The sequence below is a fragment of the Trachypithecus francoisi genome, unplaced genomic scaffold (assembly GCF_009764315.1).
Source record: "Trachypithecus francoisi isolate TF-2019V2 unplaced genomic scaffold, Tfra_2.0 Lachesis_group21, whole genome shotgun sequence".
Lineage (NCBI taxonomy): Eukaryota > Metazoa > Chordata > Mammalia > Primates > Cercopithecidae > Trachypithecus > Trachypithecus francoisi.
The window spans coordinates 59,916,031-60,052,407 of NW_022681467.1; the positions used below are offsets into that span (position 1 = coordinate 59,916,031).

At 56.9% G+C, this 136,377-nt stretch overlaps 7 protein-coding genes across 34 annotated transcripts in view; 3 read left to right on the top strand and 4 right to left on the bottom strand.

The window, feature by feature from the left end:
- Positions 1 to 623: 623 nt before the first annotated feature.
- Positions 624 to 29,937, top strand: TCEA2 (transcription elongation factor A2). Of its 10 annotated transcripts, XM_033187062.1 has the most exons (13): positions 697 to 891; positions 15,545 to 15,784; positions 16,096 to 16,682; positions 17,329 to 17,468; positions 20,216 to 20,492; positions 24,021 to 24,083; positions 24,406 to 24,511; positions 25,530 to 25,617; positions 26,888 to 27,018; positions 27,362 to 27,418; positions 27,843 to 27,997; positions 28,072 to 28,218; positions 29,442 to 29,937. In XM_033187062.1, exons 6-13 carry the CDS (start codon positions 24,030 to 24,032, stop codon positions 29,595 to 29,597), a joined length of 894 nt encoding a protein of 297 aa, XP_033042953.1. In that variant the 5' UTR covers positions 697 to 891; positions 15,545 to 15,784; positions 16,096 to 16,682; positions 17,329 to 17,468; positions 20,216 to 20,492; positions 24,021 to 24,029; the 3' UTR covers positions 29,598 to 29,937. The 10 variants fall into 10 exon arrangements, with proteins under 10 accessions (XP_033042952.1, XP_033042957.1, XP_033042958.1 ...); XM_033187061.1 differs by lacking the exon at positions 697 to 891 and adding an exon at positions 624 to 664 and having other exon boundaries at positions 15,545 to 16,682; XM_033187066.1 differs by lacking the exons at positions 697 to 891; positions 15,545 to 15,784; positions 16,096 to 16,682; positions 17,329 to 17,468 and adding an exon at positions 646 to 664.
- SOX18 (SRY-box transcription factor 18) lies at positions 5,770 to 7,823 on the bottom strand. The gene is made up of 2 exons (XM_033187056.1): positions 7,345 to 7,823; positions 5,770 to 7,153 (listed from the first exon to the last, which is right to left on the bottom strand). Exons 1-2 carry the CDS (start codon positions 7,700 to 7,702, stop codon positions 6,357 to 6,359), a joined length of 1,155 nt encoding a protein of 384 aa, XP_033042947.1. The 5' UTR covers positions 7,703 to 7,823; the 3' UTR covers positions 5,770 to 6,356.
- A 785-nt stretch (positions 29,938 to 30,722) lies between the features above and the next one.
- RGS19 (regulator of G protein signaling 19) lies at positions 30,723 to 37,634 on the bottom strand. Of its 9 annotated transcripts, none has more exons than XM_033187039.1 (6): positions 37,252 to 37,634; positions 34,478 to 34,823; positions 33,903 to 34,024; positions 31,988 to 32,062; positions 31,667 to 31,901; positions 30,723 to 31,568 (listed from the first exon to the last, which is right to left on the bottom strand). In XM_033187039.1, the coding sequence occupies exons 1-6, from the start codon at positions 37,617 to 37,619 to the stop codon at positions 31,377 to 31,379; spliced, it is 1,338 nt and encodes a 445-aa protein (XP_033042930.1). In that variant the 5' UTR covers positions 37,620 to 37,634; the 3' UTR covers positions 30,723 to 31,376. The 9 variants fall into 9 exon arrangements, with proteins under 9 accessions (XP_033042930.1, XP_033042935.1, XP_033042931.1 ...); XM_033187044.1 differs by lacking the exon at positions 34,478 to 34,823 and adding an exon at positions 34,235 to 34,332 and having other exon boundaries at positions 37,252 to 37,387; XM_033187040.1 differs by lacking the exon at positions 37,252 to 37,634 and adding an exon at positions 36,672 to 37,239.
- Positions 37,635 to 37,641: 7 nt separating this feature from the next.
- On the top strand, positions 37,642 to 55,267 carry OPRL1 (opioid related nociceptin receptor 1). Of its 7 annotated transcripts, none has more exons than XM_033187050.1 (4): positions 42,244 to 44,988; positions 48,489 to 48,788; positions 49,356 to 49,621; positions 52,400 to 55,267. In XM_033187050.1, exons 3-4 carry the CDS (start codon positions 49,389 to 49,391, stop codon positions 53,397 to 53,399), a joined length of 1,233 nt encoding a protein of 410 aa, XP_033042941.1. In that variant the 5' UTR covers positions 42,244 to 44,988; positions 48,489 to 48,788; positions 49,356 to 49,388; the 3' UTR covers positions 53,400 to 55,267. The 7 variants fall into 7 exon arrangements, with proteins under 7 accessions (XP_033042943.1, XP_033042945.1, XP_033042941.1 ...); XM_033187051.1 differs by lacking the exon at positions 42,244 to 44,988 and having other exon boundaries at positions 46,267 to 48,788; positions 52,400 to 52,755; positions 52,876 to 55,266; XM_033187049.1 differs by lacking the exon at positions 42,244 to 44,988 and having other exon boundaries at positions 46,265 to 48,788.
- Positions 41,333 to 42,971, bottom strand: LKAAEAR1 (LKAAEAR motif containing 1). Its single transcript, XM_033187068.1, has 4 exons — positions 42,925 to 42,971; positions 41,840 to 42,250; positions 41,619 to 41,741; positions 41,333 to 41,529 (listed from the first exon to the last, which is right to left on the bottom strand). The coding sequence occupies exons 2-4, from the start codon at positions 42,239 to 42,241 to the stop codon at positions 41,470 to 41,472; spliced, it is 585 nt and encodes a 194-aa protein (XP_033042959.1). The 5' UTR covers positions 42,242 to 42,250; positions 42,925 to 42,971; the 3' UTR covers positions 41,333 to 41,469.
- A 4,284-nt stretch (positions 55,268 to 59,551) lies between the features above and the next one.
- On the bottom strand, positions 59,552 to 60,553 carry NPBWR2 (neuropeptides B and W receptor 2). Its single transcript, XM_033185376.1, has one exon. The coding sequence runs from the start codon at positions 60,551 to 60,553 to the stop codon at positions 59,552 to 59,554; it is 1,002 nt and encodes a 333-aa protein (XP_033041267.1).
- Positions 60,554 to 72,708: 12,155 nt separating this feature from the next.
- MYT1 (myelin transcription factor 1) overlaps positions 72,709 to 136,377 on the top strand; it is a 114,651-nt gene continuing 50,982 nt past the window's right edge. For 3 of the 5 annotated variants that reach the window (XM_033187069.1, XM_033187073.1, XM_033187074.1), the window contains exons 1-2: positions 112,197 to 112,517; positions 132,905 to 133,005. The gene's annotated coding sequence lies outside the window, so the exon portion shown is untranslated. Of the gene's footprint in view, positions 72,981 to 98,756; positions 99,731 to 99,810; positions 100,024 to 112,196; positions 112,518 to 132,904; positions 133,006 to 136,377 lie in introns of those variants that run through there. The other 2 variants (XM_033187071.1, XM_033187072.1) reach the window with 2 other exon arrangements.

The window sequence follows — 136,377 nt, forward strand, 5'->3', positions numbered from 1 at the left end:
ACCAAAAGTTAATCCTGACTTTTCCTCTTGTGTGTTCCCCACCCCTGCCCCCAAGCTCCTCTCTCTCCCCACCCCACCTCCACCTCTTCAGCGGTGGGGGATGCAGCCTCTCATAGTCTCCCAAAGCACCCTCCCCCACCACCGCCACCGGCCCCCACCCCAGCCTGGGAGTTTTGCTGAAGCTGACCCGAGGGAAGTGGTGGGAAAGATGGATGTTGTCTCAGTACCTGCCATACCCAGGCCCTGTGAGCGGACAGGACAGACCACCACACCGCGGCTGGAGACGGCTGGGGAGGAGTGTGAGTGGTCCTCAGAGGAAACAGCTGCGCCCAGACCTGGGCGGTGCCCGGCCTTGTGTGGGCTCTGAGCCCTGCAGGTGTGCAGGGAGGCCCCCCTGCTCCAGCTGTGGCTGACTCGGAAACAAGTCCCCCCCACTCCAGGAAACACATACTCACTGGTGGAGGGAAGCCAGGTGCTGGGGCCCATTGTCTCTGCCAGTGCCTTTAGGACCCTAGGGGAGGCCCAGCGACAGCCCCCATCCTGCCCCCTCCCCAGGAAAAGACCCCGCTTTGTAAACACAGAAACAACCATCGCTCCTCCCCGCTCTTCCCCCTCCCCATTAAAATCCGGAAGAGCCAGCGGGAGGTCGCACCTGCTGGGGGAAGTGAGTCCTTGTTTTGGGGGAAATGAGGAGGTCAGGCCTCTGGGGGCAGGGCAGGGCCGAGTGCGCTGGGGAGGTGGGCAGCCCTGGGGCTGGACGCGGGTTCCCGGGTCGCCTTCCGGCCTTGCTCCCTTCGGGAGGTCCCGACACGGGCGTCCTCGCAGTCTCCCCGCCTGGCCGGATTGTGACAGCCGCGGTCAGGGGAAGAGGCGGCCAGGGCTCCCCACCAGGTGAGCAGGCCCTGTCCTTGGCGCCCCCTGCCCGGCTTGAGGCCAGGGGTCCGGGCTGCGGCCCGAGATAAGCGCCGCGCCCGCCGCCGTTTCCTGCACTTCCAGCGCCGCCGCCGCGCGCGGCTTCCTGTTTTCTCGCGCTGGCGGGCGGGGGCGTGGGGGACGGGACAGGGGTCGTGGGGGATGGAACGGGGTCGTGGGAGATGGGGCGGGGTAGTGGGGGTTGGGACGGGTCATGGGGGATGGGACAGGGGTCGTGGGAGACGGGACGGGGGTCGCGGGGGACGGGGCGCGGTCGCAGTAGACGGGGCGGGGGTCAGGGGGACGGGACAGGGGTCGTGGGAGAGGGAGCAGGGTCGGGGAGGATGGGGTGGGGTCCCGGGGAACAGAGGTTGCGGGGAGCCGGAGCAGGCCAGAGGAGTCTCAGTAAGAACGAACTTGGCCGGCGCGATGGCTCCCGCCTGTAATCCCAGCACTTTGGGAGGCCAAGGCGGGTGGATCACGAGGTCAGGAGTTCGAGACCAGCCTGGCCAACACGGTGAAACACCCGTCTCTACTTAATAATACAAAAATTAGCCGGGCAGGGTGGCGGGCGCCTGTAGTCCTAGCTCCTCGGGAGGCTGAGGCAGAAGAATCGCTTGAACCCGGGAGGCGGAGATTTCAGTGAGCTGTGATTGCACCACTGCACTCCAGCCTGGGTGACAGAGCAAGACTCCGTCTCAGAAAAAAAGAAAAAAAGAAAGAATGAACCTAGGTGCTCCAGGAGACCCTGCTCCTTCTGCAGGACTGGAGCCGGCTCTTCAGGCTCCTTCCCTGGCCTGGGGCAGAAGTGGTGGGTGGGCTGGATGGAGGTTGAGCCAGTCCCTGTAGGGCCTTAGTTTGGAGGGGCCTGTTTGGGATTGGAGGTTTGCAGCTCTGGACCGCCTTTTCCGGGGCAGCTGTTCCAGTACATGGGTTCCAGGTACTTAACCTATTGTTCAGACTTTGTTATTAGAGATATACATTTTTGCAATTTTAATAAAAACACATCTACACCAAACATTGTACACAAATGTTCATAGCAACATTATTCATTATTCATTATCAATAACATTATCATTATTCATGATAGCCGAAAAGTAAAAACCATCAGTGTCCATCAGTTGCCGAATAAACAAAATGTGGTATATTCATAGAAGAGAGGAGGATACTCAGCCACAAAAGGATTGGAATGCTGACAGGCCACAGCATGGGTGAACCTCGGAAGTGTGCAGGGTGAACCAAGCCAGACACGAAAGGCCACTTGTTATCCCACTTATAAGAAATGTCCAGGCCAGACACTGCAAATCCACAGAGACCAAAAGCAGTTTAGTGTTTATCGGGGCAGGGGGCAGGAAAGACTAGGGAGTAATGGGTTTCTTTTGAGGGTGATGAAAAGCTCTAAAATTAAAGCTGGGCGTGGGGGCGCACACCTGCACTTCCAGCAAGGTAGGGAGGATCACTTTTCAAGGCTGCAGGTGCTAAGATCGTTTCTGTGAATAGCCCCTGCACTCCAGCAGCCTGGGCAACATAGCTCTTAAAAATAAATAAATAAAGGCCAGGTGTGGTAGATCATGTCTATAACTCCAGCACTTTGGGAAGCCAGGTGTTCAAGACCAGCCTGGGAAACATAGGAGTCTCTACAGCAAAGCAACAAGAAGCATAGCTCTGAGGTAGAGCGTTTGACTGCAATAGACAGGATGCTCTAAAATAAGATAGTGGAGATGGTTTCCAGCCTTGTGACTGCAACAAAACCACTCCATTGTAGACTTACATTTTATGTAGGCTTTGTAGAATGTACAAGTGGAGCGGTTTAGTTTTCTGGGGTGCTTTTCCTGCTGAGTGGTGGGGGCTGAGTGGTGGGAGGCTTGGGTCCCCACATGCGCCTTTCTTGCCTGCCCCAACAGGACCTTGCTGGGGTCAAGTGTGCTCTTTGGTGTGTGGCTGGGTGTGTGTGTCTGTGTTGGTGTTCCCAAGGGTGTGCAAAGTGATGACTGTATCTGCTGGGGACAGAGGTGTACCATACCTGCTTCCAGCCCCCATTTTCTCTGACTCTGCCCCTAGGCTGCCTGCTGGGGAGAGTTCAACACCTCACTCAGCTCACTCCTGGGACAAACTGGGTCCTGGGCATGGGAAACGGGAGGGGAGCTGTGGCCAGTGCCAGGCAGGGCTGCTAGAACTTCTCACCAGGAGCTAAGGCCTGACTCAGCAGGAGGAGGGTGGAGACCTCCCTCGGAGCCTCAGGGAAGAAGGCAGACAGGGCCAGAAGTGGGAGGGGTGTGCAGCTGGTGCCAGGGCTGGAGCACCCAGGCCCTGGGGCTGTGGTCCTGCCTAGCAGGGCTGTTCAGCCTTTGGCGGGTAGAGGGGAGATCCCTGGGCTGGGCCCTGGAAGAGGCCGTGTAAGGAGACCCCACCCACCGCTGCCGAGGGCCACAATTGGAACCAGGTGCCCTCAGTGGAAACCTCTTTCATGTCCCCTTCTGATCCTTCTGGGCATTTCCAGCCTCTGGGCTGGGACTTGCTTCAGCTGGGGCCCCCCACTAGCCCCCCACCCTGGCACTTGGGGGAGGGGCTTCTCACAGGTACCCACTCTGTCCCTTCCTCACACAGGCCATGAGGCTGTGTTGCCACCCAAGGTGTCTTCCAAGCTCTCCATCCCATTGGTCTAGAAGGGGGTGCAATGGGGGTGAGGAGTCCAGAATAGGGGATGCGTGCTGGCTGTGAGACTGCCACTCTGGCCTCCCCTAGGCTGTCTGTCTGTGTCCGTGGGTGTTACTGGGGAAGGCGTGGCTGGGGAGATGCCCAGCCCAAACAGGGAGTCACTGGAGGCCAGGGATGGGGGCTGTTCACATGAATTTAGTCAGCAGGACAGGCTGGGTCTGTTGTCTCTCTCCTGCCCTGGTTGGGGGTTAGGGGAGGGGCAGGTGGTCTCATGCCTTAGTCAGCCACTTGCAGACTCTGGCTGCTGGGTCACCCTCTGGCTGAGGTCCCCATGGAAGGGGGTGCATCTTGGGCCTGCTGACCCCAGGGCTCCAGGGAGTGGGCCAGAGCAGGAGTTGGTGGCCATGAGAGCTGGGTGTGGCTTGCACTCACCGGTGTGAGCATTTATCTCATGGTATGAGCCCATGAAGAGTCCACACTGGTGCCTCAGAGACCCCCCACTCCCCACCGAAAGACAGATGTGGCTTGTGTCCCTTTGGGTCTCACCTTCTCTGCCTCCCTGCTGTGCACTGGCAGACAGTGCTTGGAAGACATGGGCAATGACCTCGGTGTCCTGTGGGCTCTGTCTGCGCCTGTGCCTGCCTGGTGCATCTCTCTCTACCTCTGAGCCTGTCTCCTGCCCTCTTCAGCATGGCTGTTTCTCCTTGTCTGTTTCTGTCCCCTCTGCATGTCTCTCTGTCCCTTTGTCTTTGAGTTCTGTGTGCTCTGCTGCCAATGTGGTGGGGAAGGGGCCCCAGGTGCAGCCCCTACTGGGGGCCCATCTGAGGGGTGGCACTCATGCTGATTAATACAGAGGTGACATGCCCTGCTCCAGGGAAGGGTAGCCGTAAAATAGCCCCATTTCACCCCCTCCACACACACACTCAGGCAGCAGGCACAGGTCCATCCCGCCCCAGGCTGCACACCCACACGCTCTCCCCTGCGTGAAGGGCCACACTGGGAGTCTTATTCACACACACACACAACCACACAGACACATTCTCAGAGGCGTGCACGCCCCCTGTACCTGGGAGGCTGAGCCGTGAGCGACTTTCCACACCAGGGCGGTCAAGTTTCGCTCTCCCCACTGACTCCCACCTATGCAGAGGGGGTGCTGGGGCAGGATACGCCCCTCCTCTTGGCTTATACTTGCCAGGCCCTAGGGAGTGCATCTGGGTGTTCACTTCTGGGGGTGATAGCTCCAACCTTCCCTGAACACGTGGGCTCGAGGTCAAGAGGACCAAGAGGTCAGCATGGAAAGAGGGTGTCCAGGCTGGGCGTGGTGGCTAATGCCTGTAATCCCAGCACTTTGGGAGGCCGACGCGGGTGGATCATGAGGTCAGGAGATCAAGACCATCCTGGCTAACAGTGAAACCCTGTCTCTACTAAAATACAAAAAATTAGCCAGGCGTGGTGGTGGGCGCCTGTAGTCCCAGATACTGGGGAGTCTGAGGCAGGAGAATGGAGTGAACCCAGGAGGCGGAGCTTGCAGTGAGCCGAGATTGCACCACTGCACTCCAGCCTAGGCCACAGAGAAGACTCCATCTCAGGAGAAAAAAAAAAAAAAAGGGTGTCCAGTCCTCCTGGGGACTAGTGTGATACGGCTCCAGAGTTGGGGGGTCTTGGGATGTAAAGCCTAGGCTCTCCTGCCTTGGTCATCGACCCTGTCTCTGGGCAGAGCTGGACAGGTCACCCGGGTTGGGGGAGTGCTGTGGGTGTAGCAGGGTGCTGCCCTCCCTGGGGTGAGTGAGAACAGCTGACAGAGACCCCTGGAATCTGTGTCTGCATGTGGGCTGCCAACCTGCCAGCCTCCCTCAGGAAGGGTCCCGTACTGGGCAGCCCTTGGGCATGGAAGTTTTAAGGCAGAGGCAAGGGCAATGAAACCCTGCCAGGGATGTGAGGTGATTGCTGGTAGTCTGATGTCTGATAGGCTTGAGTTAACATCAGGGTGGGACAGGAGGGGAGTGGAGGGCTGGGGGGGAGTGTGGACCCCATGCCTGCTACCCACGCTGTCTGGGCTGTGTCACGGAAGGAGGGAGGAGTGCTATGGGGCTCAAGCTAGGAGTGAGGCTCCCTGGGGGCGATTAGGAGGGAAGGGGCGTCCAGGGCTATTTGGGGGGAACTGCTCTTCCCTCCCTGCAAACACCACAGATGTCAGTGTGCAGAGGAAAGGCCGGAGGCTTTATTGTGGCCTCTCCACCCGGGGACCCAGCCCCAGGCTCCTCCTTTACAGCAAGCAAACATCTGTATTCCTCACATTTCAAAAGCCTTTGCCACAGTGACGGCTCTGATCACTGAAACTTCTTGGAAAAAAAGTTTAAGAGTTTAAGTAAAAATTAAATATATTGTATTAGGTATAATTTTTTAAAAAGGCAAAGTAAAAAATATTAATACAATCTGGTTGTAGAAAATACACGGCAAGAAAAGCAACAGGTGCCTCAAAAATGTAACCCTGGCAACTCTGCCAACAGGTCCTAGGCTCCGGCTTCCTGGAAAAGCCCCAGGACACGTGGGAACTCCAGGCACCATCGCAGGGGCCCTCCCGAGGGCAGGTGGCCCAGAAGCCCAGGAAGGGTGGCCTGGGTGGCGGAACGGGCACAAGACCGAGCATCACTGGCTCCTAGGGGGCTGTGACATGGAGCCAAACATGCACGCGTGCGAGAGGGTAAAGCGGGCAGCGACGCGGTCGGATCGGTGGCGGGGGCTGCGGGAGGAGGCGCTGCAGGGAGCCGGGCGGCGCCGGCAGCCTAGCCGGAGATGCACGCGCTGTAATAGACCGCGCTGCTGGCGTCCGACAGCGCGGAGATCAGGCTGCTCTCCTCGGGACAGGACATGGCGCGCGGGCCCAGTTTGGCCAGTGCCACGTGGTACGGCAGCCCGGGGGCGTCGGGCCGAGTCCGGCTGCAGTTGAGGTACTGGTCGAACTCGGTGAGGTCCACGTCGGCCCAGAGATCGGCGGCGGGCCCCAGCGGCTCGGCGTTCTCCAGCGGCGGGGCCTCGGGCGGCGGCGACAGCGGGCCGGGGTACGGGCCGGGCGTGCCCAGGGTGCTGTAGTACAGGCCAGCGAGCGGCGCCACCGGGGGCGCGGTCCTGAGCGCCTCCGCCAGGGGAGCCCCGTAGCAACCGCCGGGGTCCCGGGACAACTCGGTGGGCGCGTACGGCGCGCGGAAGGCTTGCAGCGCGCAGTCCTCGGGCGCCGCGGGCCGTGGGAAGAAGGCAGCCTCGCCGGGCTCCAGGCCGTCCAGAGGCGAGCGCTCGGGCGTCGGCAGCCCCAGGCAGTCGAACTCGGCGCCCAGCGGGGACAGCTCGCGGAAGGCGCGAGCCGAGCCAGGCGCCGCGGGGAAAGGCTCGGGCGGTGGCTGCGGGGGCGCTAATCCGGGGAGCAGGAGGCCGGGCTCCAGCCGCCGGGCCTTGCGCGCCTGCTTCTTGCGGCGCGGCCGGTACTTGTAGTTGGGGTGGTCGCGCAGGTGCTGCACACGCAGCCGTTCGGCTTCCTCCACGAAGGGCCGCTTCTCCGCTGCGTTCAGCTCCTTCCACGCTTTGCCTGCGGGCCGCGGGCGCCGGTGAGTGGAACGCCGTCGGGCGGGTGAGCGCCGAGCCCTCCGTGCGCCTGGGACGCCCTCGAGGGTTCGGCGCAGCCCCCGTACGCCGCGACCCGGGACCCCCGCGCCCTCCATCCCCCCCGGCCCGAGCCCCCCCGCCCGCTCCCCCTTCTGCCGCCCTCCCGCCGCTCACCCAGCATCTTGCTGAGCACCGCGTTGTGCAGGTCCGGGTTCTGCTGAGCCAGCCGCTTGCGCTCGTCCTTCGCCCACACCATGAAGGCGTTCATGGGCCGCCGGATGCGCGACTCGTCTGCCGCCTGGCGTTCCCCGCGGCCGGCCGGGCTGAGGCCATAGCGCCCCGGCTCGGGGCTGCGCGGCGGACTGCGCTGCGGGCTGGGCGGCGAGGCGGGCGCGGCGGGCGCGGCGAGGGCGGCGGGGGCGGCGGCGAGGCCGCGCGGGTCAGCGGCGGCCCCGTGTCCCGGGGCCCATGCACAGTCGCGGCGGGCGGGCGGGTCGTCCTGTGCGCCGTAGCCGGGCGGCGATCTCTGCATTCCAGCTGGGCGCGGCCTGGGCGGAACGGAGCGCGGGAGCGCGGCGGGCGGGCGGCGGGCACTGCGGAGCCGGGCGCGAGGGCGGGCCAGGCCGGGAGGGCGGACGGCGGTGGGGACGGCGGTGGCCTCGGGCCGGGCGGGCGCCCAGATATAGCGGCTCGGGGCCAATCGGCGGCGGGGCGGGCGGGCCGGGGCGGGTCGGGGCCGCCCTCTCCCCGGGGGCTCCCTTTCTTCTCTGGCCGGGCGGCATTTCGCGGAGGCCTCCCCCGCGCACAGCCCCCCCACCTCCACCGCCACCTCTCAGAAGGAGAGACCCCCGGGTGGGAAGGAAAGGGCCGCCGCTGTGGGCCGGTGCTGCCAGACTTTCAGAGGCGAGCTGCCACCCACCCACGGAGTCGGACCCCCGGGCAGTAACTGGGGGAGGGCGGCAGTGTCCCGCTCGTTGCCGTTCCCCGCACCCCCCTAGGAAGCTCCATGGGGAGGAGAGGGCCCTTTTGCACACCAAGTTCTTGGGAGGCTGCCTTCCCAACAGCCGGTAAGTCCTTCCTGGAGTGCAGCGCCCTCAGAAAAGCCCCCGTCTTTGGGGAGGCGCTCTGACTACCCAAGGGCGCCCATGCACAACGTTCCTGGCAGCACCAGGGACTTTGAATGCCTTTATGGGACAAGGTGGTCTTCATGTTTCTGTCCTCACTCCCAAACCAACTCTGGCACAAGGCAAAGCTGACACAGGGAGGGAGAGAGCAGAGGCCCTGGACAGAGCCCACAAAGAGAAGGGGGAGCAGGGATGCAGAGGCTGTGGCCTCCTCCCTGCCCACCTCAGGGCCCTTGGGGAGGGGGCTGGGACCCGCAGGGCTGTGCGGCTCCCCTGCCCAGCCCAGGCCACCGCTGCAGCAAGAGGCAAGGCCGACCTGGGTCCTTCCCGCTGGCCCCTCCCTGGATCCTCTGACCTGGGGAGGGCCGGGTTCCAGAGGAGCGTCCGGCTTCCTGAATTTTCACTGTCCCCTTCCCACCCCATCAGGAGGGGATCTCGCCTCCAGAGCTGAGGGTCTCCCTCTGGACGTCCTCCCCTCCCACTGCCACACATGGTTCTACTGGAGGAGTGTCGGGTGTCCCCAGCGGCCCTCCAGGCAGGGTCAGAATCCCCCCCACCTCACGGCACATCTCCTCATAGCCTGGAGGCTCCGCAACTGCCCTCCACCCACCACCATGCTGGGAGCCCCATGGGTAGAGACCACAGATCTTGGTGACCTTGAGCCTGTGTGGCCAGAAGCTCTTGGGTCTCTGTCCCTGCCAGCCTCACTAGGCCACATCCAGCCTGTGCTATGAATGGGGGGGCCCCATGTGGGCCTTGCAGTGCCCCTCAGAGGCTGTTCCTGAACTGTCCCCAGGGGCGCTCCTGCCCTGAGGCCAGCACCCCCACAGGGTCACCCCCACCGAGGGCTGTCGCGGTCGGTGTCCAGCCCTCCCCAAAGCCCCACATCACAGTCTGTCTCGACGCCCATCGTCCCAGCATGCGGGGCTGGGTCTCCCAGTCTGGCCTCCAGGTCTCCCCTCACTCCAGTTTGCCCCACGGGCCTAGCACCTCATTCACAGACACTGAACCAGTGCTGGCTAATGGGGGGCCCTTGGGACACCAGGAGGTGTGGCCTCTGGCTTTTCTGGGGAGGCAGGCAGAGTTGTGGCCACAGGGATGGATGGGCTTACAGGCCTCTGCCGGGTGGTGCTAGTTCCCCTTCAATCTCAGTGTGGGTGGCTAGACCCTTGGCCAAGTCTCAGTGTGGGTGGGCCTCCTGGGCAGCTGGCAGGAAGGTGCAGGGGGGTGGGGAGCTGTGTGAAGACCCCCAAAGGGCTGCCACTTGGCAGAAGCTCCCTCTGCTTACAACCTTAGGGATGGAGTCTGGGGTCACCAGGGCCTGGCTCAGCCTGGGCAGTGGCTGGTCACTGGGGCCTGGGAAAGAGGTCCTCAGGGTCCTCTGCAGCAGCCCTCACATGTTGGGAGGGATTTGCAGTTCCCTGGGGGCTCTGCTTGGTCCTCTGCCACCCCTGAGAGCCCAGAGTCACTGGAGCTGCTCTAAACATAGTGGCAGGCAGTGTCCGGCATGACCTCATCGCCTCCTCGTCCCCTACAACACCCACCAGCAGCCGCCTTGCCTGGCGCCAGCCAATGACCCACCCTCTTGGCTGGGCTGTGCGACTCAGGTGTCCGGCTGTCATGTCCTGTGAGCCAGGGCTGGGTGGGGAGCCTCCTGGGTGCTCCTTTCTCTCCACATGACAGGGAGGAGGCCGGCAGCCCCGGCCCAGTGTCCAGATGGGACGAAGTGGGGGTAGAGACCACAGTCAGGGTGGCGTGATCTGGAGTCCCAGGGCTGGGGGGACTCTCCAGGGCGGTACAGGGGATGGTGTGGGTGTGGCCAGCTGTGCTGAGGGAGGGGCATCCGATGTGTGTCTGTGCATCTGTGTGTGGCCTGTGTCTGTCTGTCTGCCTGGGTGTGGGGTGAGGGGGACTCTAGTGCTGGAGGCTGCCCAGGGCCTTGGGAGCCAGACAAGCTGGACTCTCCCAGGAAGAGATGAGGACCCATAATAGGTCCAGGACCAGGGGTCCTGCTCCATGAAGTTTGGAGGGTCCTCAAGGCTTCTCTGGCCACTGAGCTTGGGCCCCAGCCTTCTCCAAAGGAGGGCACGCAGTTCATGAGTCTAGGAGCATTCCTCTGCCTCTGGAACCCCACCTCAGTCTATCCTGGACCAGGTGGGCTACGGCTTACCCTTGGGAGGGAGCCTATCTGTAGCCCCCAAACCCCAGTCAGAAAGGCAGAGTTTGGGGGCAAGCTTTCTCTACAAGGGTGGGACTGGCCTGGGCACTGAGTGGACACTGTCCTGCCTACCACCTGCCCCTCTCCCTCAGCCTGGACAGGAACCCCGGCCTCCAAGTGAGGCCTGCAAAGGATGCTGGGTAGGCCCCCTCGGTGGCTGTGGGTGGGGGCTTGGCTTGGCACGGCTCCGGGCCGGGATGGCGGGACCTCCCAGGCACTGCCTGGGCACAGACCTCCCAGGCTCCCGCCAGCCCAGCCCCTGCGGCTGCAAGAGCAGCGAGGCTGGGACCAATTACCGAGTCCGAGGGGCCTGGACCCTCCTGCTCCTCAAGAGTGGAGGTAGGGGTTCCTGTTGGATGCAGTTTCAGGTGGAGGGGGCTCTCTGGCCTCCCGAACTTTGGCTGTCTCCAGTTCAGATCCTACCTTCTGCCCACAGCTGAACACCTCTTCCGCAGGGAGCCCCCAGCCTTCCAGCCACTGTCCTCGAGAGATGGCAGCATCTTGGTCTCCTGTCGGCGGCCTTGGTGGGCTTCCTTCGGAACTCACTGAGACAGGTCCGGCTCCTCGGGAGCTCTGTATTTAGTGGGCCTTGTCCTGGAGTTGCGGCTCCAGGCCTAGTGAGACATGGCAGAGGCCAGGGCAGGGAGAGTGTGAGGCTGGGGTGAGGGTCTATGCGGAGGCCGCACGATGCCTCAGAAACAGGTGGACAGTTGTGTGCGTGTTTCTCTTGGCCAATGACAGGTCCGGTTCAGGTGGCCCTTGCCCAGGGACACAGGCTTCTCCTGGCTCTGTGCCTTCCAGCTCTCAGTCCTGGTACGCACAGTGTCACTGGGCTTCTGATAGCTGCCGGCCTCAACTCTGGGAGAGGGCAGGTGGGGCGGCAGGAGGTGCCTGTGCTTTCCTGGGCATGAGCAGGCATGAGAGGTGCATGTGCTCACCTGGGCAGCGCCTCTCAACTGTTAGGTGTGGGGTTAGGGTTCACCTGACGATTTGCCACAGTCCAGTGGACCCGAGAGTTGCATGCAGAGCTGGGTGTCAGTGCAGATTGGGGAAGGGTCTGAGGGTGCAGGTGCGGGGGGCTGTGCCGGGGCCTGCAGACTGGGGTGTGCGGTGCGAGTGGGGGAGGGTCTGAGGGTGTGGGTGCGGGGGGCCGTGCCGGGGCCTGCAGACTGGGGTGTGCGGTGCGAGTGGGGGAGGGCCTGAGGGTGTGGGTGCGGGGGGCCGTGCCGGGGCCTGCAGACTGGGGTGTGCGGTGCGAGTGGGGAAGGGCCTGAGGGTGTGGGTGCGGGGGGCCGTGCCGGGGCCTGCAGACTGGGGTGTGCGGTGCGAGTGGGGAAGGGCCTGAGGGTGTGGGTGCGGGGGGCTGTGCTGGGGCCTGCAGACTGGGGTGTGCGGTGCGAGTGGGGGAGGGCCTGAGGGTGTGGGTGCGAGTGGGGAAGGGTCTGAGGGTGTGCGGTGCGAGTGGGGAAGGGCCTGAGGGTGTGCGGTGCGAGTGGGGAAGGGCCTGAGGGTGTGGGTGCGAGTGGGGAAGGGCCTGAGGGTGTGGTGCGAGTGGGGAAGGGCCTGAGGGTGTGCGGTGCGAGTGGGGAAGGGTCTGAGGGTGTGCGGTGCGAGTGGGGAAGGGCCTGAGGGTGTGGTGTGAGTGAGCTGCTTTTGTAGTCTGAGGGGTGATGTGCCAGTGTGGTGTCAGGGTCTCTTCTACTCGGTGCTAAGGGCCAGCAGGACTGAGAGGGGTGGGGCCTTCTCTGGGTCGAGGGCCACAGGGGGATGGTGGGGATGGGAGTGCTAAATGCACAGGGTGGGGCTGGGCTGCGGGCAGCAGATGTGCTGTGGACAGTCAGGGTTAGGTCACCTGCGGCGAGCGGGGCTTCCTAGGTGTTCCCAGGGCCCTGGTGATGTGGAAGCTGTTCTCAAATTCTGGGGTGTTGTGCTATGGTGGGCATGTACCTAGGGTGTTATCAAGGGCTGTGCCCACTTTTAGGGGCACTGGACAGGAGTCGGGGTGTCAGAGCAGCTGCTTGAGCTCTGCAGGGACCATCGTGTGGCCCTCGGGGTATCCTGCCCTAGGGGCAGCTGCAGGGCCACTTGTGTCCCTGGGTGTTGCTGCCTGTTGTGCGGCCTTCCCAGGGCTGTTTGTTGATGGGGGGGTTCCATGGGAAGCAGGCTGGTGGGCTGGGCTGCTCTGGGTTTCTGAGGCAACAGCAGGGAGGGGCCAGGAAACTGCAGCTCAGGAAGGAAGGCTGGCCTTGCAGGAGGAGGGAGCCTGGGGCCAGCTTAGGCTGAGCAGGCGCCAGACATTCTGTCCTGCGGCCCGGCCCCCACTGGCTGGGAGCTCCTGCCCAAGTTCTACTGGCCCCACCCTTGTCTCCACCTCCATGCTTGTATGGCTGCCTTTATTCAGACCTTGGTGGCTTGGGCTTGGGTCTGTGGGTGACCTGGTCCTGTGCTTAGGTGAGCCCCGGTCCCTTTGTGGCTCTGTATAGGCCCCAATGGGGCTCTCGGTGTCCCCTGCACTGTGGGGCATGTGTTAGCACACTCTGGTCCCCAGGGTCCCTGGAGGGCAGTGTCCACTCTGACTGCCCTGTCCTGGGCTGGCCCAGCCTCCTCCTCCCCGGCCAGGTTGGGAAATGGGGAGAGGGAGAACACCCTCAGGGGTCATCTGTCTCCCAGCCACGGAGGGGCACTGCAGGGCTGGACACCTGAAGCTGTGTGTTTCTTTCTGTTGCTTGTCCTGGCATTGGTGACAGCCAGCTGGGGCTGCCACATGGGCTAGAGGGGGCAGGCCTGTGCTCTGGGGGCTCATCCACCCCTTCTTGCTCAGGGACTGGCAACATCTATCCGTCCATTTGTTCTGGGGCAGCTGCTGTGTCGCAGACCCTGTATTAGGGTCAGGAATTTGGCAGAGAACAAAACGGACAGGTCCCCGCCTGTGGGAAGCTTCCATTTTGGTGAAGAGACAGACAGTCAACAAATCCACAAACAGGCCAGTGGCTCACGCCTGGAATCCCAGCACTTTGGGAGGCTAAGGCGGGCGGATCACCTGAGGTCAGGAGTTCGAGACCAGCCTGGTCAATATGGTGAAACTGCCGTCTCTACTTGAAAAAAAAAAAAAAAAAAAATTAGCTGGGCGTGGTGGGCTCCTGTAGTCCCAGCTACCCCAGAGGCTGAGGCATGAGAATCGCTTGAACCCGGGAGGCGGAGGTTGCAGTGAGCCGAGATTGCACCACTGCACTCCAGCCTCGGTGACAGAGTGAGACTCTGTTTCCAAACAAAAACAAAAGCAAAAAACAAAAATTAGCTGGGCGTGGTGGCACATGCTTGCAATCCCAGCTAGTAGGGAGGCTAAGGCACAGGAATTGTTTGAGCCTGGGAGGCGGAGGTTGCAGCGAGCCGAGATCGCGCCACTGCCCTCCAGCCTGGGCCACAGAGCAAGACTGTTTCAAAAAACAAAAGTGAAACAAAACAAACCTAACCAAAAACAAATCCACAAACAAGCCAGAACGTGGGGTGCCAGGTGTAGGGAGGGGGCTGTATCAGGGTCACGCATGGATTTTGCCCTGGGGGGTTCAAGGGAGGGGTCTTTTCACAGAGGGAGGAGCATGTGCCAAGGCCCTGGGGCAGGGAGGTCTGCTGGCATGAGTGGAGCAGCGGGTGCAGAGGGGAGGGGATGAGGCTCAGAGGGAACAAGGGCTGAGTGGGGTCTGGGAGAGTCTTGCATTTTCTGAGTGAGATGGGACCTTGGGAGGTTCTGAGTAGAGCATGATCTGCCTCAGCTCAGCTGCTACGTGAAGATGCGGCTGTGCAGGGCAGGAGGGACGGCTCACCGCCAGCGGAGAAGGCAGGGGGCTCTGCTTCTGCAGGGGGGCCTGGCCAAAGTTGGCTCTCAGCCCCTGCTCCGGCTGCCCCGGGAGTCTGCCTGGTCTCTCTCTGGGAGGCGTGGGCCCCTGGGAGGTGCCACCTCAGGGAACCCTGGTTTTGCTGCCCCATGAGTCGGGTCTCCAGGCTTCACCCATAGCCCGACCCCACGGCTGCCTGGGGCCTCTGGGGAGGGGGAGGGTGGAGTGGCCGCCAGGCTGGCGGGCTGGCAGGGCAGCATTTCTGGGAATTGTGTGGGGGAAGTGCATTGTTAGAGCAAGCCTGGAGCGGGCCGCCAGGGCCGCCACTGGCCTCTGGGGATGCCTCCTGCCTCCCCCAGCGTTGCTTCTGTGGGAGGGAGCTGGGACTGGGCCAAGGCATGGGCTGGGCTGGGGACTTTCCGAGAGACGCTGCCCTGGGCAGGTGGCTCTTCCCATTCTGCAGACTGGGTGACTGAGGTCCAGAGAGCCAGCTGCTGCAATGGCAAAGCCAGGAGCAGTGGGCCCAGTCCCCATCCCCTGCCCTCATCTGCTGGTGCCTGGGACAGGGGAACACTTGCTGGACCTAAGCCCCGTCGCTGACCTGCTGGTGGGCATCCAAGGGAGGCCTGGGTGGGGTCCACTGGGGACACAGCTCGGCAGAGCCCCCAAGGTGGGCTGGAGGGTCTGATGGAACGGGGCGCAGAGATGGCGCCTAGGTGCTTGGGCTGTGGGAGGGCTGCCCATGGGGTGGCAGGGGGTGGGGGCTCCTGGGGCTGCAGGATTCCCTGGCCCCCGCTCTGTGGTTGCAGGAAGCAAGTGGGGCTCCGTGTGAGTTTGGCAGCAGGAGGCTTCCCACCGTGGCTCTGCCTCAGCCAGAGGGGAAGCATGGATAGCGGCCACCGGGGTCATGGCCGGCTTTGGGCGGGCAGGGGGCGGGGGACGCAAATAGAAAAATAAATAGCCTGAGCTTCCGAAGTTTCCTGGACTCAGGATGGGGGAGGGGCAGGCCTTTGGGCCAAAGGTGCGGCCGGCCCTGTGGGGTGGACCAGGGGGTTTCTCCCCAGACGCCTGTTGGGGCCAGAGCTGCCCCCTCAGACCTCCAAGGTGGGACACATCTCCTCCTTAGAGCCCTCAGGACAGGGCCCTGTTGCCTACAGAGAATTCCTAAAGGCCTATCCATGTCTCTGTCCATAAAGACATCGAGTGTGGAGGACACCCTGGAGGAGGAGACGGAACCCTCCTGGCTCAGTCCCAGGTGAGGCTGGCCACAGGTGACCACAGAGACCTAGCCTGGTGTCGTGCAGCTGCTGGGTCTGTGAAGGGGAGTGGGGCACTCCTCACCCCGTGGCAGCTCCTAATCAGGAGGCCTCTCCCCTCCACCTGCACGTCATGTGGCTGTGGCTCCCAGGATGAGACAGGCTCGGCACCCGGAGTGGGTGAGTGAGCGTCCCTCTCCTTCATCAGCACTGCCTCCGCTATGAGCCACCCTTCTTTCAGGCTATGTGCATTTCCGACTCTGTTCTCAGGGTTTAACCGAAACCCTAATGTGGCAGAGTGGGACCCAGGCCTTGCCCTCTGGGCAAGTGGCTCCCTGTGTGTGTGAGGCTCCCGCCTGCCTGTGTGCGTGTGCACGTGTGCCTGCACACGGGGAAGGAAAGTTTTTCAGCTGCTGAGGATGGGAGTAGGGGCTGGAGCAGCACCCTGCAGGGACGCCCCACAGGAAAATCGATGGTTCTGATGTTCTCAGCCTCTGGGTGCAAATTCCTGAGGGCACAGGAACGTCTGGCACCCCTGGGCAGCTTGCTGGGGGAAGCTCTGTGGAGGAGGACGTCCCGAGGTCAGTAAGGTCCAGGAGGGGTCTGCTGGGGGGCGGGAATGCTCTGAACAAGGTCCCCAAAGTCCGGAGCTCCTGAGGGATCCGGGACCAGGGGCACTGGGGAGTTTCAGGGTTGGTCGCCGCCACAGCCCTCACAAGTGAGGCTGCTCTCTGGGACTGGCCACCTTCTTGCCTCGGCCACTTCACAGTCCTGGGGGGCAGCTGTGGCTCTTGCTGGGAACCAACTGAACCACCCTGGGACTTGGGGGTGGGGTGGTGCTGAAGTGAGGCTCACCCGTCCGTGGCTCACTCCCGCCACCTAGAGGCCACTGTTCCTCACAGGCACAGGGCCAGTCACCTGCCTCCGCCCAGGGGGCAGGACCTCCCCACCGGACTGCGGGCTCTCTGATCACCGTGATGGGCCTACACCTCTTCCCCTGCAGCGGCTGCTTCCACGCAGGACTGGAGCATGTCAGGGTTTGGGGCTGCTGTCCTAGGGGAGTGGCTGCGGCCTGCAAGTCAGAGGCCCCCGCCTTCTTTTGCTAACCCCCTTCCCTGCCTGTCCTGTCCACCCCTTTCTCTCCATCACCTGCCCCTGCCATGAACCATGAACCAGTGACCCCATCCACACCTGTCTGACCAGGCTCCCCACGTGCCCTGACGTAACCCCGTAGGCTGGGTCCACAGCTGACATCGCTTCCTGGGGAATTCCCGACCTGCCAGCCATTGTTCTTAAGACACCCCAGCGGCCGGGCGCGGTGGCTCAAGCCTGTAATCCCAGCACTTTGGGAGGCCGAGACGGGTGGATCACGAAGTCAGGAGATCGAGACCATCCTGGCTAACACAGTGAAACCCCGTCTCTACTAAAAGAATAAAAAAAACTAGCAGGGCGAGGTGGCGGGCACCTGTAGTCCCAGTTACTCGGGAGGCTGAGGCAGGAGAATGGCAGGAACCCGGGAGGCGGAGCTTGCAGTGAGCTGAGATCCGGCCACTGCACTCCAGCCTGGGCGACAGAGCAAGACTCCGTCTCAAAAAAAAAAAAAAAAAGACACCCCAGCATCTCGAACTCCCTCTATCTGCAGCCTCTGTGGGCCGGGCCTCCACTAGGACCTCCTGAGACATGTCAGGCTCCTTACGAGCTCTGTCTTGTGTGGCCATGCCCAGGGCCCCAGGAGGTAGAAGACCAGCGGGCATCTCATGGAGGAGGAAAAGGGCCCGGAGAGGGACCTCAGCTCCGGCTCAGCAAGGGAGTCCCACCCAGTTCCCGGCGTCCTCGTTGAGGCCCCTCCTCCACGGTGCACAAGGTAGAATTCATGGGATCATAAAGGAAGCCAGTTCTACCAACACACGGTTAGGAAAATATTTTCTTAAAGTGTGATATCAAAACCCAAGTGCTTCTTTACCAAGAACAAGATGTGACCACTGGGCAGCTTCTGCAGTTCCAGCCGCAGCCAGCGTGTGGGCACAACACAGTTCCCATCCGTGCCAGCTCAGCCACGGGCCCAGATGACCAGATCTGGTTCATGGCCTTGTTCGTAACTGAACGAACGACACCTTTCTGCTAGAGGTTGGTATAAAGGAGATGATGGGCCGGACGCGGTGGCTCACGCCTATAATCCCAGCACTTTAGGAGGCTGAGGTGGGCGGATCACCTGAGGTCAGGAGTTTGAGACTAGCCTCACCAATATTATGTAACCTCGTCTCTACTAAAAATACAAACATATTAGCCTGGAGTGGTGGCGCATGCATGTAATCCCAGCTACTCGGGAGGTTGAGACAAGAGAATTGCTTGAACCTGGGATGCGGAGGTTGCAGTGAGCCGAGATTGTGTCACTGCACTCCAGCCTGGGCAACAAGAGCGAAACTCCGTCTCAAAAAAAAAAAAAAGGAGATGATGGTTTCTTCCCACCAGTTTATTTTCTGTCAGGGGTTTGGTCTCTGACTCCCTGGATTGTTGAGACACCTTGCACCCCACCAACACTTCAACCAGAACTGGGCTTGGCCCTCTCTCCTTTCTGCCTCCACTCTTAGGAACTTGCAGCTATCTGGGGTCAGTTCTCCTCCGTGCTGTCTGGGCTGCACCTCCTGCCCAGGAGGGGCCTCTCTGTGCTCCAGCCCTTGCCAGCATCTCAGGATCTGCAGTCCTGATACTTGGAGGTCTCCCCCACCCCCAGCTTGAGGGCTGGCTTCCTTTCGGTGGTCTTCAAATCAACTCACCCTCGGCTGTTGGAGAAGCCTGTGTGTCTGGCCAGGCAGGCTCCATGGATGTGTCCAGTGTCTTCATGGATGGTGGGAACCAGCTTTGAAACCCTGGCCACCCAGAACTCCGAAGCCACGCTTTCTGGGGTTCCTGCTGGTTCCTGCACAAGGGCAGTTCCAGTGTGGCTTCTACAGGACCCTGGCCAGCTCCTTGGTCTGGTTGCCAGCCATTGAGAGGATGGCTGAAGGGTGGGTGGCTCCAGCCTCCTCTCGTGTGCCTCTGATGAAGCTGGACCCTTCAAGTCTTTCTATATGCCCAAACTATGGAATTCTTGCCACGAGGACTTGCTTGGATGGTCTAGGCTGGAAGCCCCAGCTCAGTGAGGGCAGAATCAGTCAGTATGGAAACTGTGTTCATCTATTAATAATAATATAATCATGTAATATCACAGGGCCTCTATCTTTGAAAGACTTTGCTCCTCACAAGGAATTCTATGCTCTTTCCTTATGATTGAGGTTTTTTTTTTTTTTTTTGTGATGGAGTCTGACTCTGTTGCCAGGCTGGAGTGCAGTGGCATGATCTCGGCTCACTGCAACCTTTGCCTCCTGGATTCAAGCAATTCTCCTGCCTCAGCCTCCTGAGTAGTTGGGATTACAGGCGCATGCTGCCATGCCCAGCTAATTTTTTTTTTTTTTTTTTGTATTTTAGTAGAGACGGGGTTTCACCATGTTGTCCAGGCTGGTCTCAAACTCCTGAGCTCTGGCAGTCCACCTCCCAAAGTGCTAGGATTACAGGCATGAGCCACTGCGCCCGGCCTGAGTCTTTTTTTTTTGAGACAGAGTCTCACTCTGTCACCCAGGCTAGAGTGCAGTGGCACAATCTGGGCTCACTGCAACCTCCACCTCCTGGGTTCAAGCGATTCTCCTGCCTCAGCCTCACAAGTAGCTGTGATTACAGGCATGTGCTACCACACAGGGCTAATTTTTGTATTTTTAGCAGAGACAGGGTTTCGCCATGTTGGCCAGGCTCTTCTGGAACTCCTGACTTCAGATAATCTGCCCACTTCAGCCTCCCAAAGTGCTGGGATTACCGGGGTGAGCCACTGCACCTGGCCAAGATGAGTGTCTCTCTCTCTTTTTCTTTTGAGACAGAGTCTCGCTGTTGTCGGCCAGGGCTGGAGTACAATGGTGCTATCTTGGCTCACTGTAACCTCCGCCTTCTGGGTTCCAGCAATTCTCCTGTCTCTGCCTCCTAAGTAGCTGAGATTACAGGCGCCCGGCACCACACCTGGCTAAGTTTTGTAATCTTGGTAGAGAAGGGGTTTCACCATGTAGGCCAGGCTGGTCTTGAACTCCTGACCTCAGGTGATCCACCTGCCTCAGCCTCCCAAAGCGCTGGGATTACAGGCATGAGCCACCATGCCCGGCCAAGATAAGTCTCTTAACTGACCATATTTTCTTTTCATTTTGGCTGCTGGGAAGCTCAGTTATATCTGATTAGTGCCACAGACAGCCCAAGGGACGCTCAGCCCATTCCACCTGCCACCTGGCCTCATAGTTCCTTGGCCTGAACTTGAATGAATATAGGATCCACAGCACTAAAGACAGCGGCTTCTTGGTCCACAGCCTCCCCCAGGATTGTGCCCTCTCCAGCAAACCACTCAGCATCTGCATTACTGAGGAGTTGGCAGGCATTGGTGGGGATGCTGGCCCCGCACCTGTCCTCGTCCTCAACCCTCCCTAGGCCTGGGCCATCTCTCTGGCTGCCTGCAGTCTGGCCCTACCTAGGGACCTCCAACAACAAGGGCAATGAATACTAACGGTCATGCCCCATCCCCTGCTCTGTTCTCAGGCATGTGATGTCAATCAGCTTACATCATCTTGACGGGAGCCCTGTGAGGCAGACACTGTCGTCAGTCCAGCTTCACAAGTGGAGAGACTGAGATACAGAGCGGTCAACCTGCAGAGCCCAGAATCTAATCCCTGGTAGCTGACTTGGGAGGCAGAGGCCCCCCGCACCTCGCGAACCCCAGCAGTGGCCCCTTCTAGATGCCACGTCCAGCTACCGCGCGCTTACACCTGCAGGGCCCCACAAGAGGCCTCCCAGTGTACGCGGGCCTCTTGAAGAGGTAACCTCCACTCAGAGGTCCGAATGACCCAAACTCGGCTCTGGGAGGCTGGGGACGGCCCTCCAGGCCAAGAGGGGAGCGCGCAGGGCTCAGCGGGGCCCAAGAGCAGGGCTGGGGGACAGCAAGGCCCGAAGCAGGAGGAGATAAGGGAGCGGATTCCCGGGCCTCCTGGGCCCCAGTCGCTCCAGGCTGTCTGGGCCCGGGAGGGGCGTGCCCGGGGCGCCTCCCGAGCGGGTTATAGTGGGACCACGAGTCTCTGCCGGCGGCGGGTCAGGACTACGCTTCCCAGGAGGCTGTGCGCGCCGCGTGGCGCCTGGGAGTTGTGGTCCAGAGCTCGGCGAGCGCGGGCGCGGCGGGCGGGGCGGGCGGGCGCGTGGACTACGCGTCCTAGGATGCCGCGCGCGGCCGCGGGGCCGAGGGTTTGAACCGAGGCTCCGCCGTCCGCGGCGGGGCTGCGTCGGCTGCGGCGGGTGCGGGAGGCGGCGACGACCGGGGCCGGGGTCCCAGCCCGGCTGCGGAGGCGGGCGCGACGGGTGCGGGGGTCGCTGCTCCTGAGGCGATGATGGGCAAGGAGGAGGAGATTACGCGGATCGCCCGGAGGCTGGACAAGATGGTGACCAAGAAGAGCGCGGTGAGGGGCGCGGGCCGCCAGGACCCCGGGAACCCCGCCCCGCCGAGACCCCGTCGAGCCCGCCGACCCCGTTAGGGCCGGAAGACGACCTGAGGGGCAGGACGAGAGCCCTCCCCGGCAGAGACTTCCGGGACGCAGGGGAGACCCCCACCCGTGGCCGAGACCCCTGCCCAGAGCCAGCCCTGCCGTTCACCCCCGCAACCCCGGCAGAGGCCGCGATCGGGCCTGGACCTTGTCCCGGGAGAGCCACCCGCTCTGGACTCAGACCCCCCCTGGCCCGCAGTCACAGGCTCCACACCCTTCCCTGTCCCTTAACTCCAGACCCCCAGCCTGGCCCGTCGACTCCTTCCTTGGCCCCGTCCCGCCTCTGGGAGTTCCCGGGGTGTTCGGGCCTCCTTTGCGGCTGCCCCAGCCCCTTGCCTTCCTCCATCCCGGCCTGGGCATCCTCACGGGCCGAGCCCCGCCCCCAACTCAGCCCTCTCCCACGCTCCGTCTCTTAGAGCATTTGTCACGCTCCGTTTCCCATAGCATTTGTCGCCAGCAACAGTTTGGAGTCTGAGGTTGGATCCCTTTTTCTCCTGGAGCTGCCGTGCCTCCCCTGCCTCTTCCTGGCCCTTGTCATCCTCCTTCACGGCCAGCCAGATACCTGGCTTGCCTGTGGGGCCCGTTTTCTTCCCTGTCTGTCCCCACCCCACAAGAACCAGGTTTCTCTAATAAATTCTCTCCCTTCTTTAGCCAGGACTTAGCCCGCAGTAACTTGGGTTGTGGGTAGTTATGTGGACACCCTCTGAAAAGAGCCGGTGTGCTTATATAAGACCCGGGAGATGGGGCAAGCCTCCTCTGGGAGCGTCTGGGCGCTGGAGCCTCTGGCCAGCTCTGTTCACTGCGGCCTGGGCCTCTGTTGTCTTCGGCCACAGCCAGACTTTGGAGGAGGCTGTGTGTAAGGCCTTTGAAGGGGCCAGGCCAGTGGGGGTCCAGTTCTGGAGTCATGACCTTGGCAACCTCTGCACCCTCGCGCAGAAGCATCTTTAGATGATGCTGCCTGCCTCCTGGGGGACGGGGAGGGGTCTGGCCGTAGGTCATGTGGAACTCCTGGCAGGCTCCATAAACGTGACCTGCGCTTTCCCATCCAGACTGTGAACTCCTGGGGCAGGGCCCAGCTGTGTGTCTGCCAGGCCAGCCCAGGGCGGCGAAGGTGGCTGAGTCATAGGCTTTGGGTGATTTGTGCAGCCACCCCAGGGCTGTGTGACTGCAGTAGGGGTTTGGGGGATGCTTTTTGGGCTGAGCAGGGTTGAGTCTGGGTTCATGTGACCGGGGTTCTGGACTGGGGTCTGCACTGGGAAGGGGTGGGCTCCCACTCATTCCTGCTGGGTGCAGCACCTCATCATTGCGTTCACACACACCCCTGGAAAACTGGTCAGCACAAAGTAGGGGTCTGTGAACCATCCATAGCTGTTTCCAGAGATGACCCGAGAATGGAGTTGTAACCCTTGTTAAAGGAGACAAAACACAAACGATAAAAACTGTAGGTGGGAAAAGCAAAGGTGGGTCATGGAGCTAGGGGAGGGCTGGGTGGGGCTAGGCAGAACTGATAGGGGGTTTCTGGTGGAAGAACAGCTTGAGTAGAAGCCCCAGGGGAGAATGAGGAGGGGAGGAGGGCACTGTGCAGTGGGGCTCCTGGGGGTCCCATTGCCTGAGGTCCCCTCGGGGACTTGGGGGCCAGGTTTGGGGGATTTTATACCTCTGGTCCTGAGCCCACTGAGAGCCACGTAAGCTGGTGCAGGGCTTTCAGGGAACCAGTGCCCTTGGCTCTGGCTATCGCCTCAAGGCTGGACTCTGTACAGCCCAAGGGGCAGGGCCTGCCTGGGAGGGTTTAGCAGGGGCTGCGGCGTGAGCAGACATGCCACCCAGATTGCTGGGGTTGTGCGGGGTCGGGGTCGTGGGACATCTGATCAGGTCACCTTAGGGCAGAGGGAATGATACACACGTGGAAACACATGCACGTGTTACAGAGGAGGTGGGGGCGTTGCAGTTTTAAATAGGAGAGGCCTTGCTGAGAAGGTGTTGTTTAAATAAAGCCCGGGAGGGAGGAAGATGTCCTGGGAGGCTGTCCCAGGCAGTGGAGCTGCAGGTGCAGAGGGCCTCAGTGGTGGCTCAGAGCCCTTGGGGAGCACTGAGGAGCTGTACCTGGTATGGAAATGTGGCCGGTTTGTGCCTGGCCTCATCAGTGTGTGAGGACCTGGAGGAAACGCAGATCTTGGGTGGGGAGACAAGGCAGAGAGAACGGGGTGCGTTTCAACTGTCCAGGCGAGGGGTGCTCGCCTGCTTGGGGGCAACTCGGAGGCCTGGAGGATAGATGAGGGGGCTGTGGGTCTGTAGGTGTTGGCTGTGGCTGTGCCTGAGAGTTTGGCCTCCACAGCTGGTGGGGGGTGCGTGCTTTGGGGAGAGGCTGCCCTGCACATCAGGGCATGAATGCACAGGGGAGTGAATGAACCTGGGGCTGCACTTTCACCTGGGTGTGGCCCTGGCTGCTGGGGAGGGGCCATGGCTCTGAAGCCTGATTTGCCAGGGGAGCTGGCATTTCTGTTCTGGTTTGGGTCAGTGACCTGAGGTGGTTACAGTGAAGTCAGTGAGGTCATTGCCACGGATGTGGGTTACAACCTGGAATGCTTGAGGCTGCAAATCCCCTCCCCTTCTTGACTGAGCAGTAAGGGCTCCCTGCTGTGCTGCAGGAACAGTCCTGGGTGTCTCCAGGTAGAGGAATTTTGGTTTCTTTTTGACCCCAGGTTGAGTCTCCAAATTGTCACTGCCTTGTGTTCCCCTCCAGTAGGCAGAAGGAGGTGATATTGTCCGTTGAGATCTAAAGTCCTTTATGAAGGTCCTCCTTCTCCTTCCAGGAGGGAGCCATGGATCTGCTGCGGGAGCTGAAGGCCATGCCTATCACGCTGCACCTGCTCCAGGTAGGTCCCTGCCTGCCCCAGGTCCGGGACAGCTCCTGGGGACAGCCCAGGAGATGGCAGTTCTGAGGGCACCTGGCAGGGCTTCCCCACCCTCCCCACCGGGCCTTAGTTGGCATAAATGCCTGTTCCTGAGGAGAGGGTCTCTGCCTTTCTCTGGGCTCAGTGGGACAGGGAAGGGAGTCTGAGGATATTGGGAGAGGCATCTACCTCCCTGGCAGGTCCTGGGTTCCTGTCCTGTGGGAGCCACCAAGGGTCTGCCAGGAGGATCTGACCCCTAGGGTGGGCCCCTGCCTCCACCTGACTCAGACCACTTGCCTTGTAGTCCACCCGAGTCGGGATGTCTGTCAACGCCCTTCGGAAGCAGAGCTCCGACGAGGAGGTCATTGCACTGGCCAAGTCCCTCATCAAGTCCTGGAAGAAGCTCCTGGGTGCGGCTTGGGCCAGTGCCCACTGAGTGCTGGGACCAGGGCCCCGAGAAGTGCTGCCTCTGGCTGGTCAGCACAGTGTAGGGTCCTGGCAGTGCCCACCCTGAGCCAGGTCACCTGGGAGTGGGGCAGTGGCAACCCCAGACCATGAAGCACCCAGCTTGGGGCTGGCAGTGGATCAGTGGGTACCTGTCAGCATTGGCTGGGAGGGGTGGCCTAGGAGGCAAGGGTGTGTGCTGGGGGCAGGGTTCCAGGTAGAACAAGGAGAGAGGAGAGTTGAGGCCAGGACTTGAGCTGACAGCACTGAGAGACTGGGGTGACCTGGGAGGTCACACAGAGGGGAAGGTCATGGCCAGGAGGCTGGGAAGTGTCAGGAGACGGGAAGGGAGAGGGAGACGTTGGGGCCGCCTCAGCTACTCAGAGGGAACAGAGGGGCAGCCCCCTGCCAGGGGAGGTAAGGGAAGGGCTGGGCTGGACTGAAGGCTGCCTCTTCCTGGAGACAATGGGGTGACTGGGGTTGCAAAGATGCTGCTATCCGGGATGGAGGCAGCCCTCCTAGCTCTGTCCACACCCTTGTGAAACAGTTTCTCTCTAGCCCTGTGTGACCCTCAGGCCGTACACAGCACAAGCACGTCCTCATCTCCAGCCCTTGGGCCTGGCTCTGGGCTGAATTCAGGAAGAGCTTTGTTGGGGACATGCTTGGTCTCTCCGGCCAGGACAGGCAGGAGGGTGGGCCCCAGAGGTGGCCTTTGTGAGTGGGTGCTTGTATGGGAAAGTGTTCTGGGGAGGTAGCCGTGGGACTACAGAGACGGACAGGTTGCTGGGGAGGATGAGGGCCTGTTCACAGAGGCTGGGCGCCTTCCTGGCCCCTGGCTCCTCTGGCTGGGTAGGGAGCTGGGGGCTGGGGCTGGGGCTGGGAGTGTTGGTGGTTGGGCTGAGGCTGCACCTTGGTGGTGGTCTGCGCCCGTCCCTCCTCTGCCTTCCCCTGATTAGCCCATCCCTGGTCTTTCCTCAACTGCAGATGCTTCAGATGCCAAAGCCAGGGAGCGGGGGAGGGGCACGCCTCTGCCCACGTCCTCGAGGGATGCCTCACAGGCCCCGGATCCCAGGTAGTACACCTGGAAGGCAGGTGCACACACTCCTGCTCCCCAGCCTGCTTCCTTGCCAGGGAAAGGATGCTAATCTCCGTGTGCCTAGGCATTGCTTTGAGGCCGCACACAGAGTCGGTCAGCCTCATGCCGGACACTGGCCTCGTGGTGTGTCCCGCCTGCACTGACCACTTGAGACGCGGGTCTGTGTCCACCTGGCTGTCAGCCAGCCACCCTGGCCTCTTCCTCTGCCAAGAGCTGCTGTATACCCTGAGTGGGCCTGTGGGAGCCCCCGGCCTCTTCCCCCAAGACCCCCTGCTGTGTCTGGTTCTTGCTGGCCCACTCTGGCTTCCCGAACCTCAGCCTCACTCAACGAGGGCCCCTCCGTCCTGCAAAATTCTGCCCAGAACCAAAGGCGGGTGCCCAGCTTCCCTCTCCTGCCCTGCATGTGCATGTGTGGTCACTGCTGCCAGGGGGCGATGAGGGCTCTGTGGCCTGCAGCTGGGAGCTGGGGGTGTTTATGGTGGCAGGCTATGGCCGAGAGATGGCTTTGCCCTTGACCATACTGGGTTATGGTGACTGGACCACCAGGAACTCATGAATACCTTTGCAAGTTGATTTTCTTCCAGGAAGCTGCCTGCTTCTGCCAACTTCCACAGAGGGGACGTGGGGAGGGCTAGATGGATGCAGCCTGGTCATTGGGCAGCCTCATGTTGGGGTCCAGCCCTGAGGGGCATCCTTGTCCCATTCTGTACATACCTAGCAGGGTCATCTGTGACAGTAGAACCTGGCCTTGGGTGACTCTGCCTTGTCTCCCCACCAGGCAGCTGTGGGTCTCTCCCTCTCCCTGACCAGGCAGCTGTGGGTCTCTCCCTCTCCCCACCAGGCAGCTGTGGGTCTCTCCCTCTCCCTGACCAGGCAGCAGGTATTTGTGTTGTGGCCCCACGGGTGGGCACCCCAGAGGCGGCAGGAACTGCCAGGTTCATTCTGATCCACTGGAGATGCTGCCCAGATCCTGACTGCTGGGTCTAGGATCCTGTTCCCAGCTGGGGAGTACATCCTGACCCACTGCAGACCTCACGGCCACGCCCTCCTGGCTGCTGGGCACACCCCATGGACATCTGGGCTCAAGATAGGCAGGGCCACAGGCCGCTGTAGGACTCTGGCAGAGTGGAGCAAGCAGGGTTTGGAGGGGGGATTATGCTGTGGCACCTGCTGCTTCTGGGATCAGTGTCTTGCTGGGGTGCCTGCAGCCTTGAGTCTGAGTCTAGCTGGCCCTGGCTCTCTGCAGCCGCAAGAGGCCGGAGCTGCCCAGGGCACCGTCGACTCCAAGGATCACCACATTTCCTCCGGTGCCTGTCACCTGTGATGCCGTACGCAACAAGTGCCGTGAGATGCTGACTGCTGCCCTGCAGACGGCCCGTGAGTGCGGCCGGCCCTGGCTCCTGACACCCGCTGGGATTTGCAGGGCGGCCCGGGCCCCTGCCTGCCCGTGAGTGTGGCCGGCCCTGGCTCCTGACACCCGCTGGGATTCTCAGGGCGGCCCAGGCCCCTGCCTGCCCGAGGAGGCCTGCTTCTAGAGGGGCGACTCTCCTCCCCCAGCCCATTGCTATGGCCCTGGCAGGGGCGTGGGGCCTGTGCCTGGATCCTGGGCCTCTTCCAGGGACACGGATGTCCCCTCTAAGCTGCCAGGGTGTTTTGCAGGCAGAAGGGGTGGCAGGTGGAGAAACCAGTGGGGGCAGCTAGTCAGGGCTCCCTCTTGCAGACGACCACGTGGCCATTGGTGCGGACTGCCAGCGCCTGTCGGCTCAGATCGAGGAATATATCCTTTGGGCAGGGGCTATGGGCCTGGGTTTCTGGTGGAGTCAGGAGGCTGCCTGGCCTGGTGGCTGCTGGATGCCACTGCCCAGCTGTCCAGGGGTCACATGCCTGGGTGGTCACCTACCTGGGTGGTCAGGTTGTCTTGCTCCAGGAGGGCCCCCAGACCAGCTGAGAGGCTGATTCTGCCTGCTGGTGGGGCCTAGGTTCCCTGGGGCTGTAGCCTGAAGCTGGGTCTCAGTCAGGAATGGGCCTGGGGCAGGCTCGGCCCTGCAGCCCTTCACCTGTCCACCAGGTGTGGGTGGGCAGACCGACCCCTGTGTGGCTGGGTAGAACCTTTCCAGCCAGCACCCCAGCATGGCCCCCAGCGGGGCAGGTGGTAGGTGGAGGGCAGCGACGTCCTCGGGTGGGTCCTTAAACACTTGCACGCATCTTCCGGGACGTTGGAAACACAGACATGAAATACAAGAACCGTGTACGGAGTCGTATCTCCAACCTGAAGGATGCCAAGAACCCTGACCTGCGGCGGAATGTGCTGTGTGGGGCCATAACACCCCAGCAGATTGCCGTGATGACCTCAGAGGTGAGCCCCTGTTGGAGGGGCTGGAGGGCTGCTCCCTCGGAGTGGTGGGCTAAGCCACTGGCCCCGTGCTCCAGGAGATGGCCAGTGATGAGCTGAAGGAGATCCGTAAGGCCATGACCAAGGAGGCCATCCGAGAGCACCAGATGGCCCGTACTGGCGGCACGCAGACAGACCTGTTCACCTGCGGCAAGTGCAGAAAGAAGAACTGCACCTACACGCAGGTGAGTGGCCGCTGGGCACCTCTGAGCAACTCCCCTGGGCCCAGTGTCTTCAGGGCATCCCGTGCCCCTCCTAGGAGCCCATACCTGTTCCCGCCTCTGCTGTGAGTTTTCCCAGCCTCTCTGTCCCTGACTAGGCTAAGGCATGATGGCTACCTTCAGGGACCACTCCCCTCTACCCAGGACCCCTGGGCCCCAGGAGGCAGCGTCTTGGGTGGTGGGGTCCACTTGTTCTGGGTGCTCAAGTCGGAGGGCCTGGCCCGGCCCGGCCCAGCCTGAACGGAGGGCCCTCAAGGTGTTGATGTTGGTGGGAGGGCCGTGCTGCCTGCTGCCTGGCAGTGACCGCAGGACTCTCAGTCCCTGCCATGGAGGTGGACACTGAGTGTGCTGGGGAGACTGTGGATCCCATGAGATGGCAGGGACCCTGTTAAGAGGGGAGTGCGGCTGGGCATGGTGGCTCATGTCCGTAATCCCAGCACTTTCGGAGGCCGAGGCAGGTGGATCATGAGGTCAGGAGTTCGAAACCAGCCTGACCAACATGGTGAAACCCCGTCTCTACTAAAAATACAAAAATTAGCCGGGGGTGATGATGGCGCATGCCTGTAATCCCAGCTACTCAGGAGGCTGAGGCACTTGAACCCGGTAGGTGGAGGTTGCACAGTGAGCCGAGATCGCGCCACTGCACTCCAGCCTGGGTGAAGAGCAAGACTCCGTCTCAAAAAAAAAAAAGGGAGGGAGTGTGTTGAGGCGGCCGCTGTGCCTGGCAGATAGGACTCGTGAGGGGCTGCAAGGTTAGCCCTTCCTTCCCCTCAAAGGCTGCATGGGGCCTGGGTCTGTGCAGAGCCTGCCTCTCTCCTGCTCCCAGCCTCTGGTCAGAACAGGCTCTGCCTGTGGCCTGAGGCTCACCCTTGGGCCTTCTGGAAGGCAGCCACGGGCACTAGGGACCCCTGCTAGTTCCCCCCACCATTGGGACCCTCCTGCCCTCAGCCAAGTCTGGGCCCTGCTGGTCCCCAGCCAATGTGAGCTGCTTCAAGCCCACACAAGGGCCTCTGCCCCAATAGACACTGTCCCCCTCCCCTGGAGGCTCAGCTCTGGAAGGTTGGAGTCGCAAGGCGGCCTCAGATCGGGTCACCTCTGGGAGTTCAGTGGCTATAAGGCCAGCTCTGCCCATGTTGAGGGGACACTCTCTGCAGCAGAGCCCTGGGCTCACCCAGCCCTCCTTACAGGTGCAGACCCGCAGCTCTGACGAACCTATGACCACCTTTGTTGTCTGCAATGAGTGTGGAAACCGCTGGAAGGTGGGTGAGCAGGCTCAGGCTGCCCCTTCCAGCTCCATTCTCTGGAGGTGGGGTGTCTCAGCCTCTGTGGGATCTGTGGTGTGAACTGGGGATGGCCCTGCCCAGCCAGCCTCCTGGGAGTCTTGGGCATGGTGGGTGGAGACTCCAGCCTTGGGTGAGCCTGTGTGGCCTTCTCCTCTGGGGAGTCTCATGTGGCCACAAGGCTGGAGGCCTCACCCCCTTTTTCGCAGTTCTGCTGAGCCCTCGTGTAGATGTGCTGCAGCCTTGGGCCGTGGCCAGTGCTGGCCCCCCTGCCCACGTCCTCCGTTGATACAGCTTCTCTGGAGACCCTAGAAGGTGGCATGTCCTGCCCTCAACCTGCCTGCCTGGATTGCACCTTTCTGCCCTTTCCCCGTCGTTATTAAATGTTTCTTTTTGCCATCTTGTTCTCCTCAGCTGTTACTCCTGGTGGGTCCTGTCCCCATGTTTGACCTGTTCCCGCGGCTGTGGACAAGGCCCCTCCCTGAGGTCAGGCAGTGCTTGGGCTTGGCCCTGGTGGGTCAGCCCCAGGAGAGGAGCTTGACTGACCTTCAGAGATCACCTGGGGTGGCTCTGCTTGTGAGGGCAGGTGGGGAGAAGGTCTTGCGTGCATGCTGACAGCCTGTCATCCTGTGCAGGGCACTGTCCTCCCCACTGCCTCGGGCATGGGCTCTGTTCTTGTGGGAGTTGTGGTCTCAGGGCCCTGAGCCAATTTCAGCTTCAACTCACTTAACTTCCCAGAAATGTAGGGGATGGGGTGGTGAGCACTCAACTCATAGGGCCTGTGAGATGGTAAAGATGGCACTGTGCCCGGCACCAAGCAGCCCCTCCTGCCCCAGCCAGCCTGCCTCTGGGGACCCCATCCAGCTGGGCCCGGGCGGCACTTCCTGTTGCCTCTTGACTTCTGGGGTGCTGTGGGTTGCACGGTTCTGGCCCACTTTCAGCGAAGGAGGCCGAGGGCGTGGAGTTCATGCCCCAGGCAGGGTTCAGCAGCCACCCACTGGGGCCACTGTTCTGAGAGCTCTGGTGGAGCCCAGGGCGTGGGAAGGTGAGCACACAGGCTGTGTCTCCCCTCCCAAGGGGCACTGGAGCCCCTGCCCTGGGACGAGGGCACTGCTCCCCAGCCCTGAGTCTGGGGCCAATCCTCATTCTCCAGTCTCTCCCCAAACTTGGACAAAAATGAGCAGAGACTTTTGCTTTAAAAATATCTTCAATAATAAGACATCCTATTTTTGGGGGGTTAGGGATAGAGATAAATATGAAAACTTTTTTTTGATACAACACCTAGTAAGGACATGTTTCCAGGTTTAAAGTTCATGAACATATAAAACAGAAATTGGGTCCTGCCACCTTGAGTGCAGGATTCTGAGGTCCTACATCTGGTTCTGAGGTTCTGGGTTTGATTCTGGGGTACAGACAGCTCAAGTAGGAGGTCTCCTTATGTCATAGAACTACATGATGCAGAAGTTCTGCCCCCCACCAAGGCTTGTCCGGGGCCCGTCAGCTGCCTGGGGAAGAGGCCCCAACGAGGCTCCTGGGTCCAGCATGGCTCCTGGGGGGGTCCCTACTCTCACCATGCAAGAGCCCCCACCAGGAGCACTGGGCCAGCCAGCTGCGGGCTGATGAGGGGGCTTCTGGCCCGCCCTGCACCTGGAGTTCCTGCTTGGCCACGGGTGGGCAGAGCCAGGAGGCACAGCACTCCCCACTGGGTCTAGGACCGTCTCCACGGGTGGGGACCCCAGCCGGCCAGGCTGGGCCTGCAGGCGTGTGCCCCGACAGCCAACACCTGAAGGGAACCCAGAGTCGGCCACAGGAGGCGGTGGGGTCTGTGCTGCTGGGGGCGGCCTAGGCCTCGGAGGAGGACTGTGACGGCCCCTGCAGCAGCAGGGCACGGTAGGTGGGAGAGCTGAGGAAGCGTGGGTAGGAGTCCCGGTGCATGAGCGTGTAGATCTGCAGCTGTGCGTCGTCAAACGTGTGTGCGGACGGCTCCTGCATCTTCTTGTTGATGCCCTCCCGCACACGGGAGTCCAGGCTCACCTGCAGGACAAGGCACTGAGGTCAGGGGGCTCGGGAGGTGCCTTCCCCACCTAGTGCCCGGAGCAGGCGGCCCCTGCCCCTTGTGGTGTCCGGCGCACCTCCTTGGGGGACAGGATGGACACGTAGTCTTCGTAGATGAGCCTCGCCTTCTCGTCCACCACGTGCTGGTTGGCCTCGGCCTTCAGCTCCTCACAGGCCAGCCAGAAGAGCATGTTCTCCTCGCTGTACTCTGTCCGCAGGAATGCCCGGAACACGCTGCGTCCCGCCGGGCTGTGCATCAGCTTGTCAAAAGACTGGGCCCAGCTCTGCACCTCCTCAGGACTTGGTGTGGCACTGCGGGCATTGGGGCCAGGCTACGTCAGGCCCAAGTCTCCCGGCCTGGGGCCCCCAACATGCACACACCAGCCGGCTGCACTCACCATACTTCACAGCTGGGGAGGGGCTGCAGCTTGCTCTCCCGGGAGGCCTGCCATGCGCGCCGCCGCTCTTGGTTCCTAGTGGCAGAGAGGAAGCGGCACTGCCGTGGGCACACACGCCTCCATGGCCACACAGGCCCTCAGCACATGGGCAGGCATCTGACACACGTGTACCCACTGCAGGAGGGCAGCCCCTGCAGCTGGCTCCTCCCACAATCTCCTGGGAAAGGGTGTCCATGCTCCCTGTCAGTCGGTCCCGAATTCTCCACGGAATCTGCAGTCCAGGTTACTGTCCCTGCCACAGTGCCCACGGACTCAGCCCTCTTCCATTCCAGCACTTTGACCCAGTGCCCGTGACTCTCTGGCCTTCCAGGAGGGACCCTTTGGCTCCTGGTGCTCCTCCCCATCCCTGGCCCACTGGGCAACCTCTTCCACCCACCCATGCCCACCCCACATGAGGCTGAGAAGCAGGTATGCCACTTCCCCTTCTGCCTCTGCTCCCCTGGGGGAGATGGGGTGGGGCAAGCTGAGGGGCCACAAGGAGCTGGGAGATCCGTGAACACCTGGGATGCCAGAAGGGTCATGTGCCTGGGAACATGGCCACCCTGCTCCTCGGCCTGTTCTTGGCCTGTCCCTGTCCCACTGACGGGCCCACACGCTGCAGGTCTGGCATGTCAGCAGTGTGTCTCGTGGGCTGACGCCACTGAAAGCCCCAAACCCATGTGTCCACACTGGTTAGGTCCTGGAGCCTGATCCCTGGTTCTCTCAAGGGAAACTGCTTCTTTGCCTTGGCTCCTAGCACCCTGTCAATGCTGGACCCAAATCCATAGCCGGCTGATCTTTCTCCAGGGCACGGCTGGCAGACATCGTGCACCCAGACGTCCTGACGGAACTAGGCCCCTGGGCTCCTCCCAGCCCCTTTCCCGACTGCTCCCTGGCCACCCCAGCTTGCCCATGGGTCAGCTGACCCCATGGTGGGTCCAGAAGCGCTGTCCTCTCATCGGCCAGGGCCTGAAGCCTGAATAGGGCCAGGCTTCTGCAAGGCATGAAAACATCCACCAGCTCCCCTACACTCCTAGGAAATCTGTTACCATCTGGGAGCCCCACTCCCACCCTCACAGGGAAGCCCAAAGACCCCCCCACCACGCTGTGCTCTTCTCCCCCCACGCATGCTGTCTGGGAAACTCTTGGCTATCACCCCAGGGCCAGCAGTTGCCTTATTCGGATCTCTGCTCAAACGTCCCTCTATCCCACACAGTCTGTGGGGTCTGTACCTTTCTTTCTCTCTTTCTTTCTTTCCTTTTTTTTTGAGACAGAGTTTTGCTCTTGTTGCCCAGGCTGGAATGCAATGGCGTGATCTCGGCTCATTGCAACCTCCATCTCCCAGGTTCAAGCCATTCTCCTGCCTCAGCCTCCCAAGTAGCTGGGATTACAGGCATGCGTCACCACGCCCGGCTAATTTTGTATTTTTAGTAGAGACGGGGTTTCTCCATGTTGGTCAGGCTGGTTTTGAACTCCTGACCTCAGATGATCCGCCTGCCTCGGCCTCCCAAAGTGCTGGGATTACAGGCGTGAGCCACTGTACCTGGCCTGTGCCTGTCTTACTCCATCGCAGGCTCCCAGGCTCACAGCAGCATGGATAAGCACATGCCATGTGAACGGGCACATGCATATACACAGCACACCGACACACCCTTGGCAAGACAGCTACAAGAACCATACATAAGCCCCCTGGGGCCAAGGCACCGGCCACTCATCACCAGGGCCCAACAGACCCTGGACAGGACAGCGCTGCGAGTTGGCAGGGGCATCCTACCTGCGGGGATTCCTCAGAAGCCACCACTGGGTCCCCTCCTGGGTCTGCTTGGCCCCAGGCCCTCGAGCCCCTCTCCAGCTGGGTACCCCAGGCCCTACTCACCAGGAGCAGCTACAGCAGCAGCACCAGCATAGGCAGCAGGGGTTACGGCTGGGGGCCGCTGGAGGGGCTGCATCATGACTGGACATTGAAGGGGGCCGGTCCGCCTCCTCTGGCCCTGTGTTCTGGGGAAAAATGGGGCTACCTCAGCCTTCAGGTCAGAACCCACCAGACGCTCCACCTCTCCCCCACCCTCCCATGGGTGGCCCTGTTCCCAGGCACATGACCCTTCTGGCCTCCCGGGTGTTCAGGGATCTCCCAACTCCTTGTGGCCCCTCAGCTTGCCCCACCCCATCTCCCCCAGGGGAGCAGAGGCAGAGGGGGAGGTGGCATACCTGCTTCTCAGCCTCATGCGGGGTGGGCATGGGTGGGCGGAGGAGGTTGCCCAGGCTCCGTGGTGCCAGCTCTCAGACCCTCACCACAGCCTGGGGGTCTGGGGAGAGGGGCCAAGGTTCTGACTGAGAACCTGAAACCCCAGCCCCTGCCTGTCCCTTAGGAGGGGTCCTGAGAGGGTGTCTCCCTAGCAGGGCCTCTGGACCCGGCTCTGCCCAGGGCTTCTACCCCAACCCCAAGCTTACAGCAGGGCTGGGAAGGGGTCCAGGGTCATTGAGGAGGGGGCTGCAGCAGCTTCCGGCCCCTCCTCCCAGGCTGGGCCCCAGATGAGGCCCCCACAGGAGGTTCCGAGACACCCCCATCCGCTCACTCCCTGGGAAGCCGGAAGCCTGGGTTCCTCTTTCTCGGTTTCCGGCTCCCAGCCCCTCCCAAAGGGGCCCCGAGGGTCTGGGGCTACCAACTGTGCGTGCGGGTGATGGCCAGACTTGCTTCTGGGGCGTCTGGGGTGGGGAGTGAGCAGAGCAGCTCCCACCAAGAGTCCAGGTCTGTCTGCGCGTCCCAGAGTTCTCAGCCAGGGGCAGCAGGTTAGACCTGCAGCAGTGAGGATTTAAGTGGGACTCAGGGCTGGACTTTCTGAGGGTGTGGGAAGGGGGGCAGGGCCCTGGTGAGGAGGGACATGCCCCCCAAACATGGTTCTTTGGTCCTGCTACCTCCCACCCAAGACTTCCCTCCCTCCTTGCTCACTGCCTCTAGGCTGTGAAACCGCTGTGGAACCAAGGCCGTACCACAGGGCGCGCCAGCCAGGGAAGTGGGGGTGGCAGTGGGTGGGGGCACCCTGCTCCCCAGTCAAAGCCTCAGAGTCCCTGAGGGGCGGGGTGTGGTGTGGTGTGTGTACCTCCCAGCGTTTGGTTGCACCATCTGCAGGGGAGGTGCACCAGGAGCGCCAAAGCTGTGAGTGGCCCTCGTGCCACCTAAGATACCACTTTGAATCCCAAGTCTCCTTGGGCAATGGCACAGGGGGGCCAATCAGTGCCCCGGAGGCAGCTGTGAACACCTGCGCCCACCTCTGCCCTCTGGGCCTCCGTGCATGTCCACCACTCTCCTCATCTGCCACCCTCCTCCCTGGCCAGGGAGCTCACAACTTGGTTCTGTTTTATTTTCTCAATCTTCATCCCCCCCGCCACGCCTCCCTTAGCTTGTGGCCTTTGAATGCTTGTTTCTGTCTGGTTGGTCTCTCTTGGCCTCCTGGGACGGTGTGTGAATGGCGCTCAGAGAAGACAGTGCTGGAGTTCTGCACTCTCAGGGCCCCCAATACACCTGAGGCCTGGGCATGCAGAGGCCACTGCCCTGGCCCGAGTCTGGGGCAGGTGCAGCATCCCCCGGGACCTCGGCCTCTCACCGCCTGCCCAGCTTCCTCTGAGACTGTGGGTCCCACAGGTTCCTAGCAAGTAGATGAGGAGACAGAAAGTGGCCCCGCAGCTGGGCTTGCTTTCAGGGGTCAAGTTTCTAGGGAAAGGAAGGGGCGTGGCAACCTGAGGTTTGGTAGCTGTACCCAGAGGGGGGCTGTCTGTGACTTCCCCAGGCAGCAGTTCTTCCTCCTCTCTGTCCCCACCCAGGGTCCTCCCCCACACTCTAGCACCCCAGAGACTGTCCCTCCTGGGCTACTGTCCCTCCTGGGCTACCATCTCCACCCCAGCTCTGAACTGGAGGAGGGGACGTGTTTAGGGGTGCAGGGCCGGCGTGCTAGGGGCTGCATTTGCTGCAGAGGAGGGAGCCAGCCCCTTCTTCCCAGCTTCAGGCCCTGGACCGGGTCACCTGTCCCTGAAATGGGCTTCCTGTACCCTTCTCAGGTCAGCTGGGGCAACCCATGTCCCCAGGCTACCCCCCTTCTCTCCTGGGGGATACAGAGTCTCAACTAGGGTCCTCCTGCTTGTCATCCTGGGATTGGGGACTCCCCTTCCCCAGCCTCCCAGGCTTTGGCCCCCAAGTCTGGGATGGGAGAGGCTGGACAGGCGGCACGTCTGGTCTCTGGGGATAGAGGCTCCCTTGGGAGTGGCTGCTGCTTTGCTCCACAGAAGGAAAAAGAACGTCCCAGAGCCTGCCCAGTCCAAAAAAAGAATAAGAAAATGTGACAATCCCAGAAAAAAATGTCATAACCTTTGGGAGGGGGGTTGAAGAGGGGCTCCATTCTCAGTTCTTAGCTCCTACCCAGGGCCTTTTCCATCTGCCACCCTCCACATCTGGCTGGTGGATGAGCCCTGGCCTGGCCCCTCCAAGGAAGGCCAGCTCTCCCCACCTCTGAAATGGTGGTAGTGACCCACCCACCACGCTCCTCTCTCTGCTGTTAGGGTCCAGCCTGGAGGAGCCTGTGTCCTCCTCCAGGTGCCTCTTTCTCCAGGCTCTGACGCCCCCACCCCTACCTCAATGCTCCCTACTCACCAGCGACCCAAAGGCGGGGTAGGGGCAGGAGGGGCCAGGTTGGGTCTGGGCCCCACCCTGGCTGCCGAAGGGGCGTGCACTGCAGCAGCAGGGACTCAAGTCAGACGGCAGGAGGGACTCCTGCGGTGCTCTGGAGGGAGGCTAGCGCCAGGAGCCCCCGATCGGCTGGGGCCGGGGGCGCAGCGCCTCCCCTACAGCTCGAAGGGCTGAGTGGCTGCCAGATCCAGCGGGGTGGGGGCAGGGGCGGACAGGGTGTCCCGCCCCGGCCCCTCCTCACCGGGCTGGCGGGGGGCAGGGAGACGCGGAAACCTGGGTTCTTCCGGCCCCCACCTTTAAGCAATCACTTCCCCAGGCTTTGAGCTCCAGAAAAAGGGGAACCCGGCTGCAGCGCCCCCTCCCCCAAGCGCGGGGGGCGGGCTCCAGTTCCACTGCGGCCCAGGGTCCACGTGGACCTGGCGGCGGGAGTCCTTGGGGTTCGAGTCCCGTGCGCCGGCTCCCGAAGCTCCCGCCTCGCACGGTCCCCGGCCCCGGGCCGGGAGGGGCAGGGCCGCTGTCCCCGGCGCGGCGCGCGCGCACTCACCAGCCGCGCTCCCGAGCCACTCGCGCCGCCGCCGGCCCGCGCGCTCCAAGGTCCAGCCCGACAGTCGGGGAGGGGGCGCGGGGGCGCAGTGCGCAGGCGCCTCGGCAGCACTTCCCCAAAGACCGGGGCCGGGACTTCCTCGCGCCGGGAGGCGCCGGGCCCGCCCCGCCCGCCGCGCCCCGCCCCGCCCCGCGCTCGGCCGGCTCCACACCCCACCCGCCCCGCCCGCGCTCGGCCCCCACAGTCGCTTGGGGGTGGCCCGGAGAGTTGAGATGCTCGTAGTGGAGCCCTGGCTCCCGGGCCGACGGAGCTGCACGGTAGTAGATGGGGGTGTGGCCGTGGCCCCCGACTCTGCTCGGCGGGGCCATTCCTGCCTTGCTCTTCGTGTGGGACTTCCACGACACTCCAGTGTGGAGGCAGGAGAGCGGGGCCCCATATGCTGCTTGCCCTGCTTGGGAAAGAGGAGGCTGCTGGAAAGGACCGATCGGCGGGCACCAGCCCGGCCCACCCCTCGCCTCCGTGAGCTTCGTCTGTAAAACTGGGTTAAGAGCCTGTCGCGCTGTGGGGGGTTCCCAAGGAAGGGGGAGATTCCTGTGCTGCGGGGCTGGGGAGAACTGGGGGTGTGGGTTCGTGCATCCGGAGTCATGCCGAATGTCTCCTGCGGGGCCTGGCAGAGTCCCTGCTGACCCGTGTGTCCCAAGATGTCCTACAGCTTAAAGCCACCCTCTCCCCTTTGCCACGAATGCCCTGTCCCTTTGGCCGACTCTTCTCATCCTTTATGACTCGGTGCAGACGTGGGTCAGGCTTCTTATCGCAGCATGCTTTGGCCTAGTGTCAGGGTGGCCCTGACCCTGCTCCGGAAGTGTCTGCAGAGCATCTGTGCCCCCCGCCCCTCCCCGGGCCCAGCTGTGTGCAGCTCCTGTCCTACTCAGCACAAGCACTCGACCCGGAGAGCTCCCCGTGTCAGGGTCCTGTTCATCAAATGCCTTCCAATTGCACAGGTCAGGTGCACACCTTACACCTTCACAGAACTCTGAGGGGTGGAAAGGGAGATTTTACTTGTGTTCCTCATTCAGTGGACAAGTATCAGTACCTTGGTGCCCCTGTGGGCCAGGCAGTGGGACCGGAAGCCAGCAACATAGATGGGCCTGGATCTGATGCTAGGTGCGTAGAGTGAGTTGTGGGGAGCAGGCAGGGAAGGCCTGAGTGAGGGGCGGGAGGGCTGAGGAGGGGAGGGTGTTGTGCTGCTGAGGGGGCGAGGGCCTGAAGGGGGAGGTCAGAGGTCAGAGGGCCCTGGAGGACAGACTGCCTCTCGAAGCTGTACCCAGAGGCCTGGCTGACTTGATTGCAGAACCCTGTGACTGCCATGTTGTCAGGCCAGGCAAGCAAAGGCAGGGGCCAGGAAGTCCATAGAGACAAGAGGCAGGCTGCTTCTTATTCAGCCCAAATAACACTCCTGAGAGGTGGGCACAGGTGAGGTCAGGGAAGCTCAATGAAGATGGGCCAGCACCTGGTCCAGGCCACGCACAACCAGCTGACCCCGCTGAACTGGCCTGTTGTCTCCGCTGTGGGAAAATGCAGGTGTGGGCAGCTGGCAGTGGGTGAAGGTCAGTGCCCTCCCTGCCCCCTCGGGTCACTCTACAACCCCCCAATCATTCCCCCATCTCCTCTGGCCCCTTGGGCCTGCTCTGCACTCCCCTGGCTTCTGCCCCCCGGCACAGAGCATCCCTGAAGTCCATGGGTGGAGCCAGGTGAGCTGGGCAGTTGATGGTGGAGGTGGGATTTGAACCCAGGACCCTCTGCCCCCTCACAGCCCTCAATATATTGGGCTTTGGACCACATGCCTTCTTTCCCACAGAGCTTTCTACAGGCAGGCATCCCTCCAGGCCATGCAGAAACGTCCTGGGCCCCATTCCCCAGCCTCCTTTGCACATCGAGCCCCCGCTTTCCATGGGGATCAAAGGGCTTGAGTGCCGGCCTGACCCTGGTGCAATCACTGAGGTCACTGTCTTGCTGGCCTTCTCTGGGTGCTGGGCCTGTCTCTGCCCCTCTTCCCTCTTGCCTGTCTGATGCAGAGTGACCCATCCCCTTCAGAGCACTTGCTGCTGTGGGGCACCAAGACCCTTCTTCAAGATGAAATGGAGTCTCAGAGAAATGATGAAATAATACGTGATTCTCCCAGTAGATGAACTCATTCTAGGTACTCAGTCAATCCCTAAGACACAGAATCCTGAGGTCCAGGCTGCAGGGAGTTTGGCCAGAGGCTAGCTGTCATCACATGTCACAAGTACATCAGGGTGTGAGTGACTGCCACTCCTGGACAGAGACTGCCTCCCTTCCTTGTCTGTCTGCCCCTGCTCGAGCCCCTTCTCCCTGGCCTCCTTCCTATCCTTCCCTTCCTGAAACCCCTCCTGCCATCTCTCTGTACCCCCCTTGTCAGCTGACTTCTGAGCTGTGTATACAGTCTGGGCTTGGGTCAAGGCCGAGGGCAGCAACAGCCCAGAAAGAGTAAAGTGCCCGGTGCTTGGGGAGAAGGGCTGGCTGAGGGGCAAGTGCGCAGGGCTCCACCCCCTGGCCGCGGTTGGGGAGAGACACTGGCTGCCATTGAACTGGAACCCTTCTGGACCCCAGTTCTGACCTCTGCCCCTCCTTCCAGATCTGCTCCCAGGCTTCAGGCAGTCAGCTGGAGCCCCCTGCCAGGAGGAGGGGTTTGTCTGAGTTCCTGTAGTTCCCGCTTCTGTGCAGCCTGCTGGGCAGGGGGCTGGGAAGGAGGAAAAGGAAGCTGGGCCTAGGGAAGCCCCAGGTTCTGCAAAGAGCTCATGTCAGGGAGAAAAGTAAGGTCTAGGCCGGGTGTGGTGGCTCAAGCCTGTAATCCCAGCACTTTGGGAGGCCGAGACGGGCGGATCACGAGGTCAGGAGATCGAGACCATCCTGGTGAACACAGTGAAACCCCGTCTCTACTAAAAAAAAATACAAAAAAAACTAGCAGGGTGAGGTGGCGGGCGCCTGTAGTCCCAGCTACTTGGGAGGCTGAGGCAGGAGAATGGCTTAAACCCGGGAGGCGGAGCTTGCAGTGAGCTGAGATCCGGCCACCGCACTACAGCCTGGGCGACAGAGCGAGACTCCGTCACACACACACAAAAAAAGAAAAGTAAGGTCTGCCCAGAAACCTCGGGGCTTTCAGAGTTCAGGGATTTTGTAGGTCGTGGGCCTGTTTGTCAGAATGCGACGGGGGTGGTTTCCTTTCCTACTCCGTGTGTGTGTGGGGGGGGGTGTGTGTGTGTGTGTGTGGGGGTGGGTGTGTGTGTGTGGGGTGGGTGTGTGTGTGGGGGGGGGGTGTGTGTGTGTGTGTGGGGGTGGGTGTGTGGTGTGTGTGGGGGGGGGTGGTGTGTGTGTGTGGGGGGGTGGGTGGTGTGTGTGGGGGATGTGGGTGTGTGTGTGGGGGATGTGGGTGTGTGTGTGGGGGATGTGGGTGTGTGTGTGTGGGGGGGGGTGTGTGTGTGTGGGGGGGGTGGGTGTGTGTGGGGGGGGTGGGTGTGGTGTGTGTGGGGGGGGTGTGTGTGGGGGGGGGATGTGGGTGTGTGTGGGGGGGTGGGTGTGTGTGTGTGTGGGGGATGTGGGTGTGTGTGTGGGGGGGGGGTGTCTGGCGTGGGGCATTAAGGGGTCACAGGAGGCTATTCAGGATGGAAAGGAAGGCCACAGGGTGGGTTTTTTGTCTGGGGGCATCAGGGGTTCCCCTTTCCCAGTCTCTTGGTCCTCTGGGCACAGCTGGTGCCTCTTCAAAGGCCAGCTTAGGTCACTTCCGCTGCCCACAGCACAGCCCTCCCCCTGGTCCCCTGGTGGGATGACCTGCATTCGGGACCTTTACTTCTGGGGGTGTGACTTGCTGAAACAGGCTCGTTCTCCATCCTCCCCAAGACTGGGGGCCTCCCATTAACCCACAGAACGCCTCGTTGCCAGTGGGGGCAGGTCGGGATTAGGGGTGGGCGTGCCCCTGGCCTGTTACTTTCACACTCACCCACTTGCATCTCCCCACTTTTTTGGGAGAGGCCCCACTCTCTGTACCCTGATGTCTGTGAGGTGCATGGGAGAGGCAGCGTCCATACTCCCCGCTTCCCTCGGGGGTCCTGGGGAGCGGCAGCAGAAAGACCAGAGAGCCTTCGGAGAATTGTAACTTTATGTGGGAGGTTGGGGCGCGTCGCACACTCTGGGTCGCCGTCACCGCGGGAAGATGCTGCCATCCACGTTCTCCTCCAGGATGGTCTCCACGCGCCTCCGCTGCCGGGGAGAGAGGCTGGGGCCCGGCGTGTGCGGAGGCGGGCGGGGCCCGCTCCCCCGTTCCCGCCCCTACCGGGGCTTGTCGGCACCTCTTGGCGGTCCAGGGGGTCCGGGATCCGCGTGGGCTTCAGCTGCGGCGGCAGGAACAGCTCCAGCCGGATGGCGGCGCGCGCGGACTTCTGCCGCTGGATGAGCAGCGCGATCTCCTCGGCCTGCCAGGCCCGGGGTCGCTGAGCGCGCCCTGCGCCCCGCCCCGCCCGGCTCCACGCTCGCGGGGGCGCCCCCTCCTCACTCCTGCCCCCCACCTCACCCGCATGCGGGTGTAGCGCAGCCGCAGGGCGCGGACTCGCCCGCGGGCCTCCGCCGCCTTGAGTACGCCGAGGAGCCGGTTCTGGCGCTCGGCGGGCAGCTCGAGCGACTGCGTCCACGTGCGCGGGTCGGGCATGCGGTACCCCGGCTCCACCGACCCGCACGGGAAGGTGGAGGCCGCCGCGCCCACGTCCTCCAGCAGGTCGCCGAAGAGCAGATGGCGGTGACGCTGCGCAGGGAGCATGGCCGCTAGCTCCTGCGGCGTCAGCGCCCAGCCCGGCTTGGGGGGCTCTGTCGCGGGCGCCCACTTGGCGCGCCCCTCACCCCGCGCCGCGCCTGGCGCGCTCTTGCCGCTTCGCTCCCGCGGTTCCTTGCGCCGGCCCTCCTTCGCTGGCGGCGGCATCCTCCCGCCCTGCGGAGGGAAGAGGGCGTCCCGTCGGAGCCGGGGCTGGCACCGGGCCCTTCCCGCCCTCGGCAGGGCCCCACCGTGCGCCCCAGCTCCCGCCCGCTGGGCTCTCCGCAGTGGGTTTTGAGTCCCGCACCCCCAGCCTCTGAGCTTTGCCCAGGCGCTCTCCCTCTCCCGAGCGCACGTCCCCAGCAGCTCTGCCATCGGCTGATCCTGCTCAGTCCTGCAGTCTACTAGAACTTTCTGATCAACTCAGTTGTAGGAAATATCTTTCCTACCCTATGGACTGTTCTGTTTGAATTGAGAAACTGCTGAGACCCCCCCGAGTTGATCTCAGGCCCTGCCAGGGTGGACGCCACATGGAGACCTCTAGGTGACGCCTGGGGGACCTTCGTTGTGCCCCTATGTCTGCGGTCCCTGACAGGGTCTCCCACCAGACAGTTGGCTCTTCCCCTTCGGGGCCTAGATGGTTGTGGGGAGCAGGGCCTAGGGGGCAGGTGACAGAGGAGGGAGAGTCCAAAAGTCCAGCCGGCTCCTTGCTTCCTGGCCCCAGCCTACATCTGCCACCTTGTCCAGCCAGGGCCGGGCTCGCTGTGCCAGAGGCAGAGCCACTACCAGCCCCAGCGGCCGCTAACGCCCCCGCCCCTCCTTAGCTCCAGCAGCCGACGCCTAGTCCCCACCTCTTGGTCCCCACACCACCTACTTGCTGCCTTCTCTGGTCGGTAGAACCTCCGCGTAGCCCAGACTCTCTGGGGCTTTTTGACGCGGTTGCCCAGCAACCGGAGTCCTGTCCCTCCCTCGACCAGGTGGGAGGGGTCGTGGCAGGGGGCGGGGTCCCCTCCGGAGGGCCCTGGGTTAGAGCCTGGGCGTGGACGCGCCCCTCATAGGGGCCATCGGGGCATAGAGGCATAGAGCCGGCTTCTCCAGCTTGGGTGAGCGTCCTTTCCAGGCGGCGGCAGACTCGCCATCCAAGGGGTTGTGGGCCCAGGTTCCTGGTTTGAGGGGTCTTTGGGGTTAGTTTTGTGGGTGGGGCCCTCAGCTATGAGGAGACCTTTGTGGTTCAGGCCCATTCCTTTCTGATGGCCAGGGGGCCCTGGCCCCAGCCATTGGTGTTCACAGAAAGGGATAATGGGGCAGAACTCAGGACCCCTCACCTCTTCTAGGGCAAGTTTGGGGTCTCAGGGGTCCACGTGTTCCCCAGGACCAGAGCTGGGTTTTGCTGAACCCTGTGTCTTGGGATCTTGGGTCCTAGGTACTAGATTTTGGAAATCTATTTGTGCATTCCTTTATTTTGTAACTAATTCTCAATTAACTAATCATTTTATAATTTCTTCATAAGTGTGTTCTAGAATTTACTAATTTCACATGCTTATTCAACAGTTTAAACTAGGCAAAGATTAGTGCATAAAGCCCAGTCTGTTACGTATCTATTACTTCCATGAGATGTCTGTACTCTCTACATTCATAGACCTGCCGCTGGGGCACCTTGCTGGGAGTTTGGAACCTGGGAGTCTGGGAGTAGGGCTGTCCTAGCTGAGAAGCAGGGTCTTAGCTGAGGTTCTGGCCTTTTGGCAGGAGGCTGTTGGGTGTTCCCATTGTTTTTGGGAGACTGCCCTGACCTCTCAGTAAGAGGGTAAACTTTGACATTCAGCCCTTTGTCCCAGAGCCGGCACCCCATCCTATGGCTAGGCCCATCCTTCCAGCCCTCAAGCTTTTACTGCTTCCTGGTGCTGTTCCCTCCCCTCCTGCAGGTGCCTTTGGGGTCCTGCCTGGGCTGCAGCACCAGCCTGGCTTGAGGAAGGTCCTTGTTTTCTGGAAGCAGCAGTGACTGCGTAGGGATGCTCACCCAGCAGCTGTTTCCTCCCGGCAGCCTTTGTCCTCCCATAGGGGTGAGTCCTTTGAGACAGGGACCTGGGCCATCCTCTCAGCTTCCCTGGGCCCGGGCCAGGGGAACATGGGTGGGGCACTTTCTGGCTCTTGGTGTTTGTAGGGGAGTTAATGCAGGGAGTAAGGGAATGTTCTTCTGTTCTGCACGAAGGGGCTTGTAACCTTCTTCTGTTTTAATAGGACTGGAAAACCTTGATACCCCCTAGTCCATAATTCCCAGCAGGTTCTCCCAGGACCTACCTGGCTCACAGTCCTCACCCCTGCCGTTTCTCCACACATTTCCAGTTCTTCAGGGAGGGAGGCATTCTCTGTGTGTTTGGGGTCCAGGAACTGTGAGGGACCCAGCAGGCCAACACCTCCCATCTGTTTCTGTCCCCAGGAGTCACGTGTTTTTCAAGGGCTAACAGAAATGCTGCGATCTAAAAGCATGTTTATTCCTGCCAAGGCCTGACAATGAACCTTCAAGTCAAATTAGTAAGCTTTATTAATGACTACAAAGTTTAACATTATATTGAGAAGCTACAACTGAATTTTTTTGTCATTGTATATAAAGTTTGTAAAGTTAAGATCACAAGGACAAAGTAATTTATTTTGATGAAACTCAGAATTGTTAAAATTCTTTCACTTTTTTAATAGTACAAATGTATGGCCTGGTGACTGGCTTCCCCAGGGGATGGCTGCTCTGTGTGGGGCTGCCAGACCCTCTGCTTTGATTCTTGTACTTGGCCAGCCCAGGGTGGTGAACCTGTGGAAGGAGGGGGTAGACTGTGCCTGCCCTGGGGATGGGAGTGGTGAGGACGAAGGACAGTGCTCCAGCTGCCGCCTGGCGTTTGCTGATTCTGAGTCACTGGATGAAGGTGAGGTGTGTGTGTTTGCCTGGTGAGGGGGTGTGAATCTCACCCCGGAACCTAGGCCTGCCCAAATACCCAGGAGCTCCAAGAGCAGCCTGTGTCAGGCTTTAACCGTCATTTGTGGACGCAAGTTCTGTGCTGTCGTTCATGTGCCATTGTATCATGTCTTGGGCTATCCCTAGTATCCTCGCCTATTGTTTTGCCTGCTTAGGACATGTGTGTTTGAGGTTGTCTTGCTCTCTCGTATAACATGTGTCTCTTGCTGTCTCTTGCGTGACATATATGTTCCATATAGGACCTGATTCCACCTTCCCCCTTCTGGAGAGACCGCCCCGTCCTTGGCAGACTGGGGGAGGGCAGGACTCTACTGGGGGTCTAGAGAAACCTGGGCCGTTTCATCTGCACCGCCAGCTCTCCTCTGTGGGAGCCCTTCTGGGTCTGGGGCTGGGCCCCTGCCAACCCCAGGGACCATAGTCAATGTCACACCTGGCCACTCCCTGGCCAGGTGACCAGGCCTGTCCTTTCCTCTAGGACTGTGCCTGTGAGGGGCCAGGCGCCTGTCTCCTGCGGGTCTCTGCTGGGTCCATTGACCATGCTCTCAGAGGATGCCTGCCGAGACCAGAGCTCACAGGCCTAGCCTGGCAGCCGTATTACTGAATCATGGCCAAGTTAGGAAAGTTCCGAGGGCTGGGGGTCCTGGGGCAGGCTTCTTGGAGGAGGTAGGACTGGAGCTGGCTGGGATGGGGCAGGATCCATGCAAGGGGCCGGGATCTGCACAGGGAGCCAGGATCATGCATCGAGGCCAGGATCTCTGCATGGGGGCAAGAGTCTCTGCAGTGAGGACTTTTAGGAGGTGACAGAATCTGTGTGGGGTGCAGAATCTTTGCAGCGGGGCCAGGATCTGTGCAGTGGGTAGGATCTACATTGGGAGTCAGTGTCTGTTCAAGGGAGTGGGGGGACAGGACCTGTCCAGGGACAGCAGGATCTGTACAGGGGGACCAAGATCTATGCAGGGGGATAGCATCTCTGTGGGGTGGGGGCACAGTCTGTGCCAGGGTTTGGGGGGACTAGATCTTTGCAGGTGTGGTCAGGATCTGCGCAAGGGGTAGGATGTGTGCAGGGAGGCCAGGGTCTGTGCATAGTGGCCAAGATCTGTGCAGAGTGGCCAGGGTCTTTGCAAGGGGGCAGGATCTTTGCAGGGGGAGCAGGTTGTGTGCAGGCAGGTGCACAGGGTCAATGCAGGGGGCAGGGTGTGTATCAGGGGGCCAGGGTCTATGTGGGTGGGGGGCAGGTTTTGTGCAGGGGGTCTAGGCTGTTCAGGGTGCCAGGGTCTGTGCAGGTGGTTTGCAGCGGGCACAAGGGAGGGAGGAGCTGTCCCGGGTTCTACGGTTATGAGCATGTCAGGGCAGGATGACACAGAACACACAGGAAGTTCAAGGGAACACATTAAAGATTGTGAACACCTGGACTGGGGAGGCCACGGCCTTCTGCTGGACACTGAACGGCTCCCACAAAGGGAGTTGAGGTCTCTATTGACTCCTGAAAGGCCAGGCAAGGCAGAGCTGGGAGCTGCCTCGGTGGGGGTGCAGGTGGCTGGTTGCTATCGCTGGGTGAGAAGGCTTGGGGTCAAAAGAGGTGGGAGTCAGGGAGCCAGGTCAGACCTCATCTCCCCTCCTTTCTTCCTGTCCTCCTTCTATCCCCAATGTGTTTTCCTCCCCCTTCTCCCTCCTTCCTTACCCATCCTCCTTCTTGATCTCTCCATACTTTCTCCCCCTCCTTTCCCTTTCCTCCTCCTCCCCATCTCAACCCCTCATCCTCCCCCTCTCTGGCTGTAGGGAGGAAGTTTTGGGGGTGACCCAGGTGGCAGGCAGACATGCTGAGGGAGAGGTGTCTGCAGTGGCAGGGATGAGGTGCCTGTGTCCCGCACTCTGCCCTGGCCTCTGACACTGGTTCCTGGGCCGGGGACATGAGGTGGGGCTTCTTTGTCTCCTTCCCTTACAAGGCATCTGCTCTGCCCACCCTCAGTGCCTGCAGTGCCCAGGCTGGGTCCCAGGCTGGGAGGCAGGCTCAGGAAGCTGGGGTAGGAGGGTCTAGGGTCTCCTGCTCAGACCTTAGTGAGCCCAGCTGGGGTGGGGCACTGCAGGAGTCCAAGCCTGCCTGGATTCCTGCCCCCTCTCGGCTCCTGAGGTCACGGGGCTCATCCTTGAGCTTTGCCTGGAGAGCCTGTTTGTGCATGTGTGGGTCCTCTGGGTGTCGGAGGGCCTTGGCCTGTGTCTGCCTGTTCCCGAAGGTGTCCACGCACACTCTAGGTCTACCCATGTGCCTGTGTGTACCTTGGCGTCATCTTGCACGTGTGGCCTGTGTGTTTGATGTGTTTGTGCATCCCTGTGAGTGTCTGCATTTCTGAGTGTGTACCCATGTCTCTGTGTGTTCACCTGTATGCCTGTCTGGGCATCTGTTTGTGTGTTTGCAGGAACATGTGTCCCCATGTGTCCCTTGAGTGTCTCTGTTGACGTGCCCCGTGCCTTCACACGTGTCCCTGAGTCTTGGTTGCCATGAAGATGCAGGGATAAGTCCTGGGGGACAGTGAGGGATGCTGGGTCCTGGGGCATCTGCCTGTTCCATCCTCTCCTGATTTGCCAGGTATCCTAGCAACCCTGCTGCCAGTTGCCTAGCAACCAGGTCCCCACTCTTGGAGAAGGTGCTCTGAGCAGGGTCTGAGCTGTGTGGGGACAGGTCTGGTTCTCCTTCAAAGCTCATGCAGGAAGTACAACCCCACGACCAGGTGGGAGCTGGTGATTCAGCTCAGGGGTCACCCAGACAGCCTTGACCTGTGACCTTTCATCTCAGTGGATCAGGCACGGGACCCTGAGCTGAGAAGGAGGCACCTGTAAAGGAACTGTTCAGCTGTGTGGGTGCCAGGGGCCTGTCTGCGGGAGTGATGCTCAGGCATTGATCTGGGACCCAGCTGTGGCAGAGGTGCCCTTGGCATTTCAACCCTGTCTCTGACACTCTGACAGGCGGCCTCACACCTCTGAGGCTTCATGCTCTAGCAGTGGCCGGGTACAGTGGGGTGACTGAGCTCCAGGAGCACACAGGAGGTGCCGGGCCAGTGCCGTGTCCTGGACCCCAGCATCTTGCCTGCGTGTTTACAATGAAGCTTTGATCTGCCAAGAGCTGGCCAGGTGGGGGCATTTCCGGGTGCTGGGAGCCCAACTGCAGGGTCCTGGCCAGTCTGTCCAAGGCTGTGTCTCTGTGTGAGTCGTGGCCCTGTGTCTGTGTGTCCGAGTCTGTGAACATGTCCGTGCGTGTCTCCCTGAGACTCCGTCCCTGGGTGTGAGTCTGTGTGTCCTTGTGTGTGTCTCTGTCCTGTGTCTCTACTCCTGTGTCTGTGAACCCATGGGCATCTCTGTGCATGTATCCTGGCCTGTGTGTGCGTCTCCATCTGGGGTCTGTGGGTCTGAGCCTCCTTGTTCATCTCTGTCTGTGTGTCTGTCCCCTTTCAGTGTGGGGCCGGCGCAGCCCTGGGCACGGTGACCCACCTTTCCGCAGCCCCCCCACTCCTCCAGCCTGCGTAGCCCCTCCCCCTCTGGAGCTGCAGCCTCCTCCTCCTCCTTCTCCCCTCTGCTTCACGCTGCCGGGCTCACTCTGCTGCTGCGTCTGGTCTGGCGTCTGCTGAGAAGATCCTGTACTGAGGCGAGTGGTGGCTGGGCCTCTTCTACCCTGCTCTGCACCTGTGCCAGACTGCCAGCTGGCTGAGGGTGGGGGTCTCCACGGTGGTCCCAGCTCCCAAGGAGGCTGCAGAGGTAAGGACCTGAGCCGCTGGAGGTCGGGTGGGAGCTGGAGGTCGGGTGGGGGTCCTGCGGACAGACTGCAGCAAAGCAGGGCGGGGGAGCAGGAGGAAGCTGTGCTCCCTGGAGGAAGGCTGGGTCCCAGGCGTTTCTGGGTGTGTCTGTCTCTTTTGTGCCTGTGTGTGCATGAGGGCAGGTTTGGACATTTCTGTGTGTCTGTGTGTGTGACTTGTGTCCCTGCATCCCTGTGCCTGTGAACACACGAGTGGCTGTGTGTTCCTAAGTCCCTGCGGGTGGACAGTGTCCTGGGGTGTAACTGCCGCCAGGCAGCCTGTATGTGAGTCTCTAAACTGAATGAGACTGTGTCCTTGCGGGTGCATGTATGTCTTTGTGTCCTCGTGTCTCCATGTGCCCCTGCATGTGCATGTGTGCCTGTATGTTCTGTGTGTGCCCGTGTACCTCAGTGTCTGTGCCCGCCCAGTGTGGGGGTCCACGTGCCTGCTGGGCTGCACGTGCTGGGTTGTGAGGCCTCGGCTGGGCGTGTGTCTGGCACTGCAGCCACTTGTCTGTGCTCTGTCCCAGGTGCTGCACTGAGTGGATTTGCAGGGCAGTGGCATGGAGCCTCTCTTCCCCGCCCCGTTCTGGGAGGTTATCTACGGCAGCCACCTTCAGGGCAACCTGTCCCTGCTCAGTCCCAACCACAGTCTGCTGCCTCCGCATCTGCTGCTCAATGCTAGTCACAGCGCCTTCCTGCCCCTCGGGCTCAAGGTCACCATCGTGGGGCTCTACCTGGCCGTGTGTGTCGGGGGGCTCCTGGGGAACTGCCTCGTCATGTACGTCATCCTCAGGTAGGCTGGGCCACGAGGTTCCTGTCTGCTGAGTCCCACACAGCTGCAGAGGGGGAAGCTGAGGCGGAGGCTGTTCTGGATGGGCCTGAGCAGGTGTTGATTTCCTGCTTCCCCCATTCAATTTGTTGGACCCTGTCCAGGAGGCAGGGTCAGTCCTGAGGCCCCAGGGAGGGGAGGGGAGGGGGCTGGCCCTGGCCCACCCCACTCTGTCCCAGGCAGAGGCGTCACCACCCTGACCCCTGGTTTGAGCTGTGGACCAGGCTCTGTATCCAGCTGTCTGCTTGAATGACCTTATGAGACCACACAGCAGCCCAGTGAGAGGCTCTTTTCAGCCCATTCCCCAGATGGGTGAAGGGAGGCACAGGGGCTGGTGCTGGGACAGTCCCGAAACCCCTTCTCAGGTTCCGGGGCTCCTGCTTATGGCAGGTGTGTGTGGCTGAGCCCATGATCTGTTGGTGCTCAGAGATGGGAAAATTTGTAGGGGCCAAAGAGAGGGCAGCTGATAGTTGAGGTTGAGGGAGCAGTGTGGGGGGCAGTGTGGGGAGCAGTGCGGGGGCAGTGCGGGGGCAGTGTGGGGAGCAGTGTGGGGAGCAGTGTGGGGAGCAGTGTGGGGAGCAGTGCGGGGGCAGTGCGGGGAGCAGTGTGGGGGGCAGTGCGGGGGGCAGTGTGGGGAGCAGTGCGGGGGCAGTGCGGGGGGCAGTGTGGGGAGCAGTGCGGGGGGCAGCGCGGGGGCAGTGCAGGGGGCAGCGCGGGGGCAGTGCGGGGACAGTGCGGGGACAGTGCGGGGGGCAGTGCGGGGACAGTGTGGGGGACAGTGTGGGGGCAGTGTTCTTCAGGCAGTGGGGGGTTATGGGTGGTGCTTTAGCAGGAAGATGACTGACAGCTGGAATGAGGTTTCTTATTGGTCCAGGATATTTGCCTGGACCCAGAAAAAGGCGGTTCTGAAGACAGTGCCCAGGGCTCTAAAGCAACTGTTCCCTCCTTATAACCCCAAAGGGTCCCAACCAGAGGTGTTATGTAGGTAGAGGCAGGACAGGGTAGTGGGGTGTTCAAGCTGCCACCATCCCAGCCCTGTCCTCTTAGTGTCCCTGAGAAAAGCTGTTCCCCTCTGGGCCTTGTTTTTCCCATCTGGAAAGTGAGCAAGGTGGACCCTGTAGCCACGTGTATGTGTGTGTGCGTGTGTGTGTGTGCGTGTGTGTGTGTGCAGGTGATGCATGGTCAGACAAGAGAGTGGGAAGAACAGCTGCCCCTCCCCAGAGCTGACTCCTAAAGGAGGCTCCACGAAGGTTGCTCTGTGATGTGCAGGTCCCTTCGTGGCTGGCTGGCGTGTCACGGCTGGGGAGTGCGGCGGCCTGGGGCAGTCCCTGTGCTTGAGTACCTTTCCGGCTGTTATCACTTCTCTGCTGTGTTTCTCCTCTGCACTGAGGCATTCGATCTCTCAGAGGCACTTCTTGGAGTAGAGCAGGCAGGGAAGGCCACGCTGCTCGGCAGGGTCCTCAGACAGAGCGATGCTCAGGGGCTGCTGTGGCCACAATGGCCCAAGAGGCAGCATGTTGTGAGCCAGTGGGCTGGGGTGACCATCCCAGGAGTCAGAAACACTCCGTTCTTAGCCCTGCTCTGCTTTTTACCAGCTCTAAGGCCTTAAAAAAACAACATAGATCCTCTCGGCCTCAGTTTCTTCCTCTATAGAGTGGGGATCAAAGCAGCATTTTTGTAAATCTTCAATGACATAAATTCCCCCTGAAGAGCTTGGCACAGGTATTTGCCATAATCATTGTCGTTGTTGTTTTCTCTTCGTAATTGCAGCCTCTTTGTGCTTATTCATAATCCCTCTCTAAGAGGCAGAACTGAGCCCCTTATTTCCTTGAGGCAGCTAAACTGACACAGAATAGTGTCATCTCGGGTGCTGCTGCCACTGCCAATGCCGCCACCACCATCACCATCACAGTCATCACCATCACGTGACACCATCATCACCACCACCACTATCACCACCATCACCACCACCACCATCACGTTCATCATCATCACCATCACATCACGTTCATCCCCATCACCATCCTATCACCATCACCATCATCACCATCATCACCATCATCACCACCACCACCACCATAATCCCCCACCAAATATTACAGCCATTAACTTATTTAACAAAAATTTATTAACCACGAACAACTTTCCCAGCCCTTTCCGGCACCTTTTCAGGTGCTTGGATACAATCATACCTTATTAGCATCCCTCCTGTCCCTGTCACCATTTTCTGTCTCCGTTGCTAGATAGCAGGGTGGACTTGGAAGCCTTTTGGTATGTTCTTATAGATTCCGGAGCTCTCAGAAACCTCTGGCAACTGTAGGGTCAGCATTTGAGTCTGTGAAGGGTCTCGGAGGGGACTCAAAAGCAAGGAGAGCAGGCTTTTTCCCTTAGGGCTCTAACCCTTTGCTCCCGTGCAGAGTCTGGGGTATGTTCTGGTACCCTACATCCCCTGACCCCTCTAAAGTAGACTCATGTTTAAGGCTTGGAATCCTTTTGTGTATGTCAGAGTCACTTGAAGAACTGGTGAAGATATCTGATGCCAGGTTCCATCCCCTGAGACGGACTCAGTGAGTCTCAGGTTGGGTCCAGGAGCTGTCACTTACCAAGCCCCCATGGGAACTCTGATGTTAAGGGACTCAGGGCCAGTGTAGCTTGTGGTGGCCAAGATGAGCCCCTTGCCCTTTGCTGCCCGGTCCAGCCGGCGTAGCCAAGTGAAGCCTTTCTTCTCCCTCTACTCTGCAGGCACACCAAAATGAAGACAGCCACCAATATTTACATCTTTAACCTGGCCCTGGCAGACACTCTGGTCCTGCTGACACTGCCCTTCCAGGGCACAGACATCCTCCTGGGCTTCTGGCCGTTTGGGAATGCCCTGTGCAAGACAGTCATTGCCATCGACTACTACAACATGTTCACCAGCACCTTCACCCTGACGGCCATGAGTGTGGATCGCTACGTAGCCATCTGCCACCCCGTCCGCGCCCTCGACGTCCGCACGTCCAGCAAAGCCCAGGCTGTCAATGTGGCCATCTGGGCCCTGGCCTCTGTTGTTGGTGTTCCTGTGGCCATCATGGGCTCGGCACAGGTCGAGGATGAAGGTCAGTGGGGTGTCCCCTCCTCCCCTCACCAGACTCTCCACGGCTCCTGGGTGGCTCCTCTGGGCCCACTTGCCCTCCACGTCTCCTGGGCCCACTCTGACCCCACTTCTCTCCCTGCAGAGATCGAGTGCCTGGTGGAGATCCCTACCCCACAGGACTACTGGGGCCCTGTGTTTGCCGTCTGCATCTTCCTCTTCTCCTTCATCATCCCCGTGCTCATCATCTCCGTCTGCTACAGCCTCATGATCCGGAGGCTCCGCGGAGTCCGCCTGCTCTCAGGCTCCCGGGAGAAGGACCGGAACTTGCGACGCATCACTCGGCTGGTGCTGGTGGTGGTGGCTGTGTTTGTGGGCTGCTGGACGCCTGTCCAGGTCTTTGTGCTGGTCCAAGGGCTGGGAGTGCAGCCAGGCAGCGAGACTGCCGTGGCCATTCTACGCTTCTGCACAGCCCTGGGCTACGTCAACAGCTGCCTCAACCCCATCCTCTATGCCTTCCTGGATGAGAACTTCAAGGCCTGCTTCCGCAAGTTCTGCTGTGCCTCCGCCCTGCGCCGGGAGGTACAGGTGTCTGACCGTGTGCGCAGCATCGCCAAAGATGTGGCCCTGGCCTGCAAGACCTCTGAGACGGTGCCGCGGCCGGCGTGACTAGGCGTGGACCTGCCTATGGTGCCCGTCAGCCCGCAGAGCCCATCTACGCCCAACACGGAGCTCACACAGGTCACTGCTCTCTAGGCTGACACACCCTGAGCCCTGAGCATCCAGAACCTTGGATGGGCTTTTCCCTGTGGCCAGGGACACTTGGTCCCAGAGGAGGACCTAGTGACATCATGGGACAGGTCAGAGCATTAGGGCTACCTCCATGGCCCCAGACAGACTAAAGCTGCCCTCCTGGTGCAGGGCTGAGGTGACACAAAGACCTACCTGGAAGCGCCGGCCGTGCTGCCGGATGGCCGTGACTGGAGCCCGTGCCCCTCCCTGCCCGTGCTTCACGTGACTCTTGGCCTCTCTGCTGCTGTGTTGGCAGAACCCTGGGTGGGCGCACACCCGGAGGAGGAGCAGCGGCTGTGTCATCCTGTGCACCCTACGTGCTGTGTGCTGTTTGCATGGCAGGGCTCCAGCTGCCTTCAGCCCTGGGACGTCTCCTCAGGGCAGCTGGACAGGCTTGGCGCTGCCCGGGAAGTCCAACAGGCAGCTTTTCTTTGGGGTGGGACTTGCCCTGAGCTTGGAGCTGCCACCAGGAGGACTTGCCTGTTCTGACTCCACCTGTGCAGCCAGGGCCACACCAGGAGAGTGTCCAGGTGGGCTGGCCGTCCTTGGCTGCAGACCTCGAGCTGGTCCTGGGCCAGCCGCACCTCTGAAGGTTTCCTGTGTGCTGCACGGTGCAGGCCTCATCCCTGACTGCAGCTTGGCTCTGGGTCCAACCTCCATTTCCCTTCAGGAGACCAACGGGAGGCCCTGGCCATTCCCTCCAGCAGTGCAAGGAGCTGTCATGCTGTGGACCGTCAACCGAGCTCTGCTTCTCGGTGTGTGGCAGGTGTCTCAGGAGGAAGACGCCGCGTGACCACATGGGCGTGACCACATGGGCGGCTCTGTTGTTCACAAAGTAGAGGCCTCATTTTCCTGGTCTTGACTGCCGTTTGGAGCAGGGTGGGAGAAGATTCTGTGGGGGTCTCCACATCCTCCCAGGGCTCCCCTCACAGCCTCTCCTTTGCTTGAAGCCGGAGGTCAGTGGCCGTGCAGTGTTTTGGGGAAGCTGTGTTGCGGGGGAAGCTGTGTGGAAGGAGAAGCCGGTGACCACAGCGGAGTCCTGCTCTGATGACGCCTGCTTCATTTACAAGCCTCAAGATGGCTCTGCGTAGGGCCTGAACTTGCTGCCTGACGAGAGGATAGCTTCACAGCAGAGCCAGCATGAGGGGTGGGGCTTGCCAGGGCTTGCTTGAGCCAAACTGCAAGTGCTGTGGTGGCTGCGAGAACACTGTGGGGGTGGGAGGGGGTCTGTGTACCTCAGGGGATGCCCTGCTGTGGTCAACCAGAGAATCACCGTTCCTGGTCTACAGATGGAAGCTGCAGGTTGGTGACTTTGCAAATGCACTTCCTACAGACGAACTATTAAAAGACCTGCAACATTGAAAAAACTCATTTTTTCCATCAAGACTTTGGCCAGGTAACCTTAGGCTTCTGCCAAGAACAGTAAGTGATGGCCATCTCACCACAGAGCCTGGGCTGCTCCTCCAGCTCTGGGGAGTCTAGGCCGTGGGGACTGTCCCTGGGGAGGCCCATGCTGTCTCCGTGACATCTGTGGCAGGAGTCTCTGAGAATGGGAGCTGCCTAGCTACAGTGTTTTCTTGCCAAGGCTAAGTGTTTTGTGACTCTGTGCTGACATCATGTGCATCTTCACGTATTTATGCATGTGGCAAGCGTTACTTCCTGTGCACGCAGCCAGCCCTGGGTCTGTCTCTGGGGTAATGAAAAAGGACCCTAATAAACACCTGCTCACTGGCTGGGTACTCTTCATAACAGGCGTTTCTGGCTCCTGCCACCTGGGGATTTGCTTTTGGGGTGACTTTTCTGGGATTAGCACGTGAGTGGGAGGAGGCTATGGGGTTTAGGCTGAGTTCTTGCACTTGTCCTGTGCTGCTCAACAGGCTGGGCTCTGTCCTCAGTGAAGGGTCCTCCAGGAGGCTGGAACCCTGGGGAGAGTTGAAGCCAGTTAACGGTGTGTTGGCCGGGCTGTTCCCTTTTCTTCAGCACACACAGTTTCTCCCTAAATAACCGATGGCCGCCCCTCTCCCCTGCCCCTTGGAAAGAGGTTTCCTGAGGATCCAGTGGGAGGAGGCTGCTCCCACCCAGGCTGCAGGGTTTTCTTCCCCCTATTTCATCTCAGAAGAACCCCTGCTCCTACTCATTTCCCCTTCCTAGAGCAGATCTGAGGGGAGTTTTGGTGAAGGATGAGCAGACAGCCTCCTCTGGGCTGGGCACACTCTTGCCATGGACATCTGCCTCCTGGTTCCTGTTTGGCCCAGTGCAGCCCAGGCTGACCTGCAAAACAGAGCAGCCTTGGAGGATGGGCATCGGCACACTCCAGGCCAAGGGCTTGTCTCTAGGGTATGGGCAGATGGGCAAGTTCTGTAGGGTTTTATATAGGTTTGAATGACAGACACTGTCTTATCCTGGACTGCTGTAGCAAAGTACCGTCGATCCAATGGCAATAGAAACAACAGACGTTTATTTCTCACGGTTCTGGAGGCTGGAGATCAGAGATGAGGTGCCGGCACAGTCAGGTTCTGGGAGAGACCCGCTCCCAGGCCGTAGAGGGCCGTCTTCTCACTATATCATGACATGGGTTTGAGAGCTCGAGAGCGTCTGTTTCCTAAAGGCACTCATCCCATTCAGGAGGACTCCACCGCCATGACCTGTCATCTCCCAAAGGCCCCCTTCTCCTGATACCATCAGCTTGGCGGGTGGGATTTCAAAATACGAATTTTGGAGGAACACAAATAGTTCATAACAAACACATGCCATTAAAGCAAAAATTTAGCATCAAGGACAATTTGGGAGGGACAGGCTGCACCGGGGTAGTTACCCTGCCCTTGGGCCTGGGAGATGGTGTGGGCTTGGTGGAAGAGGCTCACACGTGGTGCTGTCCTGTCCTCGGGTGGGTGTGGATCCAGGGCTAAGCCCACAGCTAGTGTCTTCCAGAAGGAGCCGGCCAGACAGGGGCCAGGGGCCGTAGGAGGAGTTGGGGGCTGTTGGAGGCTGACCAGCTCCCTGGCTCACCCCACCCCTCCTCTGACCGCACCCTGGGTCTCCTCTCCAGCCCCCGGCTCCCCCAACCCACCTCTGCTGTTGGGCTTGGTCAAGTCGCCTGGCTTTTCTGAGCCTCAGTTAACTTCCCTGTGCAAAGGAGACCTCAGAACCCTCTTTGTGGGGTTGTGGGGACGGCTGGGGCGCCCGGAAGGGTCCGGGTCCTGTCCGACCGCAGTAAGGCCGGGGTTCAGCGGCGGCGTCGGACCCTCCCGCCAGGGGGCGCTGTGGGCTCACGCGGGCCGAGCCTCGGGCCCCAGGGCGCGGCGGTGGGAACCGCGGTCACTAGCGGGGTCTGAATGTGGGTGGCGGGGCCGGGCTGTCCCTGGGACCAGGAGCCCAGAGCGTGCAGACGTGGCGGGCTGAGCCGCTCAGTGTGGCCCCTGCCCCGCGCCCACCCCGCCCGGTGTCAGGAGGTCCGCCCACCCGCCCCTCCCTCCTGGCTGGCTGGGGCCTCCCCAGTCCTCGGGGGTCCTCTGCTGCTCCCTGGCTGGGCGGTGGTCTGCAGACCCTGTGGCTGTGCCTGATCTGCCTCGTCCCCGAGAAGAAGCTGAGGATCCCATTGCTGGACTGTGGATGGGGACAGGAGCCGCCCGAGGTCAGAAGGGGTCTGGGTTCTTTGGAGGAATCCTGGTTGGCGCTTTCTCTGCAGCAGAGATGGCCCGCTGGGGCCAGAGGGCAAACTGGGGGCCGGGTGGGAGACCTCGGCCCTGAGGGCTGTAGGGGCCCTCGTCCTGGCGCTCCGTCAGCGCCCCCGCCCTCCCCCCACCCCGTGGGGCTCACTCTCAGCCCTGCCTGCGCACACTCCCACTCCCGAGCCTCTCCTGCCCGCCCCTCATTGTTCACTCTCTCATTACGCCTCGCACCTGGCTTGGAGCGGGCTTGGAGCGGGTGTCTGGGAAACAGTCTCACTTGTCTCCTCAAGGGGCTCCGGGGCACAGTAACAGCGCGCGGGCACAGTAACAGGCTGCTGCTTTGCGAGGTGTGACTGCAGCGCAGCCAGGAAACGAATCCAGGGACAGCTTGTTCTTCCTGCGGTGTGGGTGTTGGTGGTGGCTTAAAAATTGTCCACAGGCTGGGCTTATGCCTGTAATCCCAGCACTTCGGGAGGCTGAGGCAGGAGGATCACTTGAGCCCAGGAGTTTGAGACCAGCCTGGGCAACATAGTGAGACCTTGTCTTTAAAAAAAAATTGCCTGATGTGGTGGCACACGCATGTGGTCCCAGCTACTCCAGAGGCTGATGTGGGAGGATTGCCTGAGCTCAGGAAGTCGAATCTGCCGTGAGCTGTGACCGCACCACAGCACTCCAGCCTGGTCAGCAGAGTGAGACCCCTTCTCCATTTAAAAAAAATATTGAAGCAAAAGAAAAACAGTCTACAGCCCCCAGGTGTCGGCTGGACCTGTGACTTGCTTCCAATACACAGAATGTAGTAGAAGGCATGGCAAGTGGCTCCGGACACTTGGCCTCAAATGTGTTGAGGCGTCCTCTTGGCTCCCCCCTGGGTCGCTGGCTCTGGGGGACCCAGTGCCATGTTTTGAGGACACTCAGCCCCTGAAGCATCCATGTGGTGAGGAGCAGAGGCCTCCTGCCCGTAGCCACGGGAGGGAGAATTCTCAGAAGGAGATACCCCAGCCCCTGCCCAGGCTTCTGAGGGCCAAGGCCTTGGCCAACGTCCTGACTGCAACCTCAGGAGAGACCCTGAGCCAGAACCACCCAAAAAGCCACTTTAATTCTTGAACCACAGAAGCTGTGAAATAGTAGAAGTTGTTTTAAGCTGCTGAGTTTTGGAGAAATTTGTTATGCAGCAACAGATAACTAATACAATGTTGTCAGGGAGGATAAGTGGATGGAGACAGCCCTGGCGTGTTTGGCTGGTTAGCATGGAGGAGAGGCACTGATGCAGGCCTGAGCCGAGGGGGCTCGACAGGTAGGGCCCTCGTGGCCTGGAGAGCTGGAGTACTTGGTGGATGGGTGGAGGTGGGCGTACACCCTGGGATGCCTCGTGGGCTGGTGAATGGTGGGTCCTGTGTGCCCGCTGGACAGATTGATCAGAGCTCTGGGTCATGAGGACGGAAACCAACCCAGGGCACTCACACCTCACTGCCAGGCTGGAATGCCAGGCATGGAACCAGCTGAGAGCCATGGGGCCAAGAGTCGGGGCCTGGCCACAGCACACCTGGGACCAGCCCCTGGCCCCTCCCACCTGACAGCTGCCTGCACTTCATTACCACCCTCACCCTGCCCCCACCAGAGTTTCAGCAGCTCCTGCTGGCTGATTACAAGCCCCTGGCCACACCGCGGGAGAAAGAGTTCCAGGTGCCAGCCTGTCCAAGTGATGGATGGTCCCTAGGCTGTGGTGGCCCAGAGGTCCTGGCAAAAGGGCCCTGTACCCTCTAGCAAAATATGAGAGGACCATCGGCCACAGCATGGGGGGTACAGAGGAGCACAGGCCGTGGCATGCGGGCACGGCGGGGACGGGCCTCCTGCTGGAATGTCACTGGGGTTTCAGCCCATGAGAGTGGATTCCATGGTCTCATTTGGTGCAGGTGTCCTTGGCCTTTGCAGCCACACAGCATTGCTGCTGTCTGAGGCGCCCGCAGTAGCCACTTCCCAACCCTGTCTTGGGGAGAGACTGTGCGACATGGCGCTGGCCCAGGTCAAGACCATAGTTCAGGTCCCTTCCCTCCCGACCACTGTCATTAGGGATCCTGAGTCCCAGAGCCTTCCGAGGCGCTTGTCCATCTGTCTGTCTCTCGTGGGTAAGTGGACTCAGGATGCTTGCTGTGTTGGGGCCTTCTGCCAGGACCTGGCTCCCTGCTGCTGTCCACCCAGGGGCTGTCCAGGAAGCAGAGACATGGAAGATATATGCCCACAGCTGTCTCTGTAGGTCTGGTGGCCAGTGTTTGAGGGTCTGTGTCTCACTGTGTGGAGAAGACAGCACTGGGATATGAACAGGACGGGCACGGGGGTGATGGTGGGTGCTCAGGCCCCTCAGCACCCGAACATGGTACGGAAATTTTTCCGGAAGTTGTCGTCTAGAAAGGCGTAGAGGAAGGGGTTCAGGCACGAGTTGGCGTAGCTGAGGCTGGTGATGACGTAGGACATGCTGATGACCAGTGGGGTCTGGGGCAGGTCTGTGGTCAGGGCCACGACAGAGGCCAGGTGGAAGGGCGTCCAGCAGAGGAGGCACACGGCCAGCACGACGAGGACCAGGATGGTCACCTTCCGCCTGGCCTTGCCTAGAGCCTTGGCGCCAGAGCAGAGCCGCACGGCCCGCAGCCTGCGCAGCAGGTCTGTGTAGAGCACACAGATGGTGCACACAGGTACCACGAAGCCCAGGACCAACGTGTAGACACGGCTGGCCTTGAACCAGACCCGCTCGGGCCGCGGGAAGCTCAGCCCACAGCTTGGGACCTGCAGCTCATTGCTGTAGACGCCAGCAAAAGAGAAGAAGGGCAGAACCAGAACCGTGACACCCAGCCAGACACACAAGCTGGCGACCTTTGCCCCCCGGTAGGTGCGCCAGGGCATGTGGTGGGACCGCACAGTGGCCAGCACCACCAGGTATCGGTCCACGCTCATCACGGCTAGGAAGTAGATGCTGGAGAAGATATTGTAGTGGTCGATGGCCAGCACCAGCTTGCAGAGCAGCTCCCCGAAGGGCCAGTGCTGCAGCAGGTGCTCTGCAATGTTGACAGGCAGTACCAGTGTGAAGAGCCCATCGGCGACGGCCAGGTTCAGGATGAAAACATTGGTCACCGTCTTCATCTTGGGCGCCCTCAGGATTACAAGGATGACGGCCGTGTTGCCAGTCAGTCCCACGGCACAAATCCCAGAGTACACGGCGGGCAGGAGCACATAGAGGAAGGGCAGCGGCTCAGAGAAGGTGGCATTGTGGCCGGTGCCATTGTCCTGAGAGATGTTGGCACCCATCGTGGGGAGAGAGAAGGAGCCCCTGCTGTCAGGGAGCTCTGGGAGCCCAGCAGCCTGCATTGTAGCTGGGACCGTTGACAATTTGTGCCCTGGGCAGGTGGGAGGTGCCTTGGAGTTGGGTATCTGGTTGGGGGCCTCCTTGGGCTGGATTCTAGGAAAGAAAGACAACCGGAAACGTTGAGACCTGGCTGTCTGTTAGAGCACGGCCACTCCAAGTTCTCTGGCAGAGACGGCGGCCACTTTGCCAGGTCAAGGACATGGGGCCAGAGGGAGCCTGGTGGGGTGTGTGGGGGCCTCCTCCTGCCTCTTCCTGGTGATACTTTAGCAGATCAGTTCCCTTCTCCCGTAGAGAGAGCTGCTGGCCAGCCTCCTGGGAAGAGGAGACGTGGATCTGCCCCTGCCCCAGCAACCCGCAAATGCACAGGCTAAGTAGACTCAAGAGGTCCCTTTGAAAACACACCTCCCAAGCTCGTCCCCGGCTCCCTTGAATCTGAAGGTCTCTCCCTCAGGGGTCTTGGAGTCTGCGCCCTCCCTCCCACCCTCCCGAGAGATGCTGCAGACCCTGCCGGTGCAGCTACTCTTCTCTCCACTGACCTGTGCAGTGCTTCAAGTCCAGAAGTTGGCAGCCATGGTGTGTTCCTGGTTTTGGCCAGTACAGGCCGTCGCGGGGATGGAGAGGGAGGTATGGTCCTCACTCAGACCTCCTGCTGAGGTTTCAGCACTTTCAGGACCTGCCCTGCTGGCTGCCTCAGCCCCGGCGGTGAGGTTCCCAGCCTGGTGCCTGTGCTGATGCTGGTGAGGGAGGGAGGCGGATCCCCCTTGCTGACGTGGAGCCTGGAAGGCAGGCCCCACCTTCCCCTGAGCTGCAGTAGCGCCTGCAGTCGGCTGTCCCAGGGTCTCCTTAGCACTCACTTACCTAGGCAGACTCCTCAGTGGGCGGCTGAGGCACGTGTGCGCCTGTGTGTCAGGAAGGCACTCCATACAGGGGCCTCTGGGTGTGCCCAGGTCTTCGGGCAGAGGGCACTGAGGGCGTCTGTGCCTCTGTCCGGAAGTCACTATGGACTTGGGCACCTTTATCTGCATACATGGGTGTCTTGGTGGATCTTGTGCCCCACGCTGTGCATGTACATGGTGTGTACCAGTTAGGACATGTACGTGGTGTGTGCCTGTGTGTGTGTGTGCCAGTTAGGACATGTACGTGTGTGTGGGCCTGTGTCTGCCTGCATAGGGGTTTCTGTGGGTGAGCTCTGCGTTGTATCTGAGTGTGTCTACATGTCCTTGGCTGAGTGTGGGGGTCTGGGAGGTCTGTATGCCCTCAGGTGGAAGCAGAACTTGTTGGCCACAGGAAACCCACCTTCTTTTTTTGTCTTTTGCTAAAAGAGGAACTCAACCTAGGCAAGCTGTGAAAGGCTGCAGAGAAAACGTTCGCACCCTGACGTGCATCTCTCGTGCCGTCCTGCAGAGGTGGTGAGCGTCGCGCTCTGCTCTGGGTTGGTCTTCGAGTCCTTCCCTTCTCCCCGCTTTTCTTCCTTGCTGGACGCACCCTGCCTTATTCAACCCCCGTGTGTGCAGCTCGGCGGCTTCTGGACGTGCTTTGCAGGCAGTGCCACAGCTGACACGAGCAGTCGCCAGTCAGGGCCGTTCCTCAGCGGAGACGTGTTGGGTCAGAGGGTCTGTGTGTTTTCTTTCCTTTCTTTCTTTTTTGAGACAGGGTCTTGCTCTGTCGCCCAGGCTGGGGTGCAGTGGTGCTATCATGGCTTACTGCAGCTGTGTCCTCCCTGGGCTCAGGTGATCCTCCCACCTCAGCCTCTCAAGTAGCTGGCACTACAGGCATGTGCCACCATGCCTGGCTAATTTTTGTATTTTTTTTTGTAGAGACGGGTTTCACCATGTTGCCCAGGCTGGTCTCGAACCCCTGAGTTCCAGCCTACCTCGGCCTCCCAAAGTGCTCAGGTTACAGACATGAGCCACCGCAGTCACTGTGTGTTTTCAGTCTGGGGAGATGTGGCTGCCCATCGAGACCGTGCCCTCTGCCTGTGGGGTCGCAAGACTGTCACCCCACACTCACAGTCTGCCTTCTTTCATGAGAGTTGCTCTGTCAAGTCTGTTGGTTAGGACAGGAGCCGGGGCAGTCACCCTGAGTATCCTGATGTCACCAGCCTGAGGGTTCACTGTGGATGGGCCCCGAGCTACCCTTCCATGGGCTATGCCTTGTGGATGTTGAATCTGGGGTCAGGGAGCCCTGCTGAGATATCTCACACTCCTCTTCAGCCAGAGTTTGGGGATGGTGGTGGGGGATCTACGGGTGTGTCTCGAGGGAGCCTGGGGCTGGTGGTAGCCACAGTTCGTCACATTCGTGGAGCTTGAGGCCCACGAGGTCGGGGATGGTGGTTAGCAGCCATGAAGAGAAGCTGCACTGGGGCTGAATTTTGTGATTTGGGGTGTTTGTGGGGTCAGGAGGGGTCAGTTCACAGCTCCTGGAAACCAGAGGCGTGGCACAGAGAGGCCAGGCCTGGCATGTGGTGGCCTCGTCCTCCTTGGCCCTAGTGGCCCAGCCATTGACCAGGGTGTAGGCTGGGCCAGGCGGTCACTGGTCTTGGCTGGGGAGCGACCGACCATGGCCTCAGCACTGGGCACTGGGAGAATGTCCCAGGCCTGGTGTCACCGAGCTGCTGTCCTGGGGTGGGGCTGGCCACACTGGCCTGATTCTGGGCCTCCCTGGGGGCATTGCTGGGGGCCTCTCCCTTCCCATGCATTTTGGGAGGGGCCCAGGCTAGTGCTGATACCTTCCTCTGCCCCCCAGGGCCAGCTGGCCGCCTGCCCAGTGCCCCTGCGTGGCCTGAGCTCTGGGCACCCCTCTTGCTCTTTGCCCTGCAGGACACCGACTGCCACCCACACCTTCAGAGCAGGGTGTTCCAGGAGGGTCTTCCCTTAAGCCTCAGGAGTGGGGAGCCCAGTGTCAGGGGCGTCCCTCAGAGTACAGAATCTTCCCATGCAAAGGTCCCACCGTGTGTCTGGCTTCCTCTGAAGCCAACCATGAGTCTGGGTCCTCTTTTCACTCCACCGGTGTCTGGTGACTCTGGGAATCTGAGCCCCTCCCAGACTCTACCTCTGCTCTCCTGAGCCTGTCCTGAAGGCTGGTCTGGCACCACAGCCCGCCGGTCACATTGGAGGTGGGGTGGGCATGATGGAAGGGATGGGACCCTGAGGGCAGTGGGGATGGGGAGACTTCCGGGTGCAGAGCTCAGGACCCCGGGGAGGACAGTTGGAGGTGTCAGGTCCTCCCGGCCACAAAAGCAGCAACCCCAGGTGCCTTTTCTTCCTCCCAGAAGCACCTCGCTTATGCCCACTGCAACACCAGGGCCTGAGCTGGGGGTGCTCCCCTGTCTGTACCCCCAGCCCTCAGGGCTCAGAAAGGCCCTTTGCTCTTGTCTGTGGGCTGGGCATTGTTCCAGCCAACTGTGACCTTGTGAGAACATCGTTCTGTGGACATGATTTCCCTTTTCAGAAATAAATTGGCCTTTTCAAACGAACCTGTGAGGCCCTTTGGGTGTAGAGACGAGAGGCCAGGGAGGGAGGGAGCCGTGCTCAGCTCTGTCGGGCAGAACAATGGTGGGGGCCACTGGCAGGGCACATCATCTGTCTGGGGTGTGGGGTGATGGAGTGATGGGTGCCAGTCAGTGTGCATCTGAGCATTCTGCGGGGCTGTGTGTGGGGGTCCTGCAGGGACCCGAAGGAGAAGCAGACCTACATTTATGTGCGGCCGAGCACAATGACACTGTACCCCTTGGGCAAGGGCCAGGGAGAAGCGCCAGGACCCTGAGACAGCAACATATAAGCATAGCTGTGCTGGCTTTATTCTTATTGCCACTTCATATAGGTGTGGCAGCTGCCCTCCGTCTGCCCCTCAGTGAGCGCTACAACTCGGATCTTCAATGTGCATGCGTATTTGTGGCAGACATACAGACCTAGAGGTTCATACGGACTTGAGTGTGCATGTTGACCATCTCCTCTCTAGCCAGGCAGGCTCTGGTAGGAGGGGTGGATTCTGCCCTGCTGGCCAGAGTCCAGGCCTGTCTGCCCTGCTCTCTCTTCTCCATCAGCTCTCCAAGATGAGCCTCAGCTGTGGCTGTGGCCCTGCAGGGTAAGTGCTCCCAAGAGGCCTAGGCCATTAGGACTAGTGAGAGGGCCAGGTGTGGTGGCTCACACCTGTAATCCCAGCACTTTGGGAGGCCTAGGTGGACGGATCACCTGAGGTCAGGAGTTTAAGACCAGCCTGGCCAACATGGCAAAACCCCATCTCTACTAAAAATACAAAAATTATTGTGGCCAGGCACATGGTGGGTGCCTGTAATCTGTAATCCCAGCTACTCCGGAGGCTGAGGCAGGAGAATCACTTGGACTCAGGAAGCGGAGGTTGCCTTGAGCCGAGATCATGCCACGGCACTGCAGCCTGGGGGACAGAGTGAGACTCTGTCTCAAAAAAACCCAGAAAAACAAACATTAGCTGGGTATGGTGGTGCACGCCTATAGTCCCACTGCTTGAAAGGCTGAGGTGGGAGAATCGCTTGAGCCCAGGAAGTCAAGGCTGCAGTGAGCCGAGATCGCGCCACGGCACCCCAGCCTGGGTGATGGAGTGGGACCCTGTCACAGAAAAAAAGAAGACCAGCGAGAGGCCCAGGCCTGGCCTTCTCTAAGTAGGTAACTGGGCAGCTTAGCTCTCTCAAAAGAGATAAGTGATTCAGGGCCAGTTTCTCTGAGTGGGAGGTGAGTTCTCCAGGGAAGCTGGGAGAAAACACACTTTATTTATAAAACTGGGAAGGGACCATTTCTCGTTTAAATTCAGGGTTCCCCACCATGCCTCAGGGTACCTGCTGCCTCTCTCTTCCCCCTTCCAGTCAGCAACGAACTGTCCCCAGGGGAGGTCATGTTAGACAGGGCCGTAGCCCCCGGGCACCTTAGCTCAGGGCAGATGAGAGGGGCCAGGGCAGCCAGACTGGGTCCTCAGCCATCTCCCAAATACCCTACCTTAGGCGCTGAGTCATTCGTCCACTGCACACATATTTGCCTGGGAGGACTGCAGTGAACAAAGGGCCAATTCCTGCTCTTGTGGGGCTGGACCTTTGGTGGGGGAGCCAGATGGTGGATGAAATAGTGCTGTGCACTGTGGAACAGGAGGAAGGGGAGCTCTGCGGGGAGCAGAAGGCCACTGGGCCTTTCAGAGAAGGCACCTCCTGTGCTGAAACCTGGAGGGGGTGGGGGAGGTTGGGTGAGTGGGGGCAAGGCCCCTGGGGGAAAGAGGGCCCTTGGGGCCAGGTCCTAAAGCCAGAGGTTCTGGAGGTGACAGGGGAGCAGAGGCCTGAGCAGGTTGGGGAAGAGGCCATTGTGGGGAAGCTGGGGGTCACGGTGGCGTGTAGGTCTGGCTGCCTGTGGGCAGCCCCTACCCTGACCAAGGCCTTTGGCAGCCAGGGTTTACAGGGCTGCTGGGGCTGGGGCACTGAGGCCTCCCTCTCATCTCTGGACCTCATCTGCTAAAGCTGTGCCTGCCCTACCCACGTGCCTCCTACCGCCCCAGGCGCGTGTAGGTGGCAGGCTCAGGGAGCCTGGTGCAAAGCTCCCATCGTGACTGAAGCACGCAGACAGGAAGGAGGGCGACTGTTCCCTAGGGCCCAGGCCTGTCTCCTCTTGGGGCTGGGAGGGTTGCTTAAATCAATTACCAAAGCGGCTGCAGCCTCCTGCTCACTCACAAAGGCCCCAATCCAAGCACAGGAGGGCGGGTCCCCAGGACAGTCTTCCCCAGTGGTGACTGCTGCCTGTTCTCCTTGCCTTGGCCAGTCCCAGGCCCTAATAACCAGGAATAGGCCCTGGAATGGGCCCGCCCTGAGCTCAGAAGCTTCCAGGTGCTCTCTGGAGGCTCAACCCAGAGGGCTTCACTGAGGAGGTGTCACTGTGCCTGGCCTCAGGGGCGTGTCCCTGGGTGATCTCAGTGTGGCTGGAGATGTAGGAGAGGGCTGGAGGGGGTCTCACCCTGTCCTCAGGGCTGGCAGCAGCTGTGGCCACTCAGAGATCGTGGGCAGGGTGGGCAGGCAGGTGCAGGCGCCTTTGAGTCTCTGGGGGAGGGGGTTACTCAGGCATGTCGGTACATGTGGACGCACATCTGGGTGGGCGGGAGTGTGTGTATGTCCTATGACACCCTTCACTTGTGCCTGCAGCAGCAGAGCACCCTGGGCCCCCAAAGAGGGCCCAGAAATGTCCAAGACCTGACGCGGAATGATCATATGTCTGGCCTTCTCGTCAGGCCATGAATTCTTGCTGAAGGATCCTCAGATGGGAAGGGCTGATGCAGGCCCAAATCTGAGGCTTTTGACTCTCCTGTTGGCTCCTGGCCTGGAGACGACCCTGCAGGCCGGCAGTCTGTGTCCCTCCACAGGGGACCATGCCCACGTGGCTGGTTTCTGGGCCTGGGGAGTATGGGCTGCAGCTCTGGGGTGCTCCAGGGACTAGCTTTGTTGACCTTGGACCAGACTGTCAATTGTGGGCAGATGAGGAGGCGTGGGAAGGTTGGAGGAGAAGGGCTGGGTGAGGCAGCCCCCGCCAACCCCTTCTGGAAAATTTCACCTTGGGGACTTCCAGACAGGGGAGAACAGATCCAGGCTGGCAGCTGGTAGGGTCGGAATGATGGGCCCCATTGGAGGTGAGGGAGCTTCTGGCCTTGCCCATTCTGTTCCCCTTCTAACCTGCCTGGCACCAACCCTGACCTCAAAGGATGGATAGTGGCCTGAGCCTGTGGCAGAAGCTTCAGCTCCCCCTAAGGACTGGCTGCTCCTAGTGCTGTGACCTCAGTACACACATACACACACACACACACACAAACACACATACACACACAAACACACACACACACAAACACATACACACACACACAAACACATACACACACACATACACACACACACAAACACATACACACATACACACACACATACACACACACACACACATACACACACACATACACACAACACACACACACATACACACACACACATACACACACACACATACACACACACATACACACACACACACATACACACACACACAAACACATACACACACACAGACACACACACACAGACACACACACACATACACACACACAGACACACACACACATACACACACACATACACACACACATACACACACATACACACACATACACACACACACACACACACACACCTGCTCACAGATTCCAGCACACAAAGACCTTGGTGCACACGCACACACAAGCACACAGATGGCAGCACAAACACACCTGCCTTCCCACACATGGTCACACACTTGCACTCCATTTTTGCATGAACTTCTCCAGATCAACTCTGGACCGTGCACTGCCATGTCCTGCCTGCCAGGTCATCTCCAGGCCAGGAGCCATTGCTTGTGGTGGGGCTCTCTTGGGCTGATTGCTGTGAGACGAACTGGGCCGGGGAAGGCTCGGTGGCGGTGTGGGACCAGACCCTGCTGGAGAGGGGTCAGGAGGTGGAATATTAGCGTTAGGGGCAGTGGCCAGGGCAGGGGCAGAGCCCCACGGCCACATGCTCGCTGCCCTGCATCCTCGTGGTGCTGGTGTTGCTGCACACGCACGTTTCACTCCCCGTGTTCCTGGCATCCAGCCCCCACGTGTCATGTTCACACGCCCTGTCTCATTCGCTCATGCAAAGCTCACATCATACCTGCACACGTCCGCACGCGTGACTCAATGCACTTTTGGGCCGCACTTCAGGCTTCAGTGTTGGCTGCACACATTCCTGCTCACACGTCCCATGGGCATGCCCTGAGTCTCTCATAAAGTTCAGAGCCCGGAGGGCACCTCTCGCTTGGGGAAGCCTGTTCCTGACCCTGTTCGCTGCTTGAGGAGCCTTGGGAGGGTCACTGGGTGAGCATCAAGGAGGAGCCGACAGCTGCAGGGCTGGAAGGGCCACTGCTCACGCCTTTCCGTGGCCAGTGAGCAGGAATCCTGCTGTGGTGAAATCTCAGGCAGGCTGTGGTATGGAGGATGCCGAGGGTCAATCTGTGCAGCTGGGAGGACCCTGAAGAAGAGCTTTGCCGGGCGAGGCAGCTGGGGCAGTGCTGGGAGGTGGTATCTGGCTGGCGCATGTTGTATCCTGTCTCTGAATTCCTGTTCTCTGCACAGAGCTAGATGTTTTGCTGCACCAGCAAGGAGTGGAGTGGAGGCACCCTCAGCTCTGGGGACCCCGCTATGGACTGACTCCTCCCTGGACCACCTGCTGATGGGCTGCCCTGGTTCCTATCTCCACCCCTTTGCTTAGCACCTCTGCTGGTCCATGTAACTGATGTGCCCTGCATGCCAGGCCCTGGGCTCAGTGCTGGGGGCCCAGACTGGACTGGGACCTGGCAGGGGTTGGGGTGGCACCTCTGTCCAGGGCTTATGGATGGCACCCTTTTGCTTACTGCCCTGGCAGCAGCCAGGAGGGGGGCCCAGCCGAGGACAGCAGCTCTACCCAGTCTGGAACGTTTGGCCAGGCAGGAGGATGGGCTGTACTTCCAGAGTCTGGTGGGTTTTTTGTCAGAGGAACTGAGCTAGAAAGACATGTGAATGATGGTTCAGCTCTGAGAAGCAAATAAACCTTTATAAGTCAGAAGGGGCCTCAGTTTCTCCATTTGTCCTGGCGCTGTTTGTCACATGCCCTACCAGACACACACATCTGTCTTTCCTGCACAGCCCTCATGGAGTCCTGGGCCAGGTTCTGGGTCTACCCTGTCCCCATCCCAGTGTGCTCAGCCCAGGGCAGTAGGGAGGAGACTGCTTGACACATCACAGCAGGTCTTCGATGGCCTCCCTCCTCCATCCCCAGGGATGTTCCAGGGATGGCAGGTGGAGGAGGCTTTTACCAGGAGAGGCAGAACTGGCAAGAGCAGGTTTTTAAAGTCTTGAGGTTGTCATAGCAACTGCATCCCTGCTGAGGTTCAGTGGCTGTGCAGACGTCCCTGTGCTGGAGTGGGCATGTTTGAAAGCCATGTGGAGGCTCCAGGCTGCTGCTGTGGCACAGGCGTGCCTTGGTGTTGGTGAGCTGTGGCACGGCTGTGCAGTGGTGCAGGTGAGGTGAGGTGTGAGGTGGTGTATGTGGCCTTGCAGGGCTCAGTTTTCCTTGCCTGTGACCTCAGCCTATATCCAGCTCCAAAATGTGGTCTGCAGGGGGGAAGGGCAGGAGCTGGATCTGCCCCTCCCCTGGGCTGACCTAGATTCTGCCTGGCCTGCAGGTCCTGCAGCAGACGTGTCTGCCATGAGTCTAGCTGTGCAGGCTCCGTGGTCACCATAGCTTTTGGTACCCGACGAGGTAGACAGAGGTTTGAATCTAGGACTGGGCAGCTCCCTCGCTTTCCACCCCCACAACTGTGGCCTCAGTCATCAATGGACGAGGCCAAGTCAGTAGGGGAAGACGGGCCGTTCCCCCAGCTGGGTCCTGTGGCCTTTGGGCTGCCACCCTGAGCTGGGGATGGAGGTGGGGACATGGGGCTGCCGCCAGCACCTCAATGGTCCTGCAGCTGTGGTGCTCACAATTCTAACACCATGTTGTCATCTTTTTGGCTTCTGGAATTTTGAGCCAATTTGGGCTCACCAGGGTGATGCCGCCCCTCATCTGGCCGAGCCTTCTTGGAGCGTGAGGGAGTCGGGACCCCACCCTAAGCTGAGCATGGCGTGGGCCACGTCACCATCCACCTTGTGTTTATGGGATGATTTAAGAGAACACGGCAGTCTCGGAAGAGCGGTGGTGGCGTTTAGCTTAATGGCTTTTGACGCAGAAGCCAAAAACGTGGTCTGGGCCAGACCTAGGCAGTCAGGGCTCTGGGCTGGGCAAGGGCACCGTATAAAAGGCCGGGTGGGGATCAAGGGGAGCCAGGGCTCAGGCTGGAGGCCCCCTGAGGGCAGATGAGGGTCTGCAGGGGCTGTGGCATGAGGATCTTCATTGCTTCAGTCTTGGAGGAGAGCAAAGTCCAGGCAAGCCTAGGGACGGGACAGAGGAGGTGGACAGAGGTATGGGAGGCTGGCCACGGCCCACTGCACAGGGGGTCTTGGGGACGCCAGCTCAGCCCCAGGCGTCAGCTTAATGGTTGCCTCCTGTCCGGGTCAGGGCCCACTTCTTGTGCCTAGGGCCCTCTCCAAGCTCTTCATCATGGCCCCTCTCCGCCTCCCCCGGGACTCCAGGCCAGCTGGGCAGCGCTGTGTCTGTGCTGTGCGTCTTTTGAGCTTCGTCTCCAGCCCCGGACCCTGGGGCTCCTCCTTCCTGGGCCTCTTCCTGAAGCCTGAGGAGCCCTCCTCTCCTGGGAGAGGGTGTGTCCCTGCCCAGTCTGGGTGAGGGGAGTCGCAGCCCCGGCTCAGACCCCACTGCTCACATGTAAGGCAAGTCATGGCCTTGCCCTCCAGAAGCCATGGCAGCCTGGTGAGGATACTGTGAGCACAGGACTCGGTGTCCATCTTGGCTGTACCCTCTCAGAAGCATCAGCCTGGTGACCTTGTGACCTCTTACGTCCCCTCTGCAGGAAAGGTGACCAACAGTCTGGGTTGGCCTGGGACTGTCCAGCTTTTAGCACTGAATGCCCCCATCCCAGGAAATTTCTTGGTCCTGGACAAACCTTTTATCAGTAGGGTCTACCCGGGGGACATATGACAGAGTGCCCCCTTCAGGAGAAGCTGTGCTGGGCATGAGCCCACCCTGAGGTGGGGGGCCAGGGGCAAAGCTGTGCGGGGCATGAGTGCACCCTGATGGGTGGGGGGCAGGCCTGGGCTCAGCCAGAAGACAGCCCCAGTTCCTCCAGCATGGCTGGGCCCCATCCCCACTTCACTTCCATCTCCACCTTTGCCGACTCCTGGGATCTGAGCCTCCTCCTGGTCTATCTCTGGTTCTGAATGCCTCCTGTGTGCCGGGTGCTGACAGCTAAAAACACATCTGTGTTTCATTTTGTCCCCACAATGACCCAGGGAGCAGTACGACCGGCATCCCATTTAGCAGATGAGAACAGGAGGCTCTGATGGAGTTTCCCTGGAGTGTGCTTAATAACCACAGAGCAGCGGGGCACTCAGCTTCCGCGTGGAGCTTCCCAGAGCCTGTGGCGTCCTCTCCAGGACTCCAGCAGGGTCGAATGTGGGGGGCCCACACTCTCACCAGGGAGACCTCATATTTATCACCTGGGACGTGTTTTCTGCCTGCAGAGGCTCCGTCCGCATCCCTGGCTGCTCAGGGGAGGTGAGTGGGGCCTTGCTCACGCAGGACAAAGGAGGCTGAGGTGGGTCTCTAGGCCCCTCTTCCCCGCCCACTTGAGTGCACCCCAAAGGCACGTGGAGCCCCGGGGTGCTGCCTGTGGTCAGGCCAGAGACTGCTCCACGGTCCAAACTGTGCTCATGGGGATATGGCCTGGGGACTGTGACAGTGGAACCCGGGTAAAGAGCCCTGTGGGCCTGTGCTCCAGATTCAGGCCAGTCAAGGGTGCCATCGTGGCCTAGACAGTCTCCTGAGGGAGCAGACCAGGGGGAGGCCAGGAGTACAGGTCTGGGACTGGCGTTTTCCTTGCTGTGTGGCCCAGGGTGAGTTACCCAACCTCTCTGAGCCTCTGCTTCCTCACTTGTCAAATGGGGATCATCATTTTCCTGTCTCAGGCTGGAGGCTTGCCCATGTTGGGCCAGGGTGCAGCACTGAGGGAGCCCCGTCTGAGGTCCCACCTGCCCGCGCTGCTCTGGACCTGGTGTGGGGTTTCAGCCTTGGGCCTGGGCAGCTCAGGTGGACGCTTGGCGGGAACACTGATCTCAAGTCAGCTGTGAGTAGGACGGGAGGCTGGTGCGCGGCGCGAGCTGCAAGCCACAGGCAGGGAGAACTTCCCGGAGGTAGTGGAGGGGGAAGAGAGAGAGAGAGTGCGTGTGTGCGTGTGTGCGCGCGCGCTTGCTTCTTAGCCTGGGCAAAGAATTGGGAGAGCAGCAGGCCAGCGCTGGCTTCGCCATGGAGGGGAAGCACTTCCAAGCCCCACTGTTCTGGACTAGTTCTGCCGAACCACAGAGCGGCCGCCGTTTTCCCTTGGCCGGGGTGGGGGCGCCTGGCTCGGGCAGGCTCTGCGCGGTGCGGCCCGACCCTGACCCCCAGTGGCCAGCGCGGAGAACTGCTGCAGAGGAAAAGGACCGTTCAGTAGGGCGGGGGCGGGCGCGGCTTCCGGGAACCCCGCCCAGGGCTCTCTGCACCTTCCCGCATAGCCCGGGTACCCCCCCCAGGGAGGCCGCGGTGCTGGAGCTTCGGGCTCGGTGACAGGACTGCCGTGGCTGCGCGGCACTCATTTTCGAGTGGGCATGGGGGCAGGCAGGCCGGTCTCGGATGGTTTAAGGATGCTGTGGTTTGAATATTTGTCCCCTCCGAAACTCAAGTTGGAATTTCATCCCCAATGCGGCAGTATTGAGAGGCGGGGCGTTTAAGAGGTGAGTGGGCCACGAGAGCTCTGCCCTCATGAATGGATTAATTTATTTATAGATGAATGGGTTATCATAGGAGTGGGGCTGGTGGCTTTGTAAGAAGAGGGAGACCTGAGCCGGCACGCTCAGCCCCTCACCCTGTGACGCCCTGCACTGCCTTGGGACTCCGGGGTTGCCACCAGCAAGAAAGCCTCACCAGATGTGGCCCATTGACTTTGGACTTCGGAGCCCCCAGACCTGTAAGAAATACATTTTGTTTCTTTTAAATTACCCAGTTTCAGATATATAAATACATTCTGTTCCTTTTAAATTGCCCAGTTTCTGTTACAAGCAGCAGGAAACAGACTAAGACAAGGGGCAAGCCAGCCCCTGCCCACAAGGAGCTCCATTCTGGTGTTGACAGCCCAGACACGCAACTGTGACCTTTGTCATGCTGGAGACTTGTTTTGTGGTGGCCCCAACCTCAACTTGCCAGCAATTTTTTTTTTTTTTTTTTTTTTGAGGCGGAGTCTCGCTTTGTCGCCCGGACTGGAGTGCAGTGGCCGGATCTCAGCTCACTGCAAGCTCCGCCTCCCGGGTTTCCACCATTCTCCTGCCTCAGCCTCCCAAGTAGCTGGGACTACAGGCGCCCGCCACCTCGCTCGGCTAGTTTTTGTATTTTTAATAGAGACGGGGTTTCACCGTGTTAGCCAGGATGGTCTCAATCTCCTGACCTCGTGATCCGCCCGTCTCGGCCTCCCAAAGTGCTGGGATTACAGGCTTGAGCCACCGCGCCTGGCCAACTTGCCAGCAATTTGTAAAAGAACCACATCAATTTTACATAGCAAATTAAACCCAGGGTAAATGTGTGTACCTGGATTCCAATAGCAGGTAAATATTCTTAATGGTGAAAACTACAACTCCTGTTAAAACTCTTGTGTGCTGCTCTTGCCACTGAGTTTAAACAACAACAAAAAAACAACTCTGTGCTAATCATATAAAGAATATTTTTGTCTGGACTATCTGTGGCCATGTTCTCCACCCTGGATGTGCAGTAGAATCCCCTGGGTACTTTGGGAGCTCACTAGAGCTGGCTCCACCCCCCTGCCCAGGCTCTGATGTGCTTGGTCTGGGTTGGAGTCTGGGCACCAATATTGTCCTAGTTTTGTGGTGCTATGAAGGAATATCTGAGGCTGGGTAATTTCTTTTTCTTTTTCCTAGGTGAGGAGCAAGGATAGAGGCTGGGTCATGATAAAAGAGGTTTGTTTGGCTCACGATTCTGCAGGGTGTACGGGAAACATGGTGCCGGCATCTGCTTCTGGGGAGGCCTCAGGGAGCTTTCACTCATGGCGGGAGGTGCCTGATGGTAAGAGAAGAGGCGAGAGAGAGGGGAGATGCCAGGCTTTTTAAAAACAACCAGCCCTGGCCGGGCGCAGTGGCTCACGCCTGTAATCCCAGCACTTTGGGAGGCCGAGGAGAGCGGATCACAAGGTCAGGAGATCAATGGGCGCCTGTAGTCCCAGCTACTCGGAAGGCTGAGGCAGGAGAATGGCGTGAACCCAGGAGGCAGAGCTTGCAGTGAGCCGAGATTACATCACTGCACTCCAGCCTGGGCGACAGAGCGAGACTCTGTCTCAAAAAAAAAAAAAAACAAAAACCAAAAAACAAACAATAAAACCAACCAGCTCTCATGGGAACTGATAGAGCAAGAACTCACCCATCACCGTGAGGAGGGCATTAAACCATTCATTCTGGATCCTTCCCCATGACCTGAACACCTCCCACCAGGCCCCACCTCCAACATCGGGGAACAAATTTCAACATGAGGTTCGGGGACAAACATCCAAACGATAGCAGGTGTTTTTGAAGAACAATCAGGTGTTTCAAACCTGGGGTGAAGCCACGGGTTAATACTGTTTTTCAGACATGGCTGGAGACCTGGGATTCCTACACCACAGAGCCTCCCTGCCAGAGTTCTCAGCTCCTGGGGAGGCCGAGGTGGGTGGATCACTTGAGGTCAGGAGTTCGAGACCAGCCTGGCCAACATGGTGAAACCCTGTCTCTACTAAAAATACAAAAAAATTAGCTGGGCATGGTGGCTCACACCTGTAATTCCAGCTACCCAGGAAGCTGAGGCACAAGAATCACTTGAACCTGGGAGGAGGAGGTTGCAGTGAGCTGAGATCTCACTACTGCACTCCAGCCTGGGTGACGAAGTAAGACACTGTCAAAAAAAAAAAAAAAAAAAAAAGAAAAAGAAGTATCATGATAAAAGAAATAACATTTTTAAAAAAGACAGTGTGGTATTTGCATCAAGATAGACAGATCAATAGAACAAATTAGAGAGACCAGAAATAGACCCACAAATATGAGCAACTGATTTTCAACAAAGGTGCAAAGGCAATTCAGTAAAGGCAAGTTTTGTTATCGGTAAATGATGCTAAACAGTTGGAAAAAATGAAACTTTGCAAAACATATGCAAAAAATGAACTTTGATCCATACTTTGTACTATATTAAAATATTAAGTCAACATGGATCATAAACCTAAATGTAAAACCTAAAATTATAAAACTTCTATAAGAGGACATAGGAGAAAACCTTTGCAAACTTAGATCAGGCAAAGCATTATTAGATAGGATATCAAAACATAATCCATCAAATAAATAATAAATTGTTTCATCAAAATTAAGAACTTCTGCTCTTCCAAAGACACTGCCAAGAAAATGAAGGAAATGAAAATACAAGCCCAAGGCTGTAAGAAAATTTTTGCAAATCACGTATTTGATAAAGGACTTGTATCAAGAATATATCAAGAACTCTCAGAACTCAATAATGTTAATGGAGAAAAACACCCTGTAAAATATTTCAGAGGTTTTTTTCTGAGTCAGTATGAGTGACCATGGCCTGGAAAACACAGTTTCGAGAGGTCCTGAGAAAGTGTGCCCCTGGCAGTCAGGTTACACTTTGGTTTCATAGATTTCAGAGAGGCAGGAGTTACGTGAAAAGACATAAATCAGTACATAGAAGGTAGACATTGGTTTGGCCCCACATGGCAGGGTATCTTGAAGCAGGGAGTACAGTTTTGAGGTGGATTCAGAGATTCTTTAATTTGCAACTGGTTAAAGGAGTAAAGTTCTATTTAAAAATTTGGAGTCGCCGGGCGTGGTGGCTCAAGCCTGTAATCCCAGCACTTTGGGAGGCCGAGACGGGTGGATCACGAGGTCAGGAGATCGAGACCATCCTGGCTAACACGGTGAAACCCCGTCTCTACTAAAAAATACAAAAAAACTAGCCGGGCGAGGTGGCGGGCGCCTGTAGTCCCAGCTACTCCGGAGGCTGAGGCAGGAGAATAGCGTGAACCCGGGAGGCGGAGCTTGCAGTGAGCTGAGATCCGGCCACTGCACTCCAGCCTGGGCGACAGAGCAAGACTCCGTCTCAAAAAAAAAAAAAAAAATTTGGAGTCAGCAGAAACGAACGTTTTGAGTTAAGATATAAGCCTCTTAACCCATAGGGGTGTGTGACTTAACTCCTGTCTGGCATGGCCTTAGGTCCTGTTTATAATTTGATATTGTCACAAAGGGTTTGTTTTGTTAGTCTTATGAAATCTATTTTAACATTAATGCTTGAGGTGTATGATCAGATGTGTCCAACTTCCCTTCCCGTCATGGCCAGGAATTCAGTTTTTAAGGTTTTCTGGGGTCCCCCTGGCCAAGAGGGGGTCTGTTCAGGTGGTGGGGGGCTTAGGATTTCATTTTTTTTTTTCTTGAAACGGAGTCTCCCTCTATGGCCCAGGATAGAGTGCAGTGGTGCGATCTCGGCTCACTGCAACCTCTGCCTCCCGGGTTCAAGCGATTCTCCTGCCTCAGCCTCCCAAGTAGCTGGGATTACAGGTGTGCACCACCATACCCAGCTAATTTTTTTGTATTTTTAGTAGAGATGGGGTTTCACCGTGTTAGCCAGGATGGTCTCGATCTCCTGACGTCGTGATCTGCCCACCTTGGCCTCCCAAAGTGCTGGGATTACAGGCGTGAGCCACCGCGCCTGGCTCAAATACTACACTATCTTGATTACTATAGCTTTATAGTCTGTTTTGAGGTCAGGTAGTGTGAGTCCTCCAACTTTGTTTTTCAAAGTTGTTTAGGGGATTCTAGGTTCTTTGCAAATTTCTATGCAAATTTTAGAATCAGTTTGTTACTTTCCACAAAAAAGCCTCTTGCGATTTTAATTGCGTTAAATCTATAGATCAGTTTGGGTGGAACCGACATACTGAGTTTTCTGATCCATGAACACAGCGTGACTATTATTTACATCCTTAATTTCTCTCAGCAGTTTTACAACTTTTAATGTACAGGTCTTGTACAGCTTTTGTCAGTTGTATTTCCAGGTATTTCATAAGTTTTGATGCAATTATAAATAGCATTTTTTTTTTTTTTTTTTGAGATGGAGTCTTGCTCTGTTACCCAGGCTGGAGTGCAGTGGCCGGATCTCGGCTCACTGCAAGCTCCGCCTCCCGGGTTTACGCCATTCTCCTGCCTCAGCCTCCCGAGTAGCTGGCACTACAGGCGCCCGCCACCTCGCCCGGCTAGTTTTTTGTATTTTTTTAGTAGAGACGGGGTTTCACCATGTTAGCCAGGATGGTCTCAATCTCCTGACCTTGTGATCCACCCGTCTTGGCCTCCCAAAGTGCTGGGATTACAGGCTTAAGCCACCGCGCCCGGCCAAAATAGCATTATTTTTAAAAACTTTCATTTGATCGTTCGTTCCTAGGATATAGAAATCCCATAGATTTTTGTGTATTGATTTTGTATCCTGAAACTTTGTTGAAGTTGCTTATTAGTTCTAGTAGCTTTTTTGTAGATTATATCCAACTTTCTACACAGATGATCAGGTCTGTGAATTAGACATTTTTTTTTTTTTTTTAATCTGGACACCTTTTGTTTCTTTTTCTTACCTTATTGGTTTGGTTGGAATGTCCAGTGCAGTGTTGAGTAGAAGTGGACATCCTTGCCTCCGTCCTGCTCTGAGGGGAGACATTGTGGAGTATGACTTACCTTGGGTTTTTCATATCAGGCTGACACATTCTTCCTATTCCTAGTTTGCTGAGAGTCTTTATGAGGAATGGATTTTAGATTTTGTCAAATGCTTTTTCTGCATCTATTATGATAATCATGTGTTTCCTTTTTTAGTTTGTTAATATAATGAATCACACTGATTTTGTTAAACCAACCTTGCATTCTGGAATAAACCCTGCTTGGTTATATTATAGTATTTTTAAAAATATTGATGGATTTTGATTTACTAAAATTTTGTTAATGATTTTTACATCTCTGTTTATAAGGGATATTGGTCTGTAATTTTTTTTCTTGTGATGCGTTTGGTATCAGAGTAATGCTGGCCTCAACGAATGAGTTGGGAGACAGTCCCTCTTCTTCAGTTTTCTCAAAGAGTTCTGTTAAATGGGCATTCTTTTCTTTTTGGAGACAGAGTCTTGCTCTGTTGCTTAGGTAGGAGTGGAGTGGGTCACATCAGGGCTCACTGTAGCCTCAACTTCCGGCAAAGTGATCCTACATCTCAGCCTTCCCAGTAGCTGGAACCAGAAGTGTGTGCCACCACACCTGGCTAATTTTTAATTTTTAGTAGAGACGGGATCTCACTGTGTTGCCCAGGCTGGTCTTGAACTCCCCATATTCCAGGAATGACACCTTCACTCAAATCACAGCCCCTCTGGCTGTCATTCCTGGAGCCCCTTGTGCTGCATTGGCCCCTGCTTGGTCCTGGTCCTTCTGGCCATCCTCAGGCTCCTGCCTGGTGTGTAACACCTCCCTCATCTACTGTCCCTCCTGGCTCCAGGCACCTGCCCAGATGCCACTCCACCGTCTCCCCTCCTGTTTAAGACGCAGGGCAAGACCACGGGTGCTGCTCTCAGAGCCTTATGCTCCACCTGCCCCACTAGGAAGCAGCTGAGGCCTCAGTCAGCCTCACTGGGGGCCCAGATTAGTTTGAGACACTTGAGACCTGTTAAATCCTGTCCCACAGACCCCTCTGAGCCTCGTCCATCACCACATGTGTGGGAAGATCCAGGCCACTGGGGCCTGGCCAAGCTGGTGATGGGGAGCCTCCCAGGGGCCTTGGGGACACGTGGGGGCCAAAGGTTGGAGAGGATGGAGGCTGCCCAGCCAGGGCCAGAACCAGAGCAGCCCTTTGGGTGGGACAGTTTTGGAAAGCTGATAGTAATGCCAACAGTTCTTGTTCGTAGGACTGCAAAGGAGTTTTGTCCAGAGGAATGAAGTATTTTGTGGATATTGACCAGTTTTGTGTCTATTCCAGCATCCTGGATTGTCGACAGTGGTTTGGGTCCTCCTTGGAACTGGGCTCTAATGCTCAAGTCTTCTTCATTCGTTAGTGTTGAGGGTTGAGTTGTGTCTCCTAAAAGATATGTTGGAGTTTCGGCCGGGCACGGTGTCTCACGCCTATAATCCCGGCACTTTGGGAGGCCGAGGCGGGTGGATCACGAGGTCAAGAGATCGAGACCATCCTGGCCAACATAATGAAACCCTGTCTCTACTAAAAAAATACAAAAATTAGCTGGGCGTGGTGGCACACGCCTGTAGTCCCAGCTACTCGGGAGGCTGAGGCTGGAGAATCATTTGAACCTGGGAGGCAGAGGTTGCAATGAGCTGTGATCGCGCCACTGCCCTCCAGCCTGGCGACAGAGTGAGACTCTGTCTAAAAAAAAGATACACTGGGCCGGGCGCGGTGGCTCAAGCCTGTAATCCCAGCACTTTGGGAGGCCGAGACGGGCGGATCACGAGGTCAGGAGATCGAGACCATCCTGGCGAACACGGTGAAACCCCGTCTCTACTAAAAATACAAAAACTAGCCGGGCGACGTGGCGGGCGCCTGTAGTCCCAGCTACTCGGGAGGCTGAGGCAGGAGAATGGTGTAAACCCAGGAGGCGGAGCTTGCAGTGAGCCGAGATCCGGCCACTGCACTCCAGCCTGGGCGACAGAGCGAGACTCCGCCTCAAAAAAAAAAAAAAAAAAAAGATACACTGGAGTCTCAACCCCCAGCACCTGTGAGTGTGACCTTGTTTGGAAGTAGGGTCTTTGCAGATTTAGTCAATTTGAGGCCATAGTGGACTGGGGTGTCTTTACAAGAAGAGGGCAGTGTGGACCCAAACACAGAAGATGCAGGGGGCAGCGCTGTGTGAAGACAGAAGTGGGGAGGCTGGAGGGACGCGTCTGTGAGCCAGGGAGCGTCAAGGATTGCCAACGACTGCTAGAAGCTGGAGGAGGTGAGGAAGGGTCGTCTCTGGAGTCTTCGGAGGCAATGCAGCCACTACTTGATTCCAGACTTCCGGCCTCCAGAACTAAGAGGGAATAATTTTCTATTGTTTAAGCCAGTCTGGGGTCCTTTATTATGGCAACCCTAAGAGTCCCATGCAGTGTGCGTGGAAGGGGTTGCTCCAGACAGAGGAAACCACACAAGCAGGTGTCCCAGGAGTGGGGGGTAGGGGAAGGAGGGACTGGGTCATGGAGAACCTTTGAACTGTTTTCCTAAAGGCAGGGGGAGGCTTTTTACAAAAGGCCTAATTCTGGAAAAGGTTAAAGCACACATTTTGAAAACAAAACTATGACCCTCATGCCAGAGGTTTTATTGAACTTGTGTTGATTTTAACCCCTGGGCCTGAGAACAGAGAACCGGGTGAATGTGACAGAGGCATGCCCACTTCTGGGGAGGCCAGTGGGGCCTCTGCGCCTCCTGGCAGGGGTCGCTCAGGAAGAACAAGAGGTCGTGTGGAAGCCTATGCTGGATGGTAAAGGTGGAATTTTGGTGCATTTGTCCTGGACCACTGACACGTTCTTGTTCAGCACAAGGGCAATGGCAATGGCCACTGGTAATCCTGGGCTCCAGGTGTGTTCGTGTGTGCGTAGAGGTACTGGAGTATCGAGGTGTGTGCCTGTGTGTGCGTAGAGGTACGTAGAGGTACTGGAGTATCCAGGCGTGTGCATGTGTGCATGGAGGCACTGGAGTATTGACACGCTAGGGGTGAACACGCCCAGTGTGGATGCCCTGCAATGTTACCCTGGGAAGCAGATGATATGGGCCATCTGGTGGCCACACTGGCACTGTGCTGCTCTGTGTTTAGCTGGGCATGTGCTCTGGGCTGGGCACGAGGCCAGATGAGGACAGCTGCTGGGCTGTGGACAGTTGTTCGCAGGGCTGCAGGTTGTTGCAGGTGGGCCAAGAGGGGCTGCACAGCCCATGAGGGTGAGGCTGAGACTCCACACTGAGCCCAGGTTTAGGGGACTTCGTGGGGGTCACATCCTCCCCTGTCCCAGACTTGTCCTGGCCCCTCTCCTGTCCTGTAGAGACCCCCTCACTATCCACCCTCATGTTCTGTAGAGATCCCCTCAGTGCCCAGCCTCATGGCCCGTAGAGACCACGTCACTGTCCAGCCTCATGGCCCGTAGAGACCACGTCACTGTCCAGCCTCGTGGCCCGTAGAGACCACGTCACTGTCCAGCCTCGTGGCCCGTAGAGACCACGTCACTGTCCAGCCTCGTGGCCCGTAGAGACCACGTCACTGTCCAGCCTCGTGGCCCGTAGAGACCACGTCACTGTCCAGCTCGTGGCCCGTAGAGACCACGTCACTGTCCAGCCTCGTGGCCCGTAGAGACTCCCCTCACTGTCCACCCTCGTGTCCCGTAGGGATCCCCTCAGTGTCCACCCTCGTGGCCCGTAGAGACACGTCACTGTCCAGCCTCGTGGCCCGTAGAGACCACGTCACTGTCCAGCCTCGTGGCCGTAGAGACCACGTCACTGTCCAGCCTCGTGTCCCGTAGAGACCCCCTCACTGTCCACCCTCGTGTTCTGTAGGGATCCCCTCAGTGTCCACCTCATGGCCCGTAGAGACCAGTCACTGTCCAGCCTCGTGGCCCGTAGAGACCACGTCACTGTCCAGCCTCGTGGCCCGTAGAGACCACGTCACTGTCCAGCCTCGTGTCCCGTAGAGACTCCCCTCACTGTCCACCCTCGTGTTCTGTAGGGATCCCCTCAGTGTCCACCCTCATGGCCCGTAGAGACCACGTCACTGTCCAGCCTCGTGGCCCGTAGAGACCACGTCACTGTCCAGCCTCGTGGCCCGTAGAGACCACGTCACTGTCCAGCCTCGTGGCCCGTAGAGACCACGTCACTGTCCAGCCTCGTGGCCCGTAGAGACCACGTCACTGTCCAGCCTCGTGGCCCGTAGAGACCACGTCACTGTCCAGCCTCGTGGCCCGTAGAGACCACGTCACTGTCCAGCCTCGTGGTCCTCTGCATTTGCTCCTTGGGTTCCTAGAACTTGAGCTTGGGTCTTGGTCCACCGCCGCTTTGGGAAGGGCCCTTGGCTGCTTTTTGCTTCAGCAGCTGGGGAGCAGTTAGCCTTCAGACCCGACCCTATCCCAAGGCAGCTCAGGGAGGGACTGGACACTTGGTTATTTATGTATTTACTTATTTTTACATCAAAGCACAGCAAACGCACTGACCATGTGGAGGTGGCCCAGTGGACCCTCACAGCGAGCCCTGGGCCACACAGAACATGGCTCTGGAGCACCCCTATGAGGTTTTAACTGGCTCTTGGGGGACCTTGGTGCTTCCTGAAGTTTCAGGATCAGCCCCCGGGGTCTCCAGACTGCGTGTGCCTCCTTGTGCACCAGAGGGTGGCAGCATCTGTTCATGTTTGCCCACCTGCACCCCATCCAGGGGTTTTTACAGGGGGACCTCATCCATTTTGGGAAGTGGGGAGAGCCCCGAGGGGGTCGGCCTGGAACGGGAGGTGGCAGCCCATTGCCCGAGTCTCGAAGTGTGTCCTTCCCCACAGCACTTCAGGATTACTCTGGGGCCAACCTAGGGTTAGGAATTTAAAAATGTTTTAAAAAATTGTTTTCCTTTTTTGGGGGGAAATTGGTTATACATCCAGATGATTCAAAAAGCAAAAGTTTAAAAATAAATAATAGTTTAAAAAATGCGCAAAACAAAAAAACTGCGTAAGGTGAAAAGGAAGCATTTCTGCTTGTCTTTCAGGTCCTTGACAGTGATTCTGACCATCACAAACACACGCGCTCCCTCAGTTATGGGCGTCACAAACACACATGCTCCCTCAGTTGTCAGGAGACTTTGCACTGTGCCTTTCCATGAAACCCCATGGCTTGGAGAGGTCCAGCATTGTTAGGGCCCCCTTACCCATGGTGTGGCAGTCCCTGACCGATTTAGCCATTATTGAGGGACATCCGGGTTGCTTTCAACGTTTTTTTTCACAGACAGTGGTGCCAAAGGTGTCCTTGGACATGAGTCATCTCCCAGAGGGTGAGCACGTCTTAGGACAGATTTCTGAAAGCAGATGTGCCACGCAGAAGGGTGTCTGAAGTTTAACTCGGAAGGGCTTATTGTCACACTGCCCGCCACAGAGCTTGTGCCACGGAGGTGGGGCAGTGTCGTGCTGCCTGTGCCTTCCTAAAGTGTGTGTTGTGAAGTCTCTGGTTCTTTCTTTTTAAAAATTTATTTATCTTTAATTTTTTAAAATATAGAGACAGGGCCTCACTGTGTTGCTCAGGCTGGTCTTGAACTCTTGGGCTCAAGCGATCTTCCTGCCTCGGCCTCCCCAGCTGCTGGGATTCCAGGCCCGAGCCGCCACACCTGGACTGGATCTTTCCAATCTAAGAGTTAAAAAGAGAAATTCTCTGCATTTTAGATTTGCGTTTCTCCTACCATGAGTCAGGTTGAACAAGCTTTTGTTTGTTTAAAAGTCATTTTCTCCTGTTCTGTAAACAATTTATATTCTTGACCTACTTCCCTCCCTCCCTCCCTCCCTCCCTTCCTTCCTTCCTTCCTTCTTTCGAGACGGAGTCTCGCTCTGCTGCCCAGGCTGGAGTGCAGTGGTGCGATCTTGGCTCACTGCAACCTCTGCCTCCCCGGCTCAAGCGAATCTCCTGCCTCAGCCTACCAAGTAGCTGGAACTACAGGTGCGCACCACACCTGGCTAATTTTTGTATTTTTACAAAATTTAGAGACAGGGTTTTGCCATATTGGCCAGGGTGGTCTCGAACTCCTGACCTCACGTGATCCGCCCAACTCGGCCTGCCAGCATACTGGGATTACAGACCCTTGACACATTTTTCTTATTGCATTGTTGGGCTTTGTCTTATTGATTTGTACAGGGTGTTTACATATTAAGGGCCTTACACCTAAATACTTGCAGATTTTTTTTTTACATTTTTTTCTTAAAAAAAAATTCTTGGCCGGGTGCGGTGGCTCAAGCCTGTAATCCCAGCACTTTGGGAGGCTGAGACGGGCGGATCACGAGGTCAGGAGATCGAGACCATCCTGGCTAACACGGTGAAACCCCGTCTCTACTAAAAAATCCAAAAAACTAGCCAGGTGAGGTGGCGGCGCCTGTAGTCCCAGCTACTCGGGAGGCTGAGGCAGGAGAATAGCGTGAACCCAGGAGGCGGAGCTTGCAGTGAGCTGAGATCCGGCCACTGCACCCCAGCCTGGGCAACAGAGCGAGACTCTGTCTCAAAAAAAAAAAAAATTCTTTTGGGAGACAGAGGTCTCACTATGTTGCCCAGGCTGGTCTCAAACTCCTGAGCTCAAGGGATCCTCCCATCTCAACCTCTGGGACCACAGGTGTGTGGCACCACCTCCCCTGGTTTGTTATTTGACTTTTGTCTTTACTTAAGGAGTTTTGCTGTATATAATTTTCTTTTTATTACATGAGGTAATTAATATTTTTCATAATATTCCCCATCCCCCATGCTTTCTTCTAGTACTATTTACATTAAAAACTTTTAAATCTTTGTAAATCCATCTAGGCTTTATTTTGGTGTAAGAGCCAAGGTTGGAATTCGTGTCAGTTAGCGTCCATGGAGGAGACAGATGTCACCCTCAGCTTGGGAAATTTGAGGAGAGATGAATAAAGGGACTAAGATGTGGTTGCCATGTAGAGAAACCACTAAGGCTAATGCTGGGTGGGAGCCCTCAGGCCGTGGAGGAGACAGGGAGGCTGCAAGGGAGGTGGTCCTGTGGGAGCAGAGATCTGGGTGTGGGGAGATCCGAGGGCAGGGCCTCACAGGGAGGGTTGGGGGAACAAACACCCACTCCCAGCTGGCTCCCTGTAGGCCAGTCCCACCCAGCAGCCTGGATTCAGGCAGCCACAGGTGCCCTACAGGTCACAGAGGTGGAAAGTGGGGCGGGCCAGATGCCGGACAGGTGCAGCACAGGACGCGGGATGAGCTCTGCCAGATGCAGCTCCATTACTGAACCAACAACCACCGACTTGGAGAATGGGCACTTCCAGGAGCTCCCCAGGGCACGTGGATTCAGCCCCCCGGGATGCAGTGTGCGGTTGGATGTTGGAGGGCTCAGGTCTGGGCCTGGGGGAGGCCAAAGGGTAGTGCCAGTGTGGAATAAGCTGACCACAAGCTGCTCTGGACGAGGCTGTGATCTGCCTTTGTGACCCCAGGGCTGCCCATGGGGAGCTCTATGGACCTCTCAATGTCAGTGTTTTGGGGTGAGGGTGGGGGTCAGGTGATGCTGGGATAGATGGGGCAGGGTCTGCAGGGGTGGGAAGGGCCGGGGAGGCTGTTGGTGTGCACTGGGCCCAGTGCACGTGGGTGAAGCCCTGCTCTAGCCACACCCTGGAACAAGGCTATGAGGAATCAGTCACTCGTGGTTGCTTTTAACGAGCACTTAGTGTGCAGGTTCCTTGTGTTGACCTTCACAAGCTCATTTAATGCTCACAACAACCCTGCCCTCTAAATGAGGAGACTGGGTTTCAGAAAGGTTAAGTAACCTGCCCATGGTCACACCAAGCTGGGATTCGAACACGGGACTGGCTGACTCCAGGCCTCAAGCTCCTTCCTGCTGAGCTGTGCTGCTGCCTCTGGGGAGTCTCACAGAGACGAGGGCCAGCCTGTCTCCACTTCTGGGGAACTCACCCTCCACTGAGTGGGCAGAGGCCTCGTGATCTCATAAGGACAGCAGAGAGATTCATGCTGAGCCACGTGCGCCGTCATGCACTCGCCTGTTCTTGTGGCCCAGGAACTGAGCAGCTATGTTGAGCCCCTGACAAAAAGTTATGATGCTTTTCCTTTTTTTTTTTTTTTTTTGAGACAGAGTCTCGCTCTATCGCCCAGGCTGGAGTGCAGTGGTGCGATCTCAGCTCACTGAAAGCTCTGCCTCCTGAGTTCACGCCATTCTCCTGCCTCAGCCTCCCGAGTAGCTGGGACTACAGGCGCCCGCCACCACACCCGGCTAATTTTTTTTGTATTTTTAGTAGAGACGGGGTTTCACCGTGTTAGCCGGGATGGTCTCGATCTCCTGACCTCGTGATCCGCCCGTCTCGGCCTCCCAAAGTGCTGGGATTACAGGCATGAGCCACCGCGGCTGGCCAAGTTATGATGCTTTTTGACATAAAATCTTTAAGCATTAAAACAATATTAAATCATAAAATCAGTGTAAGGAAGTCTAAAACATTGCAGATTTTCCTGAGGTCAACTTAGACACTTTAAAAAAAATGCCAAATTCTTAAAACAATTGTTTTTGGTGTCCTGCTTTGATAGTTCCCTAAACACTTGCTCTGACCGTTAGAAATTCTGTACCTGGGTAGCTGGGGCCCCCATGGAGAGGGAGCAGCTCGTCCAGTGAGAGGGGCTTGGCCATCATCCTGCAGGAACTCTGCTGCTGGGGGAGTGGGCAGGGCATGTGCAGTGTGGGCTGTGGCGTTTGAGGGAGTGGCCTTCACAGCCCTGTGGCCGGGGTAGGGAGCCCAGGGAGACCATCCATGTTTCTCTCGAGGCACCTGGCAGAAGGCGGGCGAGGGGTGGCGGGGGGTGATCTTTGACAGCAGAGCAGAGACAGATGGTGGGTAGAGGCCCAGGCGGGCACCGATTAGGGCAAGCACTGTTCGCCCTTCAGGCAGGCCAGGGTCCGGGATCCGTAGGAACCCCTCAACCACCAATAGGGCCTTGAACACCCTGGCCACGGCAGAGATAGTCCAGGACAGAGGACAGTTCTGCCAGTGGAGAGTTGAATGTGGGTTAGGGGTAGGGTTCGGGTTAAGTTCGGGCACTTGGGACAGATAGTGACCAGGAAACCTCCAGCATCAGTGGGCCCCAGGGCTGACCTGCTGCTCGTCCTGCCCTGTGCTCCACCATCCTGCTTTGCCCAGGAGAAGGGTTTCCAGGACTCTCCGTTTTAAAACCAGCACAGTCTGGGCCAACTGGGACGCACTGGTCACCTTGCTGGTGTGTCCCTGTTCCTGAGGGGGAAAGTGGACCGGCAGCTGTCCCCAGGGCCCAGGAAAGAAACCAAACCAAAGTGCGGACAGATTTCCCTGCCCCAGACTAAGGGAGCTGTGGACAGAGGCCGTCCGCTGGGAGGTGCTGGGACCTGGGCCCCGAGACCTCATGTTTCTCTGACCCAGGGAAGAAGCGTCCGTCCGCTCTGGGCCTTGCCCTTCCTTTGTTTTCCTTGGTGGAGGGAGGGAGAGAGGGTCAGGCTGGACTGCCCGGCACTTTCATGGTAAGTTTGTTTCTTCAAGCCGTTGTTAAAATCCTGGAAGCAGAGAAAATGCATTTGCTCCATCACCTTTCCAGATGTGACAAGTCCTATAAAACCTGTTAAAGCCTTTAATGAAATCCCTGCGCAGAGCTGTTCTGTGAATGAATGTGGAATCAGAATTTAAATTAAAATGTTGTTTTTGTTGTCTGGAGGCTTTGCCTGGGAAGAAATTAAAGGGGCAGCTCACCTTTCTGCCACCACTCGCAGGCCGGGTGGGCGCCATGACTAGTCACCCTCTGACCCAGCGCTGGGGGCCCACTCGTGACTCACGGGCTGGATTTCAAGGCAGTGGCTCTCCCCACACCTGAGACTGTCCCCACCGCAGGCCCCACAGAAAATCCACACTGAGGGGGAAGGTGGGTGCCTGTGGATCAGGTAGCCACTTGGGACTGGAGGTTTTATGTACTCAGAAGCAGAGGCAGACAGCTGCCCTGGAAGAGGAAGGAAGAAAGGGAGAGTGACCAAGGGGCTCTGGGGTGTGTGGATGGGTTGGTGCGAGGTGGAAAGGAGTCAGGGAACGTCTTCCCAGATGAAGGGAGCAGGTGGGAGGTCAGGGCAAGGGGCATGAGGCCTGGAGGCTGGTGGCTTGTCTGGGGGCAGTGGCCGCCCCGCGGCTGCCTGGGAAGCCTCCCCGCTGCAGCTCCTCCCTCTTTCCTGCACGGAGTCTTGCTCTCTGAACTTAAGACACACTCAGGAGTCTGTGGTTCAAAAACAAACCAGAGGCTCTCTTAGCCTCTGCCCCATCACAGCCAATTTCTGGAGAGCTCTCTGCTCTGTCTTCTCGTCTCCCCCTCCTCCTTCCTCTCCACCTCTGCATGTCCCAGAGAGACAGAGACCCCCAGGCACCCCGGCTCGGGGGAGGCAGCACAAACATGAACGGCTCACAGGTGCCATGTAGTTGCCTTCAGAGTGGGGCAAGACACAGCTGTGTGGAACCGGCCCAGGCCCTGAGAGGTGCTTTCCTCTCCTCTGTTTTCCAAGTTGGCAACGCTACCCTATTTCTTCTGTGAGGAAAAGGAACTCTAAAAGCATTCAAAACATTTAAAAAGTGTGTGTAACAAGTGTTTTCATCCCTGCACAGATTACCTCCAATGAATAATCAGCTATGCTTCCCCTCTTAGGGCCCCGGGTCCCAGGAGGAGGCCAGGGGGCGCTCGGGCAGGGCAGGGAAGGTGCTGCAAGTGGAGAGACTCTGGGGCACGTGGCTCTGGGAGCAGGTGCAAAGGGTTATAACTGAAGGAAGGAGAGGAGCCATAGCTGATTATTGATTGACAGTAATTGCTACACAGGAATTAAAATCAGTCAACTTGAATAAACCGTAAGAATAAGGCTGAGGCCAGGTGCGGTGGCTCACGCCTGTAATCTCAGCACTTTGAGAGGCTGAGGTGGGTGGATCACAAGGTCAGGAGATGGAGACCATCCTGGCTAACACGGTGAAACCCCGTCTCTACTAAAAATACAGAAAATTAGCCGGGCGTGGTGGCGGGCGCCTGTAGTCCCAGCTACTCGGGAGGCTGAGGCAGAAGAATGGTGTGAACCCGGGAGGTAGAGCTTGCAGTGAGCCGAGACCGTGCCACTGCCCTTCAGCCTGGGCGACAGAGCGAGACTCTGTCTCAAAAAAAGAAAAAAAAGAAGAAGAAGGCTGAAACTGGCAGGGCACAAGGCGCGTGGCTGGATTTAGTCCCAGCTACTTGGGAGGCTGAGGCGGGAGGATTGCTTGAGTCTGGGAGGTTGAGGCTGCAGTGAGCTATGACTGCCACTGCACTCCAGCCTGGGTGACAGAGCGAGACTCCATCTCTTTAAAAAAAAGTCAAGCTATAAAAGCAAGTTGTAAAGAGTTTTGTTCTGTATGATCACATCAATGTAAACTGAAAAAAATGGTATGTGTTGTTCTTGGATGTGTATGTAGATATAAAAACTATGAAAACATGCAGGGAGATGATACAAACCAATTTCAGAGATGCCCCTGCTGGGGAGGAGGGCACAGGACAAGCATTCTTCATTGTCTGACAGTGTGTTTTGAATGTGTGTTTGAATATTTTCATGCTTAAAAATTAAACAACAAGAGATGATGGGAGATAGGCTGAGGAGGCAGCGTGCTGAAAAGGGTCCATTTCCAGGTGGTGAAGAGAGTGGGTTGGGGTAGTGGGCTGGGCAGAGGGAGGGCTTTGAGGATTCCAGGAAGAATTTTGTAGGAAAAGGAGCCAGGGAGAAGGGTGGGAGGGCCGCAGGGGCTGGAAGCAGGGTGGTACTTCCTGGAACCTGAAGCCCAGGTGAGGACAGGTGCTTATGCCACACCACCGTGGCGGTGACAGCTTGGGCAGGAGAGGCCGTGTGTGCCGAGGGAGGGGTCAGGAGAGGGATGGAGATCTGAATTGAATGGATGCCGAGAGGACGCTTAGTCATGCATCGCCAAAGGCGGCTCATGGAGTAAATAGAGCACTAAAGGCTGGCTCACTCCGGAGAGCTGTTTCCTGTGGCTCAACAAGTTTATAATAAACACAGTTAAACTTTTATTTATGGCACAGCTGCTAATTGCACCATAAACACTTTTCATCAGGCAATTGCTGTTTACTCATTTGCCAATCAGCTCATTATCCAGCTACCTCTCCTTGCTCCTGTCTTCCCACTTCCCAAATCCTGCTGTTTCTAGGGCGTCCCTCTGCACTGTCCCCCCACCCAGCTGCCTGGCCTGCCTCCTGGCAGGTTGGCCCCCTCTCCAGTCCGCCCAGGCTTTGGTAGGTGTGCCTGCCCAGGCTAGGCTCTGTTCTGCTGCTGCCCATGGCCAGCCCCGACTGTCCAGCATCCTGGTGTTTGAGGCCCTGAACAATGCCCCTGCTGGGATCTCCTGACCACTCTTTTCTCTGGCTCCCTCACGGCCCCTGGGGATCCTTGCCTCCCTCTTTTCCTGCCTTTATCCCAGCCCCACTCAGCATGCCCAGAGGTCTCACCACCTATCTCTCTCCTAGACCAGGGATTACATAAAACTGAAGCCAGTGTTCCTGAGGGTCCTTCCTTTCCTCAAGAGGGAGCATGTTCCGAATAGTCAACTCCTTCCACCTGTTTGCTGGGTTCAGCATCAGCTCCTTGCTCACACTACCTCACAGAGCACTGAGACAGGGCTTGCCCTTACTCATACCTTGGTGCATTCGTTCACCTGACCATGGCAACCTCCACACAGGTCATCGTGTGAGTCCCTTTCCCCCGTGTTCCCTCTGCAGAGCCGGCTCCAGGGTGAGCCTGAGCTGGGAGATCCTCTGGATGGAAGTTTCCACCCTGTATCCAGTTACTGTGACACCTGCCCCCTATGAGCTAACAGGCCCCCAAGTGGGTGGGGACCAGAGTCTTAGGGTGTGTGCTCTGTGTGCTCTGCAGCACCCACTTTGCAGACATCAGCATTAGCAGACATGTGTGTTAGTGAGAATGTGCACGTGAGTGCATGCATGTTTAGGTGAGTGTGCATGTACATCTATGTGTGAATGGTGTCTGTGTACACACATGCACAGAGGTACGTATACGTGTGCATGTGAGTGATGTGTATGCTCATGCAGGTATGCTAATGTATATGTAAATGTGTGCACATGTGTATGTGTAAGTGGAATGTGCATGTGTGTACATGTAGGTTTTTGTGCATATGCAAATGTGTATGTGCACATAAGCAGTGTGTATGTGTGCATGTGAGTGGTGTGTATGTACTCACGTGTGTATATGCTTGTGGGCAGTGTGTTCACACGTGTATATGGGCATGTGTGTGCATGTGTGTGCACATGTAAGGGTGTGTGTATATATGTGTGAGTATATGCATGTGGGTGGTGTGTTCACATGCATATATGTGCATGTGTGTGCATGTATGTGCACATGTGAGGGTGCATGTATATATGTGTATATGCATGTGGGTGGTGTGTTCACATGAATATATGTGCATGTGTGTGCATGCATGTGCACGTGAGGGTGTGTGTATATATGTGCACGTGCATGTGTGCATATAGCTGTGTTCATGTGTGCACATGCACATTGTGTGTACATGTGTATATGTCAGCATGTGCATATGCGTAAAAGTGAGTGTATGTGTGTGTTGTGTACATGTAAGTAATGCATGTGTGTATGCATGTGTTCAAGTGATATGTTTGTGTGCATAGGCTACACATGTGTGCTTTCATGAGCATATGTGTGTGGGTGGTGAGTGCAAGTGCATGTGCACAGAGGCCTCAGACTGAGTCTGATGGGGGGTCCCTGCTAGCTCTGGAGAGAATGTGGTCACAGGTCTGAAGCCCTGTCTTCAGCTGAATGGGTCTGTCTGGCATGCGCTCAGCACTCTTCTGCTCTCCTGCTGCTCTTCTGAGGTCAGTCACAGACCTTGACATCTGGCTTGTGGGGGGTATTGAGTTTCAGTGGCTGCATGTGCTTTCTTATGTGAACATGTGCTCATGTGTTGCATATGTGTGGTGTGCACTGTGTCCGGATGTGATCATAGGCAGTGATTTTGGGGTATTTTTGGGTGTCAGGGCACTCACTGGGGGCATTGAAGGTGCAGTGACGAAGCAGGTGTACGGGAGTCTGAGCTCAGACTTGACTTTCTGCCTGGGTCAGCCTAGATTTTCTACATGGAAGTGAGGTGAGAGGAAGAGGACTATTTGGGGGCCCTTCTCTGTCCCTTAGGTCCCTAGGAGCCCAGTATGGTGAGAGGGCCCAGCCCTTGGTTTTTGATCTATTTGGGAGGAACCGAGTAATCTTCTGGGGTCTGCTTTTGGCTTCTTCAGTACAGTGAAATTAGCGCTTTCTCTGGGCAGAGCCTCTCCTAACATTCCTTTGAAGCCTCCCTCCAGGCTGGGAATCCAGCAATGTCCAGTGATAAGCTTGGGAGGAGGACATACTCGCAGTGGGAGAGAGACCGTGCCTGTCCCACCAGCCCCTTCACTTTTGGGGTCAAGTATGATTGGAGCCCTGCCAATGGATTGTGTGTGTCGTGACAGATGTCAGCCGGGAGGAAAAGCCACTGGGCCCCTCCTGCACAGGGAACTTATTCTAGAGAAAGGCAAGACTGAGGTGCAACGTGGGCCTGTGGGTATGGAGACTGTACTCTGAACACCATGGGATGAATGCTAGAAGCTCTCAGCCTCTGCCTTCCTCTGACATGCTCAAGCTGGTCAGTCATGGTCCCCGAGGCCCTACAGCACCCTGCAGGGATCAGGGCAGCAAAAGTGCTGCAAAACCAGCAAGACCAACAGGACTGTACAAGACTGGTGTTCCAGCGTGGCACCTTGTGGTTGCAATGGCAGCAGCACTGCTGGTGGAATGGAGAGGCTCTCCTGCAGCTCCTCCCTACCAGTCTTTGGGAGCAGCACTGGCCCTCGTTTGGACTAAGCCTCCAGCATTTTTGGACAATCAGCATACATGTTGGAGGAGAGTACTTGAGAAGGAAATAATGGACTTGGTGCTAATACAGGGTTTGGAGGCTCGCACACTAAATGGGGAAGGATTCATTCATACCCATTCCTCCTTCCCAAATGTTTCCTTCCATGTCCTGCCCAGGCCTACTCTTTGGGTCTCCTGGGTAGGGGGAACAGATGTGGCGTAATCACGTTGAGATGCAGCAGGTGCACCAAGCACTGTGGGCCCTGCTGTTACCCCCAGGACCCCCAGTGTCAGCACTAGCCTGGCCTGGTGGGGCTGGTGTTTGTGGGGTGTGTCAGTGGACCCACAGGCCCGTGGATTCCACGTGTGTGAGAGAGACGGACACAGCCCTTCCTGTCTCAGAGCAGCCCCCCCTGTGTCCCCTCCTGGGTCCCCTCCTGGGTCCCTTCCTGGGTCCTGTCCTGTGTCCCCTCCTGGGTCCCCTCCTGGGTCCTGTCCTGTGTCCCCTCCTGGGTCCCCTCCTGGGTCCTGTCCTGTGTCCCCTCCTGGGTCCCCTCCTGGGTCCCTTCCTGTGTCCCCTCCTGGGTCCCCTCCTCGGTCCTGTCCTGGGTCCCTTCCCGTGTCCCTTCCCGTGTCCTGTCCTGGGTCCCTTCCCGTGTCCTGTCCTGGGTCCCTTCCTCAGTCCTGTCCTGGGTCCCCTCCTGGGGTTGGGCATGCTCTTGTTGGGACTCGGCCCCTTCTTGCTGGGTCACCAGCCCTGACCCTAAATCGGAGAGGGGGCTTGGCTGGCCTGAGGTCAGGGGAGAAACAGCCACCCTGGCTGAGGCCCTGGCCAGCTGAGGATCTTCAGCCAGCTTTGGGGATCTGCTTGGGTTGGGAGATGGGCTGTTGTTTTCTTGGGCAACGCCCTCCCCAGCCCCTCAAGACTCTGTTTTCAGTCAGTTCAATTAGTACAACTTTAAAGCAATTAGGGAGAATTAGTGGCCAGGCGGCTGCAGGCAGATGCTGAATACACTCATGCCCCCTCCCCCAACGTCCCTCCCCGAACCTGACAGCTGCTGTGGGGAGTGCCTAGGCCCTGCCTTTCTCTGGTGGTGCTGTCCTTTCTTCCAAAGATCCAGCCCACATCTCTCCTTCTCTCAAGGGTCTGAGGAGGGGAGGGTGGGCCGTCCAGGGGAGAGACACAGAGACAGGGGCCCTGGGACTGGGAGGGCAGGGCAGGCCCCGGGGAAATGGGCCAACTTCTCCCCAAGACCCCAGGCCTGGGCCTGCTCTAAGGAGAGAAGGGATGGGTGCTGGTTGGAGGCTCAGCCCCTGAGTGAGGGTGAGGGTACCCAGCTTGGATTGGGAGGACTGACCAGGATTGCGGCCCAGCCTCTGGCCCTGTGGCCTCCAGGAGCCCCCAGCTCTGGTGAGGGCACCCTTTGGTTGGGCCGGGAGCTGTTCTTCAGCAGGAGGCCTCTGAGAGCTGGGCCTCTCCCACTAGGTGTGGGGTGGCAGCGAGGCCCTGCTTCTGAGCCAGTGCTGGAGCCGCACCACCTTCTCTGCCTGGTAGTGAAGGAGGTGGCCCCGTGGGTGCTGCAGACCCTGGGCCCTCCCTGGTGCCCCTTGGGCTGCTCTGCGGGGAGAGTTCCAGGTGCTTGCTCGCATGGATGGGGCACCAGGGCAGGTGCAGGGCTGACTTCACAGATGGAGCCCTTTGTGCGGGGACCCCGTCTTCCGGCCTTGCCCCTCCCTACTCCCCCAGCTTCTCAAAGAAGGTCTGTTTTCTGAGCCTCCTCTGTGATGCCCCAACCAGCCGCAGCCTCCCTTAGATGTGCGGGAGGTGTCCGCAGTCCTAACCAGTGTCTTTTCTGCATGTGTCCACATGTATCTGGTACTTTCTCTGAGCAGCCCGTGGGCTCAGCACCAGGTAAGGCTGACCCATGCAGTCCCTCACCTAGGCCTAACACTGAACAGATGATGACATGTACTTGTGCCATTCCAGCTTCAACAAGGGTCACCAGAATAGCTCAGAGAAGGGCTGTGACCCAGTCTGAAAGCTTCCCAGAGATTGGCTTAGCAGGAAGACCCTGGGGAAAGAGAGAGTGGGTGGAGCAGAGAGGCCGATTTAGAGGCCGAGTCTTTATACCGAAGTGTTGGTGCCCTAGGGGCACAGGAGGGAGTGAGTGCTGTCAGTGGGGGCAAGGAGGGGCAGCTCCACCTGTGATCCTAACCCTAATCCACATAGGGAAACTTCAGGGCCCATCATGGTGGCCCAAGCACACGAAGGTGTCTGCGCTCTGTGTCCTCGCTGAGCAGTGCAAGTCAGGGCCCAGGGGCTCCTCTGAGGAGGGGAAGCCAAGGGTGTCCACAAAAAGAGTCAAACTCTGTAAAGTATTTGAAGAGATTTATCCTGAACCAAATATGAGTGACCATGGCCCGTGACGCTGCCTCAGGAGGTCCTGGTGGCCTGTGTCCGAGGTGGTCGGGACACAGTCTGGTTTTATACATTTGAAGGGTGACATGAGACATCAGTCAATATCTACGTTGTACATTAATCAATATGTACAAGATGTACATTGGTTTCGGCCGGGCGCGGTGGCTCAAGCCTGTAATCCCAGCACTTTGGGAGGCCGAGATGGGCGGATCACGAGGTCAGGAGATCAAGACCATCCTGGCTAACACGGTGAAACCCCATCTCTACTAAAAATACAAAAACCTAGCCGGGCGAGGTGGCGGCGCCTGTAGTCCCAGCTACTCGGGAGGCTGAGGCAGGAGAATGGCGTAAACCCGGGAGGCGGAGCTTGCAGTGAGCTGAGATCCGGCCACTGCACTCCAGTCCGGGCGACAGAGCGAGACTCCGCCTCAAAAAAAAAAAAAAAAAAAAAAAGATGTACATTGGTTTCATCTGGAAAGGCAGGACAACTCAGTGTGGGCTTCCAGGCCATAGGGAGGTCAGAGACAAACAGTTGCAATCTTTTAGGTCTTCGAACAGCGTTTCACTGAACACACAATTTCCATGTGAGGCAGGTAGAGAAATAGTCACTTATGACTCAGTGAATCTGCATTTTTACATAAATAGGGCAGAGGAAGCCATCAGTTCTGCATTTGTCTCAGAGGGGCAGTGGGATGACTTTGATGCCTTCTGCCTGCCCATTGTTGCGCACCTGCGAAGGTAAGCTATCAATTTACGTTGCCAGGGTGAAATTCAACAGAACTGTTTTAGGGCAAAGATCTTGAAGCCCAAGAAGAGTTTCTTTGTGGGGAAATTGTGAGGGAGGATGTAGCCTTCCAAATTATCTTTGTCACTATCTTACTCAGGAATAAAATGGGAGGCAGGTTGGCCTGACATACTCTGGCTTAGTGATTTTAGGGTCCTGAAATTTATTTTCCTTTCCCAAGTACTTTTTACAATGTAGCAGGCTTCAGACTTGGAGATCTCACAACCCCAAGTAACATTCCATTAGAAACCACGGGACCGGTCACACAGCTGCTGTGGACTACAAGCTCCAGTCACTGGCAGCTCAAAGTAGAAAGTGTCAGACACCCCCCACCTCGGGGGACCTCTGTTTCAGATCTCAGGTAACTCTTCACCTTGAAGACATTCAGCTTAATCAAAATCTCTTTTCTGACCCTTTGTGCCAGCCTTCCTGGGCGGGGGGCTCCCCAGAGAAGTGGCTACTTCTTGTCCCCTACCTCCCCAGCTCCACTGAGGGCTTCTAAACAAACACAGGATGAGATGAGAGGAAGGTGGCCACCAGAACGGTGCTTAAAGGCCAGGACGTTCTCTCCCTGATGTATGCCGTTCCCATTACAGGTACTCACTTCCTGATGAAGCAATTTCCTATATAATGGCCCCACATGGCAGGCTAACTGTGGAAAACCACCAAATAGAGGCAGAGATATAAAGACACTTTGGATCATCATTTGCAGAAGGCAAAATAGCTGCAGGCAGCTTGTGGTTGAGACACTCACTGATGGTACTGGCCAGGCCATGCTGGGGGAGGCACAGAAAGCATCCACAGACACAGCTCATGGGGGTGCAGCGTGGAGAACTCCAACCAGCCAAGGAGCCCAGGCAGTCCTCCGAGGAATGATGCTTGACCTGAGACTTTCCCCTTAGTCATGGTCAAAGTGAGGGTGTCCCTGCTGGAGCCAGCCCTGCAAAGGCCCAAGGGAGCTGGGACCTTGGAGTCTGGGGATTGCATAAAGCCCATTTTGAGGAAGCTTTCTTTGTTTGAGGAGGGGGTTGTAGGGCAGCATCATGGACCCTGGGTTGAGAAGGAGGTGGAGACCAGCGGGGTGAGGGGCTCCACCTTGGCTCAACTCCGTAGATGGCAGCCGATGGGGGCTGGTCTAGAGGGCTCTCTCCTAGGTGAGGGGCTAGACCTGAAGCTCTTGTGCTTCCTCAGCCCGAGTCCCCTTCATGGGGGCAGGAATGGTGCATTCATAGATGTGCGTGCACACACAGAGACATGTACATTTGTACACAGACATGCACACAGAAATGTGCATGCATAGGCCCACACAACAGGCAGGCAAATGCACACAGATGTGTACACGGAGATGCACGCACACATGCACACACGTGTACACGGAGATGCACGCACACATGCACACACAGGTGTGAACACAGATGCACACACACATGCACACACGTGAACACAGAGATGCACGCACACATGCACACACATGTGAACACAGATGCACACACATGCACACACAGGTGTGAACACAGATGCACGCACACATACACACACGTGTACACAGAGATGCACACACACATGCACACATGTGAACACAGAGATGCACGCACACATGCACACATGTGTACACAGAGATGCACGCACACATGCACACACATGTGAACACAGATGCACATACACATGCACACACGTGTGAACACAGATGCACGCACACATGCACACAGATGTGTACACAGATGCATGCACACATGCACACGTGTGAACAGAGATGCACGCACACATGCACACGTGTGAACACAGAGATGCATGTACACATGCACACACGTGTGAACACAGATGCATGCACACATGCACACAGATGTGTACACAGATATGCACACATACATGCACACACATGTGAACACAGATGCATGCACACATGCACACAGATGTGTACACAGAGATGCACGCACACATGCACACACGTGTGAACAGAGATGCACGCACACATGCACACAGGTGTGTACACAGATGCATGAACACATGCACACAGATGTGTACACAGATGCACACACATGCACACACATGTGAACACAGATGCACATACACATGCACACACGTGTGAACACAGAGATGCACGCACACATGCACACACAGGTGTGTAACAGATGCACGAACACATGCACACAGATGTGTACACAGAGATGCACACACACATGCACACACATGTGAACACAGAGATGCACGCACACATGCACACAGGTGTGAACACAGAGATGCACGCACACATGCACACACAGGTGTGAACACAGAGATGCACGTACACATGCACACAGGTGTGAACACAGATGCACACACATGCATACAGAAATGGGCACGCACATGCACACAGATGTACACACATGGATGTTCACACACATACACATGCACGCAAACACAACCCCTCTGTGCAGCTCTACTGTCTGCCTCAGGTTGGGGCCATGCTGGGTGAAGCTGTCATTTCTCCCTGTCTCTAAGTTCCTGCCTTGAGGCTATGAAGACAAGGGGACATGAACGGCTCTCTGAAGGCAGAAGACCTGGGTTCAAATATTGACTCTTCTCTGGGCCTCGGGTTTCTGGTCTGTAGACTAGGATATTGGAATGTTACTCACGTTACTGGAGGGATGAGGGCCCTAAAGCAGCAGCTTGGAACTGGTGCATGGTAAGTTGTGGGAGTGGAGGACTGTGGGGAAAGGACAGGCCTTCCCTAGGTGAGGCGCTACTACTGTGGAGAGTGGTCTAGTTTCCTCTCTGCCCCTACGAGCATCCAGGGGAAGAAGCTGGTGGTCAATGATGGGCACACTAGTCCTCAGGTCCTAAGACACTGGAGTGTCTGGATGACCAGTGTGACCTCTCAGAGAAGAGGTGCACACCCAGGGGTCTGGCTATGGGAAGGGGAGGGTGTCAGTACAGGAACTGCAGGGACTAGGCCAGGCTGGGTGCACAGAGGCAAGGACAGGGTCGTGAGGCTGGTACTTGATGAGAAAAGCTCAGTCTAGATATCTGGGCCAGGCCCCAAGGAGAGTAGGGGTCAGGCCTTCATGGTTGGTGTTGGAGAGCCCTGAACAGGATATGACTTGGCCTTCCCTGTGGAGAACTCGGGGGACTAGCTGGAGCATTCAGGTATTTAAGGAACAATGTCAGTGTGCCAGGAACTCTTGGGGAGCTTACATCCCAGTGGAAGAGAGAGTTCACCTCTTTGAGCTTTCTGGCAAAGTCAAGGATGCTAAGTGCTGTGTCAGGGCCCTCCAAAGGTCCTGATGTGAGTAGGACTTGGAGGAGGTCAGTCAGGACCAGCCTTGTTGTGGGTGTTGAAACACAGGAGTATCTGTGTGGAGGAAGCCTGGGGGAGCGGGGCGCAGGGGAGCACGAGGTCCTCAAGGTTCTCAGTGGTTGCATCAGGAGTGCCCAGGTCATCTTGTCCTGGGCAGAGGATGGGTTTAGAAGAGAACGTCGGCTGTGTATCCTTTGTATCTTCCAGAGGTACACAGCCTTCCAACCGCAGGACAATATGTGGGAGTGCGTTTGGCTCCTGAGTTCCCCTAGCTCCTTTGTCCACAGGATGCTCTTGGCTGCCAGGAGGTTCCCACTCCTCATCTTTCCAGGCCCAGGTCAGAGGCACTGAAGTCAGAAACAGAGGTGGCAATTTCAACCTAAAAGCACAAATTACAGATAAGTCTCCCTCCTGCAGGTTTCCAATTGCAACGGACTTTTGTGTGGCACTAGAAGAAACCAGCTTTTGCAAGCATGGGGCTGATGAACACTTTTGCACAAAGGGAGACGGCGGAGTAGCAGGAGTTTGCAAGCTGCTTCATTAACTTGGAGCCAGTGGAACGTCTGGGATCTTCTGTGACTTGGAAACCGGTGGCAGAATGTTCCCACATTTCTGGTCCTCTTCAGTCAGGTAGGTTGAGGGGCGCCCAAGACAAGCTTGTGGCTGCAGTGAGGGTGCAGGATGGGTACACATCTCGGTGGTCCAACTGGGTGTCAGCTACCTTGAATCTGACCCAAGGGCTTTGTGTGGTCTCAGGGCTTGTGTGTGTTTGGTCCCCTGTGTACCTGGTGTGCACACATTGCCTGTCATGTGGATCTCTGTTGGAAGCTCTTACCCTTCGGTTCTTCATGTGGTGCTGTGGGACATCTGGTGGTTTTGAGCCTCCAAGTCCGTGTTGGCTGCTGCAGGTCGGGGCCTGGGACTTTGTGTACCAGTGACATGGCTCTACTGGGACCCCATTCCTGACTCAGCCATGCTGTCACGGACCTCAGAAAAGATCTATCATTTCTTTGAGCCTGTAAAACAAGTAAATTCAATCTTCCTGTGAGGTGCAGTGATGATTCACCGGAACCATCGTGGTGTGTGAGGGGTGCTTGCTGGGGCTCTTCCTCCTGCCGGGACCGCCAGGCGGGACAGCTTCCTGCAGACTCAGTGGGTCCAAGGCAGGGTTTCCAAGGAGACTTTGCAGCTGGATGAGAGGAGGCGTCAGCGCACCTGCTTCATACGGTGACTGATGTGCCCGGGCCCAGGCAGGTCCATGCTCCAAGCACCCTATTCCTCAGGTGGGACACCTCCACCTTCTTTTTTTTTTGAGATTGAGTCTCACTCTGTCGTCCAGGCTGCAGTGCAGTGGCGGGATCTCAGCTCACTGCAGCCTCTGCCTCCCGGGTTCAAGCAATCCCCCTGCCTCAGCCTCCCGAGTAGCTGGGACTACAGGCGTGCACTGCCACTTCCTAATTTTTATATTATTAGTAGATACAGGGTTTCACCACGTTTGCCAGGATGGTCTTGAACTCCTGACCTTGTGATCCGCCTGCCTCAGCCTCCCAAAGTGCGGGATTACAGGCGTGAGCCACTGCGCCCGGCCTGACAGCCCCTTCTTTAGGCTGGTGCCTCGGGCTCCCAGGCTCGGGGTGGGGCTCACACCCCTCCTCTCGTGATCTTGCTTATCCCTTGGGGGAGGGGCCTGTGGCCCCCCAACCTGAAGCACACAGCTGTCACCCAGGTCACCTCTGTCCTTCTCCCGGCACCCTATGTGCTCTGGCCTGGGCAGCCCCCTCCCCCTGCGCCCTTGGTGGCATTTGCATACAGGTGCCCTTGCAGCTGAAGTGTTGGGGTGGGGCCGGCAAACCCACAGCCGGAGGGCCAGTGGCTCTTGGCACAGGTGGTGGGACAATGGCCACTCAGAACATGGCTTCGCTCCCCTGCCACCTCCTCGGGGCTCACACCTTGCTCCTGAATTCGTAGGGGGAGGTGGGCTATGGTGTTTGGGACCTCCAGGGTGTCCTTGCTCTGCCATTAACTTTCCCTGGAAACTTGCTGAGTTTAGTCATTGTCTGAGCCTTAGTTCCTGGTCATAACTGGGGCTCTGCAGGGCTTGGGGACTCGTGTAAGGAGGAACTGATGGCCTGTGTGCTGGCAGAGGAGGTGGTGTCATCCCGGCGGGTCTCTGCACATCCACTGCACACACACTGCATGTGTGTATGTGTGGTGTGTGTGTTTATGTAGTGTGTTTGTGTCTGTGTATATGTGTGTGATGTGTATATGGTGTGTATGTGTGTTTGTGTTGTGTGTATGTGTGTAGTGTGTTTGTGAGGTGTGTGTGTATTTGTGTGTCTATGTGTGTGTGGTGTGTATATGGTGTGTATGTCTGTGTGTGGTGTGTGTGTCTGTGGGTCTGTGGGGTCTGTTTGATGTATGTAGTGTGCGTGTATTTGTGTGTCTATGTGTGTGTGTGGTGTCTATATGGTGTGTATGTCTGTGTGTGTTGTGTGTGTGTCTGCGTGTGTGGCGTGTGTGTGGGGTCTGTTGTGTGTATGTGGTATGTGTGTATATGTGTGTGGTGTGTATATGGTGTGTATGTCTGTGTCTGTGTGTGTTGTGTGTGTTGGTGTGTGTGTGTAGGGTCTGTTGTGTGTGGTAGGGGTGGAAGGGCCTCCTGGGGCTCTTGGATTTGGAGGGCCCACGCTGCTCTGGCCTGGGAAGGTGGGGTTATCTGGAGGGGATATTAGGCTGGGGTCACAGGGAAGGTTCTGGGGCTCTAGGCAGAGCTCCTGGGCCTGGCCAGGTACAGGCACGTGGACTAGTTGGGCAGTCCCAGGCTGACTTCCAGGCTCCATGGCCCGTGTTCCCTGTTGTCCTGCTGGGTGTGCCCTTTAGGCACCTGCCCAGGGTCCCCTCTGCCGTCCCAGCTGCCCCCACACTGTGTGCCCCGGCTCTGCCGTCCTGGCTGCCCTCACACTGTGTGCCCTGGTTCTGCTCCTGGACCCCACACTATGTGCCCCGGCTCTGCCGTCCCATCTGCCCCCACACTGTGTGCCCCGGCTCTGCTTTTGGACTTCCGTATGCCTTCTGCTCGCTCCAGGGCAGAAACCTCCTGTCCTGGCTCTGCCTCCCTTTGAAGCCTAGCAGGGACTCCTCCGGCCCTGGGTCTGTCCCTCCTGGGCTCTCATTTGAGGAAGGCATCAGTGAGGCCCTTCTTTGGCTCAGATCCAGCCTTTGGTGCCAGACGGTCCAGGGCGTCAGTCCCAGCTTTGTCTGGGAGCTGTGGGCCCTTGACCCTTCTGAGCCCACCTACAAGTTGGGAACAACACTGTGGACCCTCAGGGAACTAAAGGATGAAACTGCCCTGTGGCTGGCACCAATGGGAGCATCCTCATTCCTCCTCCTCAGGGGCTGGACCCATGGCTTGAGTGGCAGTGGGGACATCTAGCCTGGCTTCCTCAGTGGGGTTTGGCCAGCCTGGCTTCCTCAGTGGGGTTTGGTCATAGAGGTGCTCAGGGTGTGCTTGTTGGAATGATGGGGGAGCTGGCTCCAGGGTCTGTCTCCTAGACCCTGTCCAGGGCTCCAGCTGCCCCTTCCCTCTCTGCGCTCCCAGCTGGGATGGGAGAGCCTTGGGCACAGGCTCTAGAGCCCCTGTGGTTGGCTCCCACCCCTCCCCCAGAGTGACGCACGTGAGGATGAGGGCTTCTTCACTCAGGAAGTCGTCCTGTCATCCCAGAGTGTGGTGTTGGCCTCGAACTGGCTCTTGATCTCCAGTGTGGGGCATGGCTGGAACCACCCCGCGGTCAGTGTGTCTCGGGCTCCAGGTTAGGCATCTTGGGACAGAGACTGGGCAGGGGGTATTTCTCCGGACATGGCTAGGCCAGCATGGCTGTCGTCCTTGGACATCAGTCAGCAACTGGCCAGTGCCTACCTGTTCCGCCAAGCTCCATTCTTGGGAATGCAGGGCCCGGACATTCAGTCCAGGGTCTTTCCCTCCTGGGGCTCTGCTGGGGGTACCCCTCCCCATGAGCCCATTTTGACATTTGTGGGCCTTGCTCTCTGTCTGCTAATGAGTGATCTTCACCAGTCCAGCCTGCCATGGCAACCGCCTGCAGTCTCGCTCTCTGTCCAGGCACCCGGTAGCTTTATCTCCGAGGCCATCTGTTCTGGGAGCACAATTCCAAAGCCATTTAAACAGAGCCTGGAGCAGGGCAAGGCACTGGGCCCTCTGTCCTCACACGTGTGTGGACACACACTCAGGCACACACACGCACATGCAGATGTGGTGTGACCCCTGCAAGGTGGAAGGCGATGACAGGGACAGTCAGGGCGTCCCACTGGCTTCTCCCTTTTCCTACTGTCCCCAAGCCGGTTCCTGGGCACCCTGGTGGTCGGCCAGTCTGTGTCCTCCTCTCTTTCTCTGTATTCCTCACCTCTCTGTCCATCTGTTTGCCGGCCTGGTTTCTGCCTCACCTCTCTGCCTTTGTCTTACCTCTTTCCCCACGTCCTTTGTCTCCTTTCCTGCCTCTGTCTGTGTCCATCTCTGTGTTTAATCCCCTTGATCCTGGTCTCTGGGCCCCCTCCCTGGCCATTGCCTCTATTTCTTTGGCCTTTGTCTCCACCTTTTTTCTTTCCTACTGGCTCAGCTGCTTTTTGCCTTTGGCTGTCGTTCTGTGCTGGTAGGACCAGGGCATCAGGGGGTTTCTACCCCTGCCTCACCCTCTTGGATGCTCCTAGAACAGTCAGGCAGGGGCCTGTCCCTCACTGTTCTCCTGGTCCACTCTGGGCACACCTATCTCTCATCCCCACTTTCTTCCACCTCAGGGTGGCCAGGTCATGAGGCGGGCGGGCAGGGGGACGGGGGGACTTTCTCATACTGCTCTTAGCTTCCTGGGCCCAGTGCCCAGGGCAGCGCCTTCAGCCTGAGCTTCTTACTCTCCAAGTCCTTCACTCTGAGCTCCTCCCTCTGAGCCCAGTCCTGCTGTTCATTGAATGTGCTTCCCTTTCCTGCCATGCGGACTTCACTCATGCTGTGCCCTCACCTAACACTCCTTCCTGGTCAGGCCTCCCGTCAGGACCTTGTGTCCCTCTCTCCACAGGACTGGGCAGGTGCAGTGTCCTGGGCTCAGCATGGAGCCTCCTGGCTTCCCCCAACCACGCATGGTTGAGCTTACAGCCTTGTTCAGCTGCCCCTGCCCGCAGGGGCAGAGAGGCTCAGAGAGCCCTCTGAGCTCTGCAGAGCTTTGACACCAGTCTGACTTGCAGGGGGATGGAAAGGAAGCCGCTTGGCAACTGCTTCCAGTTCTTCCTGAGGTTGGCCTAGGTTGCTGCTGCTGCAGGGAGCTGCTTGCCTTCTCCTGCTGGTGCCCCCAGCCCTCAGCTGTCTCTCCTCTGTCTTTCCTCTGTCCCCGCATCCTTTGTCTCCTGGGCTGGACTGTTGCTGAGGCTGCTGTGAGATGCACAGACCCCCAGGACCCTTGGGCTGGCCCCCTCAGAGGCTTGAGGGCCTGGTGACCTGGGTCCTCTGAGCAGCTTCTGTCCTCCAGGTCACTCTGCTGTTTCAGCCAGCATCCACACAGCCCAGCCAACCCACTAGGATGCCTCCTTCCAAGGTCATGGCCCTGGGTCAGGGCAGAGCAGGCAGAGGAGCCGTATGGACAGACCAGAGGGGCTTCAGAGGTGCGCATGTATTGGGGGCCCTACTAAAGCAGAAACCAGTACCAGCCCAGACAGCGATGACCAGCAGCCTGTGACCTCTGGAGTCCGGGATGTGTCCAGCAGGCAGGACCCCTGCTCTGGCTCAGCATCACTGCAGTCCAGGTGGCGCTGAGTGCTGGGAACCCAGCTATGGTGGGTGATGTCTGGTGTTCCCTTGGGTCAGCTGTAGCCTGGCTTCCTGTCGAGGGCAGGGAGGTACAGTGGTTACATGCAGCCCTGAGGGAGACTGAGGTATTGCAACCTTCAATAGCCAGAGCTGCATCCCACACACGGGACTGGACTCTCCCAGTTGTGGGGTGAGGCTGAGATGCCTGGCCTATGGCAAATGCCCCTCAAACCCTAATGCATCTGGTCAACCTGGTGAGTTCTGACTCAGTCTGGCCAGGTTCCCCTGGCGCTGGCCCCGAGTGTGTGTTGAGTTGGGGTGGGGGGGCTAAAGGGCCTTTCTCGGGCAGACCTTCAGAGAGGAGCACTGGCTCTGTCTCTCCTGATTCTGAACATGTCCAAGTCGTTTCATCACGTAATGGATTACCAGGCTGGTTTGTTCTACCAAAAGGCAGCAGCACAAACTTTTCCTGGATTTCTCACCATTGTTCCTTTAAATAATCAATCTTAATTAATTCCATCTGAGGAACGTATTTTCCCCAAGGGTAGTCCCAATCAGTTGGAGCAAGTTGGGACTGCAAACCCCATTTGATAGCTGTGGTGTTGGGAGGGCCCACCTGGCTACTTCGAGGGGTGTCTCCGTGATGGGCGGGCGGAGGGATCAGCACCAACCCCTGCCAGCACTTTCTGACCTTTCTGTTGCCCTCATTTGATAGATCGGGAAACTGAGTCACAGAAAGGTTTGGCAACCTGCCCCAGGTCACTTCCCCTGTCTAAGCACAGACATCATTGTGGACGAGGAGAAGAGGCAGAACTCAGAGGGGAAAACCACTCTTTCACACAGCAACTGCTGCTGCCACCTGTTCCCACCTGCCCCTGTCCCCACCTGTCCCTGTCCTCAACCTGCCCCACCTGTCCCTGTCCCCACCTGCCCCACCTCTCCCTGTCCTCACCTGCTCCACCTGCCCCTGCCCCCACCTGCCCCTGTCCCCACCTGTCCCTGTCCCCAACCTGCCCCACCTGTTCCTGTCCCCACCTTTCCCTATCCCCACCTGTCTTTGTCTCCACCTGCTCCTGTCCCCACCTGCCCTACCTGCCCCTGTCCTCACCTGTCCCACTTGCCCCTGTCCCTCACCTGCCCAACTTGCCTGTGTCCCCCGCCTGCCCCTCTGGTCCCTGCCACCACCTGCCCCACCTACCCCCTTCCCCCACCTGCCCCACCTGCCCCTGTCCTCACCTGCCCCACCTGTCCCTGTCCCCACCTGCCCAACCTGTCCGTGTCCCCCACCTGCCCCACTGGTCCCTGCCACCACCTGCCCCACCTGCCCCCTGTCTCTCTTCTACCTTCCTGCCACCGCCTCCCTCCCCTCCCCCGCACTTGCTCCACCTGTCTCTCTACCGCCATATGCCCCTCCTGGCCCCACCTGTCCCACCTGTCTCCCCTGCCCCCAACCTGCCCCTCTTTTAACCCCCACGTCCCCCCTCCCCTGCCTACCTCCACCTGCCCCACCTGTCTCCCCACCCCTACCTGCCCCTCCTGGCCTCTCACCTGTCCCACCTGCACCCACCTGCTCCCTCCTGCTTCCCCTGCACGCTCACCAGCCTCTGAGCACATTCACCCCCTCACTGTTCTCTCCTCTAAACAAGATGACTCACCGTTTATTTCCAGCCCAATTGCTGCCACTGCCGTGAGCCTCAGCCTCCATACTGTCACCCTTGTTGACAGTGTCACCTGGTGACTAACAGGCGCTCAGACATCCCAGCAGAGCCAGCAATTCCCACAAATCTGCCCTTCTTCGGCCTCTCCCTCGGGGGTGCTGCCGCTCACCTCATGGCTCTGGTCAGCCCTGGAGTCTCCTGTGGTCTCTGTCCCGACCTCACCCAGACCCTCAGCAACCCGACTCATTCCTTGAGGGGTGTCCCAATTCAAGTGCAATTCATTGCTTCTCTTGGGACACCCTTTACCATCTATTGCCACCCAGTAGCGCTCACCACAGGCCTCACTGAATATGTAAATGTTAAACGTTTTGCTCTTGGCCACCCAGCTGGGAGGGGCCGGTCAGGGGTCAGTCCAGATCCGCCTCCTTCAAAGGTGTGAACCCTCCATACTTCGGGTCTCCCCCTCAATGCTGCCCTGGATGGAAGAGACTAGCCTGGACTTGGCCACGTGTTGGGAGAAAGAAGCCAGCATCACCTGGGCCTCCACCTGTCCCCTGCAGGGATAGGCACCTGCAGCACCTGAGGACGAGGAGGTGACCCTGAGCTGCCTGGGTGGTGGAAGCTTCCCTCGGCGTCAGGGAAAGCCCAGAGGACAGCCAGGCTCGACGCTGTGGCCAAGTTCATCGTTTCAAAGGGCCCCTGTGGGCCGTTAAAGGTTGTGGACCCAGAGTCTGAGGGCCTAGGAATCATTTCGGAAGAGGCCTCTGCAGTGCGCACCTTCACTCCCATCCACACACCTGCCCTTCCCTTCCCCGTGGCTCTGGCCGCTGGGAGATCCAGGTCCCTCTGGGCAGCCCTCTCTCCCTGCTCTTTCCTTCCTGCTCACCCCAGCCTCTGCCTGCAGGGCCTGAGGTTGTCCAGGGAGTCTTGACTTCTACAGTGCCCCTCCCCCGGCACCTCCCACCATAGCTTCTTCCTGGCACCTGGTGGTGGGGAGTCAACCACGGCAGCTGAGGGCCCTCAGGGGCCTGCCCTCTCGACAGCCAATGATTGGGTTGTGGGGAGCCAGACCTGACCCCACTCACCCATCCTGGCTGGTTCCCCACCAGGTTTCATTCTGGACCTGGTCTGACAGTCCCACCCGAGAGAGGAAGTGGGGGAAGGGAGGCATCTTCAGGAAGGGCCCCTCCCCTCCCTCACTGTGAGTCTATTACTGTGTGGGAAGCCCTGTGTCTCTGCCTCTCCTCACTCCCCTTCCCTAGCCCTGCGGGGTAGGGGGAGAGATTGTCTGGGGCCTGAGCCCATTGTGTGGAGAAGAGTCTCATTGGCAGGCAGCCGGGGTATCAATTTGTGATTATCTGCTCCCTGGTCTTGATTGGCTGGATGCAGTGGGGTCTCCCCAGGGCCCCGGGACACAAGTTTGTGCAGCAACTTTTTCCAGCATGAAGTGACGTGTGTTCCCAGAGAGAAGGTGCACCTCCCGGCCAGGATGACACTCTGCGGGATCTTCCTGGGTGCGTACCACCCCCAGCCCCTTGCATCCCTCCTTGGTCTGTTCACAAGTTTCTGCGAAGATGCCAAAGGGACTAATTAGCTGTGTGTGTCCCCCCATCAGTGCTCAGTGCTCTTTTCTGGGCAGCCGAGGAGGTGACAGACATGCTCCCTCCTGAACAATGGCCAGGGCCCCTGGGGAAACTGCCACCTCCTCTTCTAGCGGGTCCTGTGGCTTGCAGAAGTGCTGACGGCAGAGCCCTGTGAACGCTGCCCTGCAGAAGGTTGGAGGTTGGAGAGTGGTGGGCAGGGTGTGTGCAGAGGCCATCCGGGCCTTCTTTCTTGATTTACCTGCCCAGATCTGCCTAGCAGGCCATATAGCTGGTGGGTGTCAGGAGCCCTTGGCCTGGCAGCAAGGCGCTGTGAGAAGGCGGGCAGAGAGAATTTGTGTGTGGCAGATGTCCCCTGGGACTTCACTGTAGCTAAGGGGCTTTGGCCGGGGCTGCTGCTGCTCGTGTCCTCATCACACTCAAAGTTGCTGTGCGTGAGTGCAGGTGTGTGAGTGTGCATGTGTGTGTGAGGGTCTTACAAACTGGATGCCCAACGTTTGTGAGTGTCTGCGTGAGTGTGAGACAGAAACACAAAGTCAGCCCTGAGTGTGGCGGAGAGTGGATCCCGGTTTTGTTTGCTCCATCTGCCAGGGCCGGCCTGGGGCAGCACCCCCGCCCTCAGCTGTTCTATACAATATTAATGCTCACCATCTCGGCCTCACACAACGGCCCTAATTGTCGTCTGCAGCATTAAGGCAGGCGCCCATCTGCGGGGAAGCTTTCAGAAGGAAACAAGAAAACCCTCACCCCCAGCTGGTCACCGGAGAAGGTGGTGCCAATTACAGATGCAGAAAGTTTAGACCAAAATTACTTGAAAGAGTTTTTATGAAGCAAATGAACTGACACTTGGAATGTCTGTGTGCAGATTTGCACAAGTAATTACACTTTATTTGAAATGATCTTACCAGCTAAGCGATCATTAAGCCTGCTCCCCCACTCACACAAAGCACTTTCTCAGTGAGTGCGGCCGCGGCGCAAGTTTGGTTTTGCAAATCTCCCCTTTCCCTCCCCGTGTGGAGTCTGAGGACCCCCCAATCAGACAGGAGTTATTTCCTGGTGGATCTTTCCAAACATGTATGGAAAAGTCACATGTGAGTTTCCCACAGGTTTTTATGAAATAAAACCCAGAGGAACTAACCCCATGCTTAGTTATGGAAGAAAAAATATGATTTCAAAAAGTCCTGACAAATTTTCACCCTCTCCAAGAAAATAAGTTTAAGACTGTACCTTGCTGTTGTCACTTACAAGCAGGGGTCTGCTGGGGTTTGGAATTCTCTGTCTCAGCCCGGAGCCCCGAGTTTGGCGATGGCTGAAAACTGGTGCGAGCTCAGAAGCTTCCCTGTGCGGAGAACAAAGACGGAGGCGCTCTGGGGGGAGAGCGCTGTCCGAAGTGCTGATCAGCCTTCGGATCCACCCACCGCTCAGGCTCCCTCCCAGGCGCTGAAGGGCGGCGGCCCCTTTTCGGCGCTGCTCTTTCCCCGGACTCCTTTGTTCTGACGTGTCAGGTAAAGAGCGCGAACCTTTACTCATCACAACTCCTCTTCTGAACTGCTCATGCCACTTTCACCTCCCGGCGGGAGCTCCCAGGGCCCTCCAGGTCGTGCCAGCAGGCACCAGTCGTAAGTTCCCAGGTCCTGCCAGCAGGCACCAGCTGTAAGTTTCCAGGCACACTCTGAGCAGCCCACAGAGGGTCTGGGGGCCCATTCGCGACCACCAGAGCGCCGCACCTCAGGAGGCCTGTGATTGTGCAAAGGGGGAAGTGAGAAATGCCGAAAGCCTTAGGTTTTCACACATATAATGTCTATTACCTGAAAACACTCTTGGGCCTCACGAAGCCCGTGTGGTGCAGGTGGATTTCTCCCTGCTGCCACCTCCGCTTCGTTGTGGTTTCTTAGGTGTGACTGCTGCATATCTGAATTAAGTCGCTTTCATGAAACCTTGGGTGTTGTTGGGAAATAAGGCTGATTCAGCAATCAGCCTTTGATTCTATCTTCATCATGGAACAATGGCCCGCAAGCCTGCCCGGAGCCTGCAGCCTGCTGATAAGAGTTTCATAGAATTTCTGAATGCCGAAGGTTCGAGATGGAAGACATCCTGGCACTCACAGCATGTCCAGAGGAGATAGAAACGGCTTTTCAGGAGTGCTCTCAGCCGAGTGTGTCCTTTTGTACTGATGGATATAAGTTTATGACAGAATTTAAAAATGGTAGGCAGTCATTGTGGAAACCTCAAACTCTTCTCATTTGACTAATTAATATTTCATCCTCAGGTTGACCAGTGCAGGCTTGCATTTATTTCCTTGTGCTCAATCTAAACAATTGCTCTGTGTGCATTTTGTGTTTTATTTGTTGAGGATAATGTGTGTGTACAAGAACCTAAGATACTTGCCTTTGGGGTGAAGCTTATTGGTTTGTATGTAATGTGTAAAGCACAAACTGTATGTTAAAAATAAGCCACTAAGATTTTCAAAACATGGTCTCTTAGAGAGAGCTAAATGTTTCAGTTCTGCCTCATTCACACTTTTGGTGGCCCGAGCCCTTTGGTGCTAATTAATTGGGGTATTGTGTTCTCGCATAATTTACCAAGAAATGATGTTTACTGTCTGTTGAAATCTCTGCACTGAACTTCTGAGACGTGAATTTTCTTGTTCTCCAGCTGGCCTTGGATGGCAGCATCTTTGCAGGTGCCTCACATTGAGTTTTCACCCTTGTGTTTCGCAGTTTTGTTTCTAACATTCTGATTATGATAATGGACAATTGTTTGCCTGATTTATCAGTACAAGAAGGAGATTTGGGCTGCAAGCAAGAATACTCTGGCCCTTGAGTACTCTTACTTAAGAAATTCCTACATTTATCCCTGAATGTGGGAAAAAAAACACCACAAACTGGCAGATGAGAAGGCAGACAGTCAGGCTGCATGGAGAGTGGGTGGGCACTTCTATTGTGTGTGTTATGGATTTTTCTCTTCCTGATTTTCATTGGATAGCTCCTTTCAGGCCATTTGTAAAAGAATCAGAAAAAGAGCAGAAAACTTGGGCAGTGCGCTTCGCTCTGGTTGGAAGAAACTTAGTCTTTTTGGGGGTGGGTTACCCATGCCTCGGGGATCCCTGAGTTCTCTTTGGGAAGGTTTTTATTATTGTAAAAATAAAAGTGAAAGGGAAAGTGTGACCACAGAAAAATGTCTTTTCCTGATCTATTCTTTGTGTGCATGACTTTGTGTTTTGGTCTGTGGCTATAGTTACCTTTTATGCCGTTAAAAAATACGTATCCATTTAAGTCACGGGTACTTGAATATGCAGATGAGCCAGTATGTAATATTCCTGGTTCATCTGAGTAATAAATTCTGCAGCCCGTTCTTTATGACGGTAGGTCATATTCCTAACCACCAATAAATATTGTCAAGTACTTTCGCTGTAGCCATGCTAACCCCGGGCATCTGTCATTCCGGTTGCTGCTATTAGGAATTATTGGACTGAACCACTGGCAGAGAAAGCAGAGGGGGGTGAATGTGGTGGTTGTAATGCTCTCTGCCCTTTTGTGTGTTTTGCTTTTTCAAAAAACTCAATCATGCTGCACATGGATTATGAATCAGGGTGGGCAAATGTAGGCACCTTCTGTTGGCCAAGGCTCAGAGCAGGGGACAGGGCTCCCCCGGCCTGGGACACCTCTCACCCCCAGTTCAGCAGATCCATCTTTCTGATGCTATACTGTAAATTTATTTCACCTCAGAGAGTAAACAGATATATTGGAGCCCCAAGGGTTCATGGGTAGCGTATTTACAAAGGAGCCTCCTCCGCCAGCCCGTGCCACCGCTGCTAATGAGAGCAGTCATTAAGTAAATGAGACGTCGCCTTTAGCTGGCTTAGGAGTTCGCACACTAAGGGGAGAAGATATTTAATTGAAACCCGCACGCAGGCTTCCCCACATGTGACCGCTGCACGGGAGGCAGCTGCCTTCCCTCTCCTCCCCCAGTCCACCCTGCACCCCCCATGTAAATTTCATGATTGCTTTCCGTGATGTCATTTTGAAGGAGGACAGACAATAGCGGTGGGGAAAGGTAAGTCAATGTTACGTTCTTTCTGACAAAGGCAGATACCCAATGCTTGGCTTTTCCTCTTGGACAGAGACAGGGAGAGGGTGCGCGGACAGAGTTAATTTCTAAGATGAAGGCTCTCTTTGCAGGGAAAGCAGGTCTGAGGATGGCTTTTTGAAACTGCTCTGGAGGACGGGGGCTTTCTTCTCCTCCCTGGCCTGCCGTGTGCTGTTTTTCTCCTGCCTCTCTGTTGTTCCTGCTCCTCTGAGATTCCAGGGGACATGTTGTGCGTCTGACAGAGGAGACATTAGGGGAGGGGGAGTGCATATCAAAACAAGAAACTTTATGCGCATTTCTGGAAGAGGAACAACGGATATGTCTGTGGCCGTGGGACCCAGCAGCTCCGTACCTGGGGAGGGCACTGACCCCTCTGAAGCAGGGTCTCAGAGTCTGGGGTGTGTCACGTGTGACCCCCACCCAAGGTACTGAGTAGAGGGGCTCACGTGAACGTTTTGTCTGCATGTCATGCATTTCTCAACTTAAGGATCAATCTCTAGGGTGCATGCGTTTGTGGGACAGACGTGCAGAAGTAAATATCGGCTGCTTCTCAGCCCCTTTTCTCGCTGCGTGTCCGTGAGGCTGTGGAGTGTGGTTGGCTATGGTGGTAGTGTAACTGGATTTTTTAATTTAAAACTAAAAATCAGGGTTAGCTAAGAAGTTGGTTTAGGCGTTGAACACCTTAATGCCATTGTCTGTAGTTTTGGGGCCGTGGACTTTGGTTCTGTCCATCGAATTCACAAACCAGGAAAATAAGCAAATGCTGGTGGCTTTGTGCTGGAGTGGTGGGCTCTCACTGCTCCTCTGAGTCACCAGGGGCTTTGCTTGTCTCAGCATCACCTTTGAATCAGTGGCCATCATTGGCTGGCAAAGTTGGGTGTTTAATTTTGGAAACAAAACATCTGCGGTGGTGCGGGGTTTCTGTGGCTGCAGGCGGGTTGGGTCCTGTCACGATAACGATGATAATGACAGCGATGATTATAATTATCCTTTCGGGAGAGGGAGGTGGAGAATTTTGCCCTTGTAGTTTTTTTGTTTTTTTTTTTAAATCACAGAAACCCGAGGACACCTCTAACGCCAGTGGCTGAGTGCACAAAAGGTGGGAGGGATGTTGGGGCAGGCTTGGGGGGGCCCGCTTGGTGCTGAGGGGTGTGCTCTGGCTCTGTCTCCTCTGAGGTGCTGGCAGCACCTGCCTTGGCCTCACTGTGGCCTGGGGAGTGGGGGTGCTGTGTCCTCACCCAGGGCTGACTGAGGGAGGCTCCCCTCGGCCCCCAGGCTCCCTGCCACCCAGGGCTCCCCTCCCATTGGTCCTTGGCTGTGATTATCGCCTCCTTCCATATGGCCCTGTTAATTAACAGTAAACAAAAGAGTAAGAGAACAGGGATTGGAGTCCTGTGGCACCAGCCAGGGTGCTGCTACCAGTGGGGGCAGGACCTGCCCTGTCTCCCTGGGTAGCTGTCCCTTGTGCAGAGGAGGCTGGGTCAGGGCTTAGAGGGCAGTTTGTTTTCAAAGAGAAGGAGGCAGCTTTCTGGATTCTTCTGTCCTGTAGAGACTGAGATTCCTACAGGGGCCCCCGACCCCCCGGGCACCTGGACGGTGACGAACTTCACAGGGGTGTTTTCGGATCCAGCAGCCTGTGCAGGAGCCACGGAGAGTTGGACAAAGAGACCTTTGCACTCTGGAGCAGCCCGAGGGCCTGGGAGCTTACCCAAGGCAGGAGGGCTGCTTCTGTCCCAAGTGCCACTTGGGGGCTGGTGTGACCCTCAGTCATTGCTTGCAGCTCTGGAGGTGGCCTCAGTTGTTCGGAGCCAAAGCTCTGGCCTCCCATTGGTGGATTCTGGCAAAGGCAGTGATCACCCACTGCCTTGGAGGCCCCAGGGGTGTGAGCGGGAAAAACTCTCTGAGATGACCCCTTCTAGCCATGTGGGATGCAAAGTCGCTCTGGTCTGGGGGTTGCAGCAGCCTCTACTTGGAAGCTCTGTTAGTGCCCAGAGATGTCAGGGAGAGGCTGGCAGAGGGTATGCGGCCATGGGGGTGCACGCTGGGCAGCTCTGGCAGCTGAGCAACGGCAGTGCTGGCTCCACAGACAGCCTGGATGGTGGCTGGCGCTTGGCCTGTCCCCTGGCTATGGACGTGGTGGGTGCTCTCCCTGGTGCTGCCCAGAGACTCACTCCTTTCCTCTCTGGCCTGGGGTCACTGAATGTGCAGACAATGACATTTGTGGTGGTGTAGGGGGCAGAGGAGACCAGCACCACTCTGCATTGGGGAGACAGGGGTCAGAGGCCTGACTAACCACCTTCCGGGTGCTGCTCAGTCTGGTGATGGCTGGGACGCTTGGAAGGCCAGTTTGCACAACCCAGTGCTGTGCAGAGAGAACAGGAGAGGTTCCTGAAAACTGACAAAGTGCCAGAGAGAAACCTGGGGCCTCTAGCAGCTGCTCGGTGGCGGTGGGCAGGCCGGTGGGGGCTGAGCTCTTCCTGGATGGACTCCGTGCAAAAGGCACATCTACTTTGGAAAAGACTGAGCAGGGCTTGGGGCCACCCAATCCCTCTGTCGGGGCTCAGGGTGGGGATGAGACCAGGAACAACCAGAACACTTTGACCAGCACCAGGCCTGGAGTGGATGAGGAGGTGGAGGACTGACTCAGCTGGAGCAGGGGTCGGGGGTTAGCTGTGGAGTGTGGGGGCTGCTGGCCGTCACCTGGTACTGTGGGCAGGCAGGCACTGGATGGTCAGCCAGACTTTCATTTTACTCAGGCATCTTGGAGAGTGGAATGGATGCTCTGCCTGTCCCAGTGCTGGAAGACACATCTCAGAGCCCCTCTTTTGTTGCCTGTTCTCTTGCAGGAAGCTGGGCGGGAGAGTGAAGCCGGGGCCTGCGGGGGACTGGGGGGGGCTTCTCCTTCCTCTCTCCCATCCGCCTCATCTTGGATCCTCCCCCTCTGCGTTTTCCTTGTGAACTCACTCATGAATAAACCAGAAGTTAGTTGTCTACGATGTAATTTTAACAGGAATTTTGTGGTGTGAGTTTACAGGAAAATGGTCTTTGGGAACCAGCATCATTAGATTAGTCAGACGGAGAAATGCCGTGTTTCCCAGAAGAGAAGAGAGCAGTGGCTGCTGTGCTGCTCCCCTGTGGGCTTTCTGCTCCTTGGAGACCACGGGACCCGCCCCCGCTTCAGGACAACCCCACTGGGGGCAGCCCGCTGTCCAGCCCAGAGTGTTTGCTGGGGGCCTTGGGGTGGAATGTGCTTTCATGGCCTCTTGAGGTTCCCAGCATTTTTCTGTCTTTCAGACAAAATTTCCCCAGACGTCACTTTAAAAAACTCAAAACAAAAATAAGCCAGAGGAATTTCACCTGAATTAAAATGTTTTTGATCTCAGGCTTCCATGGAGCCTGCTTCAGAGAGAAGAGATTAATGGATACTTGCAAGTGGAAAGCATAGTTTGAAAATGTCTTCCTGTTTATCTTCAGCGTTGGTGGAACCAACCCGGTACAAGCGTGGTCTTTTCTCCCCACGGTTAATGCCATTAGGAGCTTTCCTCGTGGGAAGATTGGTTTCGCCCATCACTTCATCCTTTTTTTAAAATTTAATTTACAATTTGCACTTAAAAAATGCAATGTTATTTTAATCGGGAACGAAAGCAACTCAGGATGCTTTAATCTGCCCTGGCTGAGTACATCTGCCTTGGCGAGGATTGGAGTCCAGGCCTTGCAGAGGAGAGAGGATGTCCATACAGCTGTGGGTGTCTGTGGCCCTCCTGCCATCCCTCGTCCTGCAGCACCGGGAGCCTCCACTCAGCAGCCCCAGCCTTCAAGAGGGTGACTTTGTGCACAGGCAACTGAGTGTGTGGTTTGTCCTGGAGTTGCTTGGAGTCAATTGGATACGTTCGCTGTGCCTTGGGGTTTGTCTGGGACCGTGGCCTGGGAGTGTGGCCCGTGCCAGGAGGGTGCAGGTTGGACGGTCCTCAGGAAGTAGGCTGCAGCGCTCTGCATGAGTCAGGGTGGCCAGGCAAGGTGGGGGTGAGCACTTGGGACCTAGATGCTGGGGAGGAAAAGTGGAGGCACCATATGGCCTGAGCTGCTGACAGATGAGCTTGCTGGCCCCACCTCTCTCTCACGCCTGGCTTCACACCTCCATCGTGTTCAACAGTGGTCTGAGGGCTGGGGCAGAAGCCATCTGGGTCCTCTTCTTTTTTTCCCATTTTGCTGCCTGCAATCCACACATCAGAGGAGGGGTGTGAGAAGAGGGGGCCCTGGGTCAGGGCGGTTAGAGCCTCTCACCTGGTCCTGGGGGACCCCTCCACGTCTCCCCAGCTCAGGGACCCTCAGAGCGGCCAGTGGCTGACCTATCCTGCCTGAGTGGGAGCTTGGAGGCTCCATGTGCCCCAGGGCCTGCTTTAGAAGGCCCTAGAAGGTCCCTGAGACTCTTGGACCACAAACTGACAGCAGCAGGTGCCTGGGGTGGCCTCCCAGTGAGCCAGACCCACAAACCTACGGTGAGCCAGTCCCAAGGTGCATCCCAATCCCTGTGTGCACCTTGCTGATCTTGTCAAAACTAGACTTGGGTCTTCACACCTACAGAGTTTTTTGAATTCTGAAAATCAAATAGCTTTAGCAGTCATGCTCTGTCGGCAGCCCAAGTGGCTCCTACTGAAGGTGCTGCCCATTCTTCACAAGACTTAGAGCTGGAGGACACGTTCCCTCTCGGCTCTGACTTTCCCAGGGTATCTACCGTCCCGGGGACCCCAGGGATGGTTCAACGCGGCCTGCCCAGTTACTGCCGACCGAGCACTTGCTCGTCAGGCTCTGAGCTTCCCAGTGCTCCAAGCTGCCCGCAGACCACAGTACATCTAGAGCCTGTCCCCAGCCTGCCCTCCAACCTTATTCTCCGTCCCAAACTGGGTTGTTACCCAAGATTCCCTAACATGCCTCCCTATCTCCCTTCATCTCCTGAAGGTGAATTTTTGCTTCTCTTTCAAGGCTTAGTACAGATGCCACCCCTGGGCCTTCCTTTACTTACCTTTACTCTCACGTGTCTCACATTTGAAATCCCGCTCTCCGGATGTAGTGTCTCTGCTGTGACATTGCATCAGGCTGATGGGTGTCCCTGCTTGCCTTCCAGGAGAGCCTGCAGGCAACCACCTCTGGGGGTGCCGGGCCTGGGGAAAGCACCCCAAGTCTGGGGCAGCTGGACCCAATGAGGGCACCCCAAGTTTAGGACCTGCTGGGCCCAAGGGGTGCACCCCAAGTCTAGGACCTGCTGGGCCTGAGGAGGACACTCCAATTTTGCCTAGGGCCCCCCTTGTCCGCACGGCACATGGAGTTTTCAAAGCTAGTCTGGACCAGGGGAGGATCCACATTTTGGCTTTGAGGTTGGAAGGAGACTTGTGTTGGGAAGAAAAGCTGCTTAAAGCTCAATCGAGTGGTTCTGAATTTTTCCTCCATTCTGTTCCTTCTTGAGGTTGAGCCCTGCCTTCTGGTTATTTGAGATCATGTCTGCCCAGATAAAATGTTAGACTATGAATGCACATTAAAGAGATACCTCTTACAGTCATTTTTTTTTTTCTTTAGTGGTCTGATTTTGTTTTGGCTGGCTTATTTAGAGTTTTGTGCTTCCTCATTTTATTTCCACGAAGGCCATGCCCAACCCTAACCTTGGTGAGCCATGACCCAGCCATGTCACCAACACATCAAAGTGGGTTGGCTGTGAGGTGTTTGTTCCCTCCCCATGACACCACAGACAAATTGGCCCAATTTTTTTTTTTTTTGAGATGGCGTCTTGCTCTGTCACCCAGGCTGGAGTGCAGTGGCGCCATCTCAGCTGCAACCTCTGCCTCCAGGTTCAAGCAATTCTGTCTGCCTCAGCCTCCTGAGTAGCTGGGACTGCAGGTGTGTGCCACCATGCCTGGCTAATTTTTGCATTTTTTTTTTTTTTTTTTTAGTAGAGATGGGGTTTTGCCATGTTGACCAGGCTGGTCTCGAACTCCTCACCTCAGGTGATCTGCCTGCCTCAGCCTCCCAAAGTGCTTGTGTTACAGGCGTGAGCCACTGTGCCCACCTAAATTTGCCCAATTTTTAAGAGTTATGAGGTGCTGGGAGCTTGCTGCCTTTCCTCATCCAGCAGTAAGTCCTGTAAGTAGGGAGTCTACTTCCTAGGTGCATCAGCCAGACAGGAAAAACAAAGTGGCTCTTCAGTCCCTAGAAGGCTGCCTGGAGCCTGTCTCGGGGAATCAGCTCCAGGACTCTGGGCCCTACACCTCTTCCCTGTGGAGCGTCATCCACCTGGTGACCTGGGCTTGTCTGGCTGCAAATTGCAGATGCAGCTTCTAAGTCAGAACCTGCTACTGGATGTGGAGCTCCCTTCATCCCCAGGGTCTGAGCCTTTGTGCTTGGCTGACTCCCTACACCTCTGGCATCTGGAGGAACCCAAACCCACTTCGATACAAGAGTTAGAGTCCAATTCCTCTTCCTGGAGAGCCCTCTGATGGCCTTGGGACCTCCTGGACCTGGTGAGTTCTCCCCCTGCCAGCCCCTCCTGCTGGCCACCCACTTCCTGCCCAGTCACTCAGAGGCCAGGCAGCCTCTGGTGTCTGTAAAGTGTTTGTTTTCCCCAGATGTGCTCTGTGTTGGCTGTCGTTTACTGACCACTGTCCATCCAGGCTGGGAAATTAGCATACACATCCCCTCGCCCCCCACAATTTTTCTAAGCCTGAAAAGCAGCAGAAGGACCTCTGAGCCCTGGAGCTGGGGCTGCAGTTGAAGCCACCAGAGAGCAGCTGCCTAGGCTCACCTGACCCAAACAGGAATTTGGGCAGGAGTCCTGCGGTGGGAGAGCCTGGGGTTGGAGAAGGAAACAGAACTGTTGTGAAGGCCCGGAGCTTCCCTGGAGCCCTCTCCTTTCTGAACTGGGGATGGGCCAGGGTGTGGGCAGACCCGAAAGGGAATGTGGGATGCCCATCCTAGTGGGAGTAAGGCCTCAGTAAAATGTGGTTTTAAGGAAGAAGGAGGTGGCAGTTTCTTCTCTTTTCGGGCTGGAAAGCTGAACGGTTCTAAGAAAAATTTCTGGGACAGAGGAATGAAAATGCTGGAGCAGAATTCCAGAGCGGGACCTCTTGATCCTGCGAGGCCGATGTGTCTTCTGGGGAGTTCCCAAAGATCCGTGGGGAAGACGCCCCCAAACCCAGCCCTACTGGCTCTGGCCATACCCTCTTTTTCTTTTTTTTTTTTAAAGATGGGGTCTCACCCTGTTGCCTAGGCTGGAGGGCAGTGGCATGATCTTGGCTCACTGCAACCTCTGCCTACTGGGTTCAGCAATTCTCCTGCCTCGGCCTCTGAGTAGCTGAGATTACAGGCTTGTGCCACCACACCTGGCTAATTTTTGTATCTTTTTTTTTTTTTTTTGAGATGGAGTCTCGCTCTGCCGCCCGAGTTGGAGTGCAGTGGCCGGATCTCAGCTCACTTCAGCTCACTGCAAGCTCCGCCTCCCGGGTTCACGCCATTCTCCTGCCTCAGCCTCCCGAGTAGCTGGGACTACAGGCGCCCGCCACCACGCCCGGCTAGTTTTTTGTATTTTTTAGTAGAGACGGGGTTTCACCGTGTTAGCCAGGGTGGTCTCCATCTCCTGACCTCGTGATCCGCCCGTCTCAGCCTCCCAAAGTGCTGGGATTACAGGCGTGAGCCACCGCGCCCGGCCAATTTTTGTATCTTTATTGGAGATGGGGTTTCACCATGTTGGCCAGGCTGGTCTTTAACTCCCGCCCTCAAGTGATCCACCCGCCTTGGCCTCCCAAAGTGTTAGGATTACAGGCTTGAGCCACCATGCCTGGCCTCATACCCTCTTAATTCTTATCTTGCATCTGGAATACCTGTTGGACCAGGCCTGTTTCCATTGCAGCCCCTTCTTACTGCCTTTGTTTTCTCTGTGTTCTCCCCCTTCCCGTACCGCAGGATTCAGGCAGGTGAGTCCGGTTGTGCCTGATCTGAAAAAGTGTCTCTGCTGGTGGCCTAGTGAGGCAAGGCCCATGGGTCAGCCTGGCCACCTCCCTCCCCTCCTGAGCACCGTGGGTGGGTCAGGCCTCAAGCAGCCCTTGGAGGCAGCAGCCACAGACAGAGGTGGGCTGGTAGGCAGGTGCGGCTGATAGAGTGGGTGTCTTGTGGGCTTCTCCCCAGCCTGTGGCCTGGCCTAGTCAGGAGAGATGGTCAGGGGAGCAGGAGGGAGCCCCTTACCCCAGTGCTCCCTGGCCTCTCCTCCTGTAGCATCGTTCCTGTTGCTCTGGGTGGGCTCTTGGGAGCCACCTATTTCTGGAGGACCCCCTCTGGGTTCCTTGTCCTGGGTGTGGGACGAATGTGCTGGACTGGGGTCACAGGGTTGAACCCCACTTGGAGCTGAGGATGTTCTTGCCCCAGAAGGAAAATCCTGCATGTGTCTGCATGGAGCAGTGTGGAGTGGTTTGCTTGGTGCCGCCTGGGTTCCGGGCACCCGGCCTGGGTGTGAGGCCTGGTCACACAGCTGAACGGCTCTCCCAGGCACCCCGGGAGGGATGGATGTGACACTGTTGGTGTCCCTCCCAGCACACCGCCTGCCCTGGTCTGGGCACACTCCTCCCCTGTTGGCAGCCAGGGATGACAGGCCGCCTGGAGATCCCGGCCTTATGATTTGGTTGGAAAGTCATTATTACTGCAGAGCAGTTTAGCTGTTGTTTTTACAGCGTTGGTAAGGTTAAAAGAAATAATGATAATAATATAAGAAAGACTCAGTCACAGTAACTGCCTGCAACATGCTATTTGCATTTTTAAGGAAACACTTCTTTGAGACAGCCTGGGTGAAAGGTCACTATTTGCATATAAATGGAAAAGAAAGTGTATGATGCTGGAAGTTACATCTGTATTATTTTCTCAGCAGTGAGCTGCTGTTGGAGAGATTAGAGGACATGGCTTGCATTTGGCTTTTATTGAATAGAGAAAGTACCAGCGAGGCTGATTTAGAAGCGAAATAATGAGAGAAATGTGCAAAGCTATAGAATTGCCAACTCCCTGCCCCCACCTCTCCCTTCTCTCATTTTCACCTAAACTCAGCAAAAGCTGGTCTGCCTTTGCGCCACTCAGCAAGTCTTCATTTTACTTCTCTCTGGATTCCAGAGATTAAAAAAAAAAAAAAGGAAAGAAAAAGAGCAAAACTTGCCCTCATTTCCCCCTTGGTCCATTTGTGTTTCCTGCCAGCGTTTCCTCCAGGTGCCCCAAACCTGGAGCAGAAACCCCTGCGACTGTGGCCCTCCAGGGTGTGGAGTGGAAGAGGCACTCGGGGGCCGGGGCAAGAGGGCACCCCTCTCCGGAGCTAGTGGGGCTGTTTTGGACCCGCTGCTGGGGCAAATGCGGGGGGGTCCAGTGTGGGCTGAGGGAGTCCTGTTCCACCTTCCTCTCAGCCCCATAGGACCCGTAGTTTCTAGGGCATGGGTTCCACCTTCTTTATGGACATTTCCAAGCTTGTCAGACTTTCCCAGGTGCCTGGTCCCCTGGGCTTTCCCAGAGGCCCCCAGGAACAGAGCCGGCCATCCCCGAGAGAAACCCTGGGTGGGGCTGGGGCCTGCACCTGTCCAGCCAGCTTTGGGAGCAGGCCGAGTACATCACGGACTTTAGGGTCTTCCAGCAGCAGTCCTGGGACAGAGGGAGGTGGAGCGTCCTGCCCGGACCAGGCATCTCAGGATCCTCCTTGGTCCCAGCTTCTCTTCTCACAGAAGCCTCCACTGACCACTGGTTACTTAAATCACAATCCCCCATCCTCGTTATTTTCAAAAATACATTTTGAAACAATCTCAAAGCCACAGAAATGTTTCCAGTGACGGGCCCAGCTGTTTCTCCTGAGCCGTTGAGGGCGTGTTGCTGATGGGAGGCCATCGCCAGGACACGTGGGTGTCCCCTGCTCTAGCCCCACCCTCACAGCCACCTGGCCCTCAGACCCGTTCGGGAGTGGGTTCGGATCGCGTGTTGTGCGTGGTCCTGGCGTCTCGTTCGTCCGAAGTCGTTGTCAGTCCCCGCCTTTCACGACCTCGTGCTTTTGGAAGGGCGCTGAGCCGTCATTGGTGGAATACCCTTCGGCATGGATTTGTCCCGTGTTGCCCGTGGTTGGACTTGGGTTATGCAGGGACACCCGAGTGGGAGGTTCTCCCTTCGCCTAACGCTGATTTGTCCCTGAACTAATAATGTTGACTTGGTCACTGGATTCACTGGGGCATCCCGGCACCTCTATGCCGGAGGGAAATGCCAGTCATTTTCCCTTTGCAATTCATAAATATTTGGGGGAGAAGGTACTTTGAAACTCTGGAAATATCTCCATCCTCAACAAACCATCACTTAATTTTGATGAATGTCTCTATAGACTCGTTATTTCCTGTTTTATCCCATGGGCTAAAGCCTTCTTTTGATGCTCAGATTGTCCCTGATTGACCAGTGGAAGCTCAGAACAGAGACTTCCATAGCCTCAGTCCAGCTCCACTGTCCTTCCTTGTTCTTGCCTTTCTTGCTTGGGGCCTGGAACTCTGGTTCCTTTTATTAGAAAATGGTGCTTAGCCTGAGACCTGGGTGTTGTGCCTCTAGTGGACACGGCTGGGAAGATGCATGTGTGTACACACACATACATGCTACACACAGTTACACACATACATGCTACACACATGCTACACAGTTACACACACGCCACACAGTTACACACACATGCTACACGCACCCACTACACACAGTTATACACATACATGCTACACACATGCTACACACAGTTACACAATGCTATACACAGTTACACACACACGCCACACACACAGTTACACACACGCCACACACACAGTTACACACACATGCTAGACACACAGTTACACATGCCACACAACGCTACACACACACTACACACATGCTACACGTGCTACACACAGTTACACACATGCTACACACACACTACACACACAGTTACGCACATCCATACTACGCACATACTACACACGGTTATACACATGCTACACACAGTGACACACACATGCCACACACAGTTACACACACATGCTTCATGCACAGTTACATGCTACACACAGTTACACACATGTTACACACTCACCCTTTTTCACCTAGGTCTGTATTTCTCCATCTATCGATGTATGTTGAAAAACACAAGTTTGCGTTGATAACCGCTGATTCCAGTTCCCACACAGGGTTCGTTCTGAAGTTCTGCCTTTCCACAGGCATAGCTTGCTCTTCCAACAGTGAGAAGGCTGGTTTCTGTTATCTGCAATATGTGTACTTCTTTGATCCACCTCTTTCCCCATACCAGCGCCCTCCTTACCCCACACACGTGCTGACCCCTTACTGAGCCCCTCTCTGCAGGCCAACCCCCTGGCTCTCCACAGGACAGCCCCACCCTCTGTTTTAGGCCTTGATGGGGACACCTTCTCCCCTGGAAGGGCTCTGGTGCTAGGGAGCCTCACTGGTCGGTTGCCCAGGACTGTGGGGTTCATGAGGTGTGGGACAGGACGATCCCAAGTATAATGGGCTGGTTGGCCTCCCTGTGGCCCCAGAACTAGCTTCCTTTGTAGCACTAAGCATTATCTTCCATTATCTTCAACGTTTCACTGCTGGACCAAGCAGTATTTACCAGTGTTATATCTCATACAAGATTTTGTGGTTTGTTTTTCTTGTAGATAATGATCACCCACTCCTGCTGCAGGCACTACCCTGGCCTCACTCCCCTTACTCAGTGTTCAATGCGCAGTTTTTGAGACTGTGCATATCTGGATTTTTTTTATTCTACTGCTTCCCATGATCAATGTTTTGTCTGGGCCTAGAGGGTATGCCCTGAAGTTGAATGTCAACTCCCTTAAAATCGGAAAGAGCCTTTCTCTGCTGTCTGTGAACATCCCACTGCTCCTAAGCAATGCGATCCTGTTCCAGTTATTGTTTCATTTGTGACTTTTTCCCCCTTTAAGAGCTTTTAGGGTCTCTTTTCTATTCCTGGTGTTTTAAAATTTGATAGTGCTGGGCTTGGTTGGATGTGGGTCTTTTTTTATTCACTGTTATGGGCACTTAATGGGCCTTTTAATCTAAAAATATAATTTCCTTTAGTTCTGGGGAAATTTTTTTTTTTTTTTTTAACTTATGCTTTTCCTTCCCATTTTCTTAATTATTTCTTTCTGGAACTCCCAAATTGGGTGTCAGACCTCACTCGGTGTTTCCTCTGTCTCTCCTATCTCTTTGTCTTTTTGTTCTCTTTTCTAGTATATTTCTTTGACTCTATCTCCCAAGTCTTCTATTGAATTTTTCATCTTGGTTTTACAGTGTATTTCCAAGTTGGGGCAGACAGACACAATGGTATGAAACCTTCCCGAACAAGTCCTCCTGTCACTGTCTGGGCTGGGCCATATCTGCCCTGTCCACATGTGTCTGTCCTTGTTCCTGCTCTAACCGCTGCCCACACTGTTGGTCGAGGGACCCCGAAGGAGCCTCCTGAGACATTTATTTGCTCACCCGGTGCAGGTTCCTCCCGCAGGCCAGGAAAGGTCCAGGAACAGCTGTGTTTGAGCACCCTGGCAGTCCTCAGACTGGGGCGGGGACCTCGCTTCGAACTCTGAGAGACAGATGCTGGACCTAGTTCTGCTGCTGCCTCCTCCAGGAGCCATGTGACATGGATGTGAGTCTGTTTGCCTCCTAGGGCCTTACCTTCCCGTGTCTGGGGCTGCAGCCTGGACCTCAGGGGTGTCACCTTGGGTGTCAGAGGCTCTTTGGGTCTAGAGAGCGGAATCCTGGGCTGTGGTCCCCCCAGGAGTCTACTGTGACCTGTGATTAGTTTCATGCAGGCCTTAAATTGTTTCTAAATTTTTATTCTAACCCTTTTCTTGCTGCCTTGCAAGGCTTTAATTTAAACCCAAGTAGCAGCAAGAAGGGGATAAATGGGGGAATTGAGAGGAGAAGTAGGAAAAAGGTTTTTTGTTTTTTGTTTTTTTTTTTTTTTGCTTTCGAATGGCAATATGTAAGTTTATACTCGACCTGGGGCCTCGCTTCTTTTCAGTTTCACTCTGCATGAGGTATGATGAAAGCTAAGAAGGCCTGCCCTCTCCAGGAAAGTGACAGCTGGAGCACAGTGTCCCAGGACGTGGCAGGCCCAGCCAACGCGCACGCACAGGCAGAATGGGGGGCTGTTGCTACTGGGTTAGCTACCAGGTGGGATCGGCCCTGGCCATCGGCTCAGCTGCATGGATAGCTGCTGACACATCCTGACATAGCACTGGCCAAGGTGGGAGGTGAGCTTGTGCTGGTCATGACGCCTCCCGGCTGCACAGAGGCAGGTCGCCTTCCTTTGGCCTTGTTGAATGAATACAGCTCTGACTGCTCTGGGGAGTGGGAGGGTGAAGTAGACCCAAGAGCTCTCACTCTGACCTCCATGGCCTGTCTCAGGTCACTCGCATGACCCATTCTCCTGCTGTATCCCTGGACCCAGGAGCAAGGAGTGACAGGTATCCAAGGTGGTCCAGCTTGGGGTTGAGGTGCGGTGGTCCAGAGGCTGGCCCAGGACACAAGCTCACAGAACCCAGTCTGGAGAACCAAGGGGGACTTGCTGGGACCTCCTGCCCTAAGCAAGAGTCCCCGGAGTGTCTCACTGACCATCCACATGGCACTGTTTAAAAATCGCTTTATTGGAATGTAATTTGCACATCACAGTATTCACCTATTAAAAGTATACAACTCAATGGTTTTAGCATATGTATAGGGTTGTGCATCTATTGTCACAGCTCAATTTTAGACTGTTTTGATCACCCCAGAAAGAAACCCCATGCCCATTCACAGTCATTCTCCATTTTCTCCTCCACCAGTCCTAGGCAACCACAAATCTACTTTCTATCTCTATGAATTTGCCTGTTCTGGACATTTCATAAATATGGAATTGTCCAGTACGTGGTCTTTTGACCCTGGCCTCTTCCACTGAGCTCGATGTTTCTGAGATTCGCCCGCATCATTGCGAGTAGAAGCAATTTCCTTCCTTTTTGTTGCCAAAGACAGCACCGCTGTATTTCGTATGACCCAGTCAGTCGTTGATGGACGTTTGGGTTTTTCTACTTTTTGGCTAGTAGGAGTAAAGCTGCTATAAATACTTGTGTACTAGTCTTTATGTGGACATATGTTTTTATTTCTCTTGGGCAAATATCTAGAGTGGAATTCCTGAGTCATATAACTCTATGTTTAACATTTTGAGTAACTGCCATGCCGTTTTCCAAGCAATTGTGCTATTTTACATTCCCATCAGCATTCTGAGGGTTCTCGCCAACACTTGTTACTATCTGTTTATCTTTAAAATTACAGTCATTTTAGTGCAATGGTATCTGAGTGTGGTTTTGATTTGCATTTCCTGGATTACTAGCTGTTGGGCATCTCTTCATATGCTTATTGGCCATTTCCATGTTATCTTTGGAGAAATGTCTATTCAAATCCTCTGCTCATTTTAAAATCGGGTTATTTATCTTATTATGAGTTATCAGAGTTCTTTATTCCGAATACAAGCTCTTTATCAGATACATGATTTGCAAATATTTTCTCCCAGTCTTTGGGTTGTCTTTTCACCTTATTGACAGTGTTATTTATTTATTTATTTAGTTAGTTAGTTAGTTAGTTTTTTTTTTGTTTGTTTTTTTTGAAACGGACTCTCGCTCGGTCGCCCAGGCCGGAGTGCAGTGGCCGGATCTCAGCTCACTACAAGCTCCACCTCCCAGGTTTACGCCATTCTCCTGCCTCAGCCTCCCGAGTAGCTGGGACTACAGGCGCCCGCCACCATGCCTGGCTAGTTTTTTGTGTATTTTTAATAGAGACGGGGTTTCACCGTGTTAGCCAGGATGGTCTCGATCTCCTGACCTCGTGATCTGCCCGTCTCGGCCTCCCAAAGTGCTGAGATTACAGGCTTGAGCCACCGCGCCTGGCCAGTTAGTTAGTTTTGAGAGGGAGTCTCACTCTGTCACCCAGGCAGGAGTGCAGTGGCATAATCTTGGCTCACTGCAACCTCCGCCTCCCAGATTCAAGTGATTCTCCTGCCTCAGCCTCCCAAGTAACTGGGACTACAGGCACACACCACCACACCTGGTTAATTTTGCAATTTCAGTAGAGATGGGGCTTTACCATGTTGGCCAGGCCGGTCTTGAATTCCTGACCTTAAGTGATCTGCCTGCTTTGGCCTCCCAAAGTATTTGGATTGCAGGCGTGAGCCACCGTGCCTGGCCATCAGTGTTATTTTAACTACAAAAGTTTTGAACCTTGTTGAAGTCCATTAGATTACTTTTTTTCTTTAATGGCTTGTAGTTTTGTTGTCATAGCTAAGAAACCATTGCTTAACCCAAAGTCAGAAGGATTTACCCCTGTGTTTTCTAAGAGTTTTGGTTCTTACATGTAGATATGTGATCCAGTGTGAGTTAATTTTTGAGAGGGTTCCAACTTCATTTTTTTTTGATATCTAGTTGTCCTAGTGCATTTGTTGAAAAGACCGGTTTTTTTCCCATTAAATTGTTTTTGTGCCGTTGTCAAAAATCCATTGATCATCAGTAGAGGGGGTTACTTCTGGACTCTCAATTCTGTCCCACTTATCTATATGCCTGTCCTCATGCTAGTAGCACATTGCCTTGATTACTGCAGCTTTGTAGTAAGTCTGGAAATTGTGAAGTATGTCTTCCAACTTTTCTCTTTTTCAGAATTGTTTTGGCTAGTCTATATTCTTGAATTGCCGTATGAATTTTAGAATGAGTTTGTCAGTTTTTGCAAACAGAACAAAACAACACAGCTGGAGAGGTCAGAAATGGTCAGATTCTGGTGAGATTTAGAAAATAACATCGGCAGGATTTGGGGCCAAGGATGACCCTCAAGGTTCTGGCTTGGGAGCTGATGACTGAAGAGGGGAAGAAGAAAACCCCAAGTCCCATAAGAAGCAGATATTGTGGGCAGAGAGGAAGCAGAAAGGAGAGGGCATCTGACATGGGGTGGCTGGGTAGCCAGGAGGCGCCTGTACAGGTCACCGACAAGGTCGGGGGTGAGTGTTTGCCACAGAAGGAGGGACAGACACGCACTGCGGTGATGCCTCGTGGACCCTCACCTGCCCTGTGAACATGTAGCCGCCTGTTGTTTCAGTAGAGAGATGTGGGTGGAGGCCAACTGTGGTGGGGAGTGAGGAAGAGTCAGCAAGATGTGTAGTTATGAAGCAGGAGGAGATGGAGAGGGGCCGGGCAGGGACGTGCGGTCCAGAGAGACTGTTTTTTTTAAACATGGATGGAGGGAAGAGCTGATCTTCTGGGAACTTTAATTGACAGTGAGAAGGAGGTGGAATAAAGTCCAGAGGGACAAGCCGCCCATCAGAGAGGCAAGACCCCACCTCCTTTGCTGGAGCTGGAGGAGGGCTGAGGGGGTGCATGGGAGAATGGAGGTGTGGGCTCCTCTCAAGCGACTACCCTTCCCCTCTTTGCATACTGAGGGGCAGGCAGTAACAGCTCCTGGCCCCAAAGGCAGCCCTAGTCACCAGAGATGCAAAACCTAGTGAAGACTGAAACATTTGGCTTTCCACACTTACCACCTGGCCTCTCACTCAGCCTTCCTGTTATTTTGTTCTTGTTTTCAGAGTGGGGAGGTTTTGCACAGTGGAAGGGGGTCGGGTTGCCAGGGCTGGAGTGGATCAGAGCTAACCACCACAGGGATTCCCACCCAGAGGCCCAGGGGATACACCATGGGGCCAGTGGGTTCAGGCCAGATTCCAGGCCACCCAGCCAGCATGAAAGCAGCCATGGTCACCCGTGTGGGGTCCCCCATGGGGTTGTGCGTGCCAGGAGGTAGTGTGTGCTGGCAGTGGGTCAGCGGGCAGCTGGGGTGTTAGCTCTGGGACAAGGGGGCTCTCCTTGCCATGACGACAGGAGGAAACCTTGGGGTAGGCCAGCAGCACTGCCTGGGAAGAACCCAACAGAGTATTGGCTCTCAGTGGAAATGTCCGTCTGGGGCCTGGGTCAGGCTGGTCTCCGGTTTGTAGTGATGCTGAGTTGGAAAAAGAGGGCTTCGTTAGGAGAGGGACAGACAGGAGCTGCAGCTCAGCTCTGCACATCTCCCTGGCCTGTGTTGGGGTCTCCGGACAATGAGGGGCGGTTCCCTCTCCTCTGGACCCGTGTGCATCGGTCTCAGCTGAGCAGGCCCTGTTTGTTTACTGAGTTTTTCTGCCCACCGGAGCTCCACACGAGTGAGTCTGGGGCCACTGTGGGGACAGATATGGGGTGACCTTGAGCAGGCAGGACTCCAGGTGCAAAGACGTCGGGTCCCTAGAGAGGGGTCCCAGCCAGTGCTGCCCTCTGGGTGCCGTGCTCAGGATGTTGCAGTCTCTGATGTTCCGTTTCCCATTTGCATGGACGAGCAGGGATTCAGATTAACTCATGATAAACTTAATAACCCAAGAGAACAGGCTCGTCTGGATGAAAACCTCCACTTCACTTCAGATTCCCGACAAGAAAGTCCACAGTGATGGCAGCAGTGCTGACATCCTCTTGGGTTCACTTGCAGGCTCGTCCATGCGTGTCTCTCCATCTCCAAATAATTCTTTCCCTCTCACTTTATGGGTGAAGAACTTAAGTCTCAGAGAGGGTAGGGACCTGCTGGTCAGGTCTGAGTTGGCGGCAGTGCCCTGTGTGAGCTCTGGGGACCCTTGTTCCTGTTCCTAACACAGAGTGTGCATGGAGCAGCATGACTTCTGGAAGGAAGGAGTATCTTTATGGAACCCCTCCACATTTCTGTGGAGAGTTTTCCTTTAGCACGTGGCCCCGGCATGTTGTTTTGGTGCATGGGGGCTTAATGTACTGCCAGGGATGCTGATTGCGCAAGAGCCTGCAGACAGGAGAGCGTTGTCTGGGGTGGAGCCTACTGAGCCCATGGGGCAGGGCTTGGCTGTACACAGGCCCCAGGAGGGGACAAGAGAGCCACAGGAGAAGAACTGGCATACCTTACTGGGCTTCTAGTAGTGATTGTCGTTTGCTGCCAAGACATTTCCTGGAAAAGGGAGGCTAAATCATGTCAAGGTTGAGCCGGGGCCTCGGGTCCTCATAAAGGAGGTTCTAAGCTTGGGGGTATGTACTTTGATTACTTGTGTGCTCTGTATCCCAGGGGTTTCACCAGGTCCATTCTGCTCTTTTGCCCAGAGAAGCTCGGTGGCTTTGCTGCCTCAGGGAGGCAGGAGTGGCTCTTTGGAGCAGCGGTTGATCCCCGGGATCCTAGTGCTTTGCCTAAGTAGATGGTGGGGCCTCAGGGGTCAGGACTTCAGAGCCCAGGGCTGACTGACCTAGGGACAGGAGTGTAAGCGTGTGGGCAGTGAGGAATTCCGCAGGGCTTTATTTCCAGACTCCCATGGGTGTGTGTGGGTGGAGAAGCCCCAGTGAGCTGGTTATCTCCAATCGAACAAAACTGGAGGTCCCTTTGCAGAGACTCTTGCAGTTCACGTCCATGTGGCTTCTCTGAGAAGCAGGAGAGACTCAGAGCAGAACTCGGGGAGTTGCACTGGGGAGAGGCAGCGTCTCCTCTGGAACACACAGACCTTGTGTCCTTCCCTCCAGCTGTCAGCCAGACGGGCCCCAGTTGTCTTGGATATTTACATACGTTAACGGTAACAAGAAATTCTGCTTGATTCTTGCCAATCAGCCCAGTGAGCAGGTTTCTGCGGCATCTTGTCTCCTGGGATACATACTCAGAAAGTGAGCCCTGTGCACTTTGGGGCCTTATCTCTCAGCTTCTGTTGTCACCATAAAAAAAGAGACACACGGAGAACCCCATGCCCCATCCTCAAAGTGTGAAGCCCTCTCCCCGGTTGTCATGATTCCTGTGGGTTCACTTACGGAATCTTCCAATGTGTTTCTCCTCCCGATACCCCACATCCCTCTCACAGAGTTGAGAACTGGATTACCTGGTGGGCAGGCTGGGTCCCAGTTAGAGGCACCTCACACTGGCTCAGTGCAGATGGCCAGTGGCAGATGGAACCCAGGGGGCCTAGAGGTCTTGGGTTATGGGGAAACTCCCGCAGCTCCCTCCTCACTAGTCCAGGCACCGGAGTATGCAGTGGGAGCCCTGTCACCTCAGCGACTGACTTACAGCTCAGTGAGGGGAGGCACAAAGTAGGTGCACAGAGTAGGTGCCAAATCTGAGTGGTTTTATTCATTCCTTTGAAGACTTTGTGTTATGTTGTCTCCTTGACGGCCAAATCGGCTTTCCTCTGTGTTTCTGCTCCGGAAGGTAATCCGAAGCCCTTTACTGGGATGGAAGCATTTCCAGATAAGAAGAGGATGCTGTGGCCACAGCCACAGGGCTGCCTGGGGCCAGGAGTGGCCAGAATCCTAGAGAAAAATTGCATTTGGGGATGCACCTCAAAAACACAAGGAAAAGAAAGAAAATGGGTGGGAATAGTGTGCCTTCGGCAGAATCCAAACTCACTTCCAAGGCGAAGCCAGAGCAGAATGCAAGAATATTCATTTCCTGTTTTTATTGTTGGTTACTTAATGACCTTCCTTTGAAATGCTGCAGTTATGTAGAAAGCAGGTTGTCATGGAAACGGGGAGTGACGTGCAGGGAATAGGTACACAATGCATTTCTTTGTCATGTCCAGCTGATGCATTCAGCCTCTGCTTAGACATGGGAATTTATTGAGGAATTAAATATTAACTGGAGGCATTGCCCTGGAGAGAGGCAGAAACACAGGGTGAGAAAAGATGCTGGAAACCAGGGCAAAGAGCATGCTGAGGCCCCTGGGATCCTGCGGGAGGCAAAGCTGATTTGAGACCATGGGTGGGTCTCACTTTCTTCAATCAATGGGCTCCAGAGAAGTCCTGCAAAACAATCTTCTTTTTCAAATGCATATGTACTGTGCATTCTTTTGAGGGGAAGAAGGATCTAGTTGTAAGGCGAATAATTACTCATTAGTCAGCTCATTTTCAAGGTTGGTGAAATGCCAGCTTTTCTCAAGGTGGGTTTCAGCTGCCTTGTCCCAGCAATCTTTGGTGGGCGTGGTTGTCAGTGGGAACCAACACCTACTCAAGGCATGTTCCATGAAACAGCACCAGAGCTGGGACAACGGTGCAGAGGACTGTAGATGCTGGAAGACTCCAAGGAGGCTCCCGAGTCAGAGAGAAGTTGTCTCTTGTCCCTGAAACAGCCATGGAGCCATGACTTTGTCTGTTTATCCGGTGGATTCCAGGAAATGGGGGTTGAATATATGATGTTTAAAAAAGTGCCCCAAGTTTCTCACTTTCTCCCCTTGAGCCAGCATGGCTGGCACCCACCAAGCTTTCCTTTTCTGACCTTGTACCTTTTTAAACCCTCAGAAAATGAATTCCGGGGTGAGCTGCTAAATCAGAGGTGGACACACGGAGGCAAGGCCAGCAGCTGCAGGACCTCAAGACACCTTCTTGGCAGACACTGCAAGGTGAGGCATGAGAGGGCAGCCCCTGTCCTGGGGCCCCACCCCATGGCTGCCTGCAGAAAGCCTCTCTTTGGCTGCAGGCATGAAGCATGGAGACGACTTTGGGTCTGATCCTCACCAGAGTCCAGGTTAGGCGAAGGGTAAATGGGGACTAGGATCAGCAATGATCTGGTCACTTTAGAATTAAGGGAAGAAAAACGACGACTGAGTAGATCAAAACTAAAATGTGACCCCAGGCTGGGTGCGGTGGCTCACACCTGTAATCCCAGCACCTTGGGAGGCTGAGGCAGGTGAATCACTTGAGGTCAAGAGTTCCAGACCAGCCTGGCCAACATGGTGAAACCCCGTCTTTACTAAAAAAACAAAAATTAGCCGGGCTGTAGTTCCAGCTACTCGGGAGGCTGAGACAGGAGAATTGCTTGAACCTGGGAGGCAGAGGTTGCAGTGACCCAAGATTGTGCCACTGCACTCCAGCCTGGGTGACAGAGCAAGACTCCATCTCAAAAAACAAGCAAGCAAGCAAACAAACAAAAACCACCAAAATGAAAATAGGACCCCAGAGTCTCACTTCCTTGCTTTGAGGCATGATCACCTCTGGGCTCTGTGTTGTGCCTGAGCAACTGTTCCCTATTCACCCTGCTTTTACCTGGGCAGGCTGAGAATCCCTACAGGCTCTGACAGCAGAGATTGCTGGCAGGAACTTATGAGGTCTGTTGGTCTTGTTTTACTTCGATCTTCCTAAGGGGAGGCAGATGGTGCATGCCTTTCTTGTACCTTCCCAGGATATAAGATCTCCCCTCGGGGACACTCCCAAACTGTGATATCACATGTGCTTACAGCCACTGTTCTCCACCACCAACCCTCTAATTCTAGAACTTCCCACCATACTCTCTGGGTGAAGCCAGGTCCCCAGGGTCAGGTGACCCTCACAGCTGGAAGTAGAGGCTGACAACAGGCTTAGGGTGAAGCCTTTCCAGATACCAGTTTCTGACGTCCCTTTTTTTTGCATGTAGATGCTTTCCAGCAAGGATCCAGCTGTGACTCAGGGCGTGGCTCAAGGACGGTGATGGCGTAGGGTGTAGGCAAGGAGGGCTATGCAGTTGCAGTGGGAACTTCATTTGGGGGTGCTTGTGTTTTACTCTCAAAGCCCAACCTTTTTGTTTTGAATCTGGTGACAAGAATGTACATTTTAATGGGTCTGTTATAGATGCCCCGTGAAGCGCCTCTGCTCGTGTTTTGGCTCCCACAGGATTCTGAGTGCTCTGCTGATCCACACTGGAGCCAGAGGCACAAGGAGGAGTCAGTAATATTGATCCTGTCTTGATTTAAAGTTTTGGTATCTTGTTTATCATGGTTTTTTGCATCATGTTGATGTTTCTAAATATTGAATTAAAATACTATTTATCTTGGTCATTCAGTTTTTGGCCTCATTCCCCTTGCCCCACCCCAAACCCTGAGGATTCACATAGAGCTGTACTGGCCTGAGATCATGTGAGCATGAGAGTTACTTGATTTGAGGCCAGGGGCTCTGCATGCAGTGTTATCTGCAAATGTCTGGTGCCATGCCATGGGCGGGTAAGAAGATTTTTGTCTCCCCCTGGCCCAGGCATGACAAACTCAAGAGAGTTTGGCACCTACATGGACAACCCACGGCTGTCCAAAGCACTGCTTCTGTGAACAAAGCCAGGGGCCCATGCCCAGATTCTTGTGGCGTCACCAGCTCTTTCATCTCTGCTCTGTTTGAGGGTCATTTCCTTATTTCCCTTCATTTCTTGCAGATAGGGCCTGAGTTACTGCTCTGAATAGAGAAGCTAAGGTGTAAAGTGTGCCAGAGAAGGTGAGAGGATGAGAAAGGGTCGACTGCCTAGATAGAGGACAGTGGGGCAGGTGCAGGTGGAATCTCCTGACTAAGGAGGCTGAAGAGGGTGGCAGTACAGGGGATGAGCCGTGGTCACAGTGCGAGAATGTCACACAGCCACAGCAGCATCAGGGTCAGCCTTCCAGAGGCTGGCTTAGGACAGGAGATGGGTGAGGTGAGGAGCCAGCACGGGAGGGCAGCGAACACACAAACCCTGTGCAAGGGACTGTGACAGCCTGCGGCATGCCTCTGAGTTCAGCACCAGGCATGTGGACAGCTCAGGACCGGTTGGAAGGGGCTGCCAGAAAAGTCAGGTGGTGGTGTGTCAGTGGGGTGTGCAGGCACTGATGGTAGCTCCTCAACCCCCTTCTTGCAAATTATTCAGTGGACAACTGTAGAGATATGGAATCAAGGAACAGATCAGTTGCATAGCCATTCAGCCAACCCTTCTTCCTGCCACCCAGGGCAGGGGGTGCCTCTGGCAAGGACTACTGGATAGAGGCTCCTGCAAGGGAAGGAACTGCCACTGGGTATGGCCCTTCTGGCTTACCTCACTTGATGTTGTTGGATTCTACCCTGGGTGGGTATAAATTCCATTTATGCTGGAGTTTTTTTTTTTTTTTTTTTTTTTTTTTTTTGAGACGGAGTCTCGCTCTGTCACCCAGGCTGGAGTGCAGTGGCGCGATCTCGGCTCACTGCAAGCTCCGCCTCCCGGGTTTACGCCATTCTCCTGCCTCAGCCTCCCGAGTAGCTGGGACTACAGGCGCCCGCCATCTCGCCCGGCTAATTTTTTGTATTTTTTTAGTAGAGACGGGGTTTCACCGTGTTAGCCAGGATGGTCTCGATCTCCTGACCTCGTGATCCACCCGTCTCGGCCTCCCAAAGTGCTGGGATTACAGGCTTGAGCCACCGCGCCCGGCCTATGCTGGAGTTTTTAACAGATGGATGCAGCTATGGCTGCTTCATCAGGGTATCCATTATGTAGCTCTAATTTTTGATTTGGGAGTGAAGTGAGCCAGTATCCCATGCTTAGAGCTGTCAAGAGAACCCCTTCTCAGACATGTGTTAAATAATGCCCCATGGCGGTGTCCTTTCTATATTCCAAGGAGGAGGCTGGTCTATTCTGCCGAATTTGTCAGGAGAATTTCAGAATTTCAGACATGCCACAGGAATCACCCAATGTGGGGACAGAACTATCTCTGCAAGGAACCAGGGGTACTGTGATGGCTGCCAGTGGGGTGCAGGGGTGAGGGCATATGGTTTAGCCTCAGAGATCTAGAGAGTGGAAAGCAGGATGTGTGCCCAGCTCACCGACTATCTATACCTGTTCTGTGGGCTGAGCTGGCGGGCAGGTCCATGCTCCAAAGAAAGGGAAGGGAAGGGCTGTGGACGCAGCAGGTGATCCTCCTGGGATACTCGGGAGGGGAGCAAGGCAAATGCTTGAATGCTGCTCTTAGATTGTTGAGTGGAAACGTGGTCTTCCACAATGCTGTCTACTGTAATGGCTTCACAGCAGT

Bases quoted from the DNA above. Each gene is read 5' to 3' on its own strand.
- SOX18 (XM_033187056.1), bottom strand. From the start codon at position 7,702: ATGCAGAGATCGCCGCCCGGCTACGGCGCACAGGACGACCCGCCCGCC. The intron at 7,154-7,344 runs GTGAGCGGCGGG...CGCGGCCCGCAG, and splicing joins GGTGCTCAGCAAGATGCTGG to GCAAAGCGTGGAAGGAGCTG.
- TCEA2 (XM_033187057.1), top strand. From the start codon at position 21,052: ATGATGGGCAAGGAGGAGGAGATTACGCGGATCGCCCGGAGGCTGGAC. The intron at 21,124-24,020 runs GTGAGGGGCGCG...TTCTCCTTCCAG, and splicing joins TGGTGACCAAGAAGAGCGCG to GAGGGAGCCATGGATCTGCT. The intron at 24,512-25,529 runs GTGCGGCTTGGG...CCTCAACTGCAG, and splicing joins GTCCTGGAAGAAGCTCCTGG to ATGCTTCAGATGCCAAAGCC.
- RGS19 (XM_033187039.1), bottom strand. From the start codon at position 37,619: ATGGCCCCGCCGAGCAGAGTCGGGGGCCACGGCCACACCCCCATCTAC. The intron at 34,824-37,251 runs GTGAGTGCGCGC...TCACTGCTGCAG, and splicing joins GTGGCTCGGGAGCGCGGCTG to GTCTAACCTGCTGCCCCTGG. The intron at 34,025-34,477 runs GTAAGCTTGGGG...ATTTTTCCCCAG, and splicing joins GACCCCTTCCCAGCCCTGCT to AACACAGGGCCAGAGGAGGC.
- LKAAEAR1 (XM_033187068.1), bottom strand. From the start codon at position 42,241: ATGCCGCCGCCAGCGAAGGAGGGCCGGCGCAAGGAACCGCGGGAGCGA. The intron at 41,742-41,839 runs GTGAGGTGGGGG...CGGGCCTGGCAG, and splicing joins TGCGCTACACCCGCATGCGG to GCCGAGGAGATCGCGCTGCT. The intron at 41,530-41,618 runs GTGCCGACAAGC...TCTCCCCGGCAG, and splicing joins ACCCCCTGGACCGCCAAGAG to CGGAGGCGCGTGGAGACCAT.
- OPRL1 (XM_033187050.1), top strand. From the start codon at position 49,389: ATGGAGCCTCTCTTCCCCGCCCCGTTCTGGGAGGTTATCTACGGCAGC. The intron at 49,622-52,399 runs GTAGGCTGGGCC...TCTACTCTGCAG, and splicing joins GTCATGTACGTCATCCTCAG to GCACACCAAAATGAAGACAG.
- NPBWR2 (XM_033185376.1), bottom strand. From the start codon at position 60,553: ATGCAGGCTGCTGGGCTCCCAGAGCTCCCTGACAGCAGGGGCTCCTTC.